Below are 127,944 nucleotides of genomic sequence, written 5' to 3'. Positions count from 1 at the left end.
ACGTGTTAACAGAACTTGCCAATACCCTTTAAAAGGTCATCATCATCATCATCATCATCAACTTTATTTATAAAGCACTTTAAAACAACCACAGCTGACACAAAGTGCTGTACATTGGAACTGTAAAATAAAATTACATGAGATATAAATAAAAACAAATAAAAGAAGAGTGAAATCATTAATTAAATAACTACTGCATTAAAAAAGAAACTAAGTCTCACTGAGGTTAAAAGCCAAGGAATAAAAGTGGGTTTTAAGACGTGATTTAAAAGTGGACAGTGAAGGGGCCTCTCTAACATGCATGGGCAAATTATTCCATAACTTTGGAGCCACAATAGAGAAGGCCCTGTCCCCTCTGAGCTTCCTCCTGGATCTCGGTACCTGCAGGAGCAGCTGGTCAGCTGACCTGAGAGACCGACAGGGTATGTGGGGATGAAGAAGCTCAGAGAGGTAAGGCGGGGCAAGACTGTGTAGGCATTTAAAAACAAACATAAGAATTTTAAAATTAACTCTAAAAGACACAGGCAGCCAGTGCAGAGAGGCCAGCACGGGGGTTATATGCTCTCTTTTTCGAGTTCCTGTTAGGAGTCATGCAGCCGCATTTTGAACCAGCTGCAGACGTGAGAGCAATGACTGACTGACCCCCACATAAAGTGAGTTACAGTAGTCCAGGCGGGAAGAAATAAAAGCATGGATCACTGTTTCAAGGTGCTGCCTCAAAAGAAAAGATTTTAGTCTTGCCAGTCGCCTTAAATGATAAAAACTGGACTTCACCACTGCTCTGATTTGGTTGTCCAATTTAAAATCACTGTCCAACTTAAAACCAAGGTCAGTAACAACAGATTTAAAATAGACTTCCAGGGATCCTAAAACAACAGAGGAGGACTCACAGGGACCACTGGGTCCAAACACCAACACTTCTGTTTTCTTTTTATTAAAATTTAAAAAGTTTCGAGCCAACCAAGCTTTAATGTCATCTAGACATGTCAAGAGAGGTTTTATGGAGATGGCATCCTTGCGTTTTAGTGTCAAATAAATTTGGCAGTCATCGGCATAACAGTGAAATGAGACCCCATGCCTTCTAAGGATAGAACCCAGAGGCAGTAGATACAGAGAAAAGAGCAGTGGCCCTAAAATTGAGCCCTGTGGGACACCACATGACAGAGGAGCAGAAGACGATTCGTAACCGAGAAGGCTGACAGAGAAAGTTCTATCTGACAAATAAGACCTAAACCAATTGAGTGCAGTGCCACCAATACCCACTACATCATGTAATCGAGAAATTAAAATATTGTGGTCTACTGTGTCAAAGGCAGCAGTTAGCTCAAGCAAGACAAGAACAACATGGTTACCAGAATCACATGCCAGAAGGATGTCATTAAAAACCCTTAGTAATGCAGATTCTGTGCTGTGAAGGGTTTTAAAACCTGACTGAAAAACCTCAAAGATGCCATTACCATCTAGAAAATCTTTCAGTTGACTAAAAACAATTTTCTCTAAAACCTTGGAGACTAAAGGCAGCTTGGAAATAGGCCTATAGTTCGCTAAAACTGTGTGATCAAGGCCAGGTTTCTTAAGCAGTGGCTGTACTACTGCATGTTTGAAATTTGCAGGAACCATACCAGAAGGCAGACTGCTGTTAATAATGTCAAGGACATACTGTTGTATACTAGGAAAAATTTCTTTAAAGAATTGTGGAGGGACAGGATCCCGTGGGGAACCTGTGGGCTTAATATGGCGAACCACATCCTCTAAAGAGGAGAGCGTCACAAGCTCAAACTGAGTGAAAACAGCAGCACAAGGGACAGAGACAGAGGGGTCAGAGTCAGGAGCTGTGATAAGAGCCCTGATGGTGACAACCTTTTCAATAAAAAAGTTCAGAAAATCATTGCAAATCTCAGGAGAAACTTCCAAACAGACATTCAAAGGAGTATTAAGAACAGTGTCAATGGTCCTAAATAACACACGTGGGTTATGACAGTTGGAACAAATAATATTTGCAAAATATTCCCTTTTTGCATCTTTAACAGTGTTCTGGTAGCGATGCCAGCAGTCTTTGAGAATTTGAAATGATACATGCAGTTTATCCTTTTTCCACCTCCGTTCTGCTCGACGACATTCCCTCTTAACAGCACGACTGCTCTCATTAAACCAAGGCTCAGGTTTAGCCTTAAGCTGCCTGGTTTTTAAAGGAGCCACAGAGTCCATGATTTTTTGACAGCAAGAATTAAACCAGGAATGTAGGTCTTCTGTGTCAGAGGAAACAAAGTCAGAAGGGCCGCCGAGCTGATTAAAAGCAGCAGAAAACTGCGCAGCAGTGGCGGGGTTAATAACCCGACAGCACCGAGTAGCAGCGCCAGGTTTAACTGCGGTATATGTCAAACCAACGTTGAATAACACAGGCATATGATCTGAGAGTGCACAGTCACAAATCTCCAAGTCAGTGACAGGCAGACCATATGACAGAACAAGGTCCAGTGTGTGTCCGTGCTCATGTGTAGGGCCACGTACGGACTGTACCAGGCTAAAAGAGTCAATAAGGCTTAAAAAGTCCTTTACCAGTGGCTTATCAGGACAGCATACATGTATATTAAAATCTCCAACAATAAGAACACTATCATAGTTGGGCATAATCCCAGCTAAAAAATCAGAAAAGTCGTTTATGAAGTTCTTATTGTATTTCGGGGGGCGATAGATGACAGCGCAGAAAATCGGGTTTGTACGACTCACCTCAAATGAGGTAAGTTCAAAGCTGGAGAACGAAGGCTGTAGAAAACACTGCTTACATTTAAAATCCTTTTTGTAAACAGTCACTGTGCCTCCACCTCTGCCTGACGTCCGTGGCGAGTTAAAATAGCAACAATCCACAGGTAAAAGTTCAGATAGAACACTGGACTCACCAACACTCAGCCACGTCTCAGTCACACACAGAAAATCCAGATCATGGGAACTGAAGAAGTCCCGAAGAATAAAAGTTTTGTTTAAAAGTGATCTGGCGTTCACCAGGCCAATCCTAGCTGGAGCTGGAGTTGGAGCTCGGGGTTCAGGAGGTCCAGAAACCCGCCGCAGCGATCTCAGATTCCGACAATGTTGACAGCGGAGGTTTAGCCTGGGAGGGCATGGGCAGCGAGGCCGAGGAGCATGATCATCAAAGCCGACCACAGGCACCAAACAGGCATCAACAGGATCCAGAAAACGCCGAGACGCAAACAGCCTTGGCAAGAATCCATGCACTGGTCGGAAAACAGCAGAATAATTCTTTAGGTAAACCTTTAGCTTCACCAGGCGACCGCTTCGTTTACCCCGGCGACGAGGACGCTTTCGCCGGGAAGGTAGCGTGGGAACCCGGTACAGGTAACCCGGGGTTTCCGATGCAAATGGGGGCAGGGGTTGCTGCCCACCAGCTCCAAAGGACACAATATTTTGGACCACAGGTTTGAGGTCCAATAGTGTCTGGCGATCATACCTCAGCAGAGACTTTGTTTCGTGGATGACACAAATTAGAAATAACATAAACAGGAACAAACTTGGCAGTGACAGACGAGCAGCCACACACACCGGCGCCATCTTGCCTATATCATGCAATTTCCTTATATGCCAGTAGCATATAAGGAAATTAGGTCCAACTTTGTAACAAATTTAGCTGACTCAACACTACGAATCCTCCCCCTCCTTCCTGGAATAAGGTAAGTCCAGAGACCAAGACTTCAACAGAACACCATTTTCAACTAAATACCTTACTGGGTCTTTAGATCCATCCCTCTACAACAGAAGGAAAACAAGACGCCAGTGAAGGATCACTCTGCTGTGGTTTGATCAACGTTTCACGTCTATTCACATTCAAATTCAAATTTATGTCTGCAGGAATAACTTCAGAAACATCACATCTGATCATTTTTACAGAATTACTGGGTGACACAAAAGAGTCTTTTTCATCAAGTGTAGCCATAAATGATCCAGACAAATCCACAATTTCATCCATTTTATGAGCTTGTGCGCGTGTAATTGTGCATGCAAGAAACACATCTGAAGATAGTGCACCAGTCAACGAAACAAACCAGCATAAGATGAATGGCAAAAACTGTGGATCAACGTCAGCTTTTGATTTTTCCTCAGCATCAACATGCACATTCAGCGGAGAAGCTGCCGGAGAAGCCCACACTGGCAGAGCTTTAGTGGCTTGAGCTTCCTTTCTCTTTAATGCTGGACATGCAGCGTTCAAATGTCCTCACGACAGTAAAAACAGACATGATCATTTGACTTAACAGCAGAGGATGATAAAATTTTTCAGAGAGGTTTTGGTGATTTTTTTTTGTTCAGATGAAATTTCTTGAAAGAGCATTTCAAGAAATTTCATTTCATTGAATTCTTTGAACGAAACACACTTTTATGAGTTAAAACAAACTCATCAGTCAAAAGTGCAGCATTAGTGAGGGAGGACACCTTTTGTTAACATAAATGAGTCACAATGCGTCAAATGCTTTTTGTATGATACGTTTTAACTTTACATAGGATAAGATAAGATAAGACTTTATTGATCCCACAACGGGGAAATTTTTGCGTCACCTCAGCTCAGGTACAGATATATGAAGGAAATACAAAAATACAATTAAGTACAATCAATGAAAAAAAGTAAGATAATACACTATATACAATGGTAGCACACACAGTATGTGATTATGGATATAGTTGGAAATATGGAAATATGGAAGACATAAACTATATAGCTTGGAAGGTCATGGAAGGTCCATTATGCATGAAGTGGTGACCGTGGATGTTCACAGTGTCCAGTGACTTATGACATTGTGATTGAGGAGTTATAGAGTCTAACTGCTGTTGGGATGAATGATCTGTAAAAGCGCTCCTTCCTGCAGCGAGGGTGTTTCAGTCTCTGACTAAAGGAGCTGCTCAGCCCACTTACAGACTCATGCAGTGGGTGATGTGGGTTGTTCATGATGGATGTCAGCTTTACTAACATCCTCCTCTCGCCAACCACCTCCACAGACTCCAGGGGACATCCCAGCACGGAGCTAGACCTCCGCACCAGTTTGTCAATCCTGCTCCTGTCCCTGTCCGTGCATCCACTCCCCCAGCAGGCCACTGCATAGAAAAGGGCAGATGCTACCACAGTGTCATAGAATGTCCTTAACAGAGTCCTGCAGACTCCGAAGGACCTCAGTCTCCTCAGCAGGTGGAGTCGACTCTGGCCCTACAGGACGTCTGTATTTGTTGTCCAGTCCAGTTTCTTGTTGAGGTGAACACCCAGGTACTTATAAGAGTCCACTATCTCAATGTCTTTCCCTTCGATGTTCACCGGTGTTGCAGGGGGTGACTTCCTCCTGAAGTCTATGATCATCTCCTTTGTCTTGCCGGCGTTGATTTGGAGTACGTTGGTCTCACACCAGCCAACAAAGTCACTGATGACCTCCCTGTATTCCTGATCATTCCCGTCTGATACGCATCCAATGATGGCTGTATCATCTGAGAACTTCTGTAGATGGCAATCGTCCGAATTATAACAGAAGTCTGAAGTGTGAAGGCTGAACAGAAATGGTGAACCGTGCCCTGTGGTGCCCCCGTGCTGCCCCCGTGCTGCAGATTACCACCTCAGACACACAGTCATGGAGCCTCACATACTGTGGTCTGTTGGTAAGGTAGTCAATGGTCCATGCAGGCAGCTGTTTGCCTACTCCGGCTCCCTCCAGCTTCCCTCTCAGTAGTGCAGGTTGGATGGTGTCGAAAGCACTGGAGAAGTCAAAAAACATGATCCTCACAGTGCTCCCCGTCTGCTCTAGGTGAGAGAGGGATCGGTGTAGCAGGTAGATGACAGCGTCATCCACCCCAGTTCTAGGCGAACTGCAGGGGTCCAACACTGAGCCCACCAGTGGCTGAAGGTGGTGCAGGATGAGCCTTTCCATGGTCTTCATCAGATGAGAAGTCAAGGCAACAGGCCTGAAGTGGTTGGGCTCCCTGGGGTGTGCGATTTTTGGCACCGGAACCACACAGGAAGTCTTCCACAGTTCAGGAACCCTCTCCAGGCTCAGGCTCAGGTTGAAGATGTACAGGCCCACCTGACAGAGCTGGTCTGCACAGTCCCTGAGCAGTCTGGAGCAGATTCCATCCGGACCTGCTGCCTTCCTTGCCTTCGTCCTCTTGAGCTGATTTCTCACCTGATCAGCTGTGAAGTAGATGTGAGGCTGGGCTGGAGTGGGGGGTGGGGCTCGCTTTGTTGTGGATAGATGTGTGGATAGGGGTGAAGCAGGGTTGTGGTGAGAGGAGAGCTCAGGTGACAATGGCGGCAAACGGAGGGGGGTTAATGGAACCTGGGGGGTGGGAGAGGTGATCAGTGGGCCATTGTCAAAACTGTTAAAAAACAGATTCAAGACGTTAGCCCACCCCCGGCCAGAAGACTCCGCGGCTCCTCCATTGTCCTGGAAGTGTCCAGAGATTTGTTTCATGTTCCTCCAGACGTCTCTGACGTTTTTCTGTTGGAGTTGGTTTTCCATCTTCCTCCTGAAGCGCTCCTTGCCTTCTTGGATCTTGTATTTAAGATCCTTTTGGACTTTCTTAAGTTGAATGACATGAATAACACCATTTATTAAACAGAACTCTTTTCTCTTGCATCTCAATGAAGGTCAGGTTAGCAGTTTGCTCATGTTGATCACTTTATTTCAGTCAGGGTCACTTTAAATCACTCATACTGCAAACTAAAGCTGCTACGTTTGTCATTTTAAAGCACTTCAAAGTCACTTTAAATCTCAATTGTAAATTTTAGACTGTTACTAAACCATTTTTTCCTTCAAAGTGTATATTTACTCCCCTTACCTCAGTCTCAAAGAGTATATATATTTATTCTTACTCTTCTTATATTTATTGTTGTTCTTTTGCACTGAATGGAACTGGAGCCTCGTCGTCTCCTCTCTCTAATTACTGAACTGTATATAGCAGAGATGACAATAAAGTTTACTTTGAATTTTAACGTGACTTTGAGCTGAGAAATTTGTGCTTGGTGGTGTTGATGAAACTGCAGGTGAGCCCTTTTCAAGTTCAAGAGCTCTGATATCAGTCGGTATAGCTCCATCTATCACTGCCACCATCCTCCTCTGCTTGTCCATCACTACAATGTTCAGTTGGTTAGCCATCACCAGTGTGTCACAATATTTATTATGTTTTTATTATGTCATACAACAACAAAGACCTATAAAATCGAGTCAGGTTGGATATTTGGGTAATTCTCACAACATTAGTGACAATTTTATAAGCTTTATTTGGCTGTGCAACAAACGCTGTTGCCAGTAGATGTCAGCCATGAGTGAAGTGAATGAATAGAATAGAATAGAATAGAATAGAATAGCCCTTTATTGTCATTGTACATGTACAATGAAATTTTGAGTGCTCCACACCAACTGTGCAGAAATAACAAGCAGGAGAAATATCTGCAGGCAGGAGTAAGGCACACATTAGAAGAACAGGTTGGAAGTAGTGCAGGGCTTGAGTGGAGTCTGTCTTTGAGTGGCCTGAGTGATGATGGTTTCTCCGAAACACACAAACAGGAAAACGGGGAATCAGGACTGGAGTCGAGAAAACAAAACACAACACACGGACACAACGGGCAGGTCGACCGGCGAGGACTGCCAGACCATGACAGTGCCTCATATTCATCATGGAGTCGGAAGGGAGAGAGGATGCTCTGCCTATTCCTGATAAAAAATTAAATGTTATGTTTTTATTTTACTAGTTCATAAACAATTCTGCCCCCAGGTCCAAAACGTACATAAAAATACACTATAGACATACGTTATAATATATCTCAATGTACCTGTCCACTGGTTAATTACAAAAGCACGAGGAAGCAGAGACCTCACCACACAAGCACACTCCCAACCTACTATGAGAGTGTGCACGTTGTTATATATAAAAGGTTTTTTTAGTCTGTTATTTTTACGAATGTCAAGAAGTCAAAGGAGACCACAGCATGGCACATGTTTAAACAAAAAAGGTTTATGCATTAAAATGATTTTTTAATCAAACAGACACCACAACAATGGCCCGGTATCACACAATTACATGATCTTAAACTGAAGCTGTCAAATCATCATGAAGCAGTTTAATTCAAGCTGCTTTTCATATTTTTGCCCAGCAGATGTCACCAAAGAGACTGTGTTAAAAGTAGAGTATTGAACCTTTTTCAATACAAGCTTCAATGCTCGAGAAAAACTTAATTTGGCCATCACTACTGAAAGCTGTTCAAAAGGACCTAAGAACAACTGAAACAAAAACCAAAGGCTTGGTCGACGGCCATTCTTCTTACAGGGTCACCTTGAACAATCCCTCACCTGCATCAACCCAGGTGTATAAAGCTTAAGCTCCTCCCCAGAAAAAACTGTGTGTCACAAACCGGGCCGCACGGCCATGACAAAAAACCCAGACATGATTAGGAAGGTTTCCAGACTACTTTATTTATTTATTAATAAATAAAACAGAAGAAAACCTACTGTCAAAAAACACAAACTGTGGTGTGTGTAGTCAGTACCATCAGCAGAGTGAGGGAGTGCATGGGTGGGAAAATGGCGCATGTAATGGTGTAAAAAGCCAAACCAAACGCCTGGTGGCATTTGGTTTGGCTTTCCCCGAAAAAAAATGAGCCCAACACAGCTATTTAAGGCTTTTTATGGAGCCTTGGCTCACTGGCCCAGGTGTTGCCAGTGTCACTGATTGTAAACGCAAACTCCGCCTCTCCAACACCTGCAAACAAGACACACATAAGCCAAAAGGGTCGTCACATATGCAAGCAGTTATTAGTTAAGTTACATATCAAATACTTTTGCACACTAGCATCTATTTACCCCTTCTGAGGCTTTTACACAAAAACACCAATACACAATTTTGTTAACACGATTCAAGAGACAATTAAAAAAAAAACTCTGATAAACTTTGTTGTTTTTTCCCTCTTTCTTCCATAACTGGTAAGCTCCAAATTTGCACTCCTATAAAAAGGCTTGGAATCTGCCACTTCCTGTTTGACTCTTTGCAATAAGTGGAATGAGTCCTTGATCAGTGATCAAAGCCCACTGATCAATAACCATGAGTCCCATTCACAGAGAGTTGGGGAATGGCTGCAATCACAGCATTGTAAGATGGGGTCAGATGTACCCTTAAGCCCCCCTCCTCAACTCAGAGATGGTCTTTCCCTTTTCACGTAAACGGAGAAACCAGTGAGTGGACAGAAGTGGACAGTTCTTTGGTAGCTAGCTCGTCTTGGATTTACAGTACTTGCTTAAAGATGCAGTCCCACCACCTCTCTTACCACTTCTATGAACCGAAATGTTTTGTAATTACTGAATGCATGTTTTTGATACCATCTCTTCTCTTTATTGCACCTGCATGCATAAAAGCCTCAGTACAAAATTAAAGCATGATCATTACCTTTTCCTTGTGTTATTTCTCATTGTGTTTGAAGCACAATTGAAAACAATAATGTTATGGTGTAAACCAACACCAAAGAAGAGGTGAGGTGGTTCTTGGGGCTGGCTGGCTATTATCACCAGTTCAGCTTTGCCAAGCTGACCAGCCTGGCATAGATTAGTATGGGAACCCTAAGATCAGTAATGAAGCATGGAGACAAGTGCCTGTGATCAGCTGACCTGTGCTGATATTCTTTCTGGATTTTGCCACACAGCATTCAGCAATACATAAATGAGTCATCACGACTGCTAGACATGTGGAAATCACTGAGTTAATCTAATCAGCAAAACTTTAACTTGATGTCTGCTACTATTGATGTAACCCAACTTTGACCATGAATGTCACAACTGCTCTGTAGCAATTCAGCTTCAAACTGCAAACTAACCAGTGGAGCCTGCACTAAACTGTTTAGGAGGTTCATGCAACCTTAAGACATCAATTTGTTTTGGAAGGATGTTTCCCCACATGAAAAGAGAACTTCAGCAGCTACGTATAGATCCAATGTCTGTTTAAAAACCTCTAAAATTAATGGGGACATTACATGTGAGCTTTTGTTTTCAATTGGTACTGAAGGAAAAGCCGGGAGGTGCCTTAATTAGAAGTTTTGTGCAGATATTTACATGATGCTACATGTGTACAGATGTGTTTTGTGACCAAATGATGCAGATCTGTCTTTTATTATTTCACATGGATAAAAATCCACTAAACAAATAACTGTCCTCGATACGTTAAGAAGGAAATGCAACAATGATGCAGTAGAATTTAGAGATTCACTCTAACATGTATCCTGTCAAGTGAAAGCCTCGATACTAGCTCAACGTTACCCATGAAAGGGTTAGCTTGGAGCTAGCAATGCACTGTTTTAATGACATGGCAATCTTTTCATTTTGTAAAATAGTAAACAGCATGCAGAGCACTTAAAAGATGTTCTTCCTCACACACTCACTTGGTTGAAGCAGCATTTTCCACTGTAAAAACACAGAGACTTTGGTAAACCAGTAATAACATGAATTCATTACATTAACTGTCACTGGTGACTGCCTACAGCCAGCTTTACTAGTGTCTGTTTAGCATGACTTGTCTTTCATACCTGGTTCGGTCCAGCCATGCTTTAGATGTGGTTTAAACAAGTGTTTAACTGACAATTTCTATTTACGTATTGACGTTTAAATCCATAGGTGTCTATATTTCTAATGTGTTCAGTGACACATGTATTAGCTGCCATACTCGTGTAAAGAAGTTCTTTCATGCTACACCAACTGGTTAAATGTCTGTTTATTATGAGAGATAAGAAACGTGCTGATTGCTGTTCCTCTCTATGGTGCAAATGAAATGGCTTTGAGACTGACATAACTTTAACAGGCTGATGGGGTATGTCATGCTGCCAGGTGGGCAGGCAAGGCTGAAATACTAGTTTGTCAATGTGATACATGGAGAAAGCAGTGACATGGGAGTTTCAAATGTGTCTACTAAAAATAGAATAGAATAGAATTCAACTTTATTGTCATTGCACATGCACAGGTACAGGGCAACGAAATGTAAGTATATTACAGAAATGGGTCTATTATGGTATGTTATAATGTACACGGTATGAAGTATGTTGTGAATATGCTATAACTATAAGTATGTACAGGCTGTAGTGAGTACAAGCTATGTACAGGATATGAACAGGATATAAATATGAAAAACTATACAGAATATGAAATGAAATAACTTTACAGAATCTGAGATATACAGCTATACAGAAATGGGAACTATGCAAGTTGTAAACAGTTGTAGGGTTAAAGATTATCGAATGTACAGAATGATTATTTACACAGAGCTATACAGTAGTGCAGTTAAGATAAGTGAGGGTGTAGATAGTTTCTACAGAGGCTATATAAAGTGCTAGTGGTTGTGAGTGGTGGTTCAGTCCATGTTATTATTGTGTGTTTGAGGGTACAGTTGTCCATTGTGTGTGTGTGTATGTTCAGTCCATGAGTTTAACGTGGGTCAGATGTCAGGAGGCAGAGTTCAGGAGTCTGACAGCTGTGGGAAAGAAGCTGTTCCGGTACCTGGTGGTCTTAGTCCGGAGGCTCCTGTGGCGCCTCCCAGAGGGCAGGAGGGTGAAGAGTCCATGTGATGGGTGACTGGGGTCTTTGATGATTTTCCCAGCCCTTTTCAGACACTGCTTCCTGTAGATGTCTTTTATGGCAGGAAGTGGTGCTCCGGCGATGCGCTGGGCAGTTTTCACGACCCTCTGCAACGCCTTCCGGTCCGAGGCAGAGCAGTTCCCGTACCAGACTGTTATACAGTTGGTCAGGATGCTCTCGATGGTGCAGCGATAGAAGTTCACCAGGATGTCTGAGGACAGGTGGTTCTTCCTCAGAGTCCTCAAGAAGAAGAGGCGCTGGTGAGCCTTCTTGACCAGCTTGGAGCAGTTGGTCGTCCAGGTGAGATCCTCGGAGATGTGGACTCCCAGGAACTTGAAGCTGCTCACACGCTCCACAGCCGTCCCCTTAATGTGGATGGGTGGATGTGGGTCAGCATTCCTCCTGTAGTCCACGATGAGCTCCTTGGTCTTCTCGGTGTTAAGCAGCAGGTTGTTTGTGTCGCACCACTCAGCCAGACGATCCACCTCCTCCCTGTAGGCGGCCTCATCGTTGTCACTGATGAGGCCAAATCTTGAATTAGTTTGAAACTCAGTGACCTCAAGGTCAGAAGTTGAGTTTTCTGAAACTCTTGTGATCATTTACAGGGATCTGATAAGCAGAAGGCATCCCAGGTGTGTTTATGTTGCAAATCTAGATCAGCTCTTACTGTTTATAGTTCTCTGTAATCACACAGGCATGGGCATACACCCCTGAACTGTTGCATGTCATAGTAATCATAGCCAAAAATCAGATTACTTGTAAAAGTTAAACTGGAACAAAAATGGATGAACAATGTGGAGAAAGGGTGTAAAATGACAGAGGCGGACACACACTAGGCGGCACACACGTTTCAGAAACTGTTGCTGGTTCTTGTTGTATAAGCTGGTTAGGAGCCTGAGCCCTTGGGCTACAACCAAGCCAGAAAATATGAGTCATCCCATGAAAGACCTCCCACCTGCCTTAAAAAAGCTCAGTCTTATATAGCTACAGGCGTAACTGAAGTACATAATCAGCAGCAAACATACGAACTGCAATATTTATATCGGCTGATGTAAATTTTGGGGAAATCACTGAAAGATTTTAGGCTCCGTTTGCTGTTCTTGTATCTTTCCCTGCGTCTCACGCACAACGCCCTCTCAGAGGCTGCCACACCCAGTCTGTGCTTCACAGGCAAAGTTGACTCATGAAGTGTAAGAAGACACCAGCGGAGTGTTTCTGAGTCCACAAATACCCGCCGCCGACCCGCGCACACGGCTAAAGAAGAGCCAACATGAAGCTTTGTTTGAGGATTGCGGTGCTGCTTTTCCTGGTTACTGGAACATTAACACAAGGTAAAAGCACAGCTGCCATTATTATTGTGTGTAACTGCTTTTTAAGGTCAGGCGAGACGAGTATAGCGAATTAAAAAGTTGTTTGGCCACTTGCCAAAAACAAACAAACAAGCAAATAAACAAAGAAGCACTTCTTTGAAAAGCTGGGTATTATTTCGTAGTAATAACGTCTGCTCTTTGCACATGCGGACGATATGATCCACACGCGTAAAATAAGACAAATGTTTGTAATAACGTGTAACTTTTGAGGACTGTGGTTCAATGCACACAAAAACCTGCAACCTGAGCACACGCTGAACTGTTTGCCTCGATCCAAACCGGGATACTCATCCTTTATTCACAATTTATTTAGTTCAGCTCACGAATCCGAACATTGTCTCTGTTAACAACCCTCCTGTGCGCACAAACGTCTGAAACTGCGCGTAACACGTCTCTCAAAACTTTAATGCGTGTGCGCCAATCGCTGATCACGTCATGCCCACGTGGGGTTTTGAAGCAAATTTAATGTTGCCAGCTTCGCACAGATCTACAGATATAGGCTGCGTTCAATTCCCAGTGTAAAACTGGGAGATCTGGGCTTCCTGTGTGGGGTTTTTGTGTGCTTTTTCAAATAAAGCGGACGTTTCTTTCGCTAAACAAACTCATAACCCGTTTATTAGAAAACATGTATCAGTTACAGACGCTACACAGTAGCCGCCGAAATGTTCGAGTTATTGATTGAAGGATGTTCCTCCCAGAGCGCAATGATGTCATTAAAGAGTTTAGGCTTGAAGCTCATATCATTTGCAACATATTCCATACTCGAGATGTTTTTTGGAATAATTACATTAACACTACATTTCATATAATGTTGAAAAATGTTTATTACATGTTTGTTACAGTGTCCTTAGTGTGGTCCTCTGGTCTTTTTGTTCTTTGGGTCAAACACATGATAGCTGGTTCCTCTGAGGTTTCCAGGATTATTTCCTTTTTGGGAATACACCAAATTCCAGAAGTGGAAGCAATTTGTCACACAACTGGTACGAGTTTAGAGCGAAAAGATGCTGCTCGTCAGGATCAAGCAAACAGTTTTATTTTCATTCATTTACAAATGAAGGTTGGGGTGCCTGTAGAAAAGATTGTGAGTGCGAGTGTGAGTGGGCCTGACGTGGCTGGATATCTGTTTGGACTAATGTGAGAAGATCCAAATCAACCAAGCTGATCTTCTCCTCGGTTCAAACACTAGTGTCCAAGTCCCTGTTCACTTTACATTACATTTATTTGACCTCTTGGAAATCCAGTTCATGTTTTGGAGACGGACAAATAACCACAACGATAATTCAATTCAATTTTATTTGTACAGCACCGAATCACAACAACAGTCACCTCAGGTGTTTTATATTGTAAGGTAGAGCCTACAATAACACAGAGAAAAACCCAACCCAGTGGGAAGGAAAAACTCCCTTTTAACAGGAAGAAACCTCCAGCAGAACCAGGCTCAGGGAGGGGCGGGGCCATCTGCTGTGATTGGTTGGGGTGAGAGAAGGAAGACAGGATAAAGACATGCTGTGGAAGAGAGACAGAGGTTAATAACAATAAACACATCACACTAAATTACAGACATTAAAGACACTAACAACAAGAAAGTGCTCAGTAACAACTCCAAAAATCAAATACAAGTAACACACATATCATATCACATCATATTATACACATCCAGGATTTGTTCAACATAGTTATACTCCAAGGTATAAACTTTTTCCACGGGAAAACGTCATGGGGACAAAAATACATCCATTCATTTTCTGCCACTTATCTAGGTTTGGTGTCCTTTCTGCATCCTGTTTGGGGGCGTTACTAAGCTAGCTGACAGATATCAGTCCAGCCTTTGTGAGTGTCAGCTACATTTAAAGTTTGCACGCCATTTGCACGTCTTCCTCTGTCATACTTCCTGTATGAAACTCAAACAGAGCTGGTATGGCAAACCACAGGCATGCTTTCTAAAGTAGATGGCACGCACTGTAGTAACTGAGGTTTTCTACTTCACCCACAGCTCGTCACGATACTTTGCATAAATCTTAAATTATAACTGTAACCCAGGAAACATGCCGAAACACCCACACTGGCGTGCTCACCGTGGGGCCATACGCGCATGTTTGATGGGGAATTGATATTTGGAGAAAAGAATTAAAACACATTCCAAACTGCAGAACTCCCAGGATGGACCTCTGAGCCATCGTCTTACATCACCTGTCACAGGTCATGTGACCATGAGCAACACTGAATCAGAGCCACAAAGAGCTGATCAGTAATCTACATGTAATACATATTGTCCTGGCATGAGTCAGAAAAGGCCGTAGGTTTGTGGTGCTGTGTGCATATGTGCGTTTTGTCTGTCTGTCAGCACGATACCTTCAAAGCTGTTGACTGAATTCTGGGGGGGATTAGAGTGGGCTCATGTCCACTCAAATGTTGCTTACATCCACCAAGGTTGAAACAGACTGAGAAAAATAGACTGAAAAACTCAACTTGACCCCAAAATGTGTCAGATCTTTAACGACAGAACTGTGAAGAGAGGCAACGTTGTATGTTCAGTTGTCTTGTATTCAGCACAACAACAACAGTCGCCTCAAGGTGTTTTATATTGTAAGGTAGACCCTACAATAATACACCCAACAATCAAATGAAGAAACCTCCCTTCACACAGATCTACAAATATAGGCTGCGTATATATTACATAATAAGCCAAACAATTAAACAACAAACTCCCAGCATGGATAAACTAATTGTAGGAAGACACCAGAGAATGAAACTAAAATGAAACAAAATCCGAAAGCTCCTGTTGTCCATCACCTGCTGCTGTACAACATTTGTCATGCTGCACTCATCTGGTCACAAACTATATTTAAAAAGTGCAAAGCAGATAAAAGGAATATATGCAAAAACTAGTTCGAGTACTGGCCAGAGAGCTGCCTTAGTGCAGCTTCGTGCTTCTCGTTTCTTGTTTTTCTGTTTACTGCTGCATTCATGTGGTTCAAAGTGCGTCCTGGTTGTGCTTTATAACCACAGATGAACCAAAAGGCACACGAGTCCTCTAAGACAGCGGTCTCCAACCTTTTTTGCGCCACGGACCGGTTTATGCCCGACAATATTTTCATGGACCGGCCTTTAAGGTGTCGCGGATAAATACAACAAAATAAAACTAGTACCGGTACCGAAAAAAGAAAATCTATTCATAACACACGTGAAAAGACCCAGGAAAACCGCGTAAATGCTAAAAACGATAACAAAATAACGCTGAAAACTGATAAAAACCCTGAAAACCAGACATTTCAGACCTGAGCCTCAACTCTCGCGGACCGGTACCGGTCCGAGGCCCGGGGGTTGGGGACCGCTGCTCTAAGACGGTCTGCAGAGCTGCTGCTCTGAGGCAAACCTGTCTGTGGGCGCGTACAGTACAAGATCAACGGGCCCAGCAAGTGCTGGATTTCTGCACTTGTTCAGGCAAAGTGCGGCTCACACCTCCTACTTTCAGTTGTGACTCGTGCTTTTTACAGCTTCTTGATGTGTCAGTCAGAGCTGCCCTAGCAACCAGCAAATACACTGTATGACTGTATCCAACACGCAAGGGGCACAGTGAGCTGTGGGCCCGGCACATCTGGCATGCGATTAGTGTGGACTGTGGGTTGTGACGACTCAGTGCTGCTTTCAATAGCACAGGGAACATTCTGACTCCATTCTGCAATAAAAACATGAATAGGTAAAAAATTCAATTGGTTAATTTCAGCCAGTTTTCCCAGTTCTAAGTTCGACTTAGTGAAACTGGTATTTAAGATTAGTTTTACAAAGTACAGATCGTGAAGGTATTTAAAATATGTTAATAAACAAAGGCTACAAATAAACAACACGATACCAAACATCTTAATAATTCAGTGATGATATCGTAGAAAACATGATAGAAATGTAAAACTATGGCGTTCAGCGGGAAATAAAAACAGCAGTCACTGTGAAACATGAACCTCACATCTACCTGCCACCGTCCACACTGTGCATGAAACCATCTAATGTGACGTCACCATTCTGGACATGTTCGCTCTGCTGGTACTCCCAGCACTCCCAGTACTCCCAGCCTTCCATTCATGACCCAGGTCACTCACAGCTTCCCACCATGGGCCCACACGGGCATGTTTGTGTCTGCTAGTTAAAGACTCAGAGGAAATCAGACATGCTGACAAAGCTGGATATAAACATATATAGATATAAATATAAAGGGTATTTATGTGAAGTGTGATGTAGTGTGACAGTGTTACCCTCCTGTGGTTACAGTCAACAGTCTCCACTATTAAACTGTAATGCTCTTCCTCATGTCTTCTTCATACAGAACTCAGCCTGGAGGATGGGTTGGATGAAATAGGTGAGTGACCGTCACATCGGGCACTTTTCCTAGCATTGTTTTTTTAAAGGTTTCATTCACTCGTTTCTTTCTGTTTCTTTAGAAACGACAACCCAAAAGCCCAAAGAGAAGCCAAAGGCACCAGAGCAGCCCAATAAGGATGGTTTGTAGTATTTCATGTGTTACGACTGAACTTTGAAGCACGCCATCAGTGGCCTTTTGTTTACAGTGATGTATATTACACATATGATGATCTGTGTTAGTCTGTCCCATTGTCCTGAACACAATATGTCAGTGCTCAGTAATGACATGAATGACATACATATATATGTATATATATGAGATTACAGGTGTATCCATTGTAACATATCGTCTGTGTAAATCAAACTCGATGAATCAAACTTGGATGTTTTTCATGCTCTTCTTTGTGGCTCTGGCAGTCATTCGTGCCATCTTTAAATTTCCCAGAAACTGCTTCATAATAAGAACGTAAGACTGTGAAAGCAGAAATAAAACGGTATAAATATAGATTTAAACGTATGTCCCAGTTGATATGCTGCACAGCTTCCTGTTTTGAAGCCACACACGTGGACGGGTTAACAGACTAATTCCATGTGTTTCTCCTTCAGGTGAGCTAGACCTTTGGGATGCATTTGGACCAGGTAGATACGCTGACGTCTTATTTTACTGATTGTCTTCTGCTGAGTGTCAGAATTTGTTCTGCGTAATATATTTGTCCTTTTTTAATCTCATGTCTGATTTTTACTTCTACAAATGCAAAACTGTTAAGCATAAATCATAAAATAGCTCCTCGTTAGCCATGCTTGGACTGTCCACCACTGTTTTGTTTAAATTAATCTTTCTTCCACAGACGAGCCACAGCCGGAAAAACCCAAGAAACCAAGTCCTGGAGACTCTGGTAGGTCTGACAGCCTTCATACATCCTGTGCTTTTGTATCATTTGTGATGCAGGGACATTGACGCTAAGATGGATTTTTTTTTTTGTACTGTTTTAATGCCAAAACACAGTTTACACTGGCACAGGCGATTAGAAAACCAGAGCCAATTTGGATTAATCCTGACATAAATATTTTAATATTTGCACATTATGGTTATTGTCAACATCAGTGTGTAAAGCTAGACCCCAACTTTAATGCATACAACAGATGTAGGGTACTGTACAAGAGGGACAGCAAATATCGTCTCAGTGTTGAAGAAGGACAAGCACTCTTTCGTGCAGACTTGGAAGAGCTGGTATAAAAAAGCATCATACAGAACAGAGGGAAGCTGTATACAAATACTGTGAGGTAAAAAAGAATGCTGCTCCAAGTGGAAGCATGACTGATTTTCTTTTAACATCTTGTGCAATTCCAGGAAAAAACTGAAACACAGACACAGCTGTTCATGATATGGTGTTTGGTAACACCACTCCATTTGCTAAACTATTGGATTTGGCAGGGACCTTTGATTTCTTTATGTAACAAGACATGTGAAACAGCTCTAGAGTTTAATTCTATTTCAGCAAATACTCGATTGGTCTGACCTGTAAATATGACATAAAAAAGTCTCTCAAGTCTCAGAGATGCATAGTTACAGATACATTAAAGGTAGTAAATTAAGTTTAGTTTGATTAAAATTAAACTAAACTTGTGAAAAGACTCTAGACATTGGTTAAAGAAATTTGCTTGTTTTTCATTGTTTAGCTCTGTTTGTCTCAAATGAAAATCCAATATTCTCTGTTCATTTAACACTTTAAAATTTTATGCATAACACATATTAAGTCATTGTTAAATGAACTGAAGCATGCACCACAGTATTTGCCATTTGCAAAATAGCAGATTTTTGCTTGACCTGTGCATTTCACTCACAATTGTCCATATAAACTAAAGTGCATTTGGCTTGAAAATGCATTTATGTATATCATTTACTTTTGTTGACATAAATGCATTTCATATGTATATTTAATTTGCATTTTTTGCATAATTTAAGTTAGAACTTATATTTATTTTAGGCTTACACTATAGGTAATTCAATGCCAGCCTTTAACAGGCAATATTAATTAAAATAAGTTTAAAAACTTAACCTAGACCATCTATGAAAGTTTTATTCTTGTGGGACAGCTTATTTTTGAGTTTGAATCACTAGTGACTTAACTGGGGCTGGCGAGGAAATTTCAACTGGTGACAGACACCAGATTTGATGTGAAATCTCCAGTGGTGAATGATAGCTCAGATCTATGGCCCATTTACTGAAGTTTGTATCTTAGATAGAAAATTTTGAATAGTTATGACCGGAAATACTCCAGATGCATTATTGGAGGGCGTTAAAGGAGTCTAATTTTAATGTGGTACACTGTGACCTAAGTACTTGTGCTGCTTGGCTCCATGCCTCTCTGTGGCTCTGCGATATGAAAAGGGCCCCTTAGAAGAGGACTAGAGGGAAAGATATGGTGAGAGGGGTCTAAAATCTCACTCTGGGGGGATTCTTATGTCACATCTATGGCCAAGGCTTTCACATCTCCATCATTGTGGATGGTGAAAAGCTCCCAAGCAGGTAGGTAAGCCCTTTGCATGTAAATTTTTTACACTCAGAAACTTTGACCGTTTTATCTTTCAAACCATCATTCTTTTCACTTCTTAACAAAACTCCTGCAAAACACCTGCCAGACTGCACCACGCCCTGCGTGACATTCAGAGAAGTCTTTTATTATTTCTGTGAAAGCAGAAATAAAACGGTATAAATATAGATTTAAACGTATGTCCCAGTTGATATGCTGCACAGCTTCCTGTTTTGAAGCCACACACGTGGACGGGTTAACAGACTAATTCCATGTGTTTCTCCTTCAGGTGAGCTAGACCTTTGGGATGCATTTGGACCAGGTAGATACGCTGACGTCTTATTTTACTGATTGTCTTCTGCTGAGTGTCAGAATTTGTTCTGCGTAATATATTTGTCCTTTTTTAATCTCATGTCTGATTTTTACTTCTACAAATGCAAAACTGTTAAGCATAAATCATAAAATAGCTCCTCGTTAGCCATGCTTGGACTGTCCACCACTGTTTTGTTTAAATTAATCTTTCTTCCACAGACGAGCCACAGCCGGAAAAACCCAAGAAACCAAGTCCTGGAGACTCTGGTAGGTCTGACAGCCTTCATACATCCTGTGCTTTTGTATCATTTGTGATGCAGGGACATTGACGCTAAGATGGATTTTTTTTTTTTGTACTGTTTTAATGCCAAAACACAGTTTACACTGGCACAGGCGATTAGAAAACCAGAGCCAATTTGGATTAATCCTGACATAAATATTTTATTATTTGCACATTATGGTTATTGTCAACATCAGTGTGTAAAGCTAGACCCCAACTTTAATGCATACAACAGATGTAGGGTACTGTACAAGAGGGACAGCAAATATCGTCTCAGTGTTGAAGAAGGACAAGCACTCTTTCGTGCAGACTTGGAAGAGCTGGTATAAAAAAGCATCATACAGAACAGAGGGAAGCTGTATACAAATACTGTGAGGTAAAAAAGAATGCTGCTCCAAGTGGAAGCATGACTGATTTTCTTTTAACATCTTGTGCAATTCCAGGAAAAAACTGAAACACAGACACAGCTGTTCATGATATGGTGTTTGGTAACACCACTCCATTTGCTAAACTATTGGATTTGGCAGGGACCTTTGATTTCTTTATGTAACAAGACATGTGAAACAGCTCTAGAGTTTAATTCTATTTCAGCAAATACTCGATTGGTCTGACCTGTAAATATGACATAAAAAAGTCTCTCAAGTCTCAGAGATGCATAGTTACAGATACATTAAAGGTAGTAAATTAAGTTTAGTTTGATTAAAATTAAACTAAACTTGTGAAAAGACTCTAGACATTGGTTAAAGAAATTTGCTTGTTTTTCATTGTTTAGCTCTGTCTCAAATGAAAATCCAATATTCTCTGTTCATTTAACACTTTAAAATTTTATGCATAACACATATTAAGTCATTGTTAAATGAACTGAAGCATGCACCACAGTATTTGCCATTTGCAAAATAGCAGATTTTTGCTTGACCTGTGCATTTCACTCACAATTGTCCATATAAACTAAAGTGCATTTGGCTTGAAAATGCATTTATGTATATCATTTACTTTTGCTGACATAAATGCATTTCATATGTATATTTAATTTGCATTTTTTGCATAATTTAAGTTAGAACTTATATTTATTTTAGGCTTACACTATAGGTAATTCAATGCCAGCCTTTAACAGGCAATATTAATTAAAATAAGTTTAAAAACTTAACCTAGACCATCTATGAAAGTTTTATTCTTGTGGGACAGCTTATTTTTGAGTTTGAATCACTAGTGACTTAACTGGGGCTGGCGAGGAAATTTCAACTGGTGACAGACACCAGATTTGATGTGAAATCTCCAGTGGTGAATGATAGCTCAGATCTATGGCCCATTTACTGAAGTTTGTATCTTAGATAGAAAATTTTGAATAGTTATGACCGGAAATACTCCAGATGCATTATTGGAGGGCGTTAAAGGAGTCTAATTTTAATGTGGTACACTGTGACCTAAGTACTTGTGCTGCTTGGCTCCATGCCTCTCTGTGGCTCTGCGATATGAAAAGGGCCCCTTAGAAGAGGACTAGAGGGAAAGATATGGTGAGAGGGGTCTAAAATCTCACTCTGGGGGGATTCTTATGTCACATCTATGGCCAAGGCTTTCACATCTCCATCATTGTGGATGGTGAAAAGCTCCCAAGCAGGTAGGTAAGCCCTTTGCATGTAAATTTTTTACACTCAGAAACTTTGACCGTTTTATCTTTCAAACCATCATTCTTTTCACTTCTTAACAAAACTCCTGCAAAACACCTGCCAGACTGCACCACGCCCTGCGTGACATTCAGAGAAGTCTTTTATTATTTCTGTGAAAGCAGAAATAAAACGGTATAAATATAGATTTAAACGTATGTCCCAGTTGATATGCTGCACAGCTTCCTGTTTTGAAGCCACACACGTGGACGGGTTAACAGACTAATTCCATGTGTTTCTCCTTCAGGTGAGCTAGACCTTTGGGATGCATTTAGACCAGGTAGATACGCTGACGTCTTATTTTACTGATTGTCTTCTGCTGAGTGTCAGAATTTGTTCTGCGTAATATATTTGTCCTTTTTTAATCTCATGTCTGATTTTTACTTCTACAAATGCAAAACTGTTAAGCATAAATCATAAAATAGCTCCTCGTTAGCCATGCTTGGACTGTCCACCACTGTTTTGTTTAAATTAATCTTTCTTCCACAGACGAGCCACAGCCGGAAAAACCCAAGAAACCAAGTCCTGGAGACTCTGGTAGGTCTGACAGCCTTCATACATCCTGTGCTTTTGTATCATTTGTGATGCAGGGACATTGACGCTAAGATGGATTTTTTTTTTTGTACTGTTTTAATGCCAAAACACAGTTTACACTGGCACAGGCGATTAGAAAACCAGAGCCAATTTGGATTAATCCTGACATAAATATTTTATTATTTGCACATTATGGTTATTGTCAACATCAGTGTGTAAAGCTAGACCCCAACTTTAATGCATACAACAGATGTAGGGTACTGTACAAGAGGGACAGCAAATATCGTCTCAGTGTTGAAGAAGGACAAGCACTCTTTCGTGCAGACTTGGAAGAGCTGGTATAAAAAAGCATCATACAGAACAGAGGGAAGCTGTATACAAATACTGTGAGGTAAAAAAGAATGCTGCTCCAAGTGGAAGCATGACTGATTTTCTTTTAACATCTTGTGCAATTCCAGGAAAAAACTGAAACACAGACACAGCTGTTCATGATATGGTGTTTGGTAACACCACTCCATTTGCTAAACTATTGGATTTGGCAGGGACCTTTGATTTCTTTATGTAACAAGACATGTGAAACAGCTCTAGAGTTTAATTCTATTTCAGCAAATACTCGATTGGTCTGACCTGTAAATATGACATAAAAAAGTCTCTCAAGTCTCAGAGATGCATAGTTACAGATACATTAAAGGTAGTAAATTAAGTTTAGTTTGATTAAAATTAAACTAAACTTGTGAAAAGACTCTAGACATTGGTTAAAGAAATTTGCTTGTTTTTCATTGTTTAGCTCTGTTTGTCTCAAATGAAAATCCAATATTCTCTGTTCATTTAACACTTTAAAATTTTATGCATAACACATATTAAGTCATTGTTAAATGAACTGAAGCATGCACCACAGTATTTGCCATTTGCAAAATAGCAGATTTTTGCTTGACCTGTGCATTTCACTCACAATTGTCCATATAAACTAAAGTGCATTTGGCTTGAAAATGCATTTATGTATATCATTTACTTTTGTTGACATAAATGCATTTCATATGTATATTTAATTTGCATTTTTTGCATAATTTAAGTTAGAACTTATATTTATTTTAGGCTTACACTATAGGTAATTCAATGCCAGCCTTTAACAGGCAATATTAATTAAAATAAGTTTAAAAACTTAACCTAGACCATCTATGAAAGTTTTATTCTTGTGGGACAGCTTATTTTTGAGTTTGAATCACTAGTGACTTAACTGGGGCTGGCGAGGAAATTTCAACTGGTGACAGACACCAGATTTGATGTGAAATCTCCAGTGGTGAATGATAGCTCAGATCTATGGCCCATTTACTGAAGTTTGTATCTTAGATAGAAAATTTTGAATAGTTATGACCGGAAATACTCCAGATGCATTATTGGAGGGCGTTAAAGGAGTCTAATTTTAATGTGGTACACTGTGACCTAAGTACTTGTGCTGCTTGGCTCCATGCCTCTCTGTGGCTCTGCGATATGAAAAGGGCCCCTTAGAAGAGGACTAGAGGGAAAGATATGGTGAGAGGGGTCTAAAATCTCACTCTGGGGGGATTCTTATGTCACATCTATGGCCAAGGCTTTCACATCTCCATCATTGTGGATGGTGAAAAGCTCCCAAGCAGGTAGGTAAGCCCTTTGCATGTAAATTTTTTACACTCAGAAACTTTGACCGTTTTATCTTTCAAACCATCATTCTTTTCACTTCTTAACAAAACTCCTGCAAAACACCTGCCAGACTGCACCACGCCCTGCGTGACATTCAGAGAAGTCTTTTATTATTTCTGTGAAAGCAGAAATAAAACGGTATAAATATAGATTTAAACGTATGTCCCAGTTGATATGCTGCACAGCTTCCTGTTTTGAAGCCACACACGTGGACGGGTTAACAGACTAATTCCATGTGTTTCTCCTTCAGGTGAGCTAGACCTTTGGGATGCATTTAGACCAGGTAGATACGCTGACGTCTTATTTTACTGATTGTCTTCTGCTGAGTGTCAGAATTTGTTCTGCGTAATATATTTGTCCTTTTTTAATCTCATGTCTGATTTTTACTTCTACAAATGCAAAACTGTTAAGCATAAATCATAAAATAGCTCCTCGTTAGCCATGCTTGGACTGTCCACCACTGTTTTGTTTAAATTAATCTTTCTTCCACAGACGAGCCACAGCCGGAAAAACCCAAGAAACCAAGTCCTGGAGACTCTGGTAGGTCTGACAGCCTTCATACATCCTGTGCTTTTGTATCATTTGTGATGCAGGGACATTGACGCTAAGATGGATTTTTTTTTTTGTACTGTTTTAATGCCAAAACACAGTTTACACTGGCACAGGCGATTAGAAAACCAGAGCCAATTTGGATTAATCCTGACATAAATATTTTATTATTTGCACATTATGGTTATTGTCAACATCAGTGTGTAAAGCTAGACCCCAACTTTAATGCATACAACAGATGTAGGGTACTGTACAAGAGGGACAGCAAATATCGTCTCAGTGTTGAAGAAGGACAAGCACTCTTTCGTGCAGACTTGGAAGAGCTGGTATAAAAAAGCATCATACAGAACAGAGGGAAGCTGTATACAAATACTGTGAGGTAAAAAAGAATGCTGCTCCAAGTGGAAGCATGACTGATTTTCTTTTAACATCTTGTGCAATTCCAGGAAAAAACTGAAACACAGACACAGCTGTTCATGATATGGTGTTTGGTAACACCACTCCATTTGCTAAACTATTGGATTTGGCAGGGACCTTTGATTTCTTTATGTAACAAGACATGTGAAACAGCTCTAGAGTTTAATTCTATTTCAGCAAATACTCGATTGGTCTGACCTGTAAATATGACATAAAAAAGTCTCTCAAGTCTCAGAGATGCATAGTTACAGATACATTAAAGGTAGTAAATTAAGTTTAGTTTGATTAAAATTAAACTAAACTTGTGAAAAGACTCTAGACATTGGTTAAAGAAATTTGCTTGTTTTTCATTGTTTAGCTCTGTTTGTCTCAAATGAAAATCCAATATTCTCTGTTCATTTAACACTTTAAAATTTTATGCATAACACATATTAAGTCATTGTTAAATGAACTGAAGCATGCACCACAGTATTTGCCATTTGCAAAATAGCAGATTTTTGCTTGACCTGTGCATTTCACTCACAATTGTCCATATAAACTAAAGTGCATTTGGCTTGAAAATGCATTTATGTATATCATTTACTTTTGTTGACATAAATGCATTTCATATGTATATTTAATTTGCATTTTTTGCATAATTTAAGTTAGAACTTATATTTATTTTAGGCTTACACTATAGGTAATTCAATGCCAGCCTTTAACAGGCAATATTAATTAAAATAAGTTTAAAAACTTAACCTAGACCATCTATGAAAGTTTTATTCTTGTGGGACAGCTTATTTTTGAGTTTGAATCACTAGTGACTTAACTGGGGCTGGCGAGGAAATTTCAACTGGTGACAGACACCAGATTTGATGTGAAATCTCCAGTGGTGAATGATAGCTCAGATCTATGGCCCATTTACTGAAGTTTGTATCTTAGATAGAAAATTTTGAATAGTTATGACCGGAAATACTCCAGATGCATTATTGGAGGGCGTTAAAGGAGTCTAATTTTAATGTGGTACACTGTGACCTAAGTACTTGTGCTGCTTGGCTCCATGCCTCTCTGTGGCTCTGCGATATGAAAAGGGCCCCTTAGAAGAGGACTAGAGGGAAAGATATGGTGAGAGGGGTCTAAAATCTCACTCTGGGGGGATTCTTATGTCACATCTATGGCCAAGGCTTTCACATCTCCATCATTGTGGATGGTGAAAAGCTCCCAAGCAGGTAGGTAAGCCCTTTGCATGTAAATTTTTTACACTCAGAAACTTTGACCGTTTTATCTTTCAAACCATCATTCTTTTCACTTCTTAACAAAACTCCTGCAAAACACCTGCCAGACTGCACCACGCCCTGCGTGACATTCAGAGAAGTCTTTTATTATTTCTGTGAAAGCAGAAATAAAACGGTATAAATATAGATTTAAACGTATGTCCCAGTTGATATGCTGCACAGCTTCCTGTTTTGAAGCCACACACGTGGACGGGTTAACAGACTAATTCCATGTGTTTCTCCTTCAGGTGAGCTAGACCTTTGGGATGCATTTGGACCAGGTAGATACGCTGACGTCTTATTTTACTGATTGTCTTCTGCTGAGTGTCAGAATTTGTTCTGCGTAATATATTTGTCCTTTTTTAATCTCATGTCTGATTTTTACTTCTACAAATGCAAAACTGTTAAGCATAAATCATAAAATAGCTCCTCGTTAGCCATGCTTGGACTGTCCACCACTGTTTTGTTTAAATTAATCTTTCTTCCACAGACGAGCCACAGCCGGAAAAACCCAAGAAACCAAGTCCTGGAGACTCTGGTAGGTCTGACAGCCTTCATACATCCTGTGCTTTTGTATCATTTGTGATGCAGGGACATTGACGCTAAGATGGATTTTTTTTTTTGTACTGTTTTAATGCCAAAACACAGTTTACACTGGCACAGGCGATTAGAAAACCAGAGCCAATTTGGATTAATCCTGACATAAATATTTTATTATTTGCACATTATGGTTATTGTCAACATCAGTGTGTAAAGCTAGACCCCAACTTTAATGCATACAACAGATGTAGGGTACTGTACAAGAGGGACAGCAAATATCGTCTCAGTGTTGAAGAAGGACAAGCACTCTTTCGTGCAGACTTGGAAGAGCTGGTATAAAAAAGCATCATACAGAACAGAGGGAAGCTGTATACAAATACTGTGAGGTAAAAAAGAATGCTGCTCCAAGTGGAAGCATGACTGATTTTCTTTTAACATCTTGTGCAATTCCAGGAAAAAACTGAAACACAGACACAGCTGTTCATGATATGGTGTTTGGTAACACCACTCCATTTGCTAAACTATTGGATTTGGCAGGGACCTTTGATTTCTTTATGTAACAAGACATGTGAAACAGCTCTAGAGTTTAATTCTATTTCAGCAAATACTCGATTGGTCTGACCTGTAAATATGACATAAAAAAGTCTCTCAAGTCTCAGAGATGCATAGTTACAGATACATTAAAGGTAGTAAATTAAGTTTAGTTTGATTAAAATTAAACTAAACTTGTGAAAAGACTCTAGACATTGGTTAAAGAAATTTGCTTGTTTTTCATTGTTTAGCTCTGTTTGTCTCAAATGAAAATCCAATATTCTCTGTTCATTTAACACTTTAAAATTTTATGCATAACACATATTAAGTCATTGTTAAATGAACTGAAGCATGCACCACAGTATTTGCCATTTGCAAAATAGCAGATTTTTGCTTGACCTGTGCATTTCACTCACAATTGTCCATATAAACTAAAGTGCATTTGGCTTGAAAATGCATTTATGTATATCATTTACTTTTGCTGACATAAATGCATTTCATATGTATATTTAATTTGCATTTTTTGCATAATTTAAGTTAGAACTTATATTTATTTTAGGCTTACACTATAGGTAATTCAATGCCAGCCTTTAACAGGCAATATTAATTAAAATAAGTTTAAAAACTTAACCTAGACCATCTATGAAAGTTTTATTCTTGTGGGACAGCTTATTTTTGAGTTTGAATCACTAGTGACTTAACTGGGGCTGGCGAGGAAATTTCAACTGGTGACAGACACCAGATTTGATGTGAAATCTCCAGTGGTGAATGATAGCTCAGATCTATGGCCCATTTACTGAAGTTTGTATCTTAGATAGAAAATTTTGAATAGTTATGACCGGAAATACTCCAGATGCATTATTGGAGGGCGTTAAAGGAGTCTAATTTTAATGTGGTACACTGTGACCTAAGTACTTGTGCTGCTTGGCTCCATGCCTCTCTGTGGCTCTGCGATATGAAAAGGGCCCCTTAGAAGAGGACTAGAGGGAAAGATATGGTGAGAGGGGTCTAAAATCTCACTCTGGGGGGATTCTTATGTCACATCTATGGCCAAGGCTTTCACATCTCCATCATTGTGGATGGTGAAAAGCTCCCAAGCAGGTAGGTAAGCCCTTTGCATGTAAATTTTTTACACTCAGAAACTTTGACCGTTTTATCTTTCAAACCATCATTCTTTTCACTTCTTAACAAAACTCCTGCAAAACACCTGCCAGACTGCACCACGCCCTGCGTGACATTCAGAGAAGTCTTTTATTATTTCTGTGAAAGCAGAAATAAAACGGTATAAATATAGATTTAAACGTATGTCCCAGTTGATATGCTGCACAGCTTCCTGTTTTGAAGCCACACACGTGGACGGGTTAACAGACTAATTCCATGTGTTTCTCCTTCAGGTGAGCTAGACCTTTGGGATGCATTTGGACCAGGTAGATACGCTGACGTCTTATTTTACTGATTGTCTTCTGCTGAGTGTCAGAATTTGTTCTGCGTAATATATTTGTCCTTTTTTAATCTCATGTCTGATTTTTACTTCTACAAATGCAAAACTGTTAAGCATAAATCATAAAATAGCTCCTCGTTAGCCATGCTTGGACTGTCCACCACTGTTTTGTTTAAATTAATCTTTCTTCCACAGACGAGCCACAGCCGGAAAAACCCAAGAAACCAAGTCCTGGAGACTCTGGTAGGTCTGACAGCCTTCATACATCCTGTGCTTTTGTATCATTTGTGATGCAGGGACATTGACGCTAAGATGGATTTTTTTTTTTGTACTGTTTTAATGCCAAAACACAGTTTACACTGGCACAGGCGATTAGAAAACCAGAGCCAATTTGGATTAATCCTGACATAAATATTTTATTATTTGCACATTATGGTTATTGTCAACATCAGTGTGTAAAGCTAGACCCCAACTTTAATGCATACAACAGATGTAGGGTACTGTACAAGAGGGACAGCAAATATCGTCTCAGTGTTGAAGAAGGACAAGCACTCTTTCGTGCAGACTTGGAAGAGCTGGTATAAAAAAGCATCATACAGAACAGAGGGAAGCTGTATACAAATACTGTGAGGTAAAAAAGAATGCTGCTCCAAGTGGAAGCATGACTGATTTTCTTTTAACATCTTGTGCAATTCCAGGAAAAAACTGAAACACAGACACAGCTGTTCATGATATGGTGTTTGGTAACACCACTCCATTTGCTAAACTATTGGATTTGGCAGGGACCTTTGATTTCTTTATGTAACAAGACATGTGAAACAGCTCTAGAGTTTAATTCTATTTCAGCAAATACTCGATTGGTCTGACCTGTAAATATGACATAAAAAAGTCTCTCAAGTCTCAGAGATGCATAGTTACAGATACATTAAAGGTAGTAAATTAAGTTTAGTTTGATTAAAATTAAACTAAACTTGTGAAAAGACTCTAGACATTGGTTAAAGAAATTTGCTTGTTTTTCATTGTTTAGCTCTGTTTGTCTCAAATGAAAATCCAATATTCTCTGTTCATTTAACACTTTAAAATTTTATGCATAACACATATTAAGTCATTGTTAAATGAACTGAAGCATGCACCACAGTATTTGCCATTTGCAAAATAGCAGATTTTTGCTTGACCTGTGCATTTCACTCACAATTGTCCATATAAACTAAAGTGCATTTGGCTTGAAAATGCATTTATGTATATCATTTACTTTTGTTGACATAAATGCATTTCATATGTATATTTAATTTGCATTTTTTGCATAATTTAAGTTAGAACTTATATTTATTTTAGGCTTACACTATAGGTAATTCAATGCCAGCCTTTAACAGGCAATATTAATTAAAATAAGTTTAAAAACTTAACCTAGACCATCTATGAAAGTTTTATTCTTGTGGGACAGCTTATTTTTGAGTTTGAATCACTAGTGACTTAACTGGGGCTGGCGAGGAAATTTCAACTGGTGACAGACACCAGATTTGATGTGAAATCTCCAGTGGTGAATGATAGCTCAGATCTATGGCCCATTTACTGAAGTTTGTATCTTAGATAGAAAATTTTGAATAGTTATGACCGGAAATACTCCAGATGCATTATTGGAGGGCGTTAAAGGAGTCTAATTTTAATGTGGTACACTGTGACCTAAGTACTTGTGCTGCTTGGCTCCATGCCTCTCTGTGGCTCTGCGATATGAAAAGGGCCCCTTAGAAGAGGACTAGAGGGAAAGATATGGTGAGAGGGGTCTAAAATCTCACTCTGGGGGGATTCTTATGTCACATCTATGGCCAAGGCTTTCACATCTCCATCATTGTGGATGGTGAAAAGCTCCCAAGCAGGTAGGTAAGCCCTTTGCATGTAAATTTTTTACACTCAGAAACTTTGACCGTTTTATCTTTCAAACCATCATTCTTTTCACTTCTTAACAAAACTCCTGCAAAACACCTGCCAGACTGCACCACGCCCTGCGTGACATTCAGAGAAGTCTTTTATTATTTCTGTGAAAGCAGAAATAAAACGGTATAAATATAGATTTAAACGTATGTCCCAGTTGATATGCTGCACAGCTTCCTGTTTTGAAGCCACACACGTGGACGGGTTAACAGACTAATTCCATGTGTTTCTCCTTCAGGTGAGCTAGACCTTTGGGATGCATTTGGACCAGGTAGATACGCTGACGTCTTATTTTACTGATTGTCTTCTGCTGAGTGTCAGAATTTGTTCTGCGTAATATATTTGTCCTTTTTTAATCTCATGTCTGATTTTTACTTCTACAAATGCAAAACTGTTAAGCATAAATCATAAAATAGCTCCTCGTTAGCCATGCTTGGACTGTCCACCACTGTTTTGTTTAAATTAATCTTTCTTCCACAGACGAGCCACAGCCGGAAAAACCCAAGAAACCAAGTCCTGGAGACTCTGGTAGGTCTGACAGCCTTCATACATCCTGTGCTTTTGTATCATTTGTGATGCAGGGACATTGACGCTAAGATGGATTTTTTTTTTTGTACTGTTTTAATGCCAAAACACAGTTTACACTGGCACAGGCGATTAGAAAACCAGAGCCAATTTGGATTAATCCTGACATAAATATTTTAATATTTGCACATTATGGTTATTGTCAACATCAGTGTGTAAAGCTAGACCCCAACTTTAATGCATACAACAGATGTAGGGTACTGTACAAGAGGGACAGCAAATATCGTCTCAGTGTTGAAGAAGGACAAGCACTCTTTCGTGCAGACTTGGAAGAGCTGGTATAAAAAAGCATCATACAGAACAGAGGGAAGCTGTATACAAATACTGTGAGGTAAAAAAGAATGCTGCTCCAAGTGGAAGCATGACTGATTTTCTTTTAACATCTTGTGCAATTCCAGGAAAAAACTGAAACACAGACACAGCTGTTCATGATATGGTGTTTGGTAACACCACTCCATTTGCTAAACTATTGGATTTGGCAGGGACCTTTGATTTCTTTATGTAACAAGACATGTGAAACAGCTCTAGAGTTTAATTCTATTTCAGCAAATACTCGATTGGTCTGACCTGTAAATATGACATAAAAAAGTCTCTCAAGTCTCAGAGATGCATAGTTACAGATACATTAAAGGTAGTAAATTAAGTTTAGTTTGATTAAAATTAAACTAAACTTGTGAAAAGACTCTAGACATTGGTTAAAGAAATTTGCTTGTTTTTCATTGTTTAGCTCTGTTTGTCTCAAATGAAAATCCAATATTCTCTGTTCATTTAACACTTTAAAATTTTATGCATAACACATATTAAGTCATTGTTAAATGAACTGAAGCATGCACCACAGTATTTGCCATTTGCAAAATAGCAGATTTTTGCTTGACCTGTGCATTTCACTCACAATTGTCCATATAAACTAAAGTGCATTTGGCTTGAAAATGCATTTATGTATATCATTTACTTTTGTTGACATAAATGCATTTCATATGTATATTTAATTTGCATTTTTTGCATAATTTAAGTTAGAACTTATATTTATTTTAGGCTTACACTATAGGTAATTCAATGCCAGCCTTTAACAGGCAATATTAATTAAAATAAGTTTAAAAACTTAACCTAGACCATCTATGAAAGTTTTATTCTTGTGGGACAGCTTATTTTTGAGTTTGAATCACTAGTGACTTAACTGGGGCTGGCGAGGAAATTTCAACTGGTGACAGACACCAGATTTGATGTGAAATCTCCAGTGGTGAATGATAGCTCAGATCTATGGCCCATTTACTGAAGTTTGTATCTTAGATAGAAAATTTTGAATAGTTATGACCGGAAATACTCCAGATGCATTATTGGAGGGCGTTAAAGGAGTCTAATTTTAATGTGGTACACTGTGACCTAAGTACTTGTGCTGCTTGGCTCCATGCCTCTCTGTGGCTCTGCGATATGAAAAGGGCCCCTTAGAAGAGGACTAGAGGGAAAGATATGGTGAGAGGGGTCTAAAATCTCACTCTGGGGGGATTCTTATGTCACATCTATGGCCAAGGCTTTCACATCTCCATCATTGTGGATGGTGAAAAGCTCCCAAGCAGGTAGGTAAGCCCTTTGCATGTAAATTTTTTACACTCAGAAACTTTGACCGTTTTATCTTTCAAACCATCATTCTTTTCACTTCTTAACAAAACTCCTGCAAAACACCTGCCAGACTGCACCACGCCCTGCGTGACATTCAGAGAAGTCTTTTATTATTTCTGTGAAAGCAGAAATAAAACGGTATAAATATAGATTTAAACGTATGTCCCAGTTGATATGCTGCACAGCTTCCTGTTTTGAAGCCACACACGTGGACGGGTTAACAGACTAATTCCATGTGTTTCTCCTTCAGGTGAGCTAGACCTTTGGGATGCATTTGGACCAGGTAGATACGCTGACGTCTTATTTTACTGATTGTCTTCTGCTGAGTGTCAGAATTTGTTCTGCGTAATATATTTGTCCTTTTTTAATCTCATGTCTGATTTTTACTTCTACAAATGCAAAACTGTTAAGCATAAATCATAAAATAGCTCCTCGTTAGCCATGCTTGGACTGTCCACCACTGTTTTGTTTAAATTAATCTTTCTTCCACAGACGAGCCACAGCCGGAAAAACCCAAGAAACCAAGTCCTGGAGACTCTGGTAGGTCTGACAGCCTTCATACATCCTGTGCTTTTGTATCATTTGTGATGCAGGGACATTGACGCTAAGATGGATTTTTTTTTTTGTACTGTTTTAATGCCAAAACACAGTTTACACTGGCACAGGCGATTAGAAAACCAGAGCCAATTTGGATTAATCCTGACATAAATATTTTATTATTTGCACATTATGGTTATTGTCAACATCAGTGTGTAAAGCTAGACCCCAACTTTAATGCATACAACAGATGTAGGGTACTGTACAAGAGGGACAGCAAATATCGTCTCAGTGTTGAAGAAGGACAAGCACTCTTTCGTGCAGACTTGGAAGAGCTGGTATAAAAAAGCATCATACAGAACAGAGGGAAGCTGTATACAAATACTGTGAGGTAAAAAAGAATGCTGCTCCAAGTGGAAGCATGACTGATTTTCTTTTAACATCTTGTGCAATTCCAGGAAAAAACTGAAACACAGACACAGCTGTTCATGATATGGTGTTTGGTAACACCACTCCATTTGCTAAACTATTGGATTTGGCAGGGACCTTTGATTTCTTTATGTAACAAGACATGTGAAACAGCTCTAGAGTTTAATTCTATTTCAGCAAATACTCGATTGGTCTGACCTGTAAATATGACATAAAAAAGTCTCTCAAGTCTCAGAGATGCATAGTTACAGATACATTAAAGGTAGTAAATTAAGTTTAGTTTGATTAAAATTAAACTAAACTTGTGAAAAGACTCTAGACATTGGTTAAAGAAAATTGCTTGTTTTTCATTGTTTAGCTCTGTTTGTCTCAAATGAAAATCCAATATTCTCTGTTCATTTAACACTTTAAAATTTTATGCATAACACATATTAAGTCATTGTTAAATGAACTGAAGCATGCACCACAGTATTTGCCATTTGCAAAATAGCAGATTTTTGCTTGACCTGTGCATTTCACTCACAATTGTCCATATAAACTAAAGTGCATTTGGCTTGAAAATGCATTTATGTATATCATTTACTTTTGTTGACATAAATGCATTTCATATGTATATTTAATTTGCATTTTTTGCATAATTTAAGTTAGAACTTATATTTATTTTAGGCTTACACTATAGGTAATTCAATGCCAGCCTTTAACAGGCAATATTAATTAAAATAAGTTTAAAAACTTAACCTAGACCATCTATGAAAGTTTTATTCTTGTGGGACAGCTTATTTTTGAGTTTGAATCACTAGTGACTTAACTGGGGCTGGCGAGGAAATTTCAACTGGTGACAGACACCAGATTTGATGTGAAATCTCCAGTGGTGAATGATAGCTCAGATCTATGGCCCATTTACTGAAGTTTGTATCTTAGATAGAAAATTTTGAATAGTTATGACCGGAAATACTCCAGATGCATTATTGGAGGGCGTTAAAGGAGTCTAATTTTAATGTGGTACACTGTGACCTAAGTACTTGTGCTGCTTGGCTCCATGCCTCTCTGTGGCTCTGCGATATGAAAAGGGCCCCTTAGAAGAGGACTAGAGGGAAAGATATGGTGAGAGGGGTCTAAAATCTCACTCTGGGGGGATTCTTATGTCACATCTATGGCCAAGGCTTTCACATCTCCATCATTGTGGATGGTGAAAAGCTCCCAAGCAGGTAGGTAAGCCCTTTGCATGTAAATTTTTTACACTCAGAAACTTTGACCGTTTTATCTTTCAAACCATCATTCTTTTCACTTCTTAACAAAACTCCTGCAAAACACCTGCCAGACTGCACCACGCCCTGCGTGACATTCAGAGAAGTCTTTTATTATTTCTGTGAAAGCAGAAATAAAACGGTATAAATATAGATTTAAACGTATGTCCCAGTTGATATGCTGCACAGCTTCCTGTTTTGAAGCCACACACGTGGACGGGTTAACAGACTAATTCCATGTGTTTCTCCTTCAGGTGAGCTAGACCTTTGGGATGCATTTGGACCAGGTAGATACGCTGACGTCTTATTTTACTGATTGTCTTCTGCTGAGTGTCAGAATTTGTTCTGCGTAATATATTTGTCCTTTTTTAATCTCATGTCTGATTTTTACTTCTACAAATGCAAAACTGTTAAGCATAAATCATAAAATAGCTCCTCGTTAGCCATGCTTGGACTGTCCACCACTGTTTTGTTTAAATTAATCTTTCTTCCACAGACGAGCCACAGCCGGAAAAACCCAAGAAACCAAGTCCTGGAGACTCTGGTAGGTCTGACAGCCTTCATACATCCTGTGCTTTTGTATCATTTGTGATGCAGGGACATTGACGCTAAGATGGATTTTTTTTTTTGTACTGTTTTAATGCCAAAACACAGTTTACACTGGCACAGGCGATTAGAAAACCAGAGCCAATTTGGATTAATCCTGACATAAATATTTTAATATTTGCACATTATGGTTATTGTCAACATCAGTGTGTAAAGCTAGACCCCAACTTTAATGCATACAACAGATGTAGGGTACTGTACAAGAGGGACAGCAAATATCGTCTCAGTGTTGAAGAAGGACAAGCACTCTTTCGTGCAGACTTGGAAGAGCTGGTATAAAAAAGCATCATACAGAACAGAGGGAAGCTGTATACAAATACTGTGAGGTAAAAAAGAATGCTGCTCCAAGTGGAAGCATGACTGATTTTCTTTTAACATCTTGTGCAATTCCAGGAAAAAACTGAAACACAGACACAGCTGTTCATGATATGGTGTTTGGTAACACCACTCCATTTGCTAAACTATTGGATTTGGCAGGGACCTTTGATTTCTTTATGTAACAAGACATGTGAAACAGCTCTAGAGTTTAATTCTATTTCAGCAAATACTCGATTGGTCTGACCTGTAAATATGACATAAAAAAGTCTCTCAAGTCTCAGAGATGCATAGTTACAGATACATTAAAGGTAGTAAATTAAGTTTAGTTTGATTAAAATTAAACTAAACTTGTGAAAAGACTCTAGACATTGGTTAAAGAAATTTGCTTGTTTTTCATTGTTTAGCTCTGTTTGTCTCAAATGAAAATCCAATATTCTCTGTTCATTTAACACTTTAAAATTTTATGCATAACACATATTAAGTCATTGTTAAATGAACTGAAGCATGCACCACAGTATTTGCCATTTGCAAAATAGCAGATTTTTGCTTGACCTGTGCATTTCACTCACAATTGTCCATATAAACTAAAGTGCATTTGGCTTGAAAATGCATTTATGTATATCATTTACTTTTGCTGACATAAATGCATTTCATATGTATATTTAATTTGCATTTTTTGCATAATTTAAGTTAGAACTTATATTTATTTTAGGCTTACACTATAGGTAATTCAATGCCAGCCTTTAACAGGCAATATTAATTAAAATAAGTTTAAAAACTTAACCTAGACCATCTATGAAAGTTTTATTCTTGTGGGACAGCTTATTTTTGAGTTTGAATCACTAGTGACTTAACTGGGGCTGGCGAGGAAATTTCAACTGGTGACAGACACCAGATTTGATGTGAAATCTCCAGTGGTGAATGATAGCTCAGATCTATGGCCCATTTACTGAAGTTTGTATCTTAGATAGAAAATTTTGAATAGTTATGACCGGAAATACTCCAGATGCATTATTGGAGGGCGTTAAAGGAGTCTAATTTTAATGTGGTACACTGTGACCTAAGTACTTGTGCTGCTTGGCTCCATGCCTCTCTGTGGCTCTGCGATATGAAAAGGGCCCCTTAGAAGAGGACTAGAGGGAAAGATATGGTGAGAGGGGTCTAAAATCTCACTCTGGGGGGATTCTTATGTCACATCTATGGCCAAGGCTTTCACATCTCCATCATTGTGGATGGTGAAAAGCTCCCAAGCAGGTAGGTAAGCCCTTTGCATGTAAATTTTTTACACTCAGAAACTTTGACCGTTTTATCTTTCAAACCATCATTCTTTTCACTTCTTAACAAAACTCCTGCAAAACACCTGCCAGACTGCACCACGCCCTGCGTGACATTCAGAGAAGTCTTTTATTATTTCTGTGAAAGCAGAAATAAAACGGTATAAATATAGATTTAAACGTATGTCCCAGTTGATATGCTGCACAGCTTCCTGTTTTGAAGCCACACACGTGGACGGGTTAACAGACTAATTCCATGTGTTTCTCCTTCAGGTGAGCTAGACCTTTGGGATGCATTTAGACCAGGTAGATACGCTGACGTCTTATTTTACTGATTGTCTTCTGCTGAGTGTCAGAATTTGTTCTGCGTAATATATTTGTCCTTTTTTAATCTCATGTCTGATTTTTACTTCTACAAATGCAAAACTGTTAAGCATAAATCATAAAATAGCTCCTCGTTAGCCATGCTTGGACTGTCCACCACTGTTTTGTTTAAATTAATCTTTCTTCCACAGACGAGCCACAGCCGGAAAAACCCAAGAAACCAAGTCCTGGAGACTCTGGTAGGTCTGACAGCCTTCATACATCCTGTGCTTTTGTATCATTTGTGATGCAGGGACATTGACGCTAAGATGGATTTTTTTTTTTTGTACTGTTTTAATGCCAAAACACAGTTTACACTGGCACAGGCGATTAGAAAACCAGAGCCAATTTGGATTAATCCTGACATAAATATTTTAATATTTGCACATTATGGTTATTGTCAACATCAGTGTGTAAAGCTAGACCCCAACTTTAATGCATACAACAGATGTAGGGTACTGTACAAGAGGGACAGCAAATATCGTCTCAGTGTTGAAGAAGGACAAGCACTCTTTCGTGCAGACTTGGAAGAGCTGGTATAAAAAAGCATCATACAGAACAGAGGGAAGCTGTATACAAATACTGTGAGGTAAAAAAGAATGCTGCTCCAAGTGGAAGCATGACTGATTTTCTTTTAACATCTTGTGCAATTCCAGGAAAAAACTGAAACACAGACACAGCTGTTCATGATATGGTGTTTGGTAACACCACTCCATTTGCTAAACTATTGGATTTGGCAGGGACCTTTGATTTCTTTATGTAACAAGACATGTGAAACAGCTCTAGAGTTTAATTCTATTTCAGCAAATACTCGATTGGTCTGACCTGTAAATATGACATAAAAAAGTCTCTCAAGTCTCAGAGATGCATAGTTACAGATACATTAAAGGTAGTAAATTAAGTTTAGTTTGATTAAAATTAAACTAAACTTGTGAAAAGACTCTAGACATTGGTTAAAGAAATTTGCTTGTTTTTCATTGTTTAGCTCTGTTTGTCTCAAATGAAAATCCAATATTCTCTGTTCATTTAACACTTTAAAATTTTATGCATAACACATATTAAGTCATTGTTAAATGAACTGAAGCATGCACCACAGTATTTGCCATTTGCAAAATAGCAGATTTTTGCTTGACCTGTGCATTTCACTCACAATTGTCCATATAAACTAAAGTGCATTTGGCTTGAAAATGCATTTATGTATATCATTTACTTTTGCTGACATAAATGCATTTCATATGTATATTTAATTTGCATTTTTTGCATAATTTAAGTTAGAACTTATATTTATTTTAGGCTTACACTATAGGTAATTCAATGCCAGCCTTTAACAGGCAATATTAATTAAAATAAGTTTAAAAACTTAACCTAGACCATCTATGAAAGTTTTATTCTTGTGGGACAGCTTATTTTTGAGTTTGAATCACTAGTGACTTAACTGGGGCTGGCGAGGAAATTTCAACTGGTGACAGACACCAGATTTGATGTGAAATCTCCAGTGGTGAATGATAGCTCAGATCTATGGCCCATTTACTGAAGTTTGTATCTTAGATAGAAAATTTTGAATAGTTATGACCGGAAATACTCCAGATGCATTATTGGAGGGCGTTAAAGGAGTCTAATTTTAATGTGGTACACTGTGACCTAAGTACTTGTGCTGCTTGGCTCCATGCCTCTCTGTGGCTCTGCGATATGAAAAGGGCCCCTTAGAAGGGTGACACCAGTCGTGAGACAGGAGGCGCCGCCATGTGGTGATACACTGCATTACAATAGCAACTGTTACACATAGGTTGGCCGTAATGCACACCGCGGAGAATTAACAAACACGTTACCACTCGAGGAGGTGGCAATACTCCGACACCAGACGTCAGTCGCGCTGCTCCTGAGTAACGCTTCATCAAATGACGTCTGATGCACCGCCGGTGTGTCAGCATCCTGTGACACACCACCCCGCCTACCTGTGCTGAAAACAGAAGCAGACCCCGTGACACCACACCAGAGAAACACCACCAACTCCTAATAGTTATTACGTGAGTTATCATAACATAAAATACAATATCATTGTATTGAAGCAATCAAGTGATGAATAACTGTTTTCCAGTACGATGTTTTGCAATGTTGTTGGTTTTTTGTTGCATTGTTGATTTGTTTTTCACCGAAGCAGCTAATAAAGCACGATGGATTTTTACAATTTTGCCTCTTTCTTGTAAGATTCTATAATACAATTAAATAATAATGCCAGTTATAAATAAAGACAATAAATTGAGTAAATTATGAAACACTTATTTTATTTCTATTAGATCTGAAAATGTTGTGTAACACTACAACCTGAAAGGACAAATAGATGCGTTGGCCTGTAACAACAGCTGTGAGATGGAATCGTCCAAATCACCAAAGTAAACTGGACCTGGGCTTGTTGCAGGATCTGAAGTTACTAAACATGTTGTGAGTGTGTGCACTCTCACTTAGGACCATATAATAATAAATATGTGCGTGATGAAAGTTGGGCAGCACGCTAACGTCCTTACTCCACTCTGTATGCTCGTGTGGGTCTGACCCTTTCACTCCTTTGATTTGTTCCTCGTACTTTCTTTTGCCTCTTCGTCACGTCTGTCTTCGTACGCAGCTGCCGTGTTCTCCGTCGTTTTGTACAGAACTGTTTTTGGGACAAATAAAATGCAAGTAGGGATTAAAACCGCAGAATTAATGATTACCGGTGCTGGAAATGCAGTGTTTTGATTTTGTTGCCACTCATACCCACAATGCAATGTGCAAAAGTCACGTGGTCTGTGAGTCTCTATTGTCTTCAGACACCGTGAAAACTGAAGAAACATAAGGTTTACAACATAAATGTATTTGATCTTATCAGAGTCTCATGTTTTGAGCAAGCAGAACAGAAAAAATGCAAAATAATGGATATTACTGAAAATGTCCTCTTGTTACCAATGTAGAACGTGTATGCAACCTTACGATATACATGAAAACCATGCTGTGTGCGCCTCTTGGACCACACGCAGAATAACATTCATGTTGTGCTGTAGCCCCATCTGTAGCTTCTGACCCACAATGCCATGGTTGTGCTCTCAACCAAACTCTGCTCATGTGACCATTACAAACTCTACCTAATACAAACTCTACAGCACTTTACATCTGTAACAAACCATTATTTTGTAACCACATACTTTAGCCAAGGTTTTTTAATCAATGCTACACTTTTATCATCTTATCCAATACATGTTTAATTCTTTCCAACAAATAAATGAACTAAATTAAGCATGAATCTATCACAGAAACATGTGAAATAAACAACTTTATTTTAACTGTCTCAGGGACAGTTACATCGTGGAAACATCTGAGCACAACAGAGAGCGTCTCCAGATATTCTGACGATGTCAGAAAATAAATGAGTATGTCATCCAAGTAAGCTTCACAGTTTTTCACTTGAAACAAAACCTTTTGCAGTAAACGTTGAAATGGTGCAGGTGCATTTTGCAACTTGAAAGGCATAACCGTGTATTGGAAGAAATGATCCGGAATTACAAAAGCAGAGATTTCAGAAGCGTTAACGTGTTAACAGAACTTGCCAATACCCTTTAAAAGGTCATCATCATCATCATCATCATCAACTTTATTTATAAAGCACTTTAAAACAACCACAGCTGACACAAAGTGCTGTACATTGGAACTGTAAAATAAAATTACATGAGATATAAATAAAAACAAATAAAAGAAGAGTGAAATCATTAATTAAATAACTACTGCATTAAAAAAGAAACTAAGTCTCACTGAGGTTAAAAGCCAAGGAATAAAAGTGGGTTTTAAGACGTGATTTAAAAGTGGACAGTGAAGGGGCCTCTCTAACATGCATGGGCAAATTATTCCATAACTTTGGAGCCACAATAGAGAAGGCCCTGTCCCCTCTGAGCTTCCTCCTGGATCTCGGTACCTCCAGGAGCAGCTGGTCAGCTGACCTGAGAGACCGACAGGGTATGTGGGGATGAAGAAGCTCAGAGAGGTAAGGCGGGGCAAGACTGTGTAGGCATTTAAAAACAAACATAAGAATTTTAAAATTAACTCTAAAAGACACAGGCAGCCAGTGCAGAGAGGCCAGCACGGGGGTTATATGCTCTCTTTTTCGAGTTCCTGTTAGGAGTCGTGCAGCCGCATTTTGAACCAGCTGCAGACGTGAGAGCAATGACTGACTGACCCCCACATAAAGTGAGTTACAGTAGTCCAGGCGGGAAGAAATAAAAGCATGGATCACTGTTTCAAGGTGCTGCCTCGAAAGAAAAGATTTTAGTCTTGCCAGTCACCTTAAATGATAAAAACTGGACTTCACCACTGCTCTGATTTGGTTGTCCAATTTAAAATCACTGTCCAACTTAAAACCAAGGTCAGTAACAACAGATTTAAAATAGACTTCCAGGGATCCTAAAACAACAGAGGAGGACTCACAGGGACCACTGGGTCCAAACACCAACACTTCTGTTTTCTTTTTATTAAAATTTAAAAAGTTTCGAGCCAACCAAGCTTTAATGTCATCTAGACATGTCAAGAGAGGTTTTATGGAGATGGCATCCTTGCGTTTTAGTGTCAAATAAATTTGGCAGTCATCGGCATAACAGTGAAATGAGACCCCATGCCTTCTAAGGATAGAACCCAGAGGCAGTAGATACAGAGAAAAGAGCAGTGGCCCTAAAATTGAGCCCTGTGGGACACCACATGACAGAGGAGCAGAAGACGATTCGTAACCGAGAAGGCTGACAGAGAAAGTTCTATCTGACAAATAAGACCTAAACCAATTGAGTGCAGTGCCACCAATACCCACTACATCATGTAATCGAGAAATTAAAATATTGTGGTCTACTGTGTCAAAGGCAGCAGTTAGCTCAAGCAAGACAAGAACAACATGGTTACCAGAATCACATGCCAGAAGGATGTCATTAAAAACCCTTAGTAATGCAGATTCTGTGCTGTGAAGGGTTTTAAAACCTGATTGAAAAACCTCAAAGATGCCATTACCATCTAGAAAATCTTTCAGTTGACTAAAAACAATTTTCTCTAAAACCTTGGAGACTAAAGGCAGCTTGGAAATAGGCCTATAGTTCGCTAAAACTGTGTGATCAAGGCCAGGTTTCTTAAGCAGTGGCTGTACTACTGCATGTTTGAAATTTGCAGGAACCACACCAGAAGACAGACTGCTGTTAATAATGTCAAGGACATGTATACTAGGAAAAATTTCTTTAAAGAATTGTGGAGGAACAGGATCCCGAGGGGAACCTGTGGGCTTAATATGGCGAACCACATCCTCTAAAGAGGAGAGCGTCACAAGCTCAAACTGAGTGAAAACAGCAGCGCAAGGGACAGAGACAGAGGGGTCAGAGTCAGGAGCTGTGATAAGAGCCCTGATGGTGACAACCTTTTCAATAAAAAAGTTCAGAAAATCATTGCAAATCTCAGGAGAAACTTCCAAACAGACATTCAAAGGAGTATTAAGAACAGTGTCAATGGTCCTAAATAACACACGTGGGTTATGACAGTTGGAACAAATAATATTTGCAAAATATTCCCTTTTTGCCTCTTTAACAGTGTTCTGGTAGCGATGCCAGCAGTCTTTGAGAATTTGAAATGATACATGCAGTTTATCCTTTTTCCACCTCCGTTCTGCTCGACGACATTCCCTCTTAACAGCACGACTGCTCTCATTAAACCAAGGCTCAGGTTTAGCCTTAAGCTGCCTGGTTTTTAAAGGAGCCACAGAGTCCATGATTTTTTGACAGCAAGAATTAAACCAGGAATGTAGGTCTTCTGTGTCAGAGGAAACAAAGTCAGAAGGCCCGCCGAGCTGATTAAAAGCAGCAGAAAACTGCGCAGCAGTGGCGGGGTTAATAACCCGACAGCACCGAGTAGCAGCGCCAGGTTTAACTGCGGTATATGTCAAACCAACGTTGAATAACACAGGCATATGATCTGAGAGTGCACAGTCACAAATCTCCAAGTCAGTGACAGGCACACCATATGACAGAACAAGGTCCAGTGTGTGTCCGTGCTCATGTGTAGGGCCACGTACGGACTGTACCAGGCTAAAAGAGTCAATAAGGCTTAAAAAGTCCTTTACCAGTGGCTTATCAGGACAGCATACATGTATATTAAAATCTCCAACAATAAGAACACTATCATAGTTGGGCATAATCCCAGCTAAAAAATCAGAAAAGTCGTTTATGAAGTTCTTATTGTATTTCGGGGGGCGATAGATGACAGCGCAGAAAATCGGGTTTGTACGACTCACCTCAAATGAGGTAAGTTCAAAGCTGGAGAACGAAGGCTGTAGAAAACACTGCTTACATTTAAAATCCTTTTTGTAAACAGTCACTGTGCCTCCACCTCTGCCTGACGTCCGTGGCGAGTTAAAATAGCAACAATCCACAGGTAAAAGTTCAGATAGAACACTGGACTCACCAACACTCAGCCACGTCTCAGTCACACACAGAAAATCCAGATCACGGGAACTGAAGAAGTCCCGAAGAATAAAAGTTTTGTTTAAAAGTGATCTGGTGTTCACCAGGCCAATCCTAGCGGGAGCTGGAGTTGGAGCTCGGGGTTCAGGAGGTCCAGAAACCCGCCGCAGCGATCTCAGATTCCGATAATGTTGACAGCGGAGGTTTAGCCTGGGAGGGCATGGGCAGCGAGGCCGAGGAGCATCATCATCAAAGCCGACCACAGGCACCAAACAGGCATCAACAGGATCCAGAAAACGCCGAGACGCAAACAGCCTTGGCAAGAATCCATGCACTGGTCGGAAAACAGCAGAATAATTCTTTAGGTAAACCTTTAGCTTCACCAGGCGACCGCTTCGTTTACCCCGGCGACGAGGACGCTTTCGCCGGGAAGGTAGCGTGGGAACCCGGTACAGGTAACCCGGGGTTTCCGATGCAAATGGGGGCAGGGGTTGCTGCCCACCAGCTCCAAAGGACACAATATTTTGGACCACAGGTTTGAGGTCCAATAGTGTCTGGCGATCATACCTCAGCAGAGACTTTGTTTCGTGGATGACACAAATTAGAAATAACATAAACAGGAACAAACATGACAGTGACAGACGAGCAGCCACACACACCGGCGCCATCTTGCCTATATCATGCAATTTCCTTATATGCCAGTAGCATATAAGGAAATTAGGTCCAACTTTGTAACAAATTTAGCTGACTCAACACTACGAATCCTCCCCCTCCTTCCTGGAATAAGGTAAGTCCAGAGACCAAGACTTCAACAGAACACCATTTTCAACTAAATACCTTACTGGGTCTTTAGATCCATCCCTCTACAACAGAAGAAAAACAAGACGCCAGTGAAGGATCACTCTGCTGTGGTTTGATCAACGTTTCACGTCTATTCACATTCAAATTCAAATTTATGTCTGCAGGAATAACTTCAGAAACATCACATCTGATCATTTTTACAGAATTACTGGGTGACACAAAAGAGTCTTTTTCATCAAGTGTAGCCATAAATGATCCAGACAAATCCACAATTTCATCCATTTTATGAGCTTGTGCGCGTGTAATTGTGCATGCAAGAAACACATCTGAAGATAGTGCACCAGTCAACGAAACAAACCAGCATAAGATGAATGGCAAAAACTGTGGATCAACGTCAGCTTTTGATTTTTCCTCAGCATCAACATGCACATTCAGCGGAGAAGCTGCCGGAGAAGCCCACACTGGCAGAGCTTTAGTGGCTTGAGCTTCCTTTCTCTTTAATGCTGGACATGCAGCGTTCAAATGTCCTCACGACAGTAAAAACAGACATGATCATTTGACTTAACAGCAGAGGATGATAAAATTTTTCAGAGAGGTTTTGGTGATTTTTTTTTGTTCAGATGAAATTTCTTGAAAGAGCATTTCAAGAAATTTCATTTCATTGAATTCTTTGAACGAAACACACTTTTATGAGTTAAAACAAACTCATCAGTCAAAAGTGCAGCATTAGTGAGGGAGGACACCTTTTGTTAACATAAATGAGTCACAATGCGTCAAATGCTTTTTGTATGATACGTTTTAACTTTACATAGGATAAGATAAGATAAGACTTTATTGATCCCACAACGGGGAAATTTTTGCGTCACCTCAGCTCAGGTACAGATATATGAAGGAAATACAAAAATACAATTAAGTACAATCAATGAAAAAAAGTAAGATAATACACTATATACAATGGTAGCATACACAGTATGTGATTATGGATATAGTTGGAAATATGGAAATATGGAAGACATAAACTATATAGCTTGGAAGGTCATGGAAGGTCCATTATGCATGAAGTGGTGACCGTGGATGTTCACAGTGTCCAGTGACTTATGACATCGTGATTGAGGAGTTATAGAGTCTAACTGCTGTTGGGATGAATGATCTGTAAAAGCGCTCCTTCCTGCAGCGAGGGTGTTTCAGTCTCTGACTAAAGGAGCTGCTCAGCCCACTTACAGACTCATGCAGTGGGTGATGTGGGTTGTTCATGATGGATGTCAGCTTTACTAACATCCTCCTCTCGCCAACCACCTCCACAGACTCCAGGGGACATCCCAGCACGGAGCTAGACCTCCGCACCAGTTTGTCAATCCTGCTCCTGTCCCTGTCCGTGCATCCACTCCCCCAGCAGGGCACTGCATAGAAAAGGGCAGATGCTACCACAGTGTCATAGAATGTCCTTAACAGAGTCCTGCAGACTCCGAAGGACCTCGGTCTCCTCAGCAGGTGGAGTCGACTCTGGCCCTACAGGACGTCTGTATTTGTAGTCCAGTCCAGTTTCTTGTTGAGGTGAACACCCAGGTACTTATAAGAGTCCACTATCTCAGTGTCTTTCCCTTGGATGTTCACCGGTGTTGTAGGGGGTGACTTCCTCCTGAAGTCTATGATCATCTCCTTTGTCTTGCCGGCGTTGATTTGGAGTACGTTGGTCTCACACCAGCCAACAAAGTCACTGATGACCCCCCTGTATTCCTGATCATTCCCGTCTGATACGCATCCAATGATGGCTGTATCATCTGAGAACTTCTGTAGATGGCAATCGTCCGAATTATAACAGAAGTCTGAAGTGTGAAGGCTGAACAGAAATGGTGAACCGTGCCCTGTGGTGCCCCCGTGCTGCCCACCAGTGGCCGAAGGTGGTGCAGGATGAGCCTTTCCATGGTCTTCATCAGATGAGAAGTCAAGGCAACAGGCCTGAAGTGGTTGGGCTCCCTGGGGTGTGCGATTTTTGGCACCGGAACCACACAGGAAGTCTTCCACAGTTCAGGAACCCTCTCCAGGCTCAGGCTCAGGTTGAAGATGTACAGGCCCACCTGACAGAGCTGGTCTGCACAGTCCCTGAGCAGTCTGGAGCAGATTCCATCCGGACCTGCTGCCTTCCTTGCCTTCGTCCTCTTGAGCTGATTTCTCACCTGATCAGCTGTGAAGTAGATGTGAGGCTGGGCTGGAGTGGGGGGTGGGGCTCGCTTTGTTGTGGATAGATGTGTGGATAGGGGTGAAGCAGGGTTGTGGTGAGAGGAGAGCTCAGGTGACAATGGCATTGCACCGGGAGGGGGCGGCGGCAAACGGAGGGGGGTTAATGGAACCTGGGGGGTGGGAGAGGTGATCAGTGGGCCATTGTCAAAACTGTTAAAAAACAGATTCAAGACGTTAGCCCACCCCCGGCCAGAAGACTCCGCGGCTCCTCCATTGTCCTGGAAGTGTCCAGAGATTTGTTTCATGTTCCTCCAGACGTCTCTGACGTTTTTCTGTTGGAGTTGGTTTTCCATCTTCCTCCTGAAGCGCTCCTTGCCTTCTTGGATCTTGTATTTAAGATCCTTTTGGACTTTCTTAAGTTGAATGACATGAATAACACCATTTATTAAACAGAACTCTTTTCTCTTGCATCTCAATGAAGGTCAGGTTAGCAGTTTGCTCATGTTGATCACTTTATTTCAGTCAGGGTCACTTTAAATCACTCATACTGCAAACTAAAGCTGCTACGTTTGTCATTTTAAAGCACTTCAAAGTCACTTTAAATCTCAATTGTAAATTTTAGACTGTTACTAAACCATTTTTTCCTTCAAAGTGTATATTTACTCCCCTTACCTCAGTCTCAAAGAGTATATATATTTATTCTTACTCTTCTTATATTTATTGTTGTTCTTTTGCACTGAATGGAACTGGAGCCTCGTCGTCTCCTCTCTCTAATTACTGAACTGTATATAGCAGAGATGACAATAAAGTTTACTTTGAATTTTAACGTGACTTTGAGCTGAGAAATTTGTGCTTGGTGGTGTTGATGAAACTGCAGGTGAGCCCTTTTCAAGTTCAAGAGCTCTGATATCAGTCGGTATAGCTCCATCTATCACTGCCACCATCCTCCTCTGCTTGTCCATCACTACAATGTTCAGTTGGTTAGCCATCACCAGTGTGTCACAATATTTATTATGTTTTTATTATGTCATACAACAACAAAGACCTATAAAATCGAGTCAGGTTGGATATTTGGGTAATTCTCACAACATTAGTGACAATTTTATAAGCTTTATTTGGCTGTGCAACAAACGCTGTTGCCAGTAGATGTCAGCCATGAGTGAAGTGAATGAATAGAATAGAATAGAATAGAATAGAATAGCCCTTTATTGTCATTGTACATGTACAATGAAATTTTGAGTGCTCCACACCAACTGTGCAGAAATAACAAGCAGGAGAAATATCTGCAGGCAGGAGTAAGGCACACATTAGAAGAACAGGTTGGAAGTAGTGCAGGGCTTGAGTGGAGTCTGTCTTTGAGTGGCCTGAGTGATGATGGTTTCTCCGAAACACACAAACAGGAAAACGGGGAATCAGGACTGGAGTCGAGAAAACAAAACACAACACACGGACACAACGGGCAGGTCGACCGGCGAGGACTGCCAGACCATGACAGTGCCTCATATTCATCATGGAGTCGGAAGGGAGAGAGGATGCTCTGCCTATTCCTGATAAAAAATTAAATGTTATGTTTTTATTTTACTAGTTCATAAACAATTCTGCCCCCAGGTCCAAAACGTACATAAATACACTATAGACATACGTTATAATATATCTCAATGTACCTGTCCACTGGTTAATTACAAAAGCACGAGGAAGCAGAGACCTCACCACACAAGCACACTCCCAACCTACTATGAGAGTGTGCACGTTGTTATATATAAAAGGTTTTTTTAGTCTGTTATTTTTACAAATGTCAAGAAGTCAAAGGAGACCACAGCATGGCACATGTTTAAACAAAAAAGGTTTATGCATTAAAATGATTTTTTAATCAAACAGACACCACAACAATGGCCCGGTATCACACAATTACATGATCTTAAACTGAAGCTGTCAAATCATCATGAAGCAGTTTAATTCAAGCTGCTTTTCATATTTTTGCCCAGCAGATGTCACCAAAGAGACTGTGTTAAAAGTAGAGTATTGAACCTTTTTCAATACAAGCTTCAATGCTCGAGAAAAACTTAATTTGGCCATCACTACTGAAAGCTGTTCAAAAGGACCTAAGAACAACTGAAACAAAAACCAAAGGCTTGGTCGACGGCCATTCTTCTTACAGGGTCACCTTGAACAATCCCTCACCTGCATCAACCCAGGTGTATAAAGCTTAAGCTCCTCCCCAGAAAAAACTGTGTGTCACAAACCGGGCCGCACGGCCATGACAAAAAACCCAGACATGATTAGGAAGGTTTCCAGACTACTTTATTTATTTATTAATAAATAAAACAGAAGAAAACCTACTGTCAAAAAACACAAACTGTGGTGTGTGTAGTCAGTACCATCAGCAGAGTGAGGGAGTGCATGGGTGGGAAAATGGCGCATGTAATGGTGTAAAAAGCCAAACCAAACGCCTGGTGGCATTTGGTTTGGCTTTCCCCGAAAAAAAATGAGCCCAACACAGCTATTTAAGGCTTTTTATGGAGCCTTGGCTCACTGGCCCAGGTGTTGCCAGTGTCACTGATTGTAAACGCAAACTCCGCCTCTCCAACACCTGCAAACAAGACACACATAAGCCAAAAGGGTCGTCACATATGCAAGCAGTTATTAGTTAAGTTACATATCAAATACTTTTGCACACTAGCATCTATTTACCCCTTCTGAGGCTTTTACACAAAAACACCAATACACAATTTTGTTAACACGATTCAAGAGACAATTAAAAAAAAAACTCTGATAAACTTTGTTGTTTTTTCCCTCTTTCTTCCATAACTGGTAAGCTCCAAATTTGCACTCCTATAAAAAGGCTTGGAATCTGCCACTTCCTGTTTGACTCTTTGCAATAAGTGGAATGAGTCCTTGATCAGTGATCAAAGCCCACTGATCAATAACCATGAGTCCCATTCACAGAGAGTTGGGGAATGGCTGCAATCACAGCATTGTAAGATGGGGTCAGATGTACCCTTAAGCCCCCCTCCTCAACTCAGAGATGGTCTTTCCCTTTTCACGTAAACGGAGAAACCAGTGAGTGGACAGAAGTGGACAGTTCTTTGGTAGCTAGCTCGTCTTGGATTTACAGTACTTGCTTAAAGATGCAGTCCCACCACCTCTCTTACCACTTCTATGAACCGAAATGTTTTGTAATTACTGAATGCATGTTTTTGATACCATCTCTTCTCTTTATTGCACCTGCATGCATAAAAGCCTCAGTACAAAATTAAAGCATGATCATTACCTTTTCCTTGTGTTATTTCTCATTGTGTTTGAAGCACAATTGAAAACAATAATGTTATGGTGTAAACCAACACCAAAGAAGAGGTGAGGTGGTTCTTGGGGCTGGCTGGCTATTATCACCAGTTCAGCTTTGCCAAGCTGACCAGCCTGGCATAGATTAGTATGGGAACCCTAAGATCAGTAATGAAGCATGGAGACAAGTGCCTGTGATCAGCTGACCTGTGCTGATATTCTTTCTGGATTTTGCCACACAGCATTCAGCAATACATAAATGAGTCATCACGACTGCTAGACATGTGGAAATCACTGAGTTAATCTAATCAGCAAAACTTTAACTTGATGTCTGCTACTATTGATGTAACCCAACTTTGACCATGAATGTCACAACTGCTCTGTAGCAATTCAGCTTCAAACTGCAAACTAACCAGTGGAGCCTGCACTAAACTGTTTAGGAGGTTCATGCAACCTTAAGACATCAATTTGTTTTGGAAGGATGTTTCCCCACATGAAAAGAGAACTTCAGCAGCTACGTATAGATCCAATGTCTGTTTAAAAACCTCTAAAATTAATGGGGACATTACATGTGAGCTTTTGTTTTCAATTGGTACTGAAGGAAAAGCCGGGAGGTGCCTTAATTAGAAGTTTTGTGCAGATATTTACATGATGCTACATGTGTACAGATGTGTTTTGTGACCAAATGATGCAGATCTGTCTTTTATTGTTTCACATGGATAAAAATCCACTAAACAAATAACTGTCCTCGATACGTTAAGAAGGAAATGCAACAATGATGCAGTAGAATTTAGAGATTCACTCTAACATGTATCCTGTCAAGTGAAAGCCTCGATACTAGCTCAACGTTACCCATGAAAGGGTTAGCTTGGAGCTAGCAATGCACTGTTTTAATGACATGGCAATCTTTTCATTTTGTAAAATAGTAAACAGCATGCAGAGCACTTAAAAGATGTTCTTCCTCACACACTCACTTGGTTGAAGCAGCATTTTCCACTGTAAAAACACAGAGACTTTGGTAAACCAGTAATAACATGAATTCATTACATTAACTGTCACTGGTGACTGCCTACAGCCAGCTTTACTAGTGTCTGTTTAGCATGACTTGTCTTTCATACCTGGTTCGGTCCAGCCATGCTTTAGATGTGGTTTAAACAAGTGTTTAACCAACAATTTCTATTTACGTATTGACGTTTAAATCCATAGGTGTCTATATTTCTAATGTGTTCAGTGACACATGTATTAGCTGCCATACTCGTGTAAAGAAGTTCTTTCATGCTACACCAACTGGTTAAATGTCTGTTTATTATGAGAGATAAGAAACGTGCTGATTGCTGTTCCTCTCTATGGTGCAAATGAAATGGCTTTGAGACTGACATAACTTTAACAGGCTGATGGGGTATGTCATGCTGCCAGGTGGGCAGGCAAGGCTGAAATACTAGTTTGTCAATGTGATACATGGAGAAAGCAGTGACATGGGAGTTTCAAATGTGTCTACTAAAAATAGAATAGAATAGAATTCAACTTTATTGTCATTGCACATGCACAGGTACAGGGCAACGAAATGTAAGTATATTACAGAAATGGGTCTATTATGGTATGTTATAATGTACACGGTATGAAGTATGTTGTGAATATTCTATAACTATAAGTATGTACAGGCTGTAGTGAGTACAAGCTATGTACAGGATATGAACAGGATATAAATATGAAAAACTATACAGAATATGAAATAAATAACTTTACAGAATCTGAGATATACAGCTATACAGAAATGGGAACTATGCAAGTTGTAAACAGTTGTAGGGTTAAAGATTATCGAATGTACAGAATGATTATTTACACAGAGCTATACAGTAGTGCAGTTAAGATAAGTGAGGGTGTAGATAGTTTCTACAGAGGCTATATAAAGTGCTAGTGGTTGTGAGTGGTGGTTCACTCCATGTTATTATTGTGTTTGAGGGTACAGTTGTCCATTGTGGGTGTGTGTATGTTCAGTCCATGAGTTAACGTGGGTCAGATGTCAGGAGGCAGAGTTCAGGAGTCTGACAGCTGTGGGGAAGAAGCTGTTCCGGTACCTGGTGGTCTTAGTCCGGAGGCTCCTGTGGCGCCTCCCAGAGGGCAGGAGGGTGAAGAGTCCATGTGATGGGTGACTGGGGTCTTTGATGATTTTCCCAGCCCTTTTCAGACACCGCTTCCCGTAGATGTCTTTTATGGCAGGAAGTGGTGCTCCGGCGATGCGCTGGGCAGTTTTCACGACCCTCTGCAACGCCTTCCGGTCCGAGGCAGAGCAGTTCCCGTACCAGACTGTTATACAGGTGGTCAGGATGCTCTCGATGGTGCAGCGATAGAAGTTCACCAGGATGTCTTAGGACAGGTGGTTCTTCCTCAGAGTCCTCAAGAAGAAGAGGCGCTGGTGAGCCTTCTTGACCAGCTTGGAGCAGTTGGTCGTCCAGGTGAGATCCTCGGAGATGTGGACTCCCAGGAACTTGAAGCTGCTCACACGCTCCACAGCCGTCCCCTTAATGTGGATGGGTGGATGTGGGTCAGCATTCCTCCTGTAGTCCACGATGAGCTCCTTGGTCTTCTCGGTGTTAAGCAGCAGGTTGTTTGTGTCGCACCACTCAGCCAGACGATCCACCTCCTCCCTGTAGGCGGCCTCATCGTTGTCACTGATGAGGCCAAATCTTGAATGAGTTTGAATCTCAGTGACCTCAAGGTCAGAAGTTGAGTTTTCTGAAACTCTTGTGATCATTTACAGGGATCTGATAAGCAGAAGGCATCCCAGGTGTGTTTATGTTGCAAATCTAGATCAGCTCTTACTGTTTATAGTTCTCTGTAATCACACAGGCATGGGCATACACCCCTGAACTGTTGCATGTCATAGTAATCATAGCCAAAAATCAGATTACTTGTAAAAGTTAAACTGGAACAAAAATGGATGAACAATGTGGAGAAAGGGTGTAAAATGACAGAGGCGGACACACACTAGGCGGCACACACGTTTCAGAAACTGTTGCTGGTTCTTGTTGTATAAGCTGGTTAGGAGCCTGAGCCCTTGGGCTACAACCAAGCCAGAAAATATGAGTCATCCCATGAAAGACCTCCCACCTGCCTTAAAAAAGCTCAGTCTTATATAGCTACAGGCGTAACTGAAGTACATAATCAGCAGCAAACATACGAACTGCAATATTTATATCGGCTGATGTAAATTTTGGGGAAATCACTGAAAGATTTTAGGCTCCGTTTGCTGTTCTTGTATCTTTCCCTGCGTCTCACGCACAACGCCCTCTCAGAGGCTGCCACACCCAGTCTGTGCTTCACAGGCAAAGTTGACTCATGAAGTGTAAGAAGACACCAGCGGAGTGTTTCTGAGTCCACAAATACCCGCCGCCGACCCGCGCACACGGCTAAAGAAGAGCCAACATGAAGCTTTGTTTGAGGATTGCGGTGCTGCTTTTCCTGGTTACTGGAACATTAACACAAGGTAAAAGCACAGCTGCCATTATTATTGTGTGTAACTGCTTTTTAAGGTCACGCGAGACGAGTATAGCGAATTAAAAAGTTGTTTGGCCACTTGCCAAAAACAAACAAACAAGCAAATAAACAAAGAAGCACTTCTTTGAAAAGCTGGGTATTATTTCGTAGTAATAACGTCTGCTCTTTGCACATGCGGACGATATGATCCACACGCGTAAAATAAGACAAATGTTTGTAATAACGTGTAACTTTTGAGGACTGTGGTTCAATGCACACAAAAACCTGCAACCTGAGCACACGCTGAACTGTTTGCCTCGATCCAAACCGGGATACTCATCCTTTATTCACAATTTATTTAGTTCAGCTCACGAATCCGAACATTGTCTCTGTTAACAACCCTCCTGTGCGCACAAACGTCTGAAACTGCGCGTAACACGTCTCTCAAAACTTTAATGCGTGTGCGCCAATCGCTGATCACGTCATGCCCACGTGGGGTTTTGAAGCAAATTTAATGTTGCCAGCTTCGCACAGATCTACAGATATAGGCTGCGTTCAATTCCCAGTGTAAAACTGGGAGATCTGGGCTTCCTGTGTGGGGTTTTTGTGTGCTTTTTCAAATAAAGCGGACGTTTCTTTCGCTAAACAAACTCATAACCCGTTTATTAGAAAACATGTATCAGTTACAGACGCTACACAGTAGCCGCCGAAATGTTCGAGTTATTGATTGAAGGATGTTCCTCCCAGAGCGCAATGATGTCATTAAAGAGTTTAGGCTTGAAGCTCATATCATTTGCAACATATTCCATACTCGAGATGTTTTTTGGAATAATTACATTAACACTACATTTCATATAATGTTGAAAAATGTTTATTACATGTTTGTTACAGTGTCCTTAGTGTGGTCCTCTGGTCTTTTTGTTCTTTGGGTCAAACACATGATAGCTGGTTCCTCTGAGGTTTCCAGGATTATTTCCTTTTTTGGGAATACACCAAATTCCAGAAGTGGAAGCAATTTGTCACACGACTGCTACGAGTTTAGAGCGAAAAGATGCTGCTCGTCAGGATCAAGCAAACAGTTTTATTTTCATTCATTTACAAATGAAGGTTGGGGTGCCTGTAGAAAAGATTGTGAGTGCGAGTGTGAGTGGGCCTGACGTGGCTGGATATCTGTTTGGACTAATGTGAGAAGATCCAAATCAACCAAGCTGATCTTCTCCTCGGTTCAAACACTAGTGTCCAAGTCCCTGTTCACTTTACATTACATTTATTTGACCTCTTGGAAATCCAGTTCATGTTTTGGAGACGGACAAATAACCACAACGATAATTCAATTCAATTTTATTTGTACAGGACCAAATCACAACAACAGTCACCTCAGGTGTTTTATATTGTAAGGTAGAGCCTACAATAACACAGAGAAAAACCCAACCCAGTGGGAAGGAAAAACTCCCTTTTAACAGGAAGAAACCTCCAGCAGAACCAGGCTCAGGGAGGGGCGGGGCCATCTGCTGTGATTGGTTGGGGTGAGAGAAGGAAGACAGGATAAAGACATGCTGTGGAAGAGAGACAGAGGTTAATAACAATAAACACATCACACTAAATTACAGACATTAAAGACACTAACAACAAGAAAGTGCTCAGTAACAACTCCAAAAATCAAATACAAGTAACACACATATCATATCACATCATATTATACACATCCAGGATTTGTTCAACATAGTTATACTCCAAGGTATAAACTTTTTCCACGGGAAAACGTCATGGGGACAAAAATACATCCATTCATTTTCTGCCACTTATCTAGGTTTGGTGTCCTTTCTGCATCCTGTTTGGGGGCGTTACTAAGCTAGCTGACAGATATCAGTCCAGCCTTTGTGAGTGTCAGCTACATTTAAAGTTTGCACGCCATTTGCACGTCTTCCTCTGTCATACTTCCTGTATGAAACTCAAACAGAGCTGGTATGGCAAACCACAGGCATGCTTTCTAAAGTAGATGGCACGCACTGTAGTAACTGAGGTTTTCTACTTCACCCACAGCTCGTCACGATACTTTGCATAAATCTTAAATTATAACTGTAACCCAGGAAACATGCCGAAACACCCACACTGGCGTGCTCACCGTGGGGCCATACGTGCATGTTTGATGGGGAATTGATATTTGGAGAAAAGAATTAAAACACATTCCAAACTGCAGAACTCCCAGGATGGACCTCTGAGCCATCGTCTTACATCACCTGTCACAGGTCATGTGACCATGAGCAACACTGAATCAGAGCCACAAAGAGCTGATCAGTAATCTACATGTAATACATATTGTCCTGGCATGAGTCAGAAAAGGCCGTAGGTTTGTGGTGCTGTGTGCATATGTGCGTTTTGTCTGTCTGTCAGCACGATACCTTCAAAGCTGTTGACTGAATTCTGGGGGGGATTAGAGTGGGCTCATGTCCACTCAAATGTTGCTTACATCCACCAAGGTTGAAACAGACTGAGAAAAATAGACTGAAAAACTCAACTTGACCCCAAAATGTGTCAGATCTTTAACGACAGAACTGTGAAGAGAGGCAACGTTGTATGTTCAGTTGTCTTGTATTCAGCACAACAACAACAGTCGCCTCAAGGTGTTTTATATTGTAAGGTAGACCCTACAATAATACACCCAACAATCAAATGAAGAAACCTCCCTTCACACAGATCTACAAATATAGGCTGCGTATATATTACATAATAAGCCAAACAATTAAACAACAAACTCCCAGCATGGATAAACTAATTGTAGGAAGACACCAGAGAATGAAACTAAAATGAAACAAAATCCGAAAGCTTCTGTTGTCCATCACCTGCTGCTGTACAACATTTGTCATGCTGCACTCATCTGGTCACAAACTATATTTAAAAAGTGCAAAGCAGATAAAAGGAATATATGCAAAAACTAGTTCGAGTACTGGCCAGAGAGCTGCCTTAGTGCAGCTTCGTGCTTCTCGTTTCTTGTTTTTCTGTTTACTGCTGCATTCATGTGGTTCAAAGTGCGTCCTGGTTGTGCTTTATAACCACAGATGAACCAAAAGGCACACGAGTCCTCTAAGACAGCGGTCTCCAACCTTTTTTGCACCACGGACCGGTTTATGCCCGACAATATTTTCATGGACCGGCCTTTAAGGTGTCGCGGATAAATACAACAAAATAAAACTAGTACCGGTACCGAAAAAAGAAAATCTATTCATAACACACGTGAAAAGACCCAGGAAAACCGCGTAAATGCTAAAAACGATAACAAAATAACGCTGAAAACTGATAAAAACCCTGAAAACCAGACATTTCAGACCTGAGCCTCAACTCTCGCGGACCGGTACCGGTCCGAGGCCCGGGGGTTGGGGACCGCTGCTCTAAGACGGTCTGCAGAGCTGCTGCTCTGAGGCAAACCTGTCTGTGGGCGCGTACAGTACAAGATCAACGGGCCCAGCAAGTGCTGGATTTCTGCACTTGTTCAGGCAAAGTGCGGCTCACACCTCCTACTTTCAGTTGTGACTCGTGCTTTTTACAGCTTCTTGATGTGTCAGTCAGAGCTGCCCTAGCAACCAGCAAATACACTGTATGACTGTATCCAACACGCAAGGGGCACAGTGAGCTGTGGGCCCGGCACATCTGGCATGCGATTAGTGTGGACTGTGGGTTGTGACGACTCAGTGCTGCTTTCAATAGCACAGGGAACATTCTGACTCCATTCTGCAATAAAAACATGAATAGGTAAAAAATTCAATTGGTTAATTTCAGCCAGTTTTCCCAGTTCTAAGTTCGACTTAGTGAAACTGGTATTTAAGATTAGTTTTACAAAGTACAGATCGTGAAGGTATTTAAAATATGTTAATAAACAAAGGCTACAAATAAACAACACGATACCAAACATCTTAATAATTCAGTGATGATATCGTAGAAAACATGATAGAAATGTAAAACTATGGCGTTCAGCGGGAAATAAAAACAGCAGTCACTGTGAAACATGAACCTCACATCTACCTGCCACCGTCCACACTGTGCATGAAACCATCTAATGTGACGTCACCATTCTGGACATGTTCGCTCTGCTGGTACTCCCAGCACTCCCAGTACTCCCAGCCTTCCATTCATGACCCAGGTCACTCACAGCTTCCCACCATGGGCCCACACGGGCATGTTTGTGTCTGCTAGTTAAAGACTCAGAGGAAATCAGACATGCTGACAAAGCTGGATATAAACATATATAGATATAAATATAAAGGGTATTTATGTGAAGTGTGATGTAGTGTGACAGTGTTACCCTCCTGTGGTTACAGTCAACAGTCTCCACTATTAAACTGTAATGCTCTTCCTCATGTCTTCTTCATACAGAACTCAGCCTGGAGGATGGGTTGGATGAAATAGGTGAGTGACCGTCACATCGGGCACTTTTCCTAGCATTGTTTTTTTAAAGGTTTCATTCACTCGTTTCTTTCTGTTTCTTTAGAAACGACAACCCAAAAGCCCAAAGAGAAGCCAAAGGCACCAGAGCAGCCCAATAAGGATGGTTTGTAGTATTTCATGTGTTACGACTGAACTTTGAAGCACGCCATCAGTGGCCTTTTGTTTACAGTGATGTATACTACACATATGATGATCTGTGTTAGTCTGTCCCATTGTCCTGAACACAATATGTCAGTGCTCAGTAATGACATGAATGACATACATATATATGTATATATATGAGATTACAGGTGTATCCATTGTAACATATCGTCTGTGTAAATCAAACTCGATGAATCAAACTTGGATGTTTTTCATGCTCTTCTTTGTGGCTCTGGCAGTCATTCGTGCCATCTTTAAATTTCCCAGAAACTGCTTCATAATAAGAACGTAAGACTGTGAAAGCAGAAATAAAACGGTATAAATATAGATTTAAACGTATGTCCCAGTTGATATGCTGCACAGCTTCCTGTTTTGAAGCCACACACGTGGACGGGTTAACAGACTAATTCCATGTGTTTCTCCTTCAGGTGAGCTAGACCTTTGGGATGCATTTGGACCAGGTAGATACGCTGACGTCTTATTTTACTGATTGTCTTCTGCTGAGTGTCAGAATTTGTTCTGCGTAATATATTTGTCCTTTTTTAATCTCATGTCTGATTTTTACTTCTACAAATGCAAAACTGTTAAGCATAAATCATAAAATAGCTCCTCGTTAGCCATGCTTGGACTGTCCACCACTGTTTTGTTTAAATTAATCTTTCTTCCACAGACGAGCCACAGCCGGAAAAACCCAAGAAACCAAGTCCTGGAGACTCTGGTAGGTCTGACAGCCTTCATACATCCTGTGCTTTTGTATCATTTGTGATGCAGGGACATTGACGCTAAGATGGATTTTACATGTTTGTTTTGTGTGTGAGTGTATTTGAAGGTAAATGAATCATCACTTACAGTGTTTGAAGAATTTTCTTTTTTATGTCACAGATTCCAATGGATTCAATCTGGGAGATGCTGTCAATCCAGGTAAAGACATGGATCATTCCCATCAGTCACTCCAGTTTTGTTAGTAGTAGCAATGGTGAGTACTGGGAAGCGTTTCCTTTACGCCTCAACAAGGGTGAGAGAGTGTGGAGCGAGTTCATCTGTGCTCGAGCTGGCTGGCCCTCCCCCACCTGCTTTGAGCTGTCAGCTGTAGATTCAGTCTGGACTCAGTCATTAATGTTGAGTCTGGCTGATTGACTGCTGTGTGTGGCTCAATGCTAACATGGTGCTATCTGCACAGAGCATGGACGTATAGCACTGCTGCTGTGCTCACAGGTGGGCCTTTGCCCACATAGACTTTAATCCATCTGCTCTGTTTATCGTATATATTATTATTGGTTCTCATGATGCATTTGTATTTACAGGACCTACCACTAAACCTGACAAACCTGCTGTCAACCCACCAAAGGGTGGAGGAGGTAAGCCTCTGTTTCATAAGCTGCTGTCAGTGGCAGGTTGTTGGTTCGACACTGATTTATGGATGAGATTCCAGTTTAGCAGCTCTGACCTGAGGCTCTGTCTCTTTGCTTCCCTGTCAGTTCTTCAGTGCACATCATGAAGGCAAATAAACATAATAATTGAGGCATTTTGAGGTTTTGGTCAGATATAATCACGTGACCTTACATATGCTTTTCCTGTCACAACCATGAATGGAAATAAATTTACCTTTTTAAGATATGACAACGACTGAATTCATCAAGAAAACCCACATTTGTGTTCATTGATCATCAAGCAGTGTCTTTGTGGCAGATTTTCAGTCTCAGCAGATGTTGTTAACATGTGGAAACAGCTGTAGCAGTACAGAAGTGTTGGTGTTCTCATGTGACGGCATAATTGGTTGTTCATCATTTTTTCAGGTGGTGGAACGTTTGATGATTCCGACTTGTTTGATGTAAGCAATGGAGACTACAAGCCTGATGGAGGCCGCTCAGGAGGTACGATAACGGTTGTTTTATGATGTTATTTCTATCGTTTTTTATGTCTCTGTCTTGGCTCTGTGTAACCCTAAATCACAGGTGTCCAGCTCCAGGCCTCCAGTGCCCTGCAGGTTTTAGATGTGACCTTGACCCAGCACAGCTGGTTTAAATGACTAAATGACCTCCTCAACATGTCTTGAAGGTCTCCAGAGGCCTGGGAATGATTTGATTCAGGTGTGTTGACCCAGGGTGAGGAGTTGGACACCCCTGGGATAAATGCATCAGGATGTTACTCGTTGTGCTTCCAGCTGTATACTGCTGGTGTTTGCAGCTGTAGACCTTTGATTATATAAATGACAGATGGCACTATAACACGGTCTAAATCTGCACTGTAGCTGATAAGTGTTTTGTTACTGCTGTTATGCAGTTTGTTTCCCATTTGTGAGTCAGAAAATTCAGTGGTTCCAGTTTGTATTTAGGAAACATTTTGGAGTTTGTGCAGTACTTCCTCTCTGTTGTTGTGTTTTGTTGCCCTTCACTACCGCTGACTCTGCCCAGCTGCTATAATGGTATCATGTGTCACTGGAAGACAACAACACATTGATATAATGTCACGGTAATGTTGACGCCCTGTGGCTCTTCTCCAACACTGTTTCATTATTTATCCTTGATGTTGTCTCGAGGGAACTAAAATTACTTAAAGACAAAAGAGACAGTTTCATATGCACAGAAGCAACTATCTTTTTATTTTTAGTCTTTATTGCAGTAGATTCTTTTGGCCGTCTTTATCATTGAGGTTAATGCACTTTGGCCCCTTATTTGTTATTTAATGAGTTTACTGCACATCTGTTTAACCCTTCCATGCATGAATTATGACAGCCGCACTCTGGATGTTTTTCTTTAGTATTTTTATTCTTCTTTAGGCTTAAAAAAAGATTTTTGAACTTCTTCTTTTTAAACGTGTACTTTTCAAAGAGTTTTTTACATCCACTTAGGTAGACAACAGGCACACAAATAAATAATATACGCTGTGTAAAAACTATAAAATAGCTCAAATATTTTTGATAAAAAACATGTCAATATAACAGCATGTATATAAACTATAACAAATAGGGTTTGGAGGGACACATCAGTGTCCAGTGCAGTGGTTTATGTGCAAGTATACCATCAACACTGACAGACGTACAAGTAAACAGCCTTTGAATAGCTGCAGTGACCGCTGTGTGAAAGGTTAAAAAGCTGCGATGGAGCTTTTGGAACTGTTTTTATTGGTCACATTTGGAGGTTTGAGGATGGGACATAAAAGCATTTTCACTTTGTTGTTTTTGTTTAGACTTGAAGTGGTCACCAGGGGCCCGTTCTTCGTACCTCGCTAAGTAGGTTAGCCGGATTAGATTGTTGACGATTTCGCGTGATCCTGGATCAGTCGGTTCCCCGAAGCTCATCCGGGACTTGCTGTCATAGCAACAGAGCCGTAAGCGTAAACCTGCTGGGGAGCAGGTTTACTTTATGTAAACAGGATTAGATCGCGGCCACGCAGGTATGTCCGCGTCATTCATACGAAAGCAACAGCGATATTCCACCACTGTTTCACCATAAATAAATAACATCAATGTAACTAAAGATAATGCAGCACTTGATCCTTTTATTGATTTCACACAGATACATACAGGTCATTTCCTAAAAAAGGGAAATGTACTATTAACATTCTATTACATGTATGTGATTATTACAGATGTAATTCATATTTCAGAGTAGTAATAGTAAATTACTTCATGTAATCAAGATGAGAGACCACGGCTATAAAAGTGAAGGTGGATTTGGGAAGTCTGTCGCAGTCATATCCTGTCCGTTTACGCGAGCCACCCATTGCGGAAGGTGCAAGATTGATAAGGAGAGTCCTCAGAATTCAGCATATATTGCGGGACAGACAGGATCCTTTAGCTCAGCGCGACAGTGTGCTCATAGAGAGATATCGATATTCCCGTGAGGGTATTATTCACTTAACCAACTTGTTGACGAGGGGGTGCAGGACCACCACCTGTCTTTTTTTTTGCTCTGCCCTTTTCTTGGTTGCTGTTATGAACAAACAAACAGATTATTTCAGGGTCTCTTTCCAAGAGACGACAAGCAATATAAGTGATAAATATTACCATTCTGTAGAATATTCTTATATTTCACTTTTACTTGTTCCCATGTTCTAGTGGGTCCTGTTGTGGCTCTAATGTGAAAGGGGATATAATATAACATATTATAATATAATATAATGTAATATAATATTGGATAATATGGTGTGATATGATAAATCTACCCTACCGCCTACTGGTGTTGGCCAGAGGGGCCGATGGCGCAATATGGCAGCCTGGCTTCTGTCAGTCTGCCCCAGGGCAGCTGTGGCTACAACCGTAGCTGCCTCCACCAGTGTGTGAATGTGAGAGTGAATGAATAGTGGCATTGTAAAGCGCTTTGGGTGCCTTGAAAAGCGCTATATAAATCCACTCCATTATTATTATTATTATTAAATTACTTACGAGTTTGATTTGTCAGCAACTTTCTGCCAGCCCTCTCTCCTTGCTTTTGCAGCCTTTGCAGTGTTCTCTTGCGTTTTAATTAAACTCTGAAACTCCTGAAATCCCTCACTCAAGAGTTCTTGCTCTGCTGCCGGAAAATACCGAGCACGCCCCTTCGACATTTTCGCCGACCAATCAGCGGGTTGCCGATCAATGTTTCTACTATCGATGCGTAGCCCCTTTTACGACACCCAGTGATGTCACATTCCTGCGTCCAGCTGTACTAATCGTCAACAGCAGGTGTGTTCGGGGAACCGGATTAGCGAGCTCACGGTTAGCGCGATGATTTGATCTTGGATGTGTCATTTGATCTTGGATGTAGTAAGCGACGTACGAAGAACGGGCCCCAGAACTAGAAAGGTGCTACGTTAGGACCAGTCTGAGGTGCTCCTGTGTAGATCAGTACTGAGCTGCTGATGCTGTTCTGCTGACCTTTAAATGGTTAGAAGCTATTTTTACCAAAGGACAGATCAAAACGTCTCATCATTTATCAGAACTGCTGCAATGTTGTTTCTTCTTATCATTGGAAAAAAGGAAAATACAGAAAAACAAGTGTAGATCTTTTTGTTTTTTAATTCCTAGATAACAGGACACAGGCCTCGAGGGCTGGTGTCCTGCAGGTTTTAGAGATCACCTGAATCACATGATCAGTTCATTCCCAGGCCTCTGGAGACCTTCAGGACATGTTGAGGAGGTCATTTAAATCAGCTGTGTTGGATCAAGGACACATCGAAAACCTGCAGGACACCGGAGGCCTGGAGATGGACACCCTTGGTCTTGGTTTAGTGACAGCATTAGAATAATTAGTTGTATTTTGACCAAAGACAGGAAAGACAAGTCATGACTGAGGTATGTGATGTCATGTTGATTTGCTGTGCTGAGAGTCTGAGGTCAGCTCTCTGACTGACGTCTAACCTTTTCTTCCAGGTCGTGCCATGGGTCCTCAGGGTATGCAGTATTTTGGTTCATCTTGTCTCGTTTTTACCTTACAAATATTATGACTACATGTTTCATTTAACAAGAGTAGCAGGAGTGCACTGCTGTCCTAAGTTATCATGCCACAAAAAATACTTATACTTTGCTCAAGATCAGCCAATGAGCACAATCGTCCTCGTGTTAGCATTAGCATGACATGACATCAGTGTCACAGTATGAAGCACGTCTGTAATAAACACTGTTGATTAATGTGAATCCCGTGTTCTCACAGGTGGCGCTGACCAGCCTCAAGGTGAGTCCCACGTTTGATCTTCAGTCCATGCTTTGCCTGGACGAGTGCAGAAATGCAGCACTCGATGGGCCTGTTGTACTGTACCCACACACACACAGGTTTGCCTCAGAGCAGCAGCTCTGCAGACAGTCTTAGAGGACTCGTGTGCCTTTTGGTTCATCTGTGGTTATAAAGAACAACCAGGACGCACTTTGAACCACATGAATGCAGCAGTAAACAGAAAAACAAGAATCCAGAAGCACGAAGCTGCACTAAGGCAGCTCGCTCGTCCTCGTGTTAGCATTAGCATGACATGACATCAGTGTCACAGTATGAAGCACGTCTGTAATAAACACTGTTGATTAATGTGAATCCCGTGTTCCCACAGGTGGCGCTGACCAGCCTCAAGGTGAGTCCCACGTTTGATCTTCAGTCCATGCTTTGCTAGACCTGCACAGTGTGTCCTCCATATGAGGACCATGCTCAGTCTCCAGCACTAACAGTGTTCTTGTTTTTATGATCACGTGGAATTTGTTTAAATGTGGTGATGATGTAATCATGAGCTGTAATAATAACAGTGGATCATTTGGTTGTGCAGTCGCTATAAAAAGGTTTCAGCACATGAGACCAACATTTATCTATTCGGCCTTGAAGACGCGCAGCCCTTCTTCCTGTGTGTTCGTCTTCAGAATCGAAGCTCTTGAGTTGTTGTTGGTCATTTCCTGTTTCCTGTCATGGAGGAAGCACCACAGAATGCCTCTGCTTTCCTACATAAGTTTTTATCATTATGGACTTCCTGTTACTAGTTGTTTTGAAAGCTCATTACCTTGGTGGGTAGGAGCTGGATTATGTGCTGGCTGTTTGATGGGCTGCATTTTGTTTAAGTTGCTAATGGCCCCCCGGTCTGGTTCCTCTGGTTAAAACCCTGCTACGATTGTGTCGTTGCAGATCCAGACTTTCTGTGGGGCCACATCCTGAAGATGTTAAACGCTAACATGCCCGAGGAATTCTATGTTTGGATGTCCAACTTAAAGCAGATCTTAACACCTCTGTTAGAGCGGGCCATGGATCTGTTACAAGCTGTGCAATGAGCTGTTGGGTCATGCGGCGGTTTACAAAAGCTGTTTTCAATATCTGATGGACTCAAAATGAGCAGTTAGACATGTTGTTTTGCTGGGTGCCAGGATTGTGGTCATTGGGATACTTTTTTATGTTACTTCATTTTCTGTGTAATTTGTTGCTGTGCAAACAAATGTGTGCTTTGTAGTACTTTGACAGTCAGAGGGGACCACATACCAGCAGCACCTCATACTGGGAGAGTTTTTTAAAGAACGTCTGACTGTGAATGCAGCTAAATATCACATGTTCATCCATGTTCATGACAACTGGTTTGCTTACTGGAAATCAGGTTTTTTACTGCCATCCCTTTGTGTCAGGACACGCCTGCGTATCTCTTCCACAGTCGGCATTCTTAGGATAGCACGCATTGAAAGCCTCAGCTGACACATCCAACATGTAGAGCTGCAAACTTCCCGGGGTAGACTTTCTGATGTGTGATCCGATGATGCTTCTTCTCTCTGGCACAGCTCAGCTTCTGAACTGCTCTTTGTGTGACTGGACTTTTGGTTTTTGCTTCGAGTCTTTAAGGGATTTGGATTTTATTTTGAGAAAAGTGTAACACATAATAATAAAATCATAAAAGCAGCTTGAAACGGTCAGTGTATCTGAAATATGATTCCTAAATCCACGAGAGTTGTTGTGCTGTAGGATTTAGATTTTATAATGACCTCGACTTATGTCCCAGTATCATAATAACATAACAGACACATCACGCTAAGCCCTCGGGGGTCCTGTGTGAGACAGGAGAGCAGTGAGTGACATTCTCCACATTTCCCAGCAGTAAGTCATGCACACAGCTGCCAGCCTGCCTTGTTTTCTTGTTGTTTAATATCCAGGCAACTCCCTGTTTTAGTGATCGGCAGCATCATGAGACAAAGCTCAGTGACTCAGTGTGGCTTCAAAGAACAGCTTCATTATTCATGCTGCCACGCCCTGCACTGGAGCTGCTGCATCTGCCTTTCATTTGCCTTCCTGCACATTTTCCCAGTGCTGCCAGTAACTGTGGCATTGAAAGTTATTAACGCCACAGGTACCGCCATCGTGTGGTGAACTGTGGTCATTACAGCTCATGGACTGGGTCTGGATCAAGCTTTTTGAATTGTTCCTAAAATCTTAAACTCTAACGATCATGTTTGTGAGCCAAACAAACACAGAGCGCTGTTTCGATTTCTCACTTGAGCAGGTATCAAGTTACAAGTATTTGCAAACATTTGCCACTCTTAAAGCAGAGGTGCCCAACTCCAGGCCTCGAGGGCCGGTGTCCTGCAGGTTTCAGATCTCACCCTGGGTCAACACACCTGATTCACAGGTTTAGTTCATTCCCAGCCTCTGGAGAACTACAAGACATGTTGAGGAGGTCATTTAGCCATTTAAATCAGCTGTGCTGGATCAAGGACACGTCTAAACCTGCAGGGCGCCGGCCCTCGAGGCCTGGAGTTGGACACTCCTGCTTTAAAGTGATTTTACTCTGATCTTGATAAACGAAGTCATTTGACATACCGATTAAAAAATAGAATTTGAATACATTTAAAGTGGGTCCCTTCCAGTAATGTCTGTGTCCTTTTTCCGTTCGAAGGGAGTGGTCCGATTGCAGGAATCATCAGTGCCGTAGGCGTTGCCCTGGTGGGAGCAGCGTCCAGTTACTTTGCTTATCAGAAGAAGAAACTGTGCTTCAAGCTGCAGGGAGGTCGGTATCCCTCGTTTCTGTAATAATGAGTTCAGTATTACTGCTGATTACAGATAACAGGACTCTGACATCATCCTGATAAGTGTTTCTGATCCAGGTGCAGATCCAGAGAGTGGTAAAGGACACCAAGGCACTCATTCCGAGCCTCAAGGTAAGTTCTCACAGTCCACGCACGGTGGCGTGACACGCCCCAAAGCTGCCCGCGCATGCGCCACTTTTGGTGTTGTTTCGGACGGCCTGCGCATCTTGATTTTTGTAACCTGGGTTGAAGACGGGAGTGTACGATCGTATTCTCTCCACCACCAGGGGCGAAGGGCTTCAACAGAATGAAAAATGTGAGGTTTTTGGAGAAACAAGACTGTTTTCTTTGTTTCCTGTCTTTACTTCTACACCAGTGATAATTCACAGTTTATTTGTGAGAAGGCTGCAGAGCGTCAGGGCTCTGTGACACGGCCATGAATCAGGCTCAAGCTGGCTGCTTACTACGAAGTTACAAAAGGTGTCTTAACTCATTCACTGCCATTGACGTCTATAGACGTCAATTACGTTTCCAATGGGAGGGGCTAGAATACAACCTCGGGCAGCTTGTCAGTGAACATCAGACTGCTTGAAATGTATTTTTCACAAAAAGCTCGTTTTCTCCCTTTTTTTGGTCAAAACAGGCATTTTTGGTGGAACCCACCTCTCTTCTACAGCTGATTACTAAAGAATGGAAAATGGTAGAAACAAGCTTTTTTTTTTGGATGGAAGAAGAGAGTCTGTTCTTCATTTTGGTAGGTTCAGCGTTTATATGATCATAACACACAGTTTTCTGTGGCTCTTCAAAAATGAGTAAAAATGCTCAAAAACCCTGGCAGTGAATGGGTTAATAAGGAGTGTTCACTGGACTGAGATCTGCTGAGGACAGCAGCATCACCTCATCAAACCGTTCAGTGAACCTTCATGACGAGACCACACCCATCACCAAGGTGATCACTGAGACCTGCCTGGGGTGCTTGACTGTCACGCTGTCACAGAGTAACAGTAAAGAGTACCTCTCAGCCCCTCATTACAGAGTAGATTCTAGTTACTGTAGCTTTAGTGTTACTTGTTTTCTCAGCTGTGACACAGGAGCGATGACTGGTCAGTCAACAGTTTTAAAACTGTTACGCTCTGAAATGTGTGACCTGAGCAGTGAGTGAGCTTGTTTGCTAACAGATGTTCATTGATATGATAAAGTCATGTTAAGTGTGAACTGGAAGGAGAAAAATCAGAGTGCACAAAGTGAATATTTAAAATGTTTGAATGCAGATCAGTCTGCTGTTCGCAGCTCGAATACTAAAGAATGATTAGGGGGAAATAATCAGTGATTATATGTAACAAGTCTTAAATGAAGGTCCGATGGAGCGTGATATTGGCAACATCCAGAACAGCACCAAAAAGACTAACTAAGCCCAGCCTGCCCCCTGGTGGTGACTGTGAACAGGCACTGGCTTATCGCTGTGCTCTTTCTAACTTCAGTTCTCAGCAACCTGCTCCAGACAAACTAGACGCGTCTCTCCTGCTGCCAGAGGACTTCATTCAACTTCCAGTCAGCCTTGTTGGTGGTGCTTCTGCAGCCTGATCGACTTAAACCAGAACTACAACTGTAGCCCAGCTTGAAGACTGTCCATTTGCAAACATCTGAGTGTGCATCTTCTCTTTGTGTCTTTAACAAAAATCAGAATATCCCAAAGGTGATTTGAAAGGAGCATTGTATTTGTGTTTGTTGGCTGTGTGTAACTACTGTAAAGATGAATACTCTGGCACTGTGGTAATACACACATTTATTTTAAAGTAGGTGCAAATATTCATGCAGGTGATATTTTTAACAGTAAGTCTCCTCTGTAGGGTTCCCGTTTAAAACACTCGTTACTACAGTTTACTAAATACACACATATACTATTCAGCGTAGCGCACACCTCTGCAGCACACCTCTGCAGAGAACAGGGATATAAAAGCTGCTGGGCAGCGCAAAATGAACACATCCAAACACAGCAGTGACCCCGTTTGGAGCAGGGTGTGTTCATGCTAGCCAGCCTGGTCCCTGGAGGTGTTTCAAACTGAAGGAGAGCTTTCATTAGTTGAGCTGTAGTTTAGGCTCAGTGTGTGACCGATGAAAATCAACTGAAAATGTGTATTTTAGAGTAAAAGAACCGTGTTTGTCGCATGATTTAAGCGTTTAGTGGAAGTGCACATTCTTCAGGAGGCCACGCACATTTCCAGTGCTGGTAAACGACAGCAGGAAGCACAGCCCGTGCTGAGCGCATGGAGATGTTTGTAGTGTTGGTTGCAGTGTGAGCACATCTGTTCATGAAACACAAAAAATGCACATTTATTATTGCACTCGTTGTAGCCAACTCTTAGGATCTTTGCTCTTAATGTAACATACAGCACAAACATGAGTTTCTTGCTATCTTGAGCTTGATTATAAATATTCATTTTCCTCCGTCTGTCCAAAACCTTTTTATCGTCCTAACAGTCAGTCTGCTGCTTTGTAGATGAACGCTCAGAATCAGCAGCTCTTTATCAACATATGATTTATGCCAAAAGATGAGAAGTAATTGTACACAGTGTCCTAAATACGATGTCACTAAAAGTTTGAACATTTAGCAGCTGAATTCAGGTGTTTGGTATATTTACATGGGATGTGTAGATGTGTCGGCTCATGTTTAGCAAACAGAGAGTTTGTGAAAGGTTTAATGAATCAGTGCCTCAGACGAGCAGCAGCCACAGATCACTGGGCCGACGCATTTATGCTCATCAGGTGTTTGTTTTAGTGTGACACGTTGTGTGCTGTCCCACAGACTCACACTGGGACATTGGTCATAAATGAGCTTCACATTACAGTCTGAGGGCTCATCAGCAGACACTCAGACTGTAATGTGATGTGAACTCTTACGATGCTAAAATATTGAAATAGTTTGCATCCCTGTGAGATGTAGATAGTTGGGGAGCTGGTGTGTACAGATGCTTTGAGCTTTGTTAGTCTGTTACTAATTTGTCTGGGTTTACAAACCGAGATGTGATCCAGGTTATTTAGTTGTTTACATCTGACTTAGATGAGAGAAATGTTGCATTTGTGAGTGGATTTAATGTACGCTAATGTTTCAAATAAAATGATCTGTGTTTGTATTTTGGAACCCTCGTTGTGTTTAACCTGCACCAAGTCCACACAAACGTACCTGAGCAGCTGAAAGTCTGCTCCCATTTTTATGCTTCATTTTAAATCCTTTTGTTGGAGTGCAAAGGCAAAGCTGATGGACTTGTTTCATATCTAAATGCTTCTCTAGTTTTTATGAGAATACACATATTCAGGTAAAGACTGTAGAATAATACAGAGAAGATCCCCTTTGAGCGCTTTGGTGACAGTGGGAAAGAAGACTCCCTTTCAACGGGAAGAAACCTCCGGCAGAACCAATAAAAACGAACGATTCAGTGCAGAGAGGTCTATCAACACATAGTGAGTGAAGCAGAAACACCCAGTGCATCATGGGAATCCCCGGCAGCCTACACCTGTTGCAGCATAACTAAGGGAGGATCCAGGGTCACCTGGTCCAGCCCTAACTATATGCTTTAGCAAAAAGGAAAGTTTGAAGCCTAATCTTGAAAGTAGAGATAGTGTCTGTCTCCTGAATCCAAACTGGAAGCTGGTTCCACAGAAGAGGGGCCTGAAAACTGAAGGCTCTGCCTCCCATTCTACTTTTAAATACTCTAGGAACAACAAGTAGGCCTGCAGAGCGAGAGCGAAGCGCTCTAATAGGGTGATATGGTACTACAAGGTCATTGAGATAAGATGGGGCCTGATTATTTAAGACCTTGTATGTGAGGAGCAGGATTTTGAATTCTGGATTTAACAGGAAGCCAAAACAGGAGAAATATGCTCTCTCTTTCTAGTCCCTGTCAGGACTCTTGCTGCAGCATTTTGGATTAGCTGAAGGCTTTTCAGGGAGTTTTTAGGACTTCCTGATAATAATGAATCACAGTCGTCCAGCCTGGAAGTAATAAATGCATGAACTAGTTTTTCAGCGTCACTCTGAGACAGGATATTTCTAACTTTAGAGATGTTGCACAAATGGAAGAAAGCAGTCTTACATATTTGTTTAATATGTGCGTTGAAGGACATGTCCTGGTCAACAATGACTCCAAGGTTCCTCACAGCGTTACTGGAGGCCAAGGTAATGCCATCCAGAGTAAGAATCTGCTTAGATACCATATTTCTAAGATTCTCAGGGCCGAGTACAATAACCTCAGTTTGATCTGAATTAAGAAGCAGAAAGTTAGAAATACACACATAAAAAACAGGAGTTTCTTTATGTTTCATCTAGTTTATAATGAAATCTTATGTCATATTCAGCCAGATATGATCTAAAAAAATTTGATGGAAACCACTCATTTCCATTTTAATTTCTAACCTCTAATATGGACTGGCTTTGTCGATGTTGCACCACCTACACACATACGGTTTCAACAAATGCGCTGTTATGAACAAAGAATGTAACGGTGACACACAGCGTTGCATTCTTACTGAGCTCATAATAGGCAGCTGTCACTGGGTCAGGTGGGCATCGCACTGGTCCTGGGGTTGGTTGTCACACCTGTGAGGTAGACATGTGAATGCTGGTGTCTTTTAAAAGATACATTAATGCTATCAATGATACAAAAGTCCATAAAATAGATTAGATTAGACTTTATTAATCCGGCGGGCGGAGATGGTGTAGTGCGGTGCTGCAGAGCTGCTGGAAAAGCTGCCACAGCCACAGTCATGAAATGCAGGATTTGTTCTCTTTGATAGACGCTACATCATTAAAGCACTTCACTGCTCATATGCACAGTTATTAGATTAGATTAGATTAGATAGAACTTTATTAATCCCTCGGGTGGGTTCCTCTGGGAAATTCGATTTCCAAAAAAGCACAGCACCGACAGAAGTTACAGAGTTACAGAATATTATATATATATATATATATAATACACACACACACACACACACACACACACACACACATATATATATAAATACAGAGACAATATAAATAAAATATACAAAGGGGATAAATAGAATAAATAGGAATAAAAATAAAAATACAAGTGAATTGCACATTTCAAGTATTGAGTCTATTGCACCGTTGACTATTTACAAAAGTATTGCACAAAAGGTATTGTACAGTGAGGTGAAGAGGCACTACAGCTTAGTTGTTCCCCCCTCCTTTGTCCTCCTGTTTCCCCTCCCTCTCCCCTCCAGAGAGGAGTTAAACAGTCTGATGGCGTGTGGGACAAAGGAGGGACAAAGGACGCGTATTACTCACACTAAGTCAACTTATATCTGAATAAATGACGAGTAACGCTGTTTTTACTGAAGGTGTTCGTGTTGTGATGGCCAGCTTCCTTTTTGCAGCAGTTCGTTACAAACAGTAACAGAGTGGGGGTGTCGAGCCGAAACACCGGCTGATTGGTAACCTGTCACGCATGTGGAGTGAAAGGAGGGCGGTCAACAAAGGGGCATTAGGGCAGAGTGTGTTGCACAACATCAGTCAAAGCTTCCTTTGTGCTGGTTGAATGACCAGTTGAGCAAACAGGTAACCAGCAGCACCAGCAGCCCAGTGTCACACGGTCGGGAGGAACAACTGAATGAGCTGTGGTTTGGTGGCGTTTCTCGGGATTTAGCCGTTGCTAACCCGGGTCTGTCCCGGGCCTTTGTGATTGGCTGCTCCCACAGCGCTGCAGGGAGACTTTCACACACGTGCCGCATATTCCTGATCTCCTCTGTGGATACGTGCAGCTGTCAGGTGTGCACAGGAATGTCAGGTAGGTGGCTTTTCCTTTAACACACACGATCTAGTCTTTATCACGTTATACTTTGTTCTACTGAGGAATCAAGTACGCGTCAGTGTGCGTGACCTTCTTTCAATTCAGTTTTATTTATACAGCGTCAAACCACAACAGCAGTCGCCTCAGGGCGCTTTATATGTAAGGTAGAGCCCACAGTAATAACTCAGTTAACCCCTCCACAGGTTAACTTCTTTAACTGAGTCGTAACTCGCTCAAGCTTCCACTCAATGAAAAACGGCGCAGTGAAATTCTGACATGAAAGTCTTTGCTTGCTGTTCCCCAGCACTCTCCCACACAGTGAGCCGCGTGAAATGTGACACTCGTGCAGACAAAAGGTTAACATGCTTGTGATCTGACTGCATGCTCGGGATATTAAGCCATGCACACTCTGTGCTCTACGTGACGCGTGATTTACAACCACAATAGGAGTGTAACCATATATCCACGCATCAGAAGAACCAGCAGTGGGCTGTTATTTATTATTAAGAGTGTTCCCAGCAGAGGCCAAGTCTAAAGGTTATTAAAACATACTTACATTCACAGAACTTCAATCCTGTGTCCTGTCATTGCGATGGTGGCGATGCAGCCACTCTGTGAAACCACTGACTGTGACTGTGGCTTTTACTGACACACACAAACAACAACAACACAAATCCCACCTAAAATACATCCCATCCTAAATGTACAACCACAGTTACCAACTTTGTGTAAATGTAAATCAAAACAGAATGCAGATATCTTTAAGCCATATTTGATCCGAGCATCTCAGCTGTTTAAACGTAGAAATCTACTGTATTTTTTTTTAAACAAAGTAGGTTGAAAACTGAAACCAGTTTGTTGTTGATGTTGTTTCTTGATGATTCAAATGTTTTTAGATGGAAGATTTCAGGCTGGTCAGCTCACAACCCAGACAAAGGCATGCCTTTCTAAAAACACAGCAGAAATAAAACGCACGTCTGGACTCTGTGTGTGACTCTAAATCAGGGGTGTCAAACTTCAACGAGCCACTTTAGTGTTCGAGTACTACAAAAACCCCAACAGACAAGAAAACAGCCACAAATATTTCCTAAAATGGTTTTTTTTATGTCAAATATTGTAAAACAAGCCTGTTTGCTCCTCCCTCTTCACTAAACGAATCCTTTCAGTGAACTACCAAACAAACACACTGGTCCTCTGTGTCTGTGCACACACACAGCAGCACTTGTGCTACACACTAGTTTGTGAACTAACACAGCCAATCCCTCAGCACGTTTGTGCTCTCTGCTCATATTGCCTTCATATTAAATCACTTATTTTAACAAAAAAAGTCACTTCAAAGGCCAAACTGCATTATAATTCTTCACTTCAAGATTTGGTCTGCAAGCAGGGGTGACGTGGGCCGCAAGTGGCCCCCGGGCCGCGAGTTTGAGACCCCTGCTCTAAAACCTGTATGTACTTTCAGCCTTGATGGTACCTTTGCAGAGCTGACCGCCCCACAGGCATTGAAGTATCAGTTGACCAAAGTGCTTAAGTAACCCTACCCTTCTTTTACTACTACGAACTCACATCAGCTTAGGTTACTTCAGTCTGTATTATGCAGCTACCCTTTCATATTTGCATTTATTCTGATATTACGCTTATATTTATCTTCCTGCCAGTAGAGCTTCCCATGTTTCAGAGGTCCTTCTGCTACCGCCCGTGTATTGCTACCCACCTTGAGAGGTCATGTGTGTGCTGAACCTACTTTACAGTACAGGCCCCTGCGCCCTGCACTACAAAGTGAATTTAGCTCATCTGTAGCAGTGACGATCCAATGATCAGGTTTGATGTGTTCCAACTACTCCAGAGACATTCTCAAATGGGGATTAAAAACTGGTAAAGAAGGTAGAAAATGTGCCGGTAAAATGCAACGCTGGTGCAAAATGCACAGATTGAATGGTGTCGTGGTGATTTTAGCGCACAGAGCGGCAAGATAAAACATTTTAGCTCCAGTTTATTATTTGATGGCTGAGTGTGCTCTCAGTGCTGCTGCAGATTTCTACACATCAGACGTGCTAAAACTTTAAAGCATAATGGAAATCACTTTAGTTTTTTGCAGATCACAGTGAAAACAATTTAAACAGTTACTCACTACAACAATATGATGCACAGCTGGTGCATTTACTGGTTCTCGTGAGGTAAGCTTGACAACAGGCACGTGTAAAACGTAGTGCAGTGTTCTGAACATGTTACGACTGGTTTTTTAAATTCTGTCAAATAACATTTTGAAAGGTACAGTTTCAGAGTCTGAACCTCAACATATTTTCCACTGAGAATGACCAAAATTAGTCTCAGTTGGTCTTACTAGAAGTGCATCTGCTTGATGTTAACCTATCATAGGCTCCTTAATAGGTCATTAAACAGTGTCTGGGGTGGAGTGCGTGGATTTGGACCAGGTCAGGCCTGGATCTGTCCATAGTGGCTTTCTGAATTGTATTCTTTATTTAAAATAGCTCCTTGTTCCACAAAGATCCTGAAATATTTTAAATACTACAAGTATTCTTTTTCTTTCTAACATGCCTTTACTGATATCGCTTGTGAAAGGGTCACTGTTACTTAACTCTCAGTATGAACAGGGTATCAGGACCTCATGTAAAAGTCAAACCATGCAGTGGTTACTTTTCCTGCTGCAACAAAGAAACACCAAATCCAACAAAGATTAAATGACAAACACACGTCAGCCGGGTCAGTCAGCCTGATGGGGTCTTTTTGTTCTTTCTCCAGCTGCTGAGGCTTTTGTGACCCTTGCCACCACAGACTCTTACTGCATGGGAGCCGCTGTAGTGGCCAGAAGTCTGCGGCGGCATGGAACAACTCGCCACATAGTTGCCATGATCACACCAAATGTCTCTGAGCAGTCAAGGTGGGAGAATGATGAACCATGTGTCAAACGTTAAAAGAATTTAGTCTCACTCCCTCATGTGTGCTCGAAGTATGCTCAGCCATTGTTAAATATCTTTTCCAAGGGTGTTTTCATCTTTATGCAGTGGCTCCAGAAAGCTTTTGTTCCACATTTTGTCCTGTTACAGCCCTATTCCAAAATATATTAAGTCTAAAAATCTTCATATGTATATAAGTATTCACAGCCTGTGTTTAATGCAGCTTTTGCAGCAATTACAGCCTCAGTTCTTTTCGTGTATGACTCTACAAGCTTGATGCATCTAATTTTGGGCAGATTCTCTCATTCTGCTTTGTGGAACTGATCAAACAAAGGTGGGAGATGTTGGTGCACAGTCATTGTCTGAGTCCTACAGAAATGTACATTCAGGTCAGGACACAAGAGATAAAGGGAGCCATCAGGCTGAAGAAGCAGTTCTATCAGGCTTGGTTAGCCTGTGGGACTTTGGAGCCAAGACCTCCTTAAACCCACTGATACGTCTTCTGTAGAGGACGCAGAGTCTGGGGACGGGTGGATGACTCCTCCATCACTGAGGCCGAGGTCACTGAGGCAGTTAAACAACTCCACGGGGGTGGATGAGGTTCGCCCTGAGTTCCTGAAGGCTCTGGATGTTGTAGGGCTGTCTTGGTTGACACGCTCTGAAATGGTGCATGGTCAAGGGTGGTACCTCTGGACTGGCACACCTGGGTGGTGGTTCCCATTTTTAAGAAGGGGAACCGGAGGGTGTGTTCCAAATATAGGGGGATCACACTCCTCAGCCACCCTGGGAAGGTCTATGCCAGGGTGCTGGAGAGGAGAGCCCACCATCCATTAGTCCAGGGGTGGGCAACTCCAGGCTTCGAGGACCGGTGTCCTGCAGGTTTTAGATCTCACCCTGGGTCAACACAGCTGGATCACATGATTAGTTCATTACCAGGCCTCTGGAGAACTTCATGACATGTTGAGGAGGTCATTTAGCCATTTAAATCAGCTGTGATGCATCAAGGACACATCTAAAACCTGCAGGACACCGGCCCTCGAGGCCTGGAGTTGGACACGCCTGCATTAGTCAAACCTCGGTTACAGGAGGATCGTCCCAGTTGCGCAAAACTGGACCAGCTCTTTACCCTCTCAAAGATATTCAAGGGTGCATGGGAGTTTACCCAACCAGTGCACATGTTTTGTGGGCTAGGAGAAGGCATTCCACCGTGGCCCTCAGTGTTCTGTGGAAGGTGTTTCGGGAGTATGGGCGTATCTTGCCCGTTGCTACGAGCCATTCGATCCTTATCCAACTGTTGTAAGAGCTTTTAAAAAAAAAATAAAAAATTTGCATCCAGATTTTTCCATTATGGGTTATTGTGTGTGTAGAATTTGGAATTGGGACTGTAACATGAAAAATGCAGAACAAGTGAAGTGCTGTAAATACTTTTACTCTGGTCTGAACCAGGTGATGAAACTTGTAGTTGTGGTTTGGTTTCTTTTCATATAGGAAAAATTCAAAGTGAAGTAAGTGACCCACATTTGTCACTACATGAAGTAACGTTAAGTTGGCATACTGGCCAGATGTTATTGGGATGGGAGCAACAAACATAAGGTGAAATGGGAGCTGTGTGTGAAAATGTTAGGTGTCCCATTACTCTTGAACAAACAGGCTCTGAAGGTGCATCTGCTAAAAATCATATACTGACGTTTATGAATCGCCCGACAGACTCACCCTTGAAGATGTGTTTGATGAAGTGATTGTGGTGGATGTGATGGACAGTGAAGATTACCACCACTTGTCCTTGCTGGGACGTCCTGAGCTCGGTATCACTTTCACTAAGATCCACTGCTGGACTCTGACACAGTATAGCAAATGCGTCTTTCTGGATGCCGACACTCTGGTGAGTTCACTGACACATGCCGATATGTCTGAAGCTGGTTGAGGGGAGGATCACAAACACGGGGTGGGAGGAGTTTCCCTTGTGTCCTTGTAGTGAAGGCACATTTGAGCCAGTCGCCTTCTCAGCACAGAGGAAATGGTGTCTCACAGATATCTTCATTTAGCATAGAAAAAGAGTTTGTTACAATAACAATAAAAACAAGAACAACCCACCTACCTACCTACCTACAATATGTTCCTACTGAATGAAACTAATACCAGCTGAGGTCCAAGGAGCAAAGAAAAGCGTCTGGACTTCTTTAAGTTGCTTGAAGACGTTTCACCTCTCATCCGAGAAGCTTCTTCAGTTCTAAGGTCAAATGGTGGAGAGTCCCAGATATAAACCTAGTGGGAGTGACCCCCCACAGAGGGACAAAGGACCCCCTGATGATCCTCTAATCGCCTGAGGTCACACCTTGGCTCAGGCGATTAGAGGATCATCAGGGGGTCCTTTGTCCCTCTGTGGGGGACCAAAGTGTCCAAAGTCCAGACGCTTTTCTTTGCAAGCTCCTTGGACTACGATGACCTGGATGACTGAGAACCTTCACAGACACCAGCTGAGGTGTTTCACAGCAGGCTCTGTAATGAGTAATGTTCTCATGCTTTCTGTAAAAAAGCACGTTTGAAGACTAAAACTTATTTTTTTATCCCTTATGACGCCTGTTTCTACACAAAGGTAACATGTATACCTCCAGATGTCAACTTAAGGTGGATGAAGTCCGTGTAGATGTGAGTTTAGATGACCTCTGGTCTCCTCAGGTGCTGTGTAACGTGGACGAGCTGTTTGACAGGGACGAGCTGTCAGCCGCTCCTGATCCCGGCTGGCCCGACTGTTTCAACTCAGGAGTGTTTGTCTTCAGACCGTCCCTGCACACTCACACCAGACTGCTGGATCACGCCAGTCGCCACGGCAGCTTTGATGGTAACACACGACTACACGGGCTCAGGCACAAGCAATGAGCTACAGTGCTTTGAATTCCAATGGCTCAACTAATTGGAGTCATGTGCTCATAGAAAGCAAGTCAATGATGTTTTATTCCCAACAAAAACATTCAGTCAGCTTTTGGTTTCGTTCTGATCAGGGAGAGAGCGGTGACTGGTCTGATTCAGAAATGCATTATATTATGTCAACCTAGCCTCACCAGGACTTCAGCTATCTTAGTCAGGAACTTCATTGACATAATGCTTTCCCTAGCCCCTTACCTAACCATTAAAAATGAATGCCTAACCCTGACCCTAAACCGAACCATAACCTAATTGCAACCCTGACACTAAAACCACTGTTTGAGCCTCAAAAATGCCTTCAAACTTGTGAGGACCGGTGAGTGTGTCCTCACAAGTGACTGTTGGTCCTCACAAGTATAGTAGAATGCAGATGACGGTCCTCACAAAGATAGCTAGACAGGAACACACACACACAGACACACACAGGCAGCCTCTGGTGGGTGTGGATCTCACAGTTAACCCTTTCACAATGAACTCTTGGACAGCTTTGCATCAAATGCACTGACATAACATCATGTTTTTAATGTGCAGGATCCTTTAGCACCTGCACACCTACCAAACTTTAGGAAGAATAAAATAAAAGAATATTGAGATTTTGGCCTGTTTTCAGCTCTTTATATCAGGACTTTGTTTCAAAGATTTAAAAAAAAAAATCGAATTCCTTGAATTGCTCGATGAATCGTTGCAGCCGTTGAGCTGATCTGAGGACAAATTCTTTGCTTCGATGCTTCGTTTATCAACTGCGGCCTATACTCAAAAAATGCACGGAAGGATCAATAGGATACTCGATTACTAAAATAATGGCCGCAGTCCTTGTAAATGTTGTGTTGCTTTATTGTTCAAACCTGGGTAATTGTTACACAGTCACACAAAAAAAGGGGAACAAAAGATAAAAACCATACATTGAGTTTGTTTTATTGTGGACTTTGTTCTTGTGTGCTGACAGGAGGAGACCAAGGACTGTTGAACTCTTTCTTCAGTAGCTGGTCAGTGGAAGACCTCAGTAAACACCTACCGTTTGTTTACAACCTCAGTGCCAGCTCAGTCTACAGCTACCTTCCTGCTTTCCAACAGTGAGTGTGTCCTGCGCTGCCTGTGGTTCTTTTCCACTTAAAACCCACAGTTAAATATCTCCACGTGTAAAGGCTAGTTCTAGTCCTATAATGCATGTCATTGTTTTGGGCATAAATCAAATAGTTTTGTATTTATTGTCACAGGAGCATCATCTGCTGCCTGCATCACTGAGGTGAAAACATATTTGCTAGACGTGCAGTCGGCACTGAAATAAAACTTTGATAACAGATCAGTCGCTGGCATCACTCTGAGAAATCTCTTTAATCTGGACTCCAAAATCTAGTTTTCTTCAGAGGTGGACTTTCTATGCTCGTCTTGTCGCTTTAGCTGTCCTCTTCCATCTGTGCAGGATGTGTTTGCACAATGCCGTCGAAGCAGAGCCGTTAAAGTTGACTCCACACGCCCTCACTGACCGTTCACCCTTGTGCTCGGTACAGAACTGCCAAGTTTCCAGACTCCTGAATGCTCCATGATATATATGATATATACATGTCCAACTGCTGCTGTACATGATCAGTCTTAATGCTGCAGTTTTGAATGTGGCATGAAAAGCTCTGTATGAAAAATGCTGGCTAGAAAGCACTTATACATAGAAACGTGCTGGTGTGAATGAGGCAGTCGGGTAAAGTAGAAAAGTGCTGTAGCAGAAGGCCACCGGTCCATAACCCTGTTGGTGTGAATGTGTCCTGGTGTTTTCGACAACGCTTTGCTTCTTTTTCATCTCTGTGTTAGTGTGACACTTTTCAGCTGGTCTATGAAGGCGACCGTTGATTGGATGCTGCAGTTATCTGGCTTGAGTGTGTTTTTAGTATAACATCTGTAGTATTGTAGTGTACCTTAATATTAGGATCAGGAGGGTTTTTAAGCCCTGCACGTTTTCTGTTGTTCATTTTTAATTTGAGCTAACTGTGCATCTCTGCATTGACTGTGAATGTAATCTTACAGTCTGAACACAACTGATAGAGTTCTTATGAAACGAGAATAAACTGACAGAAAACAAACGGTGACAGCTGATGACGCTCCAATGAACCTTCTGGAACATAAATATAGGTTTGAGGAATTGATAAATTGGGAAATACTCTGAACCGTGTGGGTTTCAGTCTCCTCTGTGTTACTGGTTTCCACAGTTGGACATGTTGGAGTTACAGTTTTGTTCTTGCAGGTTTGGCCACAATGCAAAGATCATCCACTTCCTTGGAGCAGACAAACCCTGGAACTCGCAGGGAAACAGCAGCTACTCACACAACATGGAGCAGTTTGTGTCTCTGTGGTGGAAGGAATACCTTATTCACACAGTGTCATCTGCTCCAGTTGTCCAGCCCAAGCAAGAGCAGAAGAAACCACAACAGGTAGGAATGTGCACGAGGGCGGGTAGGACAGTAAAGGTTTAATCGGGGGAAACGGAACAGGTGTGGGACTCACTGGTGGGTGGAGGTCCAAAGTCACACACCAGGAGTCAAAGGAAGGGATCTGAGTGGGACAAAGACAAAAATGACATCTGAAGCTAAAGATTGGCTTTAAACAGCAGCAGACGTTACCAGCATGAGTTACAACTGAGCTATGCAAACGTTCACATGGGATGAGCCATCAGGCTGATAGTGAAACCCCCGAGATGTCTCTGCTTTACCATCATGTGCCTGTGCAGTACAGCAGCTCACAGGTGGTGTCCTTGTTAGTAAACCAGTATCACTGTCATGATGTTGTAGTGAAGGCACCAGACTGGCTTACTCACACTGTCTGGTTTAAATCCGATGCTTTGTTGGACTCCTGTAAGGATACATTGTCACCAGTTTGCTGGATTTTGTTCCATTGTGAAGAGTGTTGCTTTGCCACGTTTGGCAGATGCTCTGCACGTTTTCTCTGCAGCCGCTCCAGCACCAGTTTTCACTGCTGACTTCTCCCTCTGTAGCTGAAGATTTGTCAATCTGTCACATAAGTTGCTGCAGAGTTTGGCTGCAACATGAACGTGGCAGCTAGACGTGTCAGATGGCTGTGCAGCGCTGGTCTTGGTTGTCAGCCCAACATTTACTATCCTCCTTTTTTTTTTTGTCTTTGTGCAGATCCAAGAAAGAGAAGCCAAGATGCCGTTTACAGAAAACTTGGACACCTCGAATTCACTGCTTGCACATTTTTCTCCTCCTCCTCCTCCAGAGTACCTTTATTCACAGTCTGAACCAGCTGTGGTAAGCTGAGACTGACATGCTGATCTGTATGTTAAGCTCTTGGACAGTTTCTGTGTTTTGTTGAAGCATAATTTTTTGCTTTTGTTTATTACTAAATATAATTGTCATAGCTGTGCATCTCATGAGTCAGAGTAGGGGGATTAACTACTTTAAACACAAGTCAGACTTTTCCTGTAAGTACTCATTCGATATAATCTCTTATCAGTACATTAATTAGCTTAATGAATAACCTTATTAGCTAGTTGTGTTTTTCATATATCATAGTAATGATCGTAGTAGTTGTGAGTATTTCAGCCTGACTTCATTTGACTCCAGGAAGAAAAAACACAACAAGACAGGGATACAGCCTGCTGTCTGCCACGGGCCTCCGAGCTTCTCGTTGTCTTTGGTCATTTGTTTAATTCATTACAACTTGATGCACTGTGTTTATACAAGCTTGTACGATTAGTTTGAACAACCACATTCCCTCCAGTATGATCACAGCTATGAACATGCATCAGCAGAGTTATCCCCACGATCAGGTGATGTAGAAGCTTTTACAACAGCGTACGGCACATGCAATCACGTTTGCTGTTTAGTAAAATGATTCCTGCGTCTGCAGTGTTCCCACACAGATGGCACACAGTTGGAGGAGGAGTCGAGATCGTCTGAGGAGTCAGAAGCTGAGGATCCACCTTTGGGGGCAGAAGGCTCTGAAAGCAGTGACGTTCCTGCAGACACGGCTGCTGATCCCGTATGTAGTCCTTTAAACCGTAGAAGTATGAATTTACAGCTGCCAAATTTATGTTCTGTAAAACAATTTATGTTGTAATAATCTGCAGATTTTGCTTGTCAACAGAATCGCAAATGAAACCGTAATTATGTCATTCCTTAGACTAGTTCTGACGGCCCCTCAGACGTAGTGTGGAAATATTAGCACGTTCTCCAGGCTCACAGCAACTTATAACTAAAGGTTTCAGTGAGGTGTGTCTGAGCCAGCGCTATGCAGGGCACATTCTTTCAAGGCAACACTGGTTGCTCAAAACCGCACAGAGCACATGCTGGTGGCAGTTATCATTTTGATTTGGTTTACTTACAATATTTCAGATCGATGTTTATTGTACCAGTTGAATCTGTTCAGAATGAAGTAGAGCTACTGCACTGGTTGAAACGTCCTTTGACTGTCAGTGTTCCCTTAAATGTGTGGCACAGAGTAGCAGACAGCTTGTGAAAGCTTCACTTGTGTTGCCAGAACATGATTCGTGGTGGTTTTGTTTTTTTTAGCTACTGTGATACTCCTCCTCCTCTTCACAGACGATTCACACTGACTCTTTGTGTTTACACTGTGTTGTCTTTGTGTAAGAATTCAAATCCGGCCAGATTTCAAAACGAGACTTCTGTTAAATGCATCTATATGGAATAATTATGTGATGTTTATTTCCCACTTTGTCGTGGCAGACACCTGCAGACACTGAGCCGCTGGATCACCGCAGGCTGTGGGAGATGGGACAGGTGGACTACCTCGGCAGAGATGCCTTTCAAAACATCCAAAGGATGCTGGACCGCTTTTTGGATTAAAAAATGTCAAACTTCATCAGCCTTAGTGTTTCCATGTTCTGTAGTGTGGTTACTAAAATGCTGGGGTTTGACAGTTTGCATGCCTTAATACATAGAAGGGCACACAACTATTTATAAAAACTGAAGTTACACACAGTAACACGCTTTCTACCTGTTTACTTACTGATTTATTTATTTGAGCAGTCTGATAGACATCTACATCGTTCATAGATGGTTTTGTTTTGTTTTTAAAGTATCTCCCCTCTGCTGCTTATTACTAGATGGCCCAGTCAGGACAGAGGAGAGCTAGTACCCGTTTTAGTTTCTGTAGTTTTCTTTTCTTTTTGTTCTATTAACCTGTGCTTTCTTGGTATTGTGCTGGATTAGTCTTCATCATTCTCTGACAATGACCACAGGCCAAAACCTGTTGGTCAAGGATCAAAGCTGTTCTTTATACTCCAAGTGTTCTTTGGACCCTTGTTTTTCTCCATGCACCTTGGAAGTAGGTGACGCTGTGGCAGGAACAGCCTTTGTGCTGGAAGTGGCAAATGCAAAATTAATATTGCATGTGAGAATCATAAAAATATGATATAGATAGTTTAATTGGAAACTTTAAATTGCCCATAGGTGTGAATGTGGAAGTGAATGTGAGTACAAATGGTTGTCTCCTGTCTATATGTTGGCCCTGCGACAGACTGGCGACCTGTCCAGGGTGTACCCTGCCTCACTAAGACAGCTGGGGTGGGCTCCAAGCACCTCCCGCCATCCTGAAAAGGATAAGCGAAAGCGGATGGATGGATGGATAGTTTGAAGTTGACTTTAAGTATGCACTTGGCTTTCAAACTTGGATCATTTGAACACCAAAATGCAAGATGTCATGCTACTCATGTCCCACCGAGTCATGCAAACTTTGATCGATTCTTTTAAGACAGTCCTTATAAACACATAAAGATTTATGACTATCCTTATAAATAATGAAAATCCATAGAATTTACAGAAATTCTGAACAAGAGTGACTCCAAGATGAATAGGTTGTAAAACCTTAAAGGAAAAGGCCAAAAAGGCAGATGCTTGACCCCTGGAGTCTGTCTATACACATGCTTGTTTAAATATTTAAACCTTTAACACTGGCACTTGTCTGGTGATACCACTAACACTCACTGATGGCTAATAGATGTTTTTCCCATTAAAAATGGTTGCAGTCCTTGAGTTGGTTTTAAATGACTTTTGATATGAACGATTAAATAATGACCAAATTCTACATACCTCAGCACTGACACGATCTGACCAGTACAACAATGAAAAGGCCTAATGTCTCAGAGTAGTGGATGAGAGGACCTGCAGCTCAGCCATCAAGGTCTCGTTCACTCAGTGTTGACTGGAGTGGGCTCCAACCCTAACCCTGTCTCCCGATGTCTCCTCCACTCTCATGAGACTGCTGGGAGATGGAACAAGCCCTGTGGGCGCACACAAGGATGTCTTTTCCTCGATGAGCTCAGCTGCCGCTTCATGCCTGCAACAGTGATATGGACACAGCAAAGATACACCTGTGGCTAATACCTGCAGAACCATTCTTTTTTTGGAGGTTGTCTTCTTATTGTCAGTGTACAACGGTGTTATTTTTGTGCCTCTATTCTGAGCACACGTAAAGAATTTACAAATGTACAAATGTTGCATTTTGAGGAGAAAATAATTTTGAGCAAAGAAAAGTTTAATTTGAGCGAACAAAATTCATTGCTGCATGCAAGAAATGTATTTGAGTGTTTGCTATTATCCATATACACACACAATAACAGCCCCTCTCGCTCAGTTGTTGGCATTTGCTCTTGCTCAGATCTCTGCTCTGTGCGCTCACAGACATCTGCTCTCAGTGTGTCGTTCTCGCTCACATCATCTCTGCTCTCTGCACGCTCAACTCTTTCTGTGCACTGTTACAAATGTGCCACAAAACCAACCAATCACAGACTTGGATGCAAAACTTATGATTGGCTGTTTTGGTCTCCAATCAGCTCCCTAGCTACTGCATTCGGGAAACATGGTCCAGAATGTAACTAAATCCATTTTCGGTTAGTATTGTAGCGTCCCTCCGACAGAAGACGGAGACTATCGTTATTCCGGTTACCTGGTGTTATATTAGGAACAGTAACACCGGCTACTGTGTGCCATAGCCAACGCCAAAACAAGAGGGAAAAACGCACTCTCTTGAGTCAAAACAAACCCCCAACTTGCGCTCCTTTTCCCCTGCAAACACACACAACAACATTCTCTAACACCCCCAAACACTCTCAGCCAACCACACACATGCTCTTCTCCAGACTCTCTGCCATTGGTAGATGATCTGATTGACAGGCCAAACGGCCTCTAGACTACTACACATTCAAGGATACTCAAGGATAGTCCCTCGCCGGGCGGATAAAGTCTCTCAGGTGGCCTGGTGGTCTATGGTGCCTCCTTGGGCGAAGGTGCCACATCTGAAGCGGCCACAGGCCCAAGGCTCACGGGGCTCACTGTAGGGGGAGTCACAATGGTGATGGAAGAGTCTGTAGGGGTGGAGTCCAGGTCTGTCCGTGCCCCGATAGGGGGCCAGTGTGTCCTGGTGCAGGGCGACCTTCCTTCCCTTGGGGGGGGGGGGGTAGTTGTACCCTGTACACCACTTCTCCCAGGTGTTCCAGAACCTTACAGGGCCCAACCCAGTTACTGTCCAGCTTGGGGCATCTGCCCTTTTTCCTCCAGGGGTTGTACACCAAGACCAGTTCCCCAAAGTCAAAATGTCGGCCTCTGGAATGGATGCTGTAGTTCGTCTTCTGCCCCACCCCCGCACTTAGTTTCCTTCAAGCAAAGTCATGAGCAGACTCCATGCGATCCTGGAGCTTCCTCGCATAGTCAGAACCTGGTTGATCCTCATCAGCATCAGAGGGTCGGTCCATCATCATTTCTGCTGGAGTCCGAATCTCCCTTGCCAACATCAAGAGGGCAGGGGAGCACAAAGTCGAGCCTTGGACCACCAAATGATATGCCATGAGGACCAGGGGAACATGAGTGTCCTGGTCACGTTGATGTATAGCCATCACTAGCGGCAGTTGCTCTGCCAGTGTACGGTTAAATCTCTCAACGAGTCCCTCACTCTGTGGTTGGAAGGGTGTTGTATGGCTCTTATGGGAGCCTAGTTTCTCGCACATGGCCGCAAACGCACGGGACTCAAAGTTCCTGCCCTGCTCCGTGTGGATTACTACAGGCACCCCAAATCTGCTGAACATCCCCTCCACCAGAGCATCCACAATCATCTCGACCTCTTGGTTAGGCAATCTGTGTGCCTCTGGCCACTTTGTGAAGTAGTCCATAGCTGTGAGGATATAGCAGTTTCCCCGTTCTGTGCGGGCAAAAGGAGCCAGGATGTCCATCCCCACCCTCTCCACAGGGTACCCTGCTGGAAACGGTTGGAGTTGGGCATGGGATTTGGTTGTGGGCCCCTTCCGTGCTGTACAGCTGTCGCAGCAGTGGCAAAAGTCCTCTACATCCCACCTATGTCGGGCCCAATAGAATCCCTGCTGGAGGCGACAGAGTTTTTAAGTGACACCAAAGTGGCCAGACCCTGGGGCTCCATGCATTGCGTGAAGCACCATCTCTTGCAGGGCCCGCGGGACCACCAACTGCCACCTCATCTCGCCCGTAGCTGGTTCCTTCCAGCCCCTTTGCAGCACTCCATCGTACTGCCGCAAGGCATTAAACATGGACCAGAGTCCCTTTGTGGCCTGTGACAACATGGCGATTTCCTCCTTTTGGGGTTGTCACTGTTCCTCACTTCTCTGGCTCCTTAAAAGACATGAGCCACTGCAAGGCAGCATGGTCAGTTCTGACCGTGAAGTGGAGGCCCCCGAGGTAGTACTTAAAGTGGCGTGTGGCACATACCACTGCGAGCAGCTCCCGCCTTGTGACACAAAAGCGGCGGTCAGCTTTGTTGAAGGCCCTACTATGGTATTCAACCACTTTCTTCCCGCCGGGTATCATCTAGGCTGGCACTGCACCAGATCCGACACTGCTGGCATGTGTGTCAAGGACAAAGGGCAGTGTGGGGTCAGGCGGAGAGAGAACTGGGGCCCCCACTAGGGCTTCCTGCAGTGAGGTGAAAGCTCCCTGGCAGCCTGCTGTCCACTGGAATGGAACAGTGGCACAGCTATGCAGGAGAAACCCCTTACAAACCCTCTGTAGTAGGATGCCAAGCCCAGGAAGCTCTGTAACTCCTGCACAGATTTTGGGGTGGGTCAGTCCTTCACAGCTTGGATCTTATCATCCATGGTGCCGACCCCCCCAGCCCCCAGTGAGTGGCCTAGGAACGTGACCTGACATTGCATGAAGCAGCATTTCTGTGGGTTGAGTTTTAGCACTGCTGCCAATACCCTCTCCAGGACCCGTCTGAGGGCCCCAAGGGCAACGTAGAAAGAAGCACCATGTACCAAGATGTCGTCCAGGTACACCCAAGGCTGGACCGGGACAAAAAATCGGCCCGGGCATTTTGACTAGAGACCGGCCCACCAGGATAAAGATTGAAAATGTGACGTCATTCAGGGGTAAAACCGCAAAGCCAGTCGCATGACAGCCACGGGAAGCCGACGGGTAAAGATATAGTTTTTTTTTTTTTTTATCGGATTACGTCGTTGAAGAGAAATTTTTTTAAGCCATGTTTCCGAAGTAAGAGCCGACGGATGGTCTGGATATACCAAATATATCGTCTCAGAACACTCCAGCTCACAGGTTAGTCTGCTCCAAGCATTTCCACAAAGGTCAGTTTGCTGTTGTAGTTAATGCGTCATTTTCATAACATAATTGGTGATATAGGTTACAAGCAAGTCTGGCGCTGAACAGAAATTGTCGCGCTATGCTCCTTTATTTATTGTGCATAAATAGTGAATTGTCCTGACACAATATTGTGTTTCGCTTCTGTTATTATGGTACATTGACAAAAACATATACTTTTATTCACAGGATAAAACAGTTGTTCTGTATCACTAATTGCCCAGTACGATTACAGCATACAGTATTATTGTCACTGCTACATTTCTGTGATGCTACCAGAAATTATTTCCACTACTAATTAATTACCGTTGAGCTCAAAGGTCCTATTAATAAACGGTTAAGGAATGTGTATTTATGACGACGATTTGTGAGACTGGTAAACTTATGATACGTACGATGGTCTTTCGTTCTACACGGTGCATTTCAAGGTCCTGCACCCATCCGTCAGTAAACTGTACCTGGGCTTGTTGCAGTGACCTGAAGTTACTAAACTTCATGAGTGTATGCACTCACTCCAAGAACTGTATGATTATAAATATGAGCGTGGTGAAGTTGGGCAGCACGCTGACGTCTTTTGTCCCTCTGTGTGCTCGTAAGGGTCTGACCCTTTCACTGGTTTGATTTTTTTCCTCGTATCTTTTCTTTGACTTTTCATCAAGTCTGTCTTTGTACGGACCGGCATTGTTCTCCTTCGTTTTGTACAGAACCTTTTTGGGGGGCAAAGAAAAAGCAAGAATTTATTGGAACCGAAGAATAAACGTTTTGCGGTGCTGCAAATGCTTGCATTTGATGCGGTACTTGGATTGTTTTGCCACGAGTTACCGGCATGCAATGCGCGAAAGTCACGTGGTCTGTCAATCTCTATGCACTCACTCCAAGAACCGTATAATTATAAATCTGAGCGTGGTGAAAGTTGGGCAGCACGCTAACGTATTTTGTCCCTCTGTGTGCTCGTAAGGGTCTGACCCTTTCACTCCTTTGATTTTTTCCTCGTATCTTTTCTTTGTCTTTTTGTCGAGTCTGTCTTTGTACGGACCGGCATTGTTCTCCTTTTGTTTTGTACATACTTTTTTGTGCGGCAAAGAAAAAACAAGAAGGTATTGGAACCGGAGAATAAACGTTTTGCGGTGCTGCAAATGCTTGCATTTGATGCAGGTACTTGGATTGTTTTGCCACGAGTTACCGGCATGCAATGCACGAAAATCACGTGATTGCTAAACAAGGGGGAGGGTGCATCTGGCCTCCTCGGCTGTAATTGGTCCAGCCCAGAGTCGATCATGACCAATTGGCCAATCCAACACCTTTCATTATATATACCCTTCCTAAAAAAAAAAAAAAAAAAAAATCCATCGGCTCATGTTGAATGAGGTCAGTCCAGGCCCATATTATCCTCTGAAAAGGAGAAGCAGTCCTTGAAGTCCAGCAGCAGCTGCCAGAGCAAGCCTTGCTTGCTAGCAGTCAGTCCATCGCAGCTCCCCTCCCACACCCCCCTCACAGCTTAAACTCTCCCGTCCTTGTCTGGCGGTTCTTTGGGGGGAAGGGGAGGGCATGAAGCAGCATAGGGTACAGTTGAGGTTGGTGTAAGCGGGTCCTTGGGAGCGGCCGGAACATCATCAAGATCGGGGGAGGAGTCGGCTGCCAGCTCAGACATGGCGTGGGCTGTAGGCTGATCAGGTTGGGGTGGCCGCCTCAACAACTGAACAACACACCCGTCAAGGAACAACAAGAGTGCCCCCCCCCCCTCCCCTGCTTGTATAAATAACGCAGTCCAGTGCCCCGAGTACCTCCAGCCCCAGTATACAGTTTGCCACCCATACCGAGCAGCGGACTGACTTCCTCCTCACACTCAGGGTGAGCAGCGCTTCCCCTAGCATGGGGGCCCACTCTCCCATGACAGTTTGCAGCTTCACCATGGTAGAGAGGATCCTACCCCCCCTTCCCACCACATCGGGTCTTAAAACTGTGGCTGAAGACCCGGTATCCACCGGGGCTGAGCAGCATAGTCCATTCACGACTAATGGGGCATAAGTGAGTGGCAATTCTGAACACAAAACACTGATAACACAACAGTCAACTAAGACCACCGTTGGTTTTAATCTAGTTTGTGTTGTCCTTGGGTAATTTTTCTCCTCTAAAGAAATCTTTTGCTATCAAAAATGTGTTTTTTATTCATCAAATGGACTGAATATAACAGAAGTTATTCATTACTATGCTATGCATGATTGGAATAAGTTTTAAGTAATTTGATTTATTTATGTGGTTTTTATTGAATTTTATAACGTTGGTGGTCCTTGTGGACAAAAATGACCCCAAAGTACAAAGTGTTGCAAAGAGCCGTATTTTCACACCATACTGTTTTCAAACATCTTTGATCTTGGTTCACTGATGTGTGGAGTCAAGCACTGGTCATAACAACCACAACAGGCAGCACAATGAGGAGGCAGGTGCTCTATATTCAATGAAATTTTATTTATACAGCGCCAAATCACAACAACAGCCGCATCAAAGTGTTTCGTATTGTAAGGTCGACCCTACAATAATACATACACACAAAGTATGCTCACAAGCCTCCATTTGCAGTAATGTAAGGAAACACTGATCTGGTCTTCTAACCTTCCCAGTGACAGACGATGCCTGACTCTCTCATGTGCCTCAGAGAAAGATGATCTACCACAGTCCAAGCACATGTGCCAGGTCCCATACTCCTTCAGTGGCTTTTCTACTCGAGTACTGAAAGCATTATACACAGTGTATTCTGCTTGTATTCTGCTTTTTAACGTTCACATGCCAATGGATGCATCAGAGACCAAGTTGGGGTTCAGTAACTTGCCCAAGGACACCTTGGTAAGAACTCCAGACTAGAGCACACAGAGATTGAACCAACAACCATCCAATTAGCAGATGACCTGCTCTACAGCCAACTCAATGACGAACAAGGAGGGACAACGAGAGAGGAAGAAAAATGGACCGAATGCAGCTGTAGGCATATGTGGGTGTGTTGATTCTTACTGCCGTGCATCCAGTAGAGTCGCTACGGCCAGTTTATGACATCCTGAGTCTGGTAGAGAAGTTTTCATGCTGACACAAGATTAATCATAGAAGCACAAAAAGGACATAATTTCTTGATAAAGACACAATAGATGATCGTCGTTCATGACACAAACGTGCTGCCATTTGAGGTGTATGGAACAAGTGGGTGTTCCTCCTGCTGTGATGTAAGATCCTGGTACTGATGTGACTGTATGAGCACCAAGTCCCCTTCAGAGGACTCTGTCCAACAGAACATCCAAGTAAACCAGGGAACTATGAGATACAAACATGGGCAGCATGTGATGCAGGTCCAGCTGCACATGGAACATGCTAGTGTGCGATGGCAAACCGTCTGTCCTGCAGTCATAAAGTATACTTTATGTAAACAAGGTCTGGTGGCCCTAAAATGTAAAATGTTGGGTAAATTTTGTGTTAATGTGTTGGTCTTAAGTTAAACTAAGGTGTAACACTGAATTGATTGACAATTTATACTTTGTACTTTAAAAAACACTCAAATGAAGTGGGGACATTTTTGACCCCTGAGGACCACAGGTGTGTGGAGGACATTATGAGGGTTAAACCAGTCCACTCCACTGGATTTAGCTACATTTTGGACAGTGTTTCTGGAATGCAGTAGATAACGAGCCGATTGGAGAAAGAGTTGAGCGTGCAGGGAGCAGAGATGTTGTGAGTGTGAGCGACACACTGAGAGCAGGTCTGCAGATGTCTGTGAGCGCACAGAGCAGAGATCTGTTATTGTGTGTATATGGATAATAGCAAACACTGAAATGCAGTTCTTGCACACAGCAATGAATTTTGTTCACTCAAATTAAACTTTTCTTTGCTCAAAATAATTTTCTTCTCAAAATGCAACATTTGTACTTGCAACATTTTTTTATGTGCACTCAGAGTAGAGGCACAAAAATAACGCCATAGTGTAGCTGGTGTCTCTTTAATGTGCACCAAAGCAGGTGAAATGATTGATGATGGCTTCTGCTTTTTAACGTGTAATAAGAACTGCTTTCTGTTTTAGCTGGTTTTGAGAAACCAGTAGCACCAGTTTAATTTGTGATTTCTGAGCTGGTATTGAATCAACTTGCAACAAAATTGCTTGTTTTGTGGAGCTGTTACTTTTGGTCATGTAGTCAGATTTATAAAAACTTCCTAGGCCACCCCATGTGTGCATCTGCACAAACACACACTCTCACTACCTTATTTCTTAAGGATGTTCTTTAATGTTTCCAGTAGGGGGCACTGTGGTCCTTTAGAGTGGCCATCTTCTCAGCTCATCACAGAAGCAAAAGCAGAGATTAATAGCTGTCTCTCTGCTGTTGGCAGGATGCTGTGTGATCCTTATCCAATGGGCGCACAGTGCATGTAATTTTCATAAGCATTTCTCCTATAATGTTGTCACCACAACACAATGCAGTGTGCTGAATGTAAAGCAAGAGTAAAGATGTGAGAAGGCCTCGGCTAAGAGCAGTGATGTGCCCGGCTTTCTAAGCAATTCCTCCTTCAGTCTAATTCATACAAGATTAGTGTGTGAGTGCAGAGTTGGGATAAGTCAACCCTTTCACACATAGTAGTCACGACAGTGGACAGCTATGCAAAGGCTGTTGTCTTGTATTCGTGTCAGTGTTGATGGTATACTTAAACCCCTACACTGGACACTGATGTGTCACTCCAAGCACTGCCTGGTCCTTTAATGTTACTATAGATGTATGATGTGTTTCTTTGTAATTATTGTTATTTAACTGTTTCATGCATGAATTATGATAACCTCAGTCAGGATTTTTATTCATCTTTTCATGCCTAAAGATGAATAAAAGTCCTGATTGAGGTTGGCATAGTTCATGCATGACAGGGTTAATAAGTTCACATGACCACCTCATTCATTAAGTCCTGAAAACTAAAAGGAATCAAGAGATCAGTCCACGGAGGCGATACAATTCTTGAAATGATTCGAGTAACTGCAGTAACCTAGGATGACCAACAGAAAGCTGGGTTAGATTATTTCAGCCTTTGTTGTGTGACAGTCACCTGCACTACGCTGGCAGCAGCTTAACCCTCATAATGTCCTCCACACACCTGTGGTCCTCAGGGGTCAAAAATGTCCCCACTTCATTTGAGTGTTTTTTAAAGTACAAAGTATAAATTGTCAATCAATTCAGTGTTACACCTTAGTTTAACTTAAGACCAACACATTAACACAAAATTTACCCAACATTTTACATTTTAGGGCCACCAGACCTTGTTTACATAAAGTATCGTCTGTTTTTGAGCAAAAATAAAACAAGACAATAAAATATTTAAATGTTTAGATTATTTTGACTGTCTGACTAACCACAGAGTGCTGTATGTTGAACTTTAGTGAGAATTGTTTGTTTTTTAATCATTTCAAATTTTTAAATGGCAGCACATAATCACAGCTGTGGTCCTATCTGCTTTGATTGATACTTAATTACTATGAAGTGGATTTTCCCCCACTTTTAATTAAAACTTAATTCAAACATTTTGACACAATTTCTTTATTCCATTTCAAATTTATATCTGATAAAACCTTATTTATACAATGTTATTGTATAAATAAAGTTATTGTATATGTTATTATAAAATGTTTTTGTTTTTGCATAAAAAATAAATGAAATCATCAGTTATCGTGAGGATCGTTTCACAACCAGAGTCGGCTGCTTTAACAGATGATCACAGACGGGTTTATGTCAAAGTTAATATGGGAAGCTGTTTTTAAACTACTTCAAGTTTTTTACTGGCAGCACATAATCACATCTGTTGTCCTCAGGGCTCAAAAATGACCCTGTTTGCTTTGACTGTTTATAAAGCAACAAGTATAAAATATCATCCATCTCTGTGTTTCAAGGTTTTATTCATCTTTATTCCAACTCATTACCTGACAGTTTTCTATATTTTGGCATGGTAGGAGGGCATGAGTCTGAGTGAAGGCAAACTTTCATGAGGACAAAGGCGTGTCCATATTGGACCCAAGTGCAGGAGGAAGCTCAGGTTTATTCCTCTGCACGGGTCCCATCATGGACAGCATTCTTTCTGCAGTTGCAGGCCAAGGGGCATATACAGTAAACAAGCTGTTACAGGTGATTGTTTTCTGTTGGAAACCTGCAATGTTAGGGACAACTCGTGTCCTGACTGCAGGACAGACGGTTTGCCATCGCACACTAGCATGTTCCATGTACAGCTGGACCTGCATCACATGCTGCCCATGTTTGTATCTCATAGTTCCCTGGTTTACTTGGATGTTCTGTTGGACAGAGTCCTCTGAAGGGGACTTGGTGCTCATACAGTCACATCAGTACCAGGATCTTACATCACAGCAGGAGAAACACCCACTTGTTCCATACACCTCACAGGAGCACGTTTGTGTCATGAACGACGATCATCTATTGTGTCTTTATCAAGAAATTATGTCCTTTTTGTGCTTCTATGATTAATCTTGTGTCACCTTTAAAACTTCTCTACCAGACTCAGGATGTCATAAACTGATCGTTGATTCTTCCTCCTCATTTTATTAGAGGACAATATGTGCTTTGTTCTGCTGGTCATTGCTTTGCACAACATGGTAAAAAAATGTACTTTTTTCATACTTTGTGTGTATGTATTATTGTAGGGTCGACCTTACATTATGAAGCACTTTGATGCGGCTGTTGTTGTGATTTGGCGCTGTATAAATAAAATTTCATTGAATATAGAGCACCTGCCTCCTCATTGTGCTGCCTGTTGTGGTTGTTATGACCAGTGCTTGACCCCACACATCAGTGATCCAAGATCAAAGATGTTTGAAAGCAGTATGGTGTGAAAATATGGTTCTTTGCAACACTTTGTACTTTGGGGTCATTTTTGTCCACGAGGGCCAACAACGTTATAAAATTCAATAAAAACCCCATAAATAAATCAAATTACTTAAAACTTATTCCAATCATGCATAGCATAGCAATGAATAACTTCTGTTATATTCAGACCATCTGATGAATAAAAAACACATTTTTGATAGCAAAAGATTTATTTTCGGTTCAGAAATGACACAGAGAGAGCCCCGTCAATCAGACGACCCCTTTTGAGCAAGCATCCTGAGAAGGGTGGATCCAGGGTCACCTGGTCCGGCTCGGTGAAAATCTTTTTTGAAATTCTTAAGCCTAATCTTAAAAGTACAGAGTGTCTGTCTCCCAGATTGAAGCTGGAATATGTTCACACGTTTCCTTGATTGATGGCATCATCATTGAGGTCAAGGAAAAGAGATTAAGAATAGAAGATGGGAGGTTGTTTGGAGCATGAAAGGAAACTCACCTAACTAAACAGGAAATTCAGAACTATAGATGCTTTTAAAACATGTATGCTTCTGTTTTTTTCCTTACCTCATTTCAATAGAACTCTTTGAATGTAGTCTAAGGAGCTTGCAAAGAAAAGCGTCTGGACTTCTTTAAGTTACTTGAAGACGTTTCACCTCTCATCCGAGAAGCTTCTTCAGTTCTAAGGTCAAATGGTGGAGAGTCCCAGATATAAACCTAGTGGGAGTAATCTTTGAATGTATACAAGTCAACTAGAAGCTTTTTCAGATGATGATATGATATGTTTGTCCCTCTTCTTCTTCTACTTTTGTTGTTTCTGACCCTGGTGGGTTGTCACAGGGACTGTGTCAGAGGCGGTTGGTCCTGCAGGTGGAGGTATGTGTGGATCAGGTTTATTGCATCCCATGCTTGGATTGGGATCTGGGGAGGCTGTTTGTGCTCACTTTGGATGGTGTGATGGGCCGTAGTGTACTGCTGGGGTAGCCCCCTGTTGTGTGGGATTTCAGGTGTTTATTCTTTAACACTTTGTACGTGTCAGAATAATGTCTATGTAAACGGCAAGGCCAGAGCAGGACACTGTATTACAAAGTGATAACCAATGCCCCACTGCCAGTGGATTTAGATGTTACAGATAAAATGGTCTCAATAGTTTTTATAACTGACTGAAGTTTGGATGCCAAACAAAGCTAATGTATATTTAAAAATCTGATTATAGAACACAGAAGATTTTGGTTACAGTGTTGAACACTGGTAAATATTAAATGGAAATGGTGAAGTGAACATGTTAGCACAGAATCTCATTGGACTGGCTGACCATCAGGCAGCTTGTCTCAGTCTCCCAGTAAATAAACTCGTCCCTTTTTCAGTCTCTCTGATATGATTTAGAATGAGCGCGAGCATTCAGCTCAGTGTCTTTGTCACAAATGAGCAACCTGCCACATTAACACTCACAGTTAGCTCAAAGCTCCAAATCTGATCATTACGATGAGCTAGTGCTGCTCTCATTGCAGAGGCATCTGTACGTCCTTATTCTCATGGTCCAAAGAGAGAAAGCATTTTCTTCTCTTTAACCATTACATTTATCTTCTCTGCTACGCAGCCATGAAGTGCCTCTCACCCAGCTTAGGGTTCATCAGTCAGCTGTGACATCATGTGACAATCTCTAGTCATCCATAGATCACAGCAGATTCTCCATATATTGATGTTTCTGAGCAGGAGGGCACATGCTTTCATTACCACTAATCCCTGAAGTAAGGGTCCTTTTCCATTTCCTATGATTTGACTTCCCTTTGTAAATCATCTGAAGTCAGAGCGGGTAAGCACAACAAAGTAACAGGTACATATGAAGAGCATAAACACCCAGAGGAGAGGCATTACATAATCCTGATCAGTGAGAAAACCACAGTTACAGCAGGAGGAAACCATCCGTGGTGGCATCTCCAAACTGTAGCCTAGTACCTCCTGGGTCACAGACCAAGACTTCAAGGTTATTCAGTTCTGCATTTAAATCTTTGTAGCCACATTATTAAAAACATGCACCATTGCATTCCAGTCATTTTACTGGTGAAAAAGCTGCACAGCATTTGAGAAGTTGGGTGGTGTACCACAGTTGAGTACTGCGCTCCGGGAGAGTGGAAAAGCACTTTAGAAAATCTGTCCGTTTACTGATTAACCCTGACAATTCTGATACCAGCTGTCACAAAAAGAGTAGCTGATGCTAAAATTCTCATAGTGGGATTGTTTTAGGACATATATGCTAATCTAATTGATTTCCTCACAGCTTTGCAGACTGTGGCTGTATTCCCCGAGGCGACTCAGCGTAGCTGCGACCAGCTTCCCTCGTCCTAATTGCAAAGTTCGATCTATAAGGCCAGCTAAACAAAAACTGCACTCTTGAATTATTTATTTAGAGTTAGAAAGTTATATTTCCAAGAAAATACTACAAACATTTTTAGCAGAGTGGCAAAACATTCTTGAGTCATCACTTTTTCAATTTGTTCCCTTTCCAACCTCAGCAGAAATAAAGGTTTTGTTTTTGAGCTTAGTGGAAATGTGGAGGAATTTTATATTCAAATAAGGAAAACTGCTACGCATCACAGTCTGACAGACACAAATTATTTACATATGAGAACGTAGTACAGTGTCAGCACTCTGCAGAAGCAGATTCAAAGATGCTCCACGTTGCTGTGAGTTATTGAAAAATCTGCACCAAGGTACAAAAACATGGAAATATTCAGGTTGGGCCTTTATTATGAAAAGCACAGGATACCAGCAGTTTCAGCTTCTTTAAATAAAAATACAACAACAACAAAATTACATATATTCTCAGTCAATTTTATTAAGTTCAAAAGTATTTCACAATTAAATGAGCTGTTTAGCAATTCTTTACAGGCTGACATCATCTGTCCTTGTCAGAAATAACTGTTCCACTGAAGAAAAGGTACACATACAGCTGGGAATATATGCTCACTGATCAACTGGAGATCAGCCAAAGGATAAAATGTTTTGTCGTGATTAACTTTGAGTGGAGCTGATAGAGCCAAAGCCGGATAGTTTAAGGCCGGGTCTGCAGAGTAACTCTTTGCACAGCTTTGTCCCGCCAGGCTACATTTTAACATGCTGAACAGTTTGGCAGTCATTGGCGTAAATGCTAATTATTCCAATGTTGTTCATTTAGCACCAGTCTCATGTAGACGATTGTGGTTAGGCGTGATCCATCTGTCATAACCTGCACATCGCACCCCGGCAGCATCATAAGCAGCTGAGGTAATCACAAGCCAGCAAAACAAAATCGCTGTCCACATATTTAGTTTGAATACAAATGTAGATTTCCAATTAACAATTATATTACAAAAGTTTAGAAAAATAAATTAAAGCATTGCACATCCTTGATAAGATAAGCATCTTATACTAAAACGAATCAACATCATCTTCACTTCTTTACTGAATAAAAGAGTCATTTTGTGTTTTGCATGCTGGCATGCACGCTCCACGTCCCTGAGTCACTTGAAACAACGATGTTTTATATTATTTAAGTCTATCTTTATTACAGTATTTGTCTTGCACATAGCAGGTGAACACAGCTATTCTGCTTGATAGTGTGAAGTGCCAGCACAAGACAATTACTTTTGCTTTCTCTTTCCAGTTGTGTAGGCTAATTACCTCACAATGTAAAGTGGCCTGAGGAAATCGTTGTTGTGAATTGGTCCTCTATAAAAAAAAACAAAAAAACTGCATATATTTCCTACATGCTTGAAATGGGAGGTTTGCAAAATGGTGAAAACTGTAAACTGGCACTCGGTGTCTTCAACTAACGGCCTCTAAAGAGCAAACACTCAAAGCATCACTGCAGGTTTTAATCAACTCATCATTATAACTGAAGTTATTACTACATGTGGTGATTAAACACTTCCTTTTAATCAGGCAGCAACAGACGAAGAGGAACGGTGACATTTTAGAACACGTTGAGAACTGTAGCTTTAGAGTCCAAGCCAATGGCGTTTCTGGCTGTGCATCGGTAGATGCCAGCATCTCTTTGTGTTGGATTCTGGATGATGAGGGAACCTTGCGGAAGGAGGTACTTGTTTTCAAAGAGCTTTGGCTTTGCATTGGCAGCCAGACGAATTTTGTCAGGTGTTTCCCATGCTACCTCAACTTTAGGGATGCCAGTTGCTACACAGTTTAACTGAACAGCAACTCCACGTTTAGCATAAGTCACAGAGGGAGGGCCGTTAGTAATTTGAGGTGCGTATGCTATTACATTTACCACAGTGGAGAGCAAGGAGCTGCCATATTCATTACTAGCTCGGCAAACGTAGGGACCCCGATCGTGGACTGACACTTGTTGAATGGCAAGGGTTCCATTGGGCTGTATGGCGTATCGCCCAGCTCTCTGTGGTCTGCTGAGGACGACTCCACTAGGCAGAGTCCATGCTAGTCTGAGTGCTTCACCAGTGGTTTGACAGTGAAGCCAAAGGTTTTCCCCATTCATGACACTGACAGGGGAATTATATCTGCTGTTGATCTCTGGTTTTTTTCCTGGGGACAGTGTAACAGTATGCTCCACAAGCCCCCTTGAATTATGTATCAGACAGCGGTACATACCAGCCTCAGCCATAGAGGGGTTGCTGATGATCAGCAAGCCGTCAGGCTGGTGGAAAAACTTGGAGAACCGAGCACCACTACGCAAAGGTGTACCACTGGGCAGGATCCAGGTGACAGGCAGTAGTATTGAGCCCTCAAAGGAGCAATTCAAAGCCACAGCATTGCCTACACTCAGTGACTGAACATTTGCTTTGGGAGCTCTAATTTGTGGCCTCTCATCAACTGTCTTCACATCCAAGTTGACCACCAACCTGACCTCTCCTCCTTCATTACGAGCAATACAAACCAGCTGCCCCGAGTCTGTCTCCTTGGGTGAATGGATTTCTAAGGTACCATTCTGATGAACTACCATTCTATTGCTGTAATATGGAGCAGAAAGGGTCAAATTTCCTGGCAGAAGCCAAGTGATTCGAGGGCTGGGGTTTCCATGTACATTGCAGTCCAGCAGCTTTTGCTGATTCTGAACTGCAGTTACTTTGATAGCATTCAAAGTTCCTCTTAACCCACTGATCACTGGAGGTGTTATCAAGACTTCGAGTCTGGTAACTTCACGGTCCTGTCCTGCATTGTTTCTAGCTATGCATGTGTAGTTACCTTTATCAAAACCTTGGATCTTTTGAACTACCAATGTCCCATCATCCAGAACCTGGTATTTGTCTAATGCAGGGAAAATCACTTTGTTTAAAGGGGATAACCATGTGATGACTGGCGCTGGTTCACCTTTGGCATTACATTTCAGTGTAGCTTCGTTGCCATAGAAAACGCTGACAGTCTGTGGGTCTTTATTTTGAATTTTTGGTGGGGAGGGTGCAGCTTTGATCTTGACTCTGACCTTCATCTCATCTTTGCTATGCTGGTTTTCCGCGTAACATGTGTAGTCACCTTGTTCTGGCATGCGAACATTGTTGAAGTAAAGTGTCCCATTGTCAAACACCACATACCTACATGTAGTTCCAGAAGAGAAGGATAAGAAATGGTTACTCACTGTTACACTTTCATGACTGGATTCATTGGTTGGCAACAAAGAGAATGTATTAAATTAATACAACATATATAATTACATTATTTAAATTTAAACTTCACATATTCATGTCACATGAAGTTCTTTTCTTACCAAAGGAAAAATAACTAGTGATTACACCTGATGTTTCAGTCTGACTGAAATCTGTTAATTTAATTAAATTTCAGTTAATTTCTATAGCGCCAAATGACAACAACAGTTGCCTCAAGGTGCTTTATATTGCACAGTAGACCCCTACAATAATAGATACAGAGAAAAACCCAACAATCATATGACCCCCTATGAGCAGCACTTTGGCGACAGTGGGAAGGAAAAACTCCCTTTTAACAGGAAGAAACCTCCGGCAGAACCAGGCTCAGGGAGGGGCGGGGCCATCTGCTGTGATTGATTGGGGTGAGAGAAGGAAGACAGGATAAAGACATGCTGTGGAAGAGAGACAGAGGTTAATAACAGATATGATTCAATGCAGAGAGGTCTGTTAACACATAGTGAGTGAGAAAGGTGACTGGAAAGGAAAAACTCAATGCATCATGGGAATCCCCCGGCAGCCTACGTCTATTGCAGCATAACTAAGGGAGGATTCAGGGTCACCTGGTCCAGCCCTAACTATATGCTTTAGCAAAAAGGAAAGTTTGAAGCCTAATCTTGAAAGTAGAGATAGTGTCTGTCTCCCGAATCCAAACTGGAAGCTGGTTCCACAGAAGAGGGGCCTGAAAACTGAAGGCTCTGCCTCCCATTCTACTTTTAAATACTCTAGGATTTCTCTAGGATGGTAAACTGTTCTTGAAGTTCACTGAGAGAGAAAGAGCTGTGCAGGAAGTGTGATTATGTTGTGGTGGAAGCAAAACAGCCAAAGTCAGAGGGAATTAACGATGTTTATCAAACATGAAGATTAGTTTGGATCTTCTTTTGCTGCTGGTTCAGTGAATTTTGGATGGAGAGAGACAAAACCTGCAGCATCAGAATCTGTGAGACGTCGGCCTTCAGCACCGACGGCGTGCCTGTTTACGTGCGGTCGGGTGAACGATCCACGCTCTGTGTTTATATCTTTGTGTGGTTGTTGAAATAGTTTAGTGAGCTTTGAGCACTAGAGACTCGACTAATCGTTTCCAAGGGAGTCTAGTTTTAATGAAATGAGACCAATGACATAAGACACCTTTCAACATATTTATGGGGTAGTTGCAGACTTTTCATAAGGCAAACTAGCAAAGCTATGTTTTTACTCATTTTTGTTTAAATGGATACAATTTATTGGAGCAATATTGTACTTTTAAATAATTCATTTACTTGCTCTGTAGCTGCTCTTGACCCCATGGTGGCAGAATTGTTTAAGTTACAGTTAAGTCGAGTTCTTGCAGCAAAAGGGAAAGCACAGAGACAGAAAGAAGATTAGCTCGGTTTTCTGTAATAATGCCCAGAAGTTCATGAAACAGTTAAAGGAAGATGGATGTTCAGTCATTTCTCTAGTGACTAGGTTCCCACACTCACAGATCCTTCTGATAAACAAAGCATCACCACAGAATAGAACTTCATTAACCCTGGAGAACCCATGGGGTCGGATCTGACCCCATGGGTTCTCCAGGGTTAAAAATGGTTAAACTTCCATCTACACAGAAGAACTTGGATCAGACAGCACAAATGCTGGCTGGTGAAGGTGTTTTCCCCCTGTGTTAGACACTGGGAGCACTTTGTAGAAGTTAAAACAGCTCGTACCTGCGACTGCGCCCCTCAGAGACACCATCGCTCTGTTTGACTGGGTTAACCATCGTGCCATCCGGCAGAACCCAGCTGATCTCCGGGTTGGGGAGGCCAGAAGCCACACAGTCCACCGTCAGGTCCCCACCGTACAAAACCTCCTGACTGGATCTTTGCTGCTTCTGTTCGATCTTGGCTGGTCTGCTCAGCACGTGTACCCGCAGCAGCACGTGGTCGTCGCCCATCTTGTTACGAGCCACACATAAGTAATCGCCACTGTCCTTGTCAGTCACTGGATGAAGGCTAATGCTGCCATTGGGAAACACTTTGATTCTCCTGTCAAAACTGCAAAAAACAAACAACCAAAGTTGATGCATATGATTAATAATTAAGATTGCTTTGAATGATTTCTAATGACAACACTTAGTTTGAGCATTTTGTTTCATTACAAGATTTACGTTTCACCTGTACTGAGCATCTACTAGCTTCTTAGAAGGTGTCCTCCAGAGGATTCGGGGCTCTGGCTGTCCTGTTGCCACACAGTTTAGTAACAAACTACTCCCATAGATGACATGTGTTCTTTGGGGTGATGATAAGGTGATACTGGCCTTGGCAGAGGACAGATTCTTCCTTATGTTCAGGATCACAGTTCTCCTGCTGGATGCCACTGTGTTACTGGCTGAGCACTCGTATCTCCCAGCATCTCTTTTGCCCACACGCTGTATGTAGAGAGTCCCATTGGGGAAAACAATTAGGTTCTGTCCAGTGTCTAAGGATGCAGTGAGCTGTGCACCATCAGGTGTAAACCAGCGAATAACAGATGGAGGGGAACCTGTAGCAGTGCAGTGGATGTAGGCAGGGCTGCCTTCTGAAATGGTGGCAGTCTCATGATGTGACTGCTGAATCACGGGTGGCAATGCTCGGACATGAAGACGTACTGAAACAGAGTCAGTTCCAGCTGCGCTGCTGCCAATGCACTTATAAATCCCTCTGTCTGTATAGCGGGCCTGGCTGATCCGGAGGATCCCGTTATTTCCAACAACTACGTGCTGCTGAGACGGAACAGAAACGGAACCAGCAGCTACATGGACGTAGTTAGGGAGTACCCATGTGACCCGGGGCGCAGGATGCCCTTCCACTTTGCATTCCACACTGACTTTGTCACCTAGATGCACAGTCATTTCTCTGTGCTGAGGATGCAGGACCCGCGGAGGCTGAGACAAGACCACAAGGTTGACCAGCATCGTGTCCGTGCCGTACTGGTTCTGCGCTGTGCACAGGTATTGGCCTCCGTCTGTGAGCTGTGTGCTCCTGAGGATTAATGTACCATTTTGGTGGACCTCAAACCTCTGGACCCTGGTGTTCTGAGGAATATTCGCCCCTGCAAAAGTGGACAGACACAAAATGCACAGTCTTTTCTCAAACACAGAATAAAATTTAAGATGAAAATAATTGAGAGTATAAAATATTTAGCGTAAGAGAAATTGATGTCACATTTACATAGTGTACAAAAATACAATAAATGAGAGGAATTATTGAAAAATGCAAATATTTTAGTGTGATTGCCAACCGTGGAAAAAAACCCCGTACCATATAAGAGCAAAATAGTTACTTTTAATTATGAGCAGGCTAAAGGCCCTTTTAAAAACTCATATCATAATAAAGTAAGTAAGTAACATAGATTATAAAAATGTTACAAAATTCAAGACTATAACCATAATCTTACAAGTGCATCATCTACATCATAGCATCGTCAGTCATGGAGGTTATATGGAAACACATCTACAGTAATAAGGAATGTCTGAACATACTGATATGCTTGCAAATGTTGCTGATAATCTGCTATTTGATATACTATGTGCCAATATTTCCAATAAAACATCTTTGCAAGCTATATTTATATAAGTCTGCAGGTAGTTACATTTTGCTCTGGTTAACATTTCACTACATCAAAATATTTTTGGATGTTTCCATTTGAATAAATAAATGATATGTTTTCTATTTTCATAGCCATGTTTCAGCAGACAGAAGTATGATGGCTCTGAAAATGTATGGAAAAAAGAATGAATGAGGTTGAGTCATACATACCACTAAGAGCTTTGGTCCATGACAGGAAGGGCTTTGGGTCACCTTCGGTCTCACAGGGAAGTTGAGCATCTGTTTCAGCTTTAACAGTGAACGTCTGGAAATGAGTCTTAGTTATCCTTGGCTTTCCTCTTGGAACAGATCCTTGTGTAGGTACCTGGTGCTTCCTGGACACATTGTGAGTACTTGTTAACAGTGTCCCTCTATGCGGATTCGTTTGGACTGCAGCAGTCGGAGCAGAGGTGACCGACTGTAAGACGATCTGTCTGCCAGTCAGACGTGTGCTAGTTGGTTTGTAGTCTGCCGACTGAGCTGTGGGCTGGAAGTTTAATTCTTTCCGTGGCTCTGATATGTTAATGATGGGGTTTATTTGTTGGTCTTCATTATGGCCGACTCTGATCCGGGGAGTCTCCTGCATGCTGGTCCTCAGTGAAGAGTCCATCTTGGCTTCTGTGGAAGATATTTTGGGAAGTGTGGTATCCACTGTCACTTTGACACGCATTATAGGATCAAGCCTCGGAGTGGCAGGAGAGGTAGGTTTTGCTTTAAAGGTACTAGCAGTAGAAGGAAAAACATTTTCATTTAGAGCTTCTTTAAGATTCTGAGCTACCTTTGAGGGTTTACTTTGACTAGAAGTATAATGTGAATTTTCAGGTACTGCAGAAGTCTGTGTAACACCCAGAGCTGTCTCCAAATAATCCTTGGAAAGTGTGCTTGGTGTCACAGTCAAGTCACTGGGAGTGTACCCAGAGGTTGTCTTGATTACTTGGTCGATCAAAGACGTGGAGGATGGGGACAGCGGTGCCAAAAACCCCTCCCCACTCTCATTCAACAGCATCCCCTCATTAGTTGTGTACTGCTGGCCCAGTTGGCTCTCCTCCACATTGCTTTGCAGTTGTAAAGTGTTGGTGGCGTAAAAACCCACCAACAAGCTGTCAGAGCTTGGCAGAGGTCCAAGGTCACCCATAGCACTTGACCTTTGTGGCTCCTCAGGAAGCCTAATAGGTGGAGCAGGCGTGTTTATAAGCCTCTGCAAAGTGGCCGGTGTTGGTGCACTGAAGTGCTCTAGTGGACAGTCTGAAACTCCAAAGGCTGCTTGAGAGGTTGTCTTTGTATCACCCACTTCTGGAAAAGTTGCTGGAAGCGATGGTGCCGCTAACGTGCTTTTTAATAATGGCAGATGGCTGTCCTTTGTTTGGAGGAAAGAAGCTGGTGGGGAGGAGGGTTTAGTGGCTGCCTCGTGGTCGTGCCTGGAGGCTGTGCTTTCTTTATGACTCAGTTTTCCTGATGACGCTTCTTGGCTGCCAGTGAATGGAACAGTGGTACTGGGATTGGTTGCTGTAACTTCTGAGGAAGCTATTTTTAGCAGTGTGGAGGGAGTGGTCTTGACAGTTGCTGGGACAGCTTTGGCAGGTGTGATGGCCATAGACGGGACAGATTTCACAAGCTTTTGTTTCCTTCTGTTTGGCCTCCTCCTCTGACTCCCATTCCTTCGCCTGGAATTATGTTGTTGGAGGCGTGGAGGGGATTCAGAGCCTTCAGAGCCAGTTGTTGGAGATGCCCTTGCTACAGACTGCAAATCATCAGATTTTATGACAGGCTCACTAGGATATTTTTCTTCTTTGCTTTTCGTTGATTTGTTTGGATTTACTGAAAGGATCCTTTTCAAAAAGGGTTCGTTATCATTCCTCGAACTGGCAATAACCTTTAGTCTATCTGTATTGACATGCCTCTGTGATTCCTTGGACCAATCAGCTGTTTTATCCTCATTAACATCTGTGTTTGTGAGCGACTGCCAGAACGTGACAGCATACAGTGGAACAGATGTGGCCTGTGGGGAAAACACACTGTTTGAACTTGTGTGTAGGTCTAAGACCGCATCGTTGGATGTCTGTGCTGTTGTAGCTTGCATGCTGTGTGCGTTGTCTATAATGTTGCTGTTAGATGTCACACGTCGTGTGGCCTGGTCTTGTACATTTTGTTTATCAGTTTTGAACAGCGGATTGTGTACAGGAGTGTGCAGCGTCCTGAAAAAACCCTGCCGTGCCTGCTCAGTCACACTGTCTGCTGATCCTTTAGTAGCTTCATTTGACTGCGTTGTCCCCTCTGCAGCTTTCCTCTCTGTTGTGTGCTGAGTTGGGACTGGTGTCACAGCATTTTGAGCCTTTCTATCTCTAATCTTGGCCAAAATATGAGCCCATTTCTGTGGATCTATTTTACCTTTCGATATATTAATCCTCCTTGTGTTGTCAGTAGGATTCTTCCTGTCTACAACACGCGATCCTCTTGGTTGCTGAAGCATTGGGGGCTTCCGCCAGAAGTGCCTGGACGGGTGAATGCCCCTCCTGCTCGGGACCACACCTCCTGGAGTTCTCCTTCTCAAAGGCTCCAGGTGGCTCACTGGAGCCCCACCCTGAGTGCCTTCAGTGTCCCCTGATGCTTCTTCTGTGTCTTCTGTGGGGATTTTAATTTGAGTGTTGACTCCTGAAGCTGACTGAGGTGTTGCTGGAAACTTCCTGAAGTTGTGCCTGATAACAGCGAGTTTTGTGGCCAGTGTATCCACACCATGTTGATTCATGGCAACGCATTTATAATAACCACTGTCTAATAACTTGGACTGTGGAATATGTAGAGTGCCATTGGAATAGACTAAAGCTCTGGATGAGTTGGCTTGGAAACTCACGATGCTGCTGTTTGGCAGAATCCAGTTAATTTCAGCATCGGGGGAGGCAGATGCAGTGCAATGCAGGGAAATAGGTTTGCCTACAAATACCTCACTAGGTTTGATTGATGTTTCGTCCCTCGGGGGAGGGCTGGAGGATTCCTGCACTGTCAGATAGAACGGCAAGACAGCAAAGTCTTCGTGAGCCCTGGCGATACAGTAGTAACTTCCTGCGTCTGTGGGGCGGACAGCCTTAATAATCAACGTTCCACCGCGGGACACAGACAGTCTGTTGCCTGGACTTGAGTACGGTGCCTCCACTTTGGAGCCATCTGGCAGCATCCAGCGAATAACTGGTTGACCTGAACTGTGCACGCTGCAGTTCATTCGAGTTTGCTTTCCTAGGATAGCACTGAAGACTTTATGACTGGTGTTTGTTGACTCAATCGTGACCCATGACCTCTTCTGTCTTTGCACCTCCTCCGTCTCCACCATCTCTGAGAGCTCTGTGCTCATACTCAATTTTGCCATCCTGGCTGACGACTGAAGCCGGTTCAGCTGAAGGTTCACAGATGTTTGCAGCAGCCATGGTGGTTGGGCTGTTATATTAACTTTGAGACCTGTGTAGTACAGGGCATCTTTCTCAGAGTCCTGTCTGTACATATGGGTTTGATGAAGGTCTTTGCTTAGAATAATTTCCCTCTGTAAATGTGCTGGCACACTGCTGTAGTATGCTATGAGCCTCCACAGTTTTTCATATTTTTCTCTATTAACTGGACAGTCCAGATCTACCGCCACTGTGATGTTGGTCAGCTGAGGCTGACTGCTCTGCTGCCAGCTGATCTTGGTAAGCTCATTAGACTTGCTAATATTACACATCAGATCCAGCTCATTCCCATGTTCATCAGATAGGCCAAACGAGAGATTTCCAAATGGTTCTATAAAATCCTCTGTGGTCAAAACCTCACTCTCAACATCCTTAGGTGTGGACATCCTGTGAGGAAAGGTGATGACGGGGCTTCTGCAGACCAGGTTCTCCACATCAAAGAGGTCCTTTCTCTGGAGGTGTCTGGGAGACGAGCACATGGGACACAGCTGGCCACTAGGAAGGGTCCTATCCTTTTTACATTTTACAACACCTGGGCAAAGAACAGAGCATGAGCGTTATAAAATCAGATCATCACGTCTCTTTGAATATTTTATGCATTTTGAGTCTTAGTTTACTTTAACCATCACAAAAAGAAAGCTCTAAATATAATTGCAGCGTACATATTAAAAATACCACCTGGAAACTTTTTATTCCAGTCATGGAGCCGCCTCATGCTGCAGTCACAGATCCAAGGGTTTCTATGGAGGTACAGGCTCTCCAACTGGGGCATGGTCCCTACCAGCCTGGAAGGAAGTGTCACCAGATCATTGTCTGACAGGTAGAGGTGCCTCAGAGTTGAGACATGAAAATGGCTTTTCACAGTGAAGGTGGTGAAGGTGTCTGGGTGCAGCTGCTGAAGCTGGTTGCCCTCCAGCTGCAGCAGCCAGAGAGAAGTGAGGCCCTGGAAGGCGTCTGGATGGATGTACTCCAGCTGGTTGTGATCCAGGTGTAACCTGGCCACAGACCACAGACCGTGGAGAGCGTGCCTGCTGATCTCCTTCAGTTTGTTGTAGCTCATCTTCAGCATCTACATCAGTGAGCAGGGAGAACAGAGAACGTCTCTATTGCTCATCATATTAGAGTACTTCTAGTTACATACATGAACCAGGCATCAAGGTTCAGCATCAAGGCACATATACATCATACAGTTTGTATGTCAGTGCTTTGTTTCATTAACATTTCAGGGAGAAATTTGGGATTTAAAATTATACAATTTTTACTTCATATCTTACAAATTCTTAGGAAGAATCAGGAATTTGTCCAGCAGATAAAATGATTATTAAAGTTGGATGTCTTTTGTAAATTTCGATTCACAGTTTGGCCCAGGTTCAGATATCTTTTGCTTTTTTATTCCTAAAACTAGACTGTGTGGATAAATCTAAGATATTTGCACAATCTCATTTAAGTGCTCGTGTTGAATTAATCAGTAATATGTGCTGACTCTTTTGCACATTAGTAAAATAGTTATTATTGTATTAAAACCGAGCATTTTAGGAGATATAGGCTTTATGTATACACTCATAATCATATGTGTATGTGAGATACCATATGAGAGATTATGAAAGGCTCAGACTAATATGGATTCATCATTAAAATTCACTGTTTTGCTCAAACAACAATCCCCCTGCCACCATTTATTGATTTAGGTCATTGCACCTGAAGTGAACTGAGCTCCGTGAACGCTCCATCAGGTAGCTGGTGAAAGTCATTCCCATGAAGCATGAGCATCTCCAGCTTCCTCAGGCCCATCAGTGATTTGTCAGTGATGTTATTAATTTTGTTGAACCTTAAATAACAAAACCAGAGTGGAGAGGATAACAGACATGAAACCAACTCATGCACTTCCTAAGCCTCGGTCTTTACATAAAGCATTTCACTGCATTAAGTGTTTAATCCAGTCACTGACAGTTTAATAACCATGCTAAATCAATGCTACGGATGCCAGAGCGACTGACCCCAGGTTCATGTGTTTCACGTGTTTGGGTATAGCTGCTGGGATGGTGAGAAGGGAGCGGAAGGTGCAGTGGAGCTCGGTGGGCTGAGGGCAGGAGCAAAGTCGGGGGCAGAAGCCACAAGTGGCAAGAGGAACAATAATCAGCACCAGCAGAGTGTTTAGGACGAACTGAGAGGGAAGATCCATCTTCATCTGCGGGATTATCCGTCACAGCAGCTGCCTGTAAAGTCACTATAATGACAGAACAATGAAAAGAGTACAGAAAAACCCAGCTGCTCACTTTCTGGTGAAAAGGCTCGCCTGAGATGTCAGTCATAATCTGTCAAAGGTCAACTTTACTTTCAGCACTTTCATCCCCCATGCATGACTTTGAGGCTCTGCTGAATGATGCACATAGCGCTGAAGCAAGGTTTCATAAACGTCTGCTTGAAGCACTGCAGTCAAATGCAGATATCCTTACCTCCTCTCCTGCAGGGGGGCTCCTGTGTCCCATTTTAACGACACTGTTAAAACCGAAACTTTAAGATGACGTGCTGCAGAAAACCCCAAAAAGCAAAAACGATTTTAAAGTACAGTCCTCCTGATCACTGACTGCTTTAAGCAGTGACCCTGGTTGTGAACCTCCGTCGGGGAACGAGCGGTGAGTCTCCTCCAGGAGGAGGGGCCAGCGAAGCCCGTGGAGGAGAGCGTAGACGCTGAAGGACGGAGCAGCGATGTCACACCGCTCTCTAACAACTGCTGAGTGTTTAGATATGCTTCGTGAGTCATACTGAAGCTATTGGGAAGTAGATCAACGCTGGAAGCTGAAAGAATGAGGAGGAGAAACTGTTGAACTACACAAACTGAACAAACTTTGACATTTAGGCTGCTGCTCGGACCGCAGCCTGTTAGCCTGCTCTTCACATTACTGCGGGGATGTTTTATGAGTATCAGTGGAAAGCATTTATATCTGAGCAACACACGTGACCTCAGATTAAACCCTAAAAATGCCATTGAGTTGAGCGCCATTATAATAGTGAACGCATAACCAGTACATATACCTTGGCATGTTTTAGTTCTTTCATAGTAACACTACTACTCCATTAGAGTACCATGGTTTAAAAGATGGTTAAAGCTATTTTCCCCTTTTTGTACTCTCCCACATGCTGCTCGGACAGCTTTCATTCCTCCTTTAATCCACGAGAATCCACACTGATCATATTTAAAGGATAACTGAGAGGAGCGAGGCTCAAAATGTGCGAGTGGTCGTTCCAGCTCACAAAGGTAATATGGAGTTACTACAGTTTATTATCGTAGAGTCTTACATAAAAGCTTGTTAAGCCATAGCTGCAGTTGCAAATTAGTGAAACTTAATAGGATTTCTTCATTATTAACACATCAAATTTGGACTGATCCATCCCATAATGAACAAGTCTTTCATCTCCTTCTAGAACACACAGGCGCAAGAAACTAAGTGAAGCTCTGAGGTAAAGATTTCTCAAAAAGGGAGTTGTTCCAGGTAATGAGTGGGTGTGGAGGCTTTTAGAGCTTCTCCTTCTATTAAATGTAGACCAGGGGTGTCAAACTTAGGCCCGAGGGCCACATCTGGCCACCGAGATAATTTCATCTGTCAATTATGAACGACACCTTGGTATGTGGGAGCCCTGCTGAGAGCCCTGCGGACAGGGGTGGGACTTTATTATGATGGGCAAACCATGCGGCCAATCACATGCAAAGACAGTCTGGGATCGTACCATTTTGTGAAAGAAGGAAGGGGGGCAAAGTTCTGAGGACAGATAATGTAGTGGTACAGGCCAGGTCCACAGAGAGACGGGGAGTCGGGTTTAAAAGCATCGCGTCGGGAAACAGTGAAGAAATGAGTGAAAACATGAAATGATGTTGGTGAGTGCAGAACTGATGCAGTGATGCCCGTTTTTATTTTCAGCCACAGGTCTTAAACCTCGTGTGTGTTCTCCGCTGTAGCAGTGAATCCATAAAAGTAAGGCTTTTATGAAAACACTGAGTAAAAATTGCTTCATTGAAAAAGCCTGAATTTATAGTTGAGTGTTGAATATTCCACAGTCAGCATGTACAAAGTGTTTGAATGGCAGAGACGCAGGAAGCACAGAGGCTCAGTGTGAGTCTCACAGGTCTGAATGTGCCTGAAGCCGTTCACACTTCTTTGATCTGCTGCTCACTAGTTTTTATATGTTTGACACCTTTTCCTGCCTGATGGCCGTTCACACTACACACAGTCAGTAAGCAATAAACAATTCAAGGACAGAAAAATGTCTATTTTTCGCTTTGTAATATCTAAATTTCAGGCTTTTAAAAACTACAGTTATTAAAAACAAAAACTGGACAGTCGTCTGAGCTCTCAGAACGTTTTCTGTAATTTTGCACATTTATTTCTTACAGTTTAAGTCCAAAGAGTCGTGCTGACAGATTTCTTTCTGTCACAGCAGCTTTTTCTTTATCACGTAGAGAAACAATTAAATATGAACTGACAGAAAGAGGAGTTTCACTGGTCCAGCCTACTCAAGGTCAAACTGACCAGTAGAACCAGTGCTGCCAGCATGCTGCAGCTCGCATAACTGAACTGGTTCTTAGATAGTGCTTTTCTACTCTACTTTAAGTGCAACTGTGTTACATGCCAAACGTACTTGTAGAAACTGTAGACTGTCACAGTGCCAGCAGTAATCCCTCTTCCCCTCCAGTGTAAGGAATTAGGAGTTAGGCCAGTTCATTGTGCATTATTATAAACATTTCAAATCCAATTGTTTTGATTAGAAGTCGAAGATAACAGAAATTTTGATGCAGTACTGAGCGTCTGGGTTTAGCTGATATTTGCATGCAGAGACAGAAGAACCGAAAGGTGGCATTACTGCTCGGTTTTCCCTAAACTCAAGCTGAATATAAAGAAAATGTAAACTAGTCATTCACACTGACTCATACATATAGGGCACAAAAAAACCCAGCAAACAGACAGACACGCATACAAGGCCTACTAAGAATGGGCCATAAACAAAAACACATAGAGAACACGCTGAAGCTCAGGCTTTGTAACGTGGTGGAGAACAGTGGAGGTGATGGAGCTCCCTCTGTTCCTGTTGCTTTTCTAACACAGTTGAGCTCATGGTTGATTCTTAACACCGGTGACGTTTTACTTTTAGGTGTGTTTCAAGTTTTCTTACAATCATTTGCAGCAGAGATTAAAAAAGACGACTTTTCACTGCATTAGAATAAATAATCTGACACTGTAAGTTCTTCTAAAAGAAACTGAGAATCATGTTTAGGCTGTACGTTTCTTTTTATTTTAGGGCCCAGTGTTTTCTGGTTTGATTCAGTCCTCTCATCATTCATTAACATTCAGACGAACTACACTGAGTTAGCTCATGGACACTGTGAATTGAGTAGAGCGGTTTTGGCCTCTGTCACATTTATTAGTATTTTTGCATATTTGTCACACTTACATTTTTCAGATCATCAAACTAATTTTAATGATAGATAAAAAATATTAAATCCTGGTTTCAGTTACTATTAAAGAAAAAACAAAGCCATATGTATCCAGCCCTGTGTGAAAGAGTAAATCCACATATGAGGTCTTTAATAATCAGCCAGCATCTTATCCTGTTATTGTAGAAGGTTTTTGCCCGTTTCTTTACTCGAGCTGGTCCCTGCTTGTTTTTAAGATTACGCTTGGCCCTGCTCTTCTTCACAATTACAGAGCAATCTCCAAATCATTGCTACGTTTATTGCTAAGATTTTAAAAAAGGTTGTTGCTGAGCAGCTTACAGATGTTTACTTGACAAACCGTCATGTTTTGTAGCACTCATTCTACTGAAACTGTCCAGTGACATTTTGATGCAAAGCGATGCAGGCGAGTGTTCAGCTCTGCTCATGTTGGACCTGACATCTGCTTTTGATACCATTGACCACCAAATTTTGCTTGATAGGCTGAAATATTGGGTGGGTGCATCTGCTTTGGAGCGGTCCACATGTTATGTGTGTGAATGATGCTTTAAAGTAAAAAACAATATATGCAGCGTTTTCTTCATTTTAGATGTCAAAAAGTATTTGCGGCTCCCAGTGTTTTCTTTTGCGTGGAAACCGGGTCAAATGGCTCTTTGGGTGTTAAAGGTTGCTGACCCCTGAGGTAGAGTATAAAGATGCTATATGAGAACAAGTCACATGATGAAATGAGCATTTCTCTCCCAGGTCTATGTCACTGCTGCATGGAATCACCTTTGATCAACACTCTCGATCCTTTTTCTTCTCCTCACCATAAAGCAGCTGCTGCCCACCCTGGAGCCTGGTTCTGATTAACGTTTTTTCCTGTTTAAAGACTTTTTCTTTCCTGCCACCAACAAGTGGTCGCTCATATAGGAGATCGACTGGTTGCTAGCATTTTCATTCTAATATCATAAGGTCTGCCTAACAGTAATAACACAATGAAGAATCTGTTGCTGTGAATTGTTGGTATCTCAGTACAAATAAACTAAACTGATCATACAGGCTCACAATGATCAATGTTCAGATGTTCAATATCTTGATTAAAGACAGTGCAGCATTCAAACTGAATACTTCAATCAAACCAGACAGGCGGTCTTGGAAGGTGAAGCTGGTTTTATGGTCGGCGTGGTGCACTCCCTGCCAATTCAGGGACTGCCAAGCTGCCTGCAGCGAGCTGGTGAAGGCAGTGTAGAAAGTGTGTGGTACAATGGGTGATGCTGCTGTTGGTCTGTCAGCCAGCCACCGAACGGTTCTAACATATAAAGAACTGAAGTGAAATTTAGTGGTATAAAACAATGCAATACCTCTGTATAGTGCACGCAATAAATTAGATTTTGTTTCCTTCAGTTAGTTGGATAATACACATGTTTGCATTGAAACTTACAAAAAAATTACAATATGTACCAAGGTGAGCTGTGCGGCAGGCAGGGGTGGGACCCAAACGCAGGACTCTGACAAGAAGAATTAACTTACAGTTTCAGCTTTATCCACTGGGAACTTAAACTCAAAAACAAAGTAGAAAGAAGCAAACAAAGCAAAGACTCTGGACACTACAAGCTCATCACTATACATAAACAAGAGCCCATGAAACACTCACTAAACACAGCTAACGTGGCAAACAGGCAAAGACTGAAGACTTAAGTACACCTACAGGAAAACAGCGGGATGGGAAACACAGCTGGGGATAATCATGAGACAGAGGAAGCAAAGCTGGATACACTGACACAGGACAGCAGACTACCAAAATAAAACAGGAAACACTAAGACAGAAGATAAACAGAGCAAGCCTGAAACAATAATACTAATGCTACTATTATTCTTGCATAAGTTTGCTAAACAAGCCAGCTGTTTGTTCAAAGTGGGAATACTGTTTTAAGTCTCTCCTAAATAGCAAATTACCCGTCGTAACAAACATACACATAAAAGTGAAATCTGAGATACTTTGACTCGAGTAAATTTGGATATTTTTAAGCTTTAATTAATGTCAAAGATGAACCATTTTGGTACGTAAACTATATTTCCTAGTTATTCTCTGTGACTGCATGCAGTGTACTAGTTTGGCATTTTTCCCTAAAAACATCTGTCATGGCTACAATTTTACTTTGAAAATAGTGAGTGAGAATAAAACTCCTGATTGTGGACTGAAAAGCTATAAACCTAGAATGAAAGGAAACTTACTCTAAAAGTTAATAAAAAGGAATGATCATGAAAAGACCAGAAGTCATGTTAGAGAGTTGTGAAGTAAACTGCTATAAATGTCACAGCTTGAGTCGCCTCCTCCACCCCTCCCATTTTAACTGTTATGGATCAGGATCTTACACGAGGTTATAACCAGTCTACTGAAAAAGACAAGGCGGAGAGAGAGAGTCAGACAAGGTCATGCTGTACAAGAAGACATGTGTTAACATTTGAAAGTATGTGTGAGGGTTACGAGGTCCTAGAGAGTTTTCCATCCAGCAGTGAGTCACTTTTTCCTCCCCTCTCCTTCCTGCAAAGCTTTTTTCTGCAATGACTTAAAGTTCAACCAGTCTTATCTATTTCTCTACATTTTTTCTAATATCTGGCTTGGTTGTTGGAGGACAAAATCTTGTGGATGTGTTAATAAATCTTCAAGGATCCTGTTTCACATTATGCTGCTTTTCCTGCAGAAAGAATGATGAAGAACTTATCCCTTTATCTTCTGTTGGCTAGTCATTTTTGAACACAGGAAGATGGGATGCCGTGGCAGAAATTGAGGATTTCATCTTCTAAATTTCCAGCCATTAGGTTTCCCTTGGCGTTTACATAATGGCAAAGTGTCCAAATACTCTTTAGCACATGCTGTGGGACTGTTTTCTGAGGTGAATCGTCATAAAAAAGTCACCCTGAGCATATAGAGTAGAAAAGCCAAATGTCTGAGAGACATTTAGAGTGACTGTAAATGCAGGAATCCTCCTGATGCTCTTCAACTCTATCATTCTACAGGGTGGGCCATTTACATGGATACAGCGTAATAACATGGGAATGGTTGGTGATATTAAAGTCCTGTTTGTGGCACATTAGTAAATGTGAGGGGGCAAACTCCTCAAGATGGGCGGTGACCATGGTGGCCATTTAGGAGTCGGCCATCTTGGATACAACTTTTGTTTTTTCAATAGGAAGAGGGTCATGTGACACATCACACTTATTGGTAATGTCACAAGAAAAACAATGGTGTGCTTGGTTTCAACGTAACTTTATTCTTTCATGAGTTATTTACAAGTTTCTGACCACTTATAAAATGTGTTCAATGTGCTGCCCATTGTGTTGGATTGTCAATGCAACCTTCTTCTCCCACTCTTCACACACTGATAGCAACACCGCAGGAGAAATGCCAGCACAGGCATCCAGTATCCGTAGTTTCAGGTGCTGCACATCTCGTTTGTTTCTCCCATTCATTACACTAATGCCACTCTCCAGTGACATGCGGCGAGTGCTACACTGTGGGCTCTTGCTGAATGAAGCTAGGACAGCCACTGATGTTTCTTCATTAGTCACAGTTTTCCTGCGTCCACATTTTGGCAAATCCAACACTGAACCAGTTTCACAAAACTTAGCAAGCAGTTTGCTGACTGTAGCATGGGAGATGGGTGGTCTCGTAGGGGGTCTTGCATTGAAATCTGCTGCAATGACCCGGTTACTGCGTTAACCAGATATCAACACAACTTTGATCTGCTCCTCACGTGTTAACCTCTTCGACATGTCGATGGCTGTGAACAAAGAGAAACTTGTAAATAACTCATGAAAGAATAAAGTTACGTTGAAACCAAGCACACCATTGTTTTTCTTGTGACATTACCAATAAGTTTGATGTGTCACATGGCCCTCTTCCTATTGGAAAAACAAAAGTTGTATCCAAGATGGCCGACTTATAAATGGCCACCATGGTCACCACCCATCTTGAGGAGTTTGCCCCCTCACATATACTAATGTGCCACAAACAGGACTTTAATATCACCAACCATTCCCATGTTATTACGGTGTATCCATATAAATGGCCACCCTGTACTATTGCGTCTCTCTCTCTTTTATACAAGTGCATATTCAGTCAAACTTTTTCCTTCATTTAAAGCTGAAAAGTTCCTAAATCAAGAAAAACCAGGTAAATAATTCAAAGGGTTACAATAAGTTCCAACTAAGCACAAAGAATGCAGATACCTTAAGTAGGTAAAGTAAATTATACTTAAGTACAGTCAAAAAATGATTCCTACTTGTTACTGTTCTGCTACCTAGCAAAGTAAACTGCAAATAACACAAAAGGTAACTGATCTCATGGCCACTCGGGCAGGTTGAACTCAAATATTGGAGTCTAACATAAAATTTGACAAGTTTAGTAGTTCATACAAAAGGAATTGCTGGTTCAGGCAAAGATAAATCCAGAGTTCAGACAGGTATTTTCCACAGAAGCTCCTCTTCATCTGTTGGGTTTAATGGCAGTTGGCAAACCAGCTTAAAGGTGTATTACTGCCACCCACTGGATCAGGAATTTGACAGAAAAACAGACACGCTTATTACAAATCGCAAATTCCATCAGTTGGCCATAGATTTCACATTATATTTATTGTAAAGTTTTATGAAGACCTGAGTCCTATCCTGAGACGGGTGACTGATATTTCTTATTTCGGTTCTTGCTCACTTCCCATGACCATCATGTTTTTGAATTTTGTATGAGTGCGTTCCTGTATCGATGTCCCAGTACTTCTGCCATATTTGCTGGATTTGACTATAACTTTTAACATAAGCTTTGCTCAGTGGTGTCTGTAAATCAAGTGATTGTAGTTTCGATGATTGTTTTGTCAGTATATCCACATCCTTGTTTCCTTCCACACGTACATGTGTGGGAATCCAAAGAAACTCAGTATTTACACACCTATTGTGCAATCTTTGCAAACTATAATATTTTTCATGTTAGCATTTTAGTTGCATGTTTTCCCAGACCCAAATCATTATCAATAATTTTATAACTTTAACTAATAACTTTTTGGATTATTTCTTTCTGCCCACTGCAAACCAAGCATTATGACCACCAGCTCTACTGTTTACACTGATGAATTATCTGCTAGTCTCTTCTTAATAGTTGAGGGATGAATACTGCAGGACCAATCCACCCAGACCTTGGATCTCGTGACCTATTTGTAAATAGGTAAATGTATCACTTTATCTGTATAGTGCTTCTTCATAAAACTCTGTGCTATATACTGAACAAGTGTATAACTGGACTTTCCTTTTATTGCCTTTTGTCCAAGGATGGTGTGACAAACACATAAGGATAAATAGATGAGTAAGTGACTGTTGAGCAATACATGCTTTACAAAATATAAAGTAAACATAAGCTTAAAATAAGCATGAGCGTAAATGCAATTTGAAGTGCTGAAAGAAACAATTTTACATGCATGAACTTGTACCTGAGGCCTACAGGCAGAAATGTAGAAATCACAAGAAGTCCAGCAGTCAAACATATGCTGAGTTTGCACATGAAAACGGGGCTCTTTTTGATAAATGGTGTCCTACTAACAGAGTTAGTGATGATTAGTCCCTTTGTGAGTTAATGCTATTGGAGGACTTTAAGAATTCTTTACCTGATGGAGTAATAACGTTCTCAAACGAACAGAAGGTGATGTCAATGTCAAAAGCAGCTGTGGTAGCCGATGAGTTTCTGTTAACAGATAAAAATGTGTTTACCCCTTTTTCTCGTCCAGGCAAACCTGCACCGTTGTATCCTGCACAGCTTGAGTCTAGTTGCCCCTCCTCTAGGCCAGTAAGACTACCCTCACCTCCACATGGTGAGCGTTAATGCTTCTACTGCCATAAAAAGGATCATCTCATTGCAGAGTGTCTGGCATTAAAGCATAAACAGCAACCCTCCTCACAACCAGAAGGGGTGGGACTGATTAAAGCCCTTCATCCTAAAAGGGAGTAATTTCACTGACTGGGAATCCAAAAGATCAGCAACTGGTGAAAATACTGAGAGACACGGGGCCTCTCAGTCCGTCATTAGAGAAGTGATCTTACCATTTTCTGAAGAGTCATTCTGTCAATCAAGTGTCATTGTCCAGGGAGTAGAACTGGGATCTCCACATTTTGCATTGCCTTTCAAAGGTATTAACTTCATCCTAGGTAATGACTGTGCTGGAGGCAAAGGCATGTCCGTTCCTGAAGTATTAGACAGACCCAACCCGAGTCTGGAGTCTACCTCGGCTCAAGACCAGCCTCTGTACTTACCCAGTCAGAAAAGTGTGACCCTGACTTGGCTGATTCCTTTAAGAGGTCAGATCCCCTCGGCACTTACAAAACATTTCTTCTGGCCAGGTCTAAAATTGGATGTCATTTGTTACTGCCATACATGACAAAACAAACTGACAAACCAAAGAATCCCTCTGGCTCCCCTCGGTCCTGTCCCAGTAGCAGAGGAGCCATTTCAAAGAGTGATTGTTGACTGTGTGGGACCTTTACCTGTCACGGGGTGGAAAGGGACAAGTTATCTAAGTTTTTTTACTGTGCATGTTTTTGTTGTGTTTTATCTTTTTAATGTTTTAATATTGTACATTGGGTTATTTTTATGAGTTTTACTGCATGTTTTAATGGTATTTATTTGTTGACTTGTCCTGGAAAGACTCCGCCCCTACCTGATAATAAACGGATCACACCTGCGAGAGATCCCAGAGAGGCCAATAAGAGGGCCTGGCAGACCACAGGAAGCAGTTCGACCGAGAGGCAAGAGAGGACCGAAGCATGAAGGCACCCATGAGTGTCACGGGAACCCACGAGAGCCTGAAGTGACACGGAGGCTTAGGAGATGAGGCCTGAGACACATAAGACGGGTTGGAGCTTGGCATTCCAGGGCACGATACAGCACCAGCGACTAGGGACGCGGAGCGAACAGTTGGACGGCAGTAGCAACAAGAGCCCAGCTTGTGCACTGCGGGAGAGCAGAGGCGGCGAGACAGCTGGTGCCGATTTGCAGTTTTAAAGAAGCGGCGGGCGGAGTTGAGAGCTCTGCCCACCCGGGGTAAGTCTTCGACTTATCCCCTTTTTACGAATGAAAACTGCCGAAAAGAATAGTGACTGCCGCTCCCTCCCTTTCTTCAGCGTACCGGGACGCGGAACGCGGGGAGGAAGGCGAGGACTCCGCTGGGTTTCCCTTTTATATCACTTCGCTGGATTTCTTAGTTCTTTGTGACTTTTATACCGTGGCGGATGCCACTGGACTTTTAATGTTGTGTTTTATTGATTTTTATTGTGTTACCCCTTGGCCAAGGTTGTTTTAATTCATTTTACATTTTTAACTATTTAAATATAATAAATTATATTTTAATTATACAGTTTTTTAATCATGTGCTTTCCCTTGGCGGCTCCACTGCTCTGTCCGTTTGGAGGAAGGTTTCCTTCCTTTAGAAAAAACACTGTGGAAATAGAATCACCTTCCCTCCGTTACATACCTAAAACTGGATTTCAGTTTCTGTTGACAGTTATGTGTGCTTCCACCAGGTTTCCTGAGGCAATCCCACTACGGAGGATTACGGCTCAGATTGTTGTCAAAGCTCTGGTGAGATTCTTTTCAACCTTTGGTCTGCCTAAAGCTGTGCAAACTGACCATTGGTCAGTGACCAAGGCACCAACTTTAAGTTGAGTGTTTGACCAGGCCCTTAAAACATTAGGCATTGAGCACATAACCCCTAGTCCTTACCGTCCTGAGCGTCAGGGGGCGCTAAAAAGGTTTGATCAGACTTGATCAGTCCATGTTGTGGAAACACTGTTACAGTTCTCAGCGGGACTGGGACGAAAGTGTTCCCCTTGTGTTATTTGCCTGTCATGAAGCTAAGTTCTTAAAGATAGGCTGGCTACTCCGGTTAACAACACCAAAATCCTCCCAGAGTCTGTCAAAATGCTAAATGACAGGTTAAAGAGAGCTTATTCCCTAACAAGGAATGCACTACCAACTTCACAAGCAAAGACGAAGAGACACTTTGACCAGAGGGCTGTTGACCGTTCATTCCAGCCAGGTGACAAAGTGGTCCTTCTCCTTCCTGTGTCTGGCTCAGCTCCTTCTGTTAAATTTTCTAGTCCTTAAGTTGTAGACAAAAAGCACAGCAAGACCAACTACATAATTCGGACCCTAGATCGTAGACGCCCTGTCATGTCAACATGATGAAGCTGTATGGCCCAAGAACAGGTGGCTACATCACTGATGGCTTCTGTTTCCAAGGTGAAATTTTCCCTGATGAAGATGGGTTGGTGTTACGGGGTGCTGAGCCTCAAAGTGCTGGACTAGGTAATTCGATATTACAGCGGTCCCTCGTTTATCGCAGGAGTTACGTTCCAAAAATAATCCACGATAGGTGAAATCCGCGAAGTAGCCAACTTTATTTTTTACAATTATTATAGATGTTTTAATGCTGTAAAACCCCTCACTACACACTTTTCTCAGACAGGCATGAACATTTTCACTTTTCTCTCTTGTTTAAACTCTCAAAGTTCAAACCTTCGTAGAAAAATAAGTCCAGTATTATAGAATGAAAACAAAGGCTCGACGGTGCAAACCGTTTCATCAACATTTTTGTGTTTGTTGGGGAGAAAACTTGCAAACATACAGTGCAGCACTTCAGAGTCACACTGCTCGTGATCGCAGATTTATATAAATTTGACAAGCTAAACGCGTTCTGTACTGTACAGGCGACACGGCAGGAGATTGACTGACAATGGTCTATACCAGGGGTCGGCCACCCTGGGCACGTGTGCCACAGCTGGCACGCGAAGGGTTAACTGATGATTTTTTTTTTCTTCTAACGGTATAAACAATGAGAGGTGGTGGATTGGCCAGATACTGGTCGATGTGTAAAAATAACTCAGTTGTTTGGTGGTGGCTATGGTGGAGCTTCCACAGAGGCCAGCAGGTGGATGAGGGAAGGGGAGACAGGAGGAGAGACTCGAGGCGGCCGCCGGTCCGAGTATCAGGTGAACTGAACTTCAGGTAAGAAGTTATGAGCTGCAGTCTATCTGGGTCAGATATAAACCAAGTTTAGGTGGAGTTTATTTTCGTTGTGCTGACTTTTTACAGTCAGTTACAATAACTCGTACTGCTACTAGCTAGCATGACGGAGTTTCTATACAGCTGGGTGGGTGCTATGATGTTACTGATAGTGAACTTTATTTTGTTCATAAGGTTAGTTAGTAGAGTTGCCAACTGTCCCGTAAAAAAATGAAATCGTCCCGCATTCAGAGAAATTATTACGCGTTTCGTATTGAAGTGAAAAGGAACAGTTTGTCCCGTAATTCAGCTACAATGGAAAAGACACAAAGCTGGAGTTATTCTGTGTCTTTGCTGCACAGCTGCCTCTTCTTCTTTCATTCTCCCCCCTCCCTCTCCTGTTTCTACTTCAATCATGAAACTGATCAATGATCAGCTGATCGTCTCTCTTGTTTGTTTATCGCTCACTTTGCGCCAGAAAGAGGAAACCAGCGGATGTCGCGCTAAACAACAGCAGCACGTTTAAGCTTGATCAGCTGTTGTTGGAATTTATTTAATATTAATTTCTAGTATCAGCTGATGTTTGCTGGAGCCACAGCTGTAAAGCTGCTGGTCATGATGTGGGTTTGGATATGTGGTGAGAGGGAAACATGAAGATGAAACCAGGAGATGTCCTTACTGGATCATCAGAGCTGTGATGGAGAAACAGGTTTACCTTTTAGGTGACATGAATGAGTTGAAGGGAAGTTATGAACTGTTTCTGAGAGACAAATAACACCAGGATCCTTTTTTATGTAGCTGACAGCTGGTAACTGTGCAGGGGCGGGTCTAGCAAAGTGTTGCCAGGGGGCCAGGTAGGGCATTAACAGGGAGAGGGGGGCACAAAGAAATACTTTTCTTTCTTATTCTCATTTAAAATGTCTGGCTGTTATTAAATAATTATCTGAATCTTACAACCAAAGTTTTTATCTGACATAAAATGTATAGAAATCATACATATACCAACAAGACTGTACATCACTGTCACAACAGCATTTTCATTCAAAGGCTTTATGGCTTTAATACCTGGGGGGCCGGTCTCTAGTCAAAATGCCCGGGACGATTTTTTTTTGTCCCAGTCCAGCCCTGCGCACGACACGCAGTGAGTTAATCTGAGCAGGTGCATTAAAAAATAAATGGCCGCGCCAGCGTTGTGCATTGCAAACTAGCTTGCATAGTTGTGCCGCTTCTTAATGACAGTATCTTAGCTAACAACCCCAACTACCAGATTCAACTTGTAATTGGCTAAAAATAACTTAGCTACTGGTGAGAGGGACGTTGCTAGCTGGCAGTTTTATCAAGCGATGTTGAAATTTCCATATTCTGACACTTCAAAAGCTTCAGCAGCTGTCTGCTCAGCGCAGCATCAGCACCGCGGAGATACACAGATACATCCGTAGACTCGAGACAATTCACAATGTGTTTTTGAGACTTTCAGGTTTATGGACCAATGTTTTACTTTCTGATCAAATCAGAAAGCTTTAATGATCAGCTGGTTTGTCTCACATTAACTGGCTGAGTTAATGCCAGTTAATGTGAGATCGAAATGCAGCTGACTGAACTGAAAAGCTCGACTCTGTGGGGTCAAAGTTTGCAGAACTACGAACGCAGCTGGAATCCACAGCTGTGCGTGTTCATGGAGCTGCATGTTCGCCTGCTGGACGTCACTACCTGAAAGTTTAACTGTCTTCAGAACATAGCAGAGGCCTTATTGACAGTATTTGGCTCTAATATCTGTGTGAGCAGATTTTCTCTCACATGAGTCCTCAGGTAGCCTCTGAAAGCTGGACACTCAGAGACCTGTGTCTCTTGTCTGCTCCTAACTTCTCTTTACCATTCAAACTGGAAATAGATGCCAGCACAGTTGGGGCAGGAGCAGTGCTTCTGCAGGAGGATAATCAGGGCATTGACCATCCTGTGAGTTACTTCGCTTGCAAGTTTGATAAACATTAGCTCAAGCATTCTACTATTAAAAAGGAGATGCTTGCTTTGTTGTGGGCCTTGCAGCATTTTGAAGTTTATATAGGGTCAAGTCTTCACAGATCACAACCCTTTGGTGTTACTCTCTAGGATGTATAATCATAACCAGCGACGTATGCATTGGTCACTGATTATTCAGAACCATGTTCTCGACATCCATCACAAAAAGAGATCAGAGAACATTGTAGCAGACACTCTCCCGTGCTACTTGAACATGTTACCAAATCCTGAGCTTGGCTCCTAATGGGTGGGGGTGTAACATGCCACCATAAGTGGCTGCTCTTGTCTTTCAGGTGTCAAGCCTCAACCTATATACCAATTCAGAGTTAATTGGCAAGTGTCTGTTGGCTGATCTGGGCACAGTAGACCAATTGCTCGTCAGGGATCATTATAAAAGGACACCTCCATGGACAGCTGGGCTGCTTCTGACGGTCTCTGAACTTTTGTTTGTAGGTTTCTGTGTGTGTGAACAGAGTGTTGTGGTGGGAGGCTGGACAGGTAAGTTTGGGTAGCCCATATACCTGCAACAGAGTTACAGTTGTTAAAACCACTAGATTATGTAGTTGATGCCACTTTTGTATGTTTATGAGCTTTTTTGTCGAGCAGCCCAGCAGGCCTTTTGCGTATTGGTTTAGACTTTAAGGAAGCTCTTTGTGCTGTATTCATTTCTTTGATTTGGCTCGAGCCCCTAGTCCTCCTCCCCCACCTTTTTCTTTTGCTAGGTTCATTATTGTCAAGGCATGGTAAACGATAAATAGAAACTGCCTGACTATTCATCTTTCTGTTGTCCCTCTCTTTCATTAATTTTGGTTGTGTTGCTGTCTCCCCCCTGCCTTAGCCCCCACCGTGGTGACGTAACAGCCATCGAGTGAGACAGGGCCAACTATGAAAGAATCAACTGCTCCAAAAACATCTTTAAATTTGCAGCTGCCCACACAGACAAGCCAAATGCTTCCTGTCAGACAAGACAAGAATTGTTGGTCTGTTGGATTTTCATGTTGTACAGTTTTTTTGTTGTCTTTGTGACCCCAATACATTAGTCACATATAACCAGATCACAGTGATAAACCAGGCTATATAATTACATTAGGATCAGGGAGTCTAATTTCAAGGCACGTCTGCATCTACTCCCTTGGGCAAAAGCCAGCGTCTCTGTTTCCTCAGCTGTGGATGTGGAATTCAGCCAGACCCATTTGTTTCTATCAGCAGAGGGCTGTATCTCCAGAGAAAAGGGTTCAGTGATTAGAACAGCTCATAATTTTCAAAATGACATTTTTGAGAGCTGCTTCGTGTTTTAAAGCTGTGGAAAAGCTTCCCAAAGGTTAGTTTAGTTCTAGCTGAAGTGAAGGACTGAGGATTTTCTCTTTGTCTTCTTATTTCTTTTAGAAAACTGAGGGTTTCTAAAAAGGCAACAATTGCTATGGACAAGAAGTGGTGTTGTTACAGCTATCTGACAAAAATTGACCAATTAATAAAAACTGGTTAGTGATGTTATTGGCCAGTACAACGTCATAATAGACGTGATGATGGATTCCAAAGTTACTGTGATCTGGCATTAAGATAGCAATTGAGATTAAGTCAGTTCCTGTTCTTCAGTCAAGTGACCGAGTGAATGGAGAAGTGGTTTTAAACAAATGAATGAGAGAATTCTTCCACTCAATGAAGGACACAGGGCAGTGTCTGAATTTCCCTCAAGACATAGCTCACTCACCTGCAATTCCATTAGTCAAAAATGAACATTCATATACTCAGGCAGGAAACAAAAATCTAGAAGGTGCCCGTGATGTAGTCACTTAGAAGCAGCTGACAAAACTGTCAAGAATAAAAGGCACTGCTGAATATCATGTAAGTGCGTTTTACATCTTGGCCACTGAGAAGTCTGCATTTTGATTATTTGAAAGATGTGGAATTACATTTAATGAGGATAACAAAGTGTTTGTTTTTGTAGCTTTACATGAACGTGACTAAACACAGCAGCTGAACATCAGCTAAAACCAAAAAAGCTTTTATATCCTTGTACTTGTACTGTTGTCTAGGTGAATCTTATCAGTGAATCCTTGGTCAGTTTATAACAGTTCTAATGTTCAACAGGACCTACAGTCGAAACCACAGTATTTTTGTGCAAGGTAATAAAGTTATTGTCATCACTGACAAATATCAGTCTTCCTGTTGACCCACTGCTACATCTTCTGCTTTATGACTCTAGGCTTCCAATGACAATTGTTCTAAAAGCAAATAAATATTGCATTATAAAAAAAACACAATATATTTATCCAGTTGTTAAGTGATGCCGTGACGAATCCTACTTCCGGGCCTAAAGTAGTCTGCGTTTAATATGGCTTTTGTGTTGTTAACATGTTTAATGTTTTGTATTTTCTTCTATTTGATCTCAAAAAGCTCCTAAAACAGTCAGTGATCACTGTTGACCTCCCTCGGCTTTTATTACCGCTAATCATTTATTTAAGCTCAGTTTTTAAAACCTTAGGATGTAACTACAGCCCAGCCCATGCAGCAGTATATGAATGACTAACCTCGTATTGTGGATGGATTATCTCAGTTGTTCTCCTGGCTGAAGTTTGGTCCGTTTACAGCATCCTGCCATGCGATTACATTTGTTCCTGACCACCGAGAACACTCACGTTAACTTTTATCGAGTGGGAAAAAGTTAGCTTGTTTATATTATGCTAACATAGCTGTGTCGCTAGCGGTCACGTAGCACATCATTATATACCAGCTAGCCAAACTTCAGTAACCCTACAAACGTCACTGCTGTTTAGTTTTCTGTCTTCATTTATGCTGGAAGTGATAGCAGAGCTGTACGGTTTAATTTGTTTCCAAAACCCCGCAGTCAGGACATGCTATATTGTATTTAGATAGAAGCTAGCGAGCTAACTTCCTGCTAACTTCTAACTCCGTTAAATGTCATAAATTCCGTTTTCATGGATGCCTGGATGTTAAACTCAATTGTTACACCTGGTAGAGCAGAACGCTGATCATTTTATTAAAGATGAAAGACTTTAGGCAGTTTTTCAACTCTCAGTAATGCCACAGTGATCGTTTGATATATGGACCTGCAGCGGAGTTTAGGCCCAGACACGGCTAGTGACGTCAGACTGAACAATCGGATTATCCTACGTGTAACAAATCTGTTTAACAGTCATGTTTGTCAGAATGGATAGGTCAGTTGTAAGTAGCACATTTTCACAGATGTTTGTTTTGGACCCAAGAATTTGAAGAAGAAGTCCCTCCAGTATGTGATAGGATGACCTTTTGGCAACCACTCCAAGAAGAACTAAACAGTCTTGGTTGAAAAGTGTCAATACAACTTGGACCCAAATGCAAGACACAATACAAAGGCAAGAATAGCTTTCTGTACTTTACTGTGTATATACACAATATACAGTGACATGGTGTGACTGTAGGAGCCCTGGTTCGACTATGAGAGTGGCAGCAAGTCTCTGAGGTGATGGACACTGAAACA

At 41.9% G+C, this 127,944-nt stretch overlaps 4 protein-coding genes and 1 long non-coding RNA gene across 9 annotated transcripts in view; 3 read left to right on the top strand and 2 right to left on the bottom strand.

Moving 5' to 3' along the window:
• Positions 1 to 12,540: 12,540 nt before the first annotated feature.
• LOC309699723 (uncharacterized protein) lies at positions 12,541 to 40,157 on the top strand. The gene is made up of 25 exons (XM_082522871.1): positions 12,541 to 12,627; positions 12,682 to 12,928; positions 17,289 to 17,321; positions 17,404 to 17,463; positions 17,930 to 17,962; positions 18,172 to 18,219; positions 20,147 to 20,179; positions 20,389 to 20,436; positions 22,361 to 22,393; positions 22,603 to 22,650; positions 24,578 to 24,610; positions 24,820 to 24,867; positions 26,795 to 26,827; positions 27,037 to 27,084; positions 29,012 to 29,044; positions 29,254 to 29,301; positions 31,229 to 31,261; positions 31,471 to 31,518; positions 33,446 to 33,478; positions 33,688 to 33,735; positions 35,663 to 35,695; positions 35,905 to 35,952; positions 37,880 to 37,912; positions 38,122 to 38,169; positions 38,626 to 40,157. Exons 2-25 carry the CDS (start codon positions 12,868 to 12,870, stop codon positions 38,634 to 38,636), a joined length of 975 nt encoding a protein of 324 aa, XP_082378997.1. The 5' UTR covers positions 12,541 to 12,627; positions 12,682 to 12,867; the 3' UTR covers positions 38,637 to 40,157.
• Positions 40,158 to 53,787: 13,630 nt separating this feature from the next.
• cd99 (CD99 molecule) lies at positions 53,788 to 70,341 on the top strand. 5 transcript variants are annotated; one of them, XM_082524139.1, is made up of 15 exons: positions 53,788 to 53,874; positions 53,929 to 54,175; positions 58,537 to 58,569; positions 58,652 to 58,711; positions 59,178 to 59,210; positions 59,420 to 59,467; positions 59,632 to 59,670; positions 60,054 to 60,107; positions 60,546 to 60,623; positions 64,103 to 64,123; positions 64,383 to 64,403; positions 64,771 to 64,791; positions 67,078 to 67,188; positions 67,286 to 67,339; positions 68,689 to 70,341. In XM_082524139.1, exons 2-15 carry the CDS (start codon positions 54,115 to 54,117, stop codon positions 68,715 to 68,717), a joined length of 663 nt encoding a protein of 220 aa, XP_082380265.1. In that variant the 5' UTR covers positions 53,788 to 53,874; positions 53,929 to 54,114; the 3' UTR covers positions 68,718 to 70,341. The 5 variants fall into 5 exon arrangements, with proteins under 5 accessions (XP_082380265.1, XP_082380267.1, XP_082380268.1 ...); XM_082524141.1 differs by lacking the exon at positions 64,103 to 64,123; XM_082524140.1 differs by lacking the exon at positions 53,788 to 53,874 and having other exon boundaries at positions 53,913 to 54,175.
• Positions 70,342 to 72,473: 2,132 nt separating this feature from the next.
• On the top strand, positions 72,474 to 83,690 carry gyg2 (glycogenin 2). The gene is made up of 9 exons (XM_082523606.1): positions 72,474 to 73,014; positions 75,781 to 75,919; positions 77,643 to 77,817; positions 78,615 to 78,777; positions 79,807 to 79,933; positions 81,097 to 81,283; positions 81,995 to 82,117; positions 82,719 to 82,850; positions 83,555 to 83,690. Exons 1-9 carry the CDS (start codon positions 73,008 to 73,010, stop codon positions 83,672 to 83,674), a joined length of 1,173 nt encoding a protein of 390 aa, XP_082379732.1. The 5' UTR covers positions 72,474 to 73,007; the 3' UTR covers positions 83,675 to 83,690.
• A 14,338-nt stretch (positions 83,691 to 98,028) lies between these two features.
• On the bottom strand, positions 98,029 to 110,703 carry mxra5a (matrix-remodelling associated 5a). The gene is made up of 8 exons (XM_082524973.1): positions 110,427 to 110,703; positions 109,968 to 110,197; positions 109,669 to 109,798; positions 108,649 to 109,039; positions 104,705 to 108,502; positions 103,082 to 103,997; positions 102,635 to 102,961; positions 98,029 to 100,841 (listed from the first exon to the last, which is right to left on the bottom strand). Exons 2-8 carry the CDS (start codon positions 110,156 to 110,158, stop codon positions 99,251 to 99,253), a joined length of 7,344 nt encoding a protein of 2,447 aa, XP_082381099.1. The 5' UTR covers positions 110,159 to 110,197; positions 110,427 to 110,703; the 3' UTR covers positions 98,029 to 99,250.
• Positions 110,704 to 127,867: 17,164 nt separating this feature from the next.
• Positions 127,868 to 127,944, bottom strand: part of LOC309700097 — a 7,446-nt gene continuing 7,369 nt past the window's right edge. The window contains exon 5 of the long non-coding RNA XR_014274577.1: positions 127,868 to 127,936. This is a non-coding gene — a long non-coding RNA (uncharacterized lncRNA). The remainder of the gene's footprint in view (positions 127,937 to 127,944) is intronic.

Source organism: Aulonocara stuartgranti, assembly GCF_965226115.1.
Source record: "Aulonocara stuartgranti genome assembly, chromosome: 23".
In the NCBI taxonomy this organism is placed as follows: Eukaryota; Metazoa; Chordata; class Actinopteri; order Cichliformes; family Cichlidae; genus Aulonocara; species Aulonocara stuartgranti.
The sequence above is the reverse complement of the archived record's forward strand: the minus strand, read 5'-3'. Positions and strand labels throughout refer to the sequence as shown.

Bases quoted from the DNA above. Each gene is read 5' to 3' on its own strand.
- cd99 (XM_082524139.1), top strand. From the start codon at position 54,115: ATGAAGCTTTGTTTGAGGATTGCGGTGCTGCTTTTCCTGGTTACTGGA. The intron at 64,124-64,382 runs GTATGCAGTATT...GTGTTCTCACAG, and splicing joins TCGTGCCATGGGTCCTCAGG to GTGGCGCTGACCAGCCTCAA. The intron at 64,404-64,770 runs GTGAGTCCCACG...GTGTTCCCACAG, and splicing joins TGGCGCTGACCAGCCTCAAG to GTGGCGCTGACCAGCCTCAA.
- gyg2 (XM_082523606.1), top strand. The intron at 78,778-79,806 runs GTAACACACGAC...GTGTGCTGACAG, and splicing joins TCGCCACGGCAGCTTTGATG to GAGGAGACCAAGGACTGTTG. The intron at 81,284-81,994 runs GTAGGAATGTGC...GTCTTTGTGCAG, and splicing joins AGCAGAAGAAACCACAACAG to ATCCAAGAAAGAGAAGCCAA.
- mxra5a (XM_082524973.1), bottom strand. From the start codon at position 110,158: ATGAAGATGGATCTTCCCTCTCAGTTCGTCCTAAACACTCTGCTGGTG. The intron at 109,040-109,668 runs GTGCAATGACCT...TCACTGATGTAG, and splicing joins CGGAGCTCAGTTCACTTCAG to ATGCTGAAGATGAGCTACAA. The intron at 102,962-103,081 runs GTGAAACGTAAA...TGTTTTTTGCAG, and splicing joins CTAGTAGATGCTCAGTACAG to TTTTGACAGGAGAATCAAAG.
- LOC309699723 (XM_082522871.1), top strand. From the start codon at position 12,868: ATGAAGCTTTGTTTGAGGATTGCGGTGCTGCTTTTCCTGGTTACTGGA. The intron at 12,929-17,288 runs GTAAAAGCACAG...TTCTTCATACAG, and splicing joins TACTGGAACATTAACACAAG to AACTCAGCCTGGAGGATGGG. The intron at 24,868-26,794 runs GTAGGTCTGACA...TTTCTCCTTCAG, and splicing joins ACCAAGTCCTGGAGACTCTG to GTGAGCTAGACCTTTGGGAT.